The sequence below is a fragment of the Lactuca serriola genome, chromosome 4 (genome assembly GCF_051521515.1).
Source record: "Lactuca serriola cultivar US96UC23 chromosome 4, Lser_US96UC23_V15, whole genome shotgun sequence".
In the NCBI taxonomy this organism is placed as follows: domain Eukaryota; kingdom Viridiplantae; phylum Streptophyta; class Magnoliopsida; order Asterales; family Asteraceae; genus Lactuca; species Lactuca serriola.
The window spans coordinates 27,641,177-27,785,355 of record NC_136411.1 but is presented as its reverse complement, the minus strand read 5'-3'; the positions used below and the strand labels follow the sequence as shown (position 1 = coordinate 27,785,355).

At 35.5% G+C, this 144,179-nt stretch overlaps 4 protein-coding genes across 5 annotated transcripts; all 4 read right to left on the bottom strand.

Moving 5' to 3' along the window:
• Positions 1 to 63,502: 63,502 nt before the first annotated feature.
• LOC145101240 (uncharacterized) lies at positions 63,503 to 64,768 on the bottom strand. The gene is made up of 3 exons (XM_079038419.1): positions 64,458 to 64,768; positions 64,274 to 64,355; positions 63,503 to 63,828 (listed from the first exon to the last, which is right to left on the bottom strand). The coding sequence occupies exons 1-3, from the start codon at positions 64,572 to 64,574 to the stop codon at positions 63,644 to 63,646; spliced, it is 384 nt and encodes a 127-aa protein (XP_078894545.1). The 5' UTR covers positions 64,575 to 64,768; the 3' UTR covers positions 63,503 to 63,643.
• Positions 64,769 to 86,251: 21,483 nt separating this feature from the next.
• Positions 86,252 to 89,599, bottom strand: LOC145101239 (uncharacterized). The gene is made up of 5 exons (XM_079038418.1): positions 89,043 to 89,599; positions 88,060 to 88,145; positions 87,840 to 87,959; positions 87,055 to 87,753; positions 86,252 to 86,970 (listed from the first exon to the last, which is right to left on the bottom strand). Exons 1-5 carry the CDS (start codon positions 89,335 to 89,337, stop codon positions 86,326 to 86,328), a joined length of 1,845 nt encoding a protein of 614 aa, XP_078894544.1. The 5' UTR covers positions 89,338 to 89,599; the 3' UTR covers positions 86,252 to 86,325.
• A 17,208-nt stretch (positions 89,600 to 106,807) lies between these two features.
• On the bottom strand, positions 106,808 to 109,352 carry LOC145101238 (ACD11 homolog protein-like). Its single transcript, XM_079038417.1, has 5 exons — positions 109,192 to 109,352; positions 108,799 to 109,045; positions 107,399 to 107,571; positions 107,165 to 107,310; positions 106,808 to 107,062 (listed from the first exon to the last, which is right to left on the bottom strand). Exons 1-5 carry the CDS (start codon positions 109,239 to 109,241, stop codon positions 106,956 to 106,958), a joined length of 723 nt encoding a protein of 240 aa, XP_078894543.1. The 5' UTR covers positions 109,242 to 109,352; the 3' UTR covers positions 106,808 to 106,955.
• A 902-nt stretch (positions 109,353 to 110,254) lies between these two features.
• Positions 110,255 to 113,383, bottom strand: LOC145100010 (RNA polymerase II C-terminal domain phosphatase-like 4). 2 transcript variants are annotated; one of them, XM_079037453.1, is made up of 6 exons: positions 111,989 to 113,383; positions 111,711 to 111,891; positions 111,328 to 111,617; positions 110,982 to 111,176; positions 110,866 to 110,904; positions 110,255 to 110,666 (listed from the first exon to the last, which is right to left on the bottom strand). In XM_079037453.1, exons 2-6 carry the CDS (start codon positions 111,733 to 111,735, stop codon positions 110,358 to 110,360), a joined length of 858 nt encoding a protein of 285 aa, XP_078893579.1. In that variant the 5' UTR covers positions 111,736 to 111,891; positions 111,989 to 113,383; the 3' UTR covers positions 110,255 to 110,357. The 2 variants fall into 2 exon arrangements, with proteins under 2 accessions (XP_078893579.1, XP_078893580.1); XM_079037454.1 differs by having other exon boundaries at positions 110,435 to 110,596.
• Between the last annotated feature and the right edge of the window lie 30,796 nt (positions 113,384 to 144,179).

Genomic DNA, 144,179 nt, shown 5'->3' with positions numbered 1-144,179 from the left:
AGGTTTGATACTTATTTAACCTGATTAACCAACTTTTAATCACTATTATAACGACACTACAATTTATCACTTTTAACTATTTAAAAAAACATTCTTTGGGTTGTTTAATTTGAACTAAAATTTATATTTAAGTTGACATGTAATGTTATATTTAAATTAACAATTTAAGTATTTATACAAATTGTTCAAAAGTTGTAACTTTAAAATGATAATGGTTTATATACCACATCATATTAAAACTAACAGATTAAGTATAATATATTAAAAATTAAAAGCATAACTTTATAAGTAGAAGTAAAGATATTCTTTTAATAATGAAATTTAGTTTATATATGATTATACTTTAGGTTTGATATTTATTTTACCTTACTAACCAACTTATAATCATTATTAGAAAAAAATTAAAAAGGCATAGGAGTCTCAATGAATGTGGTGAAATGAAAAATGTTTCCTTCATAAGTATAGTAGACGAATTCTCGCGCGTTACACAACGTAGATTAAAAATATATTGTTAAAATGTTGAAAATATATGTTTAAAATGGTTGTTATTGACATTAACTTTAATATAATATTTTAAACAATATTATTCATTGACATCAACCACCTTTCTTATTAATAAATTTAAATATAATTATCTATTTAATATTATTTTTAACAATTGTTATAATTGATTAATTTAAATTTTTACTTATGCAATTATTTTCTAATTTCAATAATGATGTTCATTTAAAATGCAATTTATTGTTGTTAACGTTATATAATTTATAAATTGATGTTATTATCATTTAAAATTATTGTTCTTTAGTTTTAAACCACTTATTATTATTAATAAGTTAATTAAGACTTTTAAGAAACTAAAATATTACTATTAAAATGTGAAACATACACTAAATAATAAACTGATAAGATAGACAATTTGCATTTTAAAGGAAACTTGCATGGATAATATGATATATCCATGATTTTTATAATTTGATTATATTATTTATAATTATGATTCATTAGTTTTAAAACCACTTATTATTATTAATAAATGAAAAAAAAAACTTTTAAAACACATTTCTGATTATAATTAAAATGTTAAATATATGAGTAAATTACATGAATGGTCCCTATGGTTTGGGGTAATTTGCACGCTTGGTCCATAACTTATTTTTTTAACTCCGAAGGTCCCTACTGTTTGCTTTTATTATGTGTTTGGTCCCTACTGTTTGTTTTTGTTACGCGCTTGGTCCCTATCTTACCTAAAAATAATATTATTTAAATAGGAAAAAATGGTGGGGTAGGTAAGGTAAGGTGAAGGGGGTGGGGTTGGGTGTGTATTTATCTAAATAAATTAAAAAATCAAGGGCAAAATAGTCTTTTTAGCTAAGACAGGGACCAAACGCGTAACAAAAACAAACAGTAGGGACCTTCCGAGTTAAAAAAAAATAAGTTAGGGACCAAACACGTAAATTACCCTAAACCATAGGGACCATTCGTGTAATTTACTCTAAATATATACTAAAATATAAAGTGATAAGATAGACAATTTGCATTTTAAAAGAACTTACATAGATACTATGGATAATATTGCATATCCATGATTTTTTTATTAATTATTACTTTGAAGCAACACAAACATACAAACATATATATATAATATTTAATTAAATATTATCTATATCACTTTCCATAACATATGATCAATAGCATGAATCTAATCTAATTTACTTTAAAGTTTCAACCACAACATACAATGATTGTCTTAAAAAAAATACTTAAACCAAGAAAAATAAAAAATAATAATAATTAGTGTATAACAAACTTAAAAATTAAAAACTTTAACATAATAGCATGACTCGAAAAATGGTCCAAATCCCTCAAACCAACACAAAACCTTTAAACTTGTTTTCTTTGTGAATTTTGTATGTGATTTGTATTTATGTGTCTACTCAAAGAGAACGACATTTTTACAGTAGACTCCATTAATTGCTTATTAAACATATTATATAAGTTATAAAACATTTCATGATGTGTCACTAATTACTTTGAATGTGAAAAGGTTGGGGGTTTCAAATGCATGAGGTGCTTGAAAATTTATATGGGTTTCAAATGCATAAGGTGATAAGAAAAATGTCTCGTTTATAAGTATAATTTCAATAATGATGTTCATTTAAAATACAATTTATTTATTTTTAACGTTATGTAATTTATAAATTGATGTTATTATCATTAAAAATTATTGTTCTTTAGTTTTAAACCACTTATTATTAATAATAAGTTAAAGAAGACTTTTAAGAAACACTTAATATTACTATTAAAATGTAAAACAAACACTAAATAATAAACTGATAAGATAGACAATTTGAATTTCAAAAGAAACTTGCATGGATAATATGACATATCCATGAGTTTTATAATTTGATTTTATTATTTATAATTATGGTTCGTTAGTTATAAAACCACTTATTATTATTAATAAAGGAAAAACACTTTTAAAAGACACTTATTATTATAATTAAAATGTTAAACATATACTAAAATATGAAGTGATAAGATAGACAATTTGCATTTTAAAAGGGACTTACATGGATACTATGGATAATATTGCATATCCATGATTTTTTATTAATTATTACTTTGAAGCAACATAAACATACAAACATATATATATATATATATATATATATATATATATATATATATATATATATAATATTTAATAAATATTATCTATATCAGTTTCCATAAATCGATAACATTAAAGTTTCAACCACACCATACAATGATTGTCTTAAAAAATACTTAAACCAAGAAAAATATAAATAAAAAGAATTAGTATATAACAAACTTACATAATAACAATGTTATCTAATCTAATTTATATTAAGTTTCAACCATAACATACAATGATTGTCTTAAAAATTACTTAAACCAAGAAAAAAAATAGTATATAACAAATTTACAAATTAAAAGCTTTAACATAATAACATGACTCGAAAAATGGTCCAAAGCCCTCAAACCAACACAAAACATTTAAACTTGTTTTCTTTGTGAATTTTGTATGTGATTTGTATTTGTGTGTCTACTCAAAGAGAATGATATTTTTATAGTAGACTATCCGTTAATTGCTTATTAAACATATTATATAAGTTATAAAACCTTTCATGATGTGTGATTAATTACTTTGAAGGTGAAAATGTGTGGGAGTTTCAAGTGTATGAGGTGCTTGGAAATTTATGTGGGGGGTTTCAAATGAATGAGGTAATAGGAAAATGCATCCTTTATAAGTATAGTATGATAGTATGATATAGATATGTTCTGCCAGCCTTATGTGTAGTAGGGAACATATGCACGATTTGAACAATTTCTGGCAAAGTGTCCAGGTGTTCCACGGTGAAAACATGTCTTTTTCTTCATGTAGGAAGTGTTTCTTCCAGCCCCTGGTGGCGTAACCTTGCCTTGTTTATGATTGTTCCCACATGCACACATGCAACAGGCACTCTGATTTGCTTGTTTTGGTGGCATGTATTTCCCAACAGTAGGTTTCAAAGTAATTGAGTTAGACGCAACAAATTCTGAGTTCAAGGAGTCATTGGTTTTTACAATAATATCCTCCTTGTTCTCATCTTCTGCTACTTTACTTGTACAAGAAGTAGAATCATTAGAAACTTTCACCTCAATATCCTTAGTTGGCCCTGATTGTTCAATCTTAACCGAAGCTGGTTGAGGGACTTGGCCACACTTTGTAGGTATCTCTTCCTCGTTGGTTTCAAGGGGTGGGTTACATTTGTCATTAAAAGGAGGCGGTACACTGTGATACCCGAGACCCTTATTTTGATTATCCATAGAAGTTAATTGTTTTTTCAATCATTGATGCAACTACCTCACTTGACACATCAAATTTATTAAAGGTAAAATCCGCATCTTTATATTTAGCTTTCAATGCATCAAGTTCGGCAGTCACGTTAGCAAGCTGTTGTAACGCCCGCAAAATCCGGGCTAGTCAAATTAGAGGCAATAGGGGTCGAAAACGAATTTTCGACAAAAGATTATTTAGAATAAATAATCTTAACCAAGTTGTAGATTATGTCACAAGGTTTCCGTACATATAAAGAACACCGAAATCCAAGTTATAACGAAGAAGTTATGACCCGTCGAAATTTCGCGACAGAACCGCCACGATACCAGGAAGCGTAAATAGTGAATTTATGATAGAGTGAGATTTAGCCTTAGCAATCTAAACGAAAGTCGTAGAATATGTTAAACTAAGAACATCGATAAAAAGAACGCCCAAATCTGACTTCGTATGAAGAAGTTATGATTTTTCGAAATTTCGGACTAGCAGTGTACAGCCCGAAATTCGAATATTAGATCGAGCGGTTTTTAGCCGACATGACATGAACGAGAATCGAAGATCTCGTTAAAAGTAGCGTAACGAGAAAAAGATGGGCGAAAACGGATGTCGGATGAAGAAGTTATGAGGATTTAACGGACCAATCCTGTCCCGGCCTGTTAATAATATAAAATTTAAAATCGAGCCAAAATTAGCCGACGGAGTCTAAACGAAAGTTGTAGAGTATGTTCCCACCTTCGCGTGGATATAAAGAACGTTAAAAACAGAGCCCGTATGAAGAAGATACGAATTTTTGAAGTTGTAACTCGAAATTGCGAAGCTGGTGCGAGGGAGGTGACGTGGCTCGATCAGGGCCGTAGCTTGCTGGTCACGGTCTGGTCTTCGGATTCGGACACCTAGCCTCGTTACGCCTCGCGTATGAAGGGAACGCCCCGCGTCCGAGTACGCCCTGCGTCGGAAGAAGGCTACGCCCAGCGGACTTCGGATTGAACGGTTCCGGAGCATGCCACGATGGCCCATCCGAGGAGTGCCACCTGTTGATCTTATCCGAGGAGTACGCCCAGCGTACCCTCGGTACGCCCCGCGTAAGGTCCAAACTTCGGCCTATAAAAGCCAGCGAAGGCTGCCGACTTTCTTGCACATTTTTCACTTCTCTCTCTAATTACTTTCTCTCTCTAAGGTCCCAAACCACCACTAAGCCCTAGATAAAATCCCTAGCTCCCGAGGGAAGCCCCAAGGCTCCTAGAGTCCCGAGAAAAAGGAGTTTTTCGGTTTCGAAACGCTGCTCCAATTAAGTTCTGGTTTTCGATAAAATTCGCTGTAAGTGTGCTACGCTTACGCAATTTTTAATATAGCTTTCAAATAATTATAGGAATGTTATTAGGTCCTTAAAATAATTATTTGGGCTATTATTATGAGTTATATTGAACATTATTAACGCTTAATAATAGTCAGACTAATTAATTTGTCGCGGTTATCGTTAGACTAAACCCTAGTGGTATTGGTACTAGGTTTTATCGAAGGAATATCGTTTTGAGAGTATCGAAGCGCTGTCCGAGTGCTGAAGTCACCACCTACTCAGGTGAGTGCATAGTCCCTTTCATCTTACACATAGATATGAAGTATTTTATATAAACTACGTGCTATGTGTGCATATTATCTGAATACTTGATGTCTATGCTGGATGAACGTTTTATACATGTTTTAAAGGATTTAAACTGTATACGTATTTTATATATACGAATATGTTGGGTATGAGATGGGTAGATGAATGATGAGAGATAGAAGATGACGTGAGTATACATTGGCAACTATAGACTTAGTGTCTATGGGACGAACACCGGTAGCTATGGACTTAGTACCTATTAAACGTTGGTAGCTATGGATTTAGTACCTGTTAGAAATTGGTAGCTATGGACTTAGTACCTATTAGTCAGACGCTGGTAGCTATGGATTTAGTACCTGATAGGAGTTGGTAGCTATGGACTTAGTACCTGTTGAACACTGGTAGCTATGGATTTAGTACCCAATGAGTAGGATATAGCAGCTATGGAATTAGTGTTTTACGAACGAACATCGGCAGCTATGGATTTAGTGCCAGTCCTATAACCCTGGAAGTAAGGGACTTCGGAATAAACGAATGCAGGATAGATGACTCTTAGGTTAAATCCTTAAGAGTAAAGAAGATAACGGGGATGGGTAATTGGGTTAATTGTTTGATGATTGAACATAACAATTATATTATTGTGGGTTGAAAACCCTATGTACTCACCAGGTTTCCCAACCTGACCCACTCAGTTTATGTATATCACAGGTGACGAAGTGAAGTGACATTACACTGAGAGATTTAAAGAGATGTAGGTCACTAGTGTAAATCATTGTAAGTTCTGTTTATGCTTATGTTTCGGTATTAACGATGACATCCCAAACGTTTTAAAATGAAATGAATACGTTTCTTCGAAAATGTTTTAATAACGCATTTACCATGTTTTTCTGGGAACAAATTCCGCAACCTTTTTATAAAATGAAGTACTCTGATTTTTATAAAGCATAAACAAAATCGGTCTTTTCTGGCCGTGATTTTGGGGATGTCACAGTTGGTATCAGAGCATTAGTTTAAGAGAACTAGGAATATGGATTTATTTCTAGACTTAAACTTGGAATGCTAAGCGATGATTGTGAGGTGTGAGCACTAGCTTATTTTAGGAATGATGCCTAAATTGCTTTTATGTGCTAAATGCTTTGTGCATGATATGTTGTTATTTGTTCGGATCTATGGTCTGTTGCCGACCGGATCTGGAAACCTTATGTGTTTAGGATTCTAAGCGTTTAACTACGATATTAGAACTAGCATATAAACGTTTCGGGGTGATAAGGATGATTTAAGACGTCAATCCTAAATTAAGATCTAGATTCACCTTATTCGGTGTATAGATCAAGATGGCAAAAACCCGTAGCGGAAACGTAAACGCAAATGGGAACAGAAACCAACCCCCAGTGGTTCAGCAAATACCTGTTGTAGAAGAAGTTGCGCCTGAGCCAGTCACCATGGTTGGAGTTCAAGCCATGATTCGGGCTATGTTGGCTGAACAAAGGGAAGAAATGAGACGGATGTTGAATAGGGACGAACCTACCAAACATGTTGAACCGACGGAGCCAGTTCCCGAGCAATCTGAGGAAGGGAACTACAGCCGCCAAGTGAGTCAAGTAGGGACTCAAGGTGAGCAAAGGGATGTCCCAGAAGGGAGAAACAACAAGGATGGGAGGATGTACAAGAATTTCTTGGGTGCGAAACCACCAAGTCTCTCAAGAAGCCCGAAGCCGGTTGAGATTATGGATTGGATCTCTGAGATGGAGATGGTGTTTGAGAGCTGCAGCTGTAACGAGAAACAGAAGACTGTCTTCGCAGTAAGACAGCTGAAAACTGGAGTCTTGAGCTGGTGGAAGCTATTGGCAGATACGATGCCACGAGGAGAAGCCTTAAGAATGTCGTGGGAAGAGTTTTTGGAACAGTTGAAAATGCAGTAATGCTCAGAGATAAATCTGATAGACCTAAACAACGAGTTTCAGAACCTGAAGAAAGGGAAGATGAGTGTTGATGAGTATGCCACCGCATTCACCGAGAGGATGAAGCTATTCCCCTACTTGGTGCCTACTGAACTCTCCAAGATTGATAGGTTTGCTAACGGACTGCCCACTGACTTTGGCCTAATGGTCAAAATGGCAACTACCTTGAAAGCAGCTGTTAGGGCAACTAAGAACGTAGAGGCCCAGATAAGAGAAAAGGGTCTAGAAAAAGATAAGGCAGGAAAGAAGCGGAAGTTTGAAGGATCTTCGAGGACGAACAAGGAAAGCAAATTCTCAAAGCTAGGAGGAGGAGATGGAGGTGAAGCGAGATGGTGTGATAGATGCAAGAAGAAGCATGGTGGGAAGTGCAACGAAGAAGTGACTTGTTACAAGTGTGGGAGGACTGGTCACTATTCCAAAGACTGCACACATGATGATTAAGTATGCTACGGATGTGGAGGTAAGGGGCACATGTCCAGAGACTGCCCAAAGAAAAATAAAGCAGTAAGACCAAAAACGCCACCAAGGCCAAGGGCATTTCACATGATCCTCGACAAAGCAGAAAACCGTGCGGGGAATCAAGGATGAGGACTTCATATCGGAAGATCAAGTTATGTAGTAGCCATAGTATTTTATGATGTAGCCTATTAGAGGCATAGTCCAGGGTGAACTTGAACACCTATGTAATCGTTTCAAGAAATAATATAAAACCTTCGTTTTGTTATCGGATGTGTTGAATGATTGTGTGATTTGCTGAATGGTGACTTGGAAAACTGCGAGACTATACTTGGGACGAGTATGAGTAGGTGTGAATGGTAGTAGAGGCCTATACTACCGGAAGCACAGGACTCACACTTGGATCAGGGAAAGTCATGAGGGTACCAAGAAGCTAGTAATTGATTTCGTTTTATTCAAGTATGTCGTTACCATTGTTTCGGTAATGACTAAGAAGATTGTTGTTATCCCGACCTTAGTGGTCATATCCCATTGAGTCCGACTACGATGAGTAGGTTACGTGGTTTAGAGAACCAAGTTTGATGTAGCGTCCGACTTAAACCAAACAATTGGAATCAAAGCGATCAATAGAAATATCGCGCTCGTTGTTAAAAAAAGTTGATAGCTAGAAATGCCTAATGTTAAAGTGTGATTATATCACATTAGAACATGAAGGAAGGCATAGTCTGTTTTAGAATTTAACTCTAAGAGACCTAAGTCTAAGTGTTGCAACATACGATGATAGGTCATTAGAATATGACACATCGATCCATAGTAGTAATAAAAGAAATCATCTCAATTTCGTGTCCAGTAAGGATTGAGATTGTGACTTGAAGGTCATAATTGGGAGTCTAGCCTGAGGTAGAGAGCAGGTGCACGCTCGAGCATTGCTTACAGTCAATGAGTCTAAGAGATAGACTTGAAGGAATAATTATTACCTAGGATGAAGAAATGACGTATAGAGTCATTATACGACCCTGTTTCGTTGATGATTCCGGGACGTAATCATCCTAAGGGAGAGATAATTGTAACGCCCGCAAATTCGGGCTAGTCAAATTAGAGGCAATAGGGGTCGAAAACGACTTTTTGACAAAAGATTATTTAGAATAAATAATCTTAACCAAGTTGTAAAGTATGTCACAAGGTTTCCGTACATATAACGAACGCCGAAATCCAAGTTATAACGAAGAAGTTATGACCCGTCGAAGATTCGCGACAGAACCGGCACGATACCGGGAAGCGTAAATAGTGAATTTACGATAGAGTGAGATTTAGCCTTAGCAATCTAAACAAAAGTCGTAGAATAAGTTAAACTAAGAACATCGATAAAAAGAACGCCCAAATCTGACTTCGTATGAAGAAGTTATGATTTTTCGAAGTTTCGGACTAGCAGTGTACAGCCCGAAATTCGAATATTAGATCGAGCGGTTTTTAGCCGACATGACCTAAAAGAGAATCGAAGATCTCGTTAAAAGTAGCGTAACAAGAAAAAGATGGGCGAAAACGGATGTCGGATGAAGAAGTTATGAGGATTTAACGGACCAATCCTGTCCCGGCCTGTTAATAATATAAAATTTAAAATCGAGCCAAAATTAGCCGACGGAGTCTAAACGAAAGTTGTAGAGTACGTTCCCACCTTCGCTTGGATATAAAGAACGTTAAAAACGGAGCCCGTATGAAGAAGATACGAATTTTTGAAGTTGTAACTCGAAATTGCGAAGCTGGTGCGAGGGAGGTGACGTGGCTCGATCAGGGCCGTAGCTTGTTGGTCACGGTCTGGTCTTTGGATTCGGACACCTGGCCTTGTTACGCCTCGCGTACAAAGGGAACGCCCTGCGTCGGAAGAAGGCTACGCCCAGTGGACTTCGGATTGAACGGTTCCGGAGCATGCCACGATGAACCATCCGAGGAGTGCCACCTGTTGATCTTATCCGAGGAGTACGCCCAGCGTACCCTCGGTACGCCCCGCGTAAGGTCCAAACTTCGGCCTATAAAAGCTAGCGAAGGCTGCCGACTTTCTTGCACATTTTTCACTTCTCTCTCTAATTACTTTCTCTCTCTAAGGTCCCAAACCACCCCTAAGCCCTAGATAAAATCCCTAGCTCCCGAGGGAAGCCCCGAGGCTCCTGGAGTCCCAAGAAAAAGGAGTTTTTCGGTTTCGAAACGCTGCTCCAATTAAGTTCCGGTTTTCGATAAAATTCGGTGTAAGTGTGCTACGCTTACGCAATTTTTAATATAGCTTTCAAATAATTATAGGAATGTTATTAGGTCCTTAAAATAATTATTTGGGCTATTATTATGAGTTATATTGAACATTATTAACGCTTAATAATAGTCAGACTAATTAATTTGTCGCGGTTATCGTTAGACTAAACCCTAGTGGTATTGGTACTAGGTTTTATCGAAGGAATATCGTTTTGAGAGTATCGAAGCGCTGTCCGAGTGCTGAAGTCACCACCTACTCAGGTGAGTGCATAGTCCCTTTCATCTTACACATAGATATGAAGTATTTTATATAAACTACGTGCTATGTGTGCATATTATCTGAATACTTGATGTCTATGCTGGATGAACGTTTTATACATGTTTTAAAGGATTTAAACTGTATACGTATTTTATATATACGAATATGTTGGGTATGAGATGGGTAGATGAATGATGAGAGATAGAAGATGACGTGAGTATACATTGGCAACTATAGACTTAGTGTCTATGGGACGAACACCGGTAGCTATGGACTTAGTACCTATTAAACGTTGGTAGCTATGGATTTAGTACCTGTTAGAAATTGGTAGCTATGGACTTAGTACCTATTAGTCAGACGCTGGTAGCTATGGATTTAGTACCTGATAGGAGTTGGTAGATATGGACTTAGTACCTGTTGAACACTGGTAGCTATGGATTTAGTACCCAATGAGTAGGATATAGCAGCTATGGAATTAGTGTTTTACGAACGAACATCGGCAGCTATGGATTTAGTGCCAGTCCTATAACCCTGGAAGTAAGGGACTTCGGAATAAACGAATGCAGGATAGATGACTCTTAGGTTAAATCCTTAAGAGTAAAGAAGATAACGGGGATGGGTAATTGGGTTAATTGTTTGATGATTGAACATAACAATTATATTATTGTGGGTTGAAAACCCTATGTACTCACCAGGTTTCCCAACCTGACCCACTCAGTTTATGTATATCACAGGTGACGAAGTGAAGTGACATTACACTGAGAGATTTAAAGAGATGTAGGTCACTAGTGTAAATCATTGTAAGTTCTGTTTATGCTTATGTTTCGGTATTAACGATGACATCCCAAACGTTTTAAAATGAAATGAATACGTTTCTTCGAAAATGTTTTAATAACGCATTTACCATGTTTTTCTGGGAACAAATTCCGCAACCTTTTTATAAAATGAAGTACTCTGATTTTTATAAAGCATAAACAAAATCGGTCTTTTCTGGCCGTGATTTTGGGGATGTCACAGCTGTTCCTTTATATATTTATAATTTGCACATTTGTTACAGTATTCTTCTTGAAGTTTTCGGAAGTCCTTGATTTTGGCGTCTAGTTGTTCTTTTAAGGGTTTTTGACCTTTCCTAAGAGTATATTCATATTTAAGGTCCTCATTTACCCTTTTTAGTAAATTATTTTGTTAACGAAGAAATTTAATTGTAGCTTCACAAGATGGAGTACATGAAACTTCATTGATCGGGATGCTTGAAGAACTCATTGTTTACCAAAAATGCCCTTTGACTAAAAACTCAAAAGACAACCTTAAAAGTCAAATTTAAAAAGTCAAACCGAAAAGCTAAATTTGAAAATTTGAAAGTTAAATGAGAAAGTCAAAGTTTAAAGTCAAAGGTTAAAATTGCGAAATAAAAAAATTTGAATTTTGGGCTGAAAGTGTTAAAATTGCGAAATTTTAACCGAGAAATTGAATCGTTATGAATTAAATCCGGAAGGAGAGTAACATCCAGAAAGATAGATGAGTTGGAAGGGGGCGCTGGTTGATTACACAAGGGATCCAGGTTCGATCCATGCAACACCCAAAATCCTTTTGATTATTTGTTGCTGTTGCGAATACTATATGCGTGAGGACCGCACATGCTACTGGGCGGAGAACTCCTGCTGACCGGGAACGCGAATGCTGAGCCGTAAACGCGCGAGACCGTGAACGAGCGAAGACCGAGCACGTGCGAGGCTGGCCGTAAACCCTCGTACCGCAAACCCACCGAGGACCGTGAAAGCTTCTTCCGTTCGAGGCACAGCTTTGGTTGGCCGAGAACCCTTCTTCGGTTGGCCGTGAAACCTTCTTCGGATCGCGAAAAACACCTCGCAGATGACGTAGCATTTTTCACCCCTTTTTACTCCAAAACTCATTTTTATGAAAAACACAAAGAACAAACCCCTACTATTTTGCCAAGAACTATCCAAAAACGAAAAAGTCTTCAAGAAAAAGATCTAAAATGCTCCAGATCTGGCCAAAATGATTGATACAATCCGAGCTCTGATACCAATTGTAAGTCACTGATTGAATTTGCATCCAGAATGTCTGAGAATAGCACGCATTGTTAAAGTCTTCATTCATTCTTCAAGAAATATTCATTCATCAAGAAAAGTATACCACTGAATTGTTAAAGAAATATTCCATTGATATATGTTCATTGGAAAAGGTCCCTATGACCTTTGGTTACAAGATCACCACAGATCTTACCAGAGAGTTAGTTGACCAAAAGGTATATCGAGGAATGATTGGTTCTTTAATATACCAGACCGCAAGAAGACCATATATTGTCTTCATAACGGTTTTGTGTGCCAGATACCAAGCTAATCCCAAGGTATCTAGAGGATGCCAATTTCTCGGTGCAAGACTGGTGAGTTGGTCTTCAAGAAAACATTACTATGTATCTCTCTCCAACGCAGAGGCAGAATATATTACAACAACTAGTTGTTGCTCATGAGTGTTATAGATGAAAACATAACTCATGGATTATGGATATCGAATGCTCTACGTCCCACTTTATTTTGATTTTCAGAGTGTCATTTCCATTTCGCATAATCCTATTCAACACTCCAAGACAAAGCACATTGAACTACGGTATCACTTCATCAAGGATCATATCCTTAAAAGTAACATTGAACTTATCTTTGTTCCTACACATGAAGAGATAGCTGACGTTTTCTCCAAAGCACTTGGCTTAACAGATTTTTAGAAATGTTAGGAATGATGAATCTTGATCCTCGGTTTTTCTTAAAGTGATAAATGGCAAAGACTGCAAATTCCTCGCATTTAAAAAATATATATGCTTCATTCATCTTGTCACCGAAAAATGTTCGAAGCACATTTATTTATCTAAGTTTTAAAGATTTCCTTTTAATTCTAACTATTGAGCACATAGTTCATGAATTACTCCTTGGTGAATTCTATTCGCCGAAGATTATTTATGATCTATGTACTCTTCAGGTCATTTTATTGTTTGTATGTCTAACCTTGTGATCAAGTTACTCTATAGTGCAATGGAATACCACAATCTTTATCAACATTCATACCATAATTCCTCCTTCAAGAACACCAAAGTCACATTTCACTACTAGAAATAAATAAAGTTTCAAGGGTGTGCTATTTACTGAATCAAATCAAATTAAAGAGTATTTTAAAGGAATGTTTATATCTCTGATTCATTAAAAAGCATTTTGTCCCTAAGTTACTTTTCAAAAACTATAATTTTTAGTAAATAAGAAGATTTTGTCTTTTCAGTAAAGTGTTTTTTCTTAACAAACCCATTTTTATATGACTAAGCATGTATCAAAGAACCGTCAGTTGTTTTTCGTCCCACTCTCCCACTATCTCTGACGGTTAAACATAATTAACCCCATGTTTTAGACCATCATCATCTATTTCATTTAATGCACCTAATCCCTCATTTAATGGACGTCATGTCCCTCAAATATTTTTAACTAAATTTATTCAAATGGTAAAAACCTTTGGGTTTTCACAGTTGTCAAAATATTTTTCCCGCTTGAATACTATTTTAAAATCTGGAGGTATAATACCCCCGTTCCGTCTAAGAAAGCTTTTATGCTTTCTGAATGCTAAATGACAATCTTCATCTTCTTCCTCCTTGCTAAAACATTTTCTACAAGTTCTTCAAAAATCATATTCTACAACAATGGCGAAATCTGGAGCTTCCCAAAAGCAATCAAAACCCACTGGTTCCACATCAACCATCAAGAACACTGGTCCAACCATAGCATCGAGCCACTACAGAGAAATCTTTCAAGATCATGACCATTACGAAGAAGCAATCAAACTGATGATTCACAATCTTCCAAAACACCCCCTCAATGGTCCCTTTGATGTTGTATGTGATGTTATTCATCAATCTACACTTTCAAGTGTGTTTTCATAGCCTTCAGACCTCAAGAAGATCTAGAACATATCCATATCAAGCTTGTAGACAACGACTACTCTTACAAAGGAAAATTTTCTTGATGCAATCAATCTTAGGGTTCCAGCTTCAGTAATCTTCAAAAGCCCAAGTAACGATGAAGTTTTTAGGGCACTGTACAAGATGGGCTACCAATAAAAACTTAAGGGTATCACCGACTTCAAAAAGAGGAAGCTACCGACGATGTGGCAAATTCTTTGCCACTACTTAACCCAGTGTCTGTATGTAAGAACTGGTGGAACTAACGAAATGGGCAAATAACTCTTGGAGTTGTTATGGAGCATTTTCACTAGAGAAGCTGTCGACTGCGACACCATCCTTTGGGATGATTTTCTTACTTATGTTGGCAAGAACGCTCCAAATTAAGAACTAGCTGAAGTAACCACCGTTAGTTTTTGTCACTTTGCATCAATGATCTGCACAAGGATGTCGAAGTGAGTATAGGCAACGACATCAATCTCTTCTCTTGCAGAGATTTGAAAAGATATTATTTTCCCACATTAGAAAATTACATATGCATATTTTGATAGAGATAGGACAATTTAACCATGTCGTAACTGACCACATTTAGGCTACAGACGATATACCATCGTATCGTTCTATTGCACCTAGACCCACATCGCAAACCAATAAGCCTGTCTCTGAACCTAAATATGGTCGGACCAAATACATTTCAAAAATAAAGTCCAATCCATCAAAGATTGTTTAGAAGGGTACCAGAGCCAAGAAAAGTACCGCAGATGTCACACCCCAAAACCGAGAACGGCGGAATACGTTCTGGGGTGGAGGACGTCATGTACAGTATCATAACAATTGCATAATAGTAAAAAACAAGCGACAAAAACCATTTCATTAATATAGTGATTATAAATACAACGTGTTCTGCATAGTTAATAGACACCAAAAGTATAAACAAAAACAAAAGATGAGTCTTGTATACGCTCCATCTTCTCAAAAGCTGCACCAGTACCTGTCTATCTTTGACCTGAGGATACAAGTTATTTTGAAAATGAGTATCAGCATAAAGCTGGAGAGTTCATAAGATTTTAGTGTCATTGCTTGTATAAAAGTGTTTACAAACATGTAATATAAAAGCTGAAATTAATGTTTGAGAGTAGTAGAAATCCCTAGAAAATCTTATATTTTCTAGAATTGTACATTTGTAAGTTAAATCCTTCGAGTGTGTAAAAGTATTTTCATTGAAACTTTCAGTTATAAAAATAAGGTAATAAATTTCATTCAAGTAACGTAGATGAGGAAAAGTATTGCCGGCTGGCTGTAGTAGTTTTGCAAACTTCAATTAGTAATAGGTATTTATTTACTTCGGGATGTTAGCTTAGACTTTAAGTCTTAGTGTATTAATTTGGATATGGATGTAATCCCTCATGTAACCAAACTGAGTGATAATAGAGAGCCCGATGACCTTCCCGGTCATACGTAGTGTAGTGATGTAGTGCCACCCCTGGGCCTAGTCGGCTCGGACTGTAGTTAACAGTCGGGGTGTAATAGCGTCTGTCCTGTATAGATCTATACATGTAGTCTTGCTTTCCTTCCGGGAAGCCCTGGTTACATGGTATTTGCGTAGTAGAGTGCCGTATAAAGGGATAGTGTGTCATGTTCTGGATTAGTGTATTCTCTTGTATTATAGCATAGTAAACTTTTAGTATAGTACATAGAGTGTTCTCTTTAATGTGCATTATCTTGTAGTAGTTGTAATGGTAGTGAGTATCATAGTAGTAGAGGTAACGAGCAGTAGTCTTAACTATACCTATTATAGTTAAATAGAGTGTGGGATTGCATGTCTTTGATTTACAAAGGTATCGGATAAGATGAAGACTTTCATATCTAACACAAATATATATGATATATAACTAAGAAATCAACGACAGTCGGACGGATAACAATATACCCTAAGACCACAATCAAACAAGAACGGGAAATAGTGCGAGCTATCGGTCCTAAGTCCTTCAAGTCTTACTTATATAAATATATTGGTGTAGATATAGTTTAAAAGAAAAGTAGATTTAAACACAGTTTGAAAATAGTTTAACAACAATTTAACCTAGAAAATGCTTTTGATAATTATTTAAAACAGTTTTATTGACAAATAGCTAAAAGTATAGAAAATCCCTTTTTGGTTGTAAATTATGAATCACATATGATTTCTAAAAATTGTTGCATTTAACTTGTATCCCCCCCCCCCTAAAACATGTAAAAACATTTGAAAAGTTTAATTAAGGGGTATGAACTCACCTGTAGCGAGTAGATCGGGTGGAAGTGTCGGATGAGCGTTTGGTGTCAAGTAAGGACTTGAACACACTCTATGACCCTAGTAACATATGAAGACATAGGTTTACAAGTAATTAGTGATTAAGACACTAATTAAAACACATATAGACATCCTAATGCAAAGAAAAACTCTTTGGTCAAGTGCTAGGAGGCTATTGTGTTGCAAGGACGGAGTGTTAGGCCTCACTATGGAGTTTACTCCTCAAATGCTCACTTTGGGTGAGTTTACGGCTGAGGGACCACTTCCCCCATGAGTTTACGGCCGTAAACTCATGGGAGGAGTATATTTGTGTGCTTTCAAGTCTCTTATATCACTAGGAAGGGTTCCAAGGTAAATTCCAAGGCTTGAGGGGTGTTTAAGGTTCAAAAGAGGCACTCTCTTGGAGTTTGCGGTCCTAGGACCACTCCTTGGGATTTTATGGTCGTGAACTCCTTTGTTTACGGCTGTAAGATCTTAAAAACACCTTATCCTTCGATTTTGAGGTCCTTAGCTCACTGCTACATGTTTCTAGGTGAAGGTATAAGGCTAGCTAGGGGGTTTAGGGCTTGATTTGCATAGTTTGAGGGAGTTTACGGCCTAAGAATGTTCTTGGGCCGTAAACCCTCTTTCAAGCCTCCAAACTTGGTGTTTAATGTCTAAAACACTTCAAGGGTAAGTTCTAAGCTAGTCTCTAAGCCTAAGGAAGAGATTTGGGGACATTTCAGCACACTTTTAGGGGTTTACGGCCTAAGAAGGTTCTTGGGCCGTAAACTCCTTGTTCTTGGCCTCCATGGATGATTTTCAAGCTATGTAAACATGTAATGAGCTTTAGAACAATCTAGGGTAAGAGAACTTACAATTTGGAGTCAAAAACTTGACGATTCTTGGATGAAATCGGGTTTTTAGAGAGAGAGGGTAGAGTGAGAGAGTGGAAAGTGTGCAAATGAAGTCTAATAAATCCTTATATAGGGTTAGTTTGCTGTACAAGAGTTTACCGCCCGGAGTTTACTGCCGAGCCTACTGCCGCTTTTACTACCGAGTTTGCTGTCGGGTTTACTACCGAGTTTACTACCGAGTTTACTGTCGGGTTTACTGCCGAGTTTACTACCCGGAGTTTATTGTCGTAAACCCCATGTTTACGGCCGTAAACTCCATCTTATGGAGGTTATGGAATGGTTTTTGGTTTTAGGGCTTTAGTGGTTGTTTTCTAAGACTTGATCCTTAAGTGTGAAAGTCTCGGAATACTAAAACGGACTTTAATTTGTGCTAAAAGATGACGGAAAAATGAATTTGACTTCCAAATGAAATGTTTAACTGAAGAAATTATATATATGAAAAATTCAGGTTGTAACAGCAGAGCCCATGCACACCAAAAACCTGGTGAACATCGAAGGTCCACGACCTACCAAAGAGCCAACTCACACTACAGACCCCATGCAGAGTGCAGACCGAAATCAAACACAAGATCCCATCATCAATATTGAAAAAAACTCATGAAGATATTGCAGAACATAATCAAACAAACTTTGAAGATCTCTTTTGCAAGAAAAAGTTGAAACTCTCTACACCTCAAAGCCAAAAGTGAACCAAACAATCTATTGGAGTCTCTCAAAAGACTCCAAGTGCAGTTCGATTCAATGTTAAATCACCCGAATGAACTCCATCTGTCCACTCTGGTACAAAAAGTGTAATGGTTTCAGATCACACTCATGGGAGCATATCCCATTCAGGGTTCGAAGAGAATCCAAAATTCATGAAAAATCCTAAGGTTCCCAGTATTCAACAACTGCACATTTTCACTCCCGAGGAGCTGCACTCCATCTTTCTTTCAATTACACATACATTGCAAAAAAATTAATGCACCGCACGATTCTTTTTCAAATACCCAAGCCAAAATAGAACCAAGGCCAAACTTGGTTCAAGACCAAGGAGACTAAGGAAGTTCTGTAAATCCTATACTGCCAACATTACAAACAAGCAGATTACGCACAGGGAGCACAAACGTCCAATGATTCATGAACCCGAGGGACACTGTGACAACCTGAAACTTTTATTATGTACGATTGGTCAATTTTATCAATATTAAACTCAATTTTCATTACCTTTTAACGTCGTTTAAGGGATCATTTAAGTATTCTAAGCCTGAGTACAACTAGGAATGAGATTAGGAATGAGTCAACAAGTCATATAGGGACAAAACCGGGCCATACACCCTCTTGGGAGGTGTGTACGGCCGCACAAACAGGTGTGCGTCCGTACACCCACCCCCAGCCACACACTCACCCCCTATATATAGAGGGTGACCCCTTCATTCATTATTTTCCCTCTTTGGCTGCATTCTACTTTCTCTCTCTAGTTTCTCTTTCTAGAATCTTCATCCAAGAACACTCCAAAGGCCTCAAAAACGTGAAGTACTCCATTATTTAACTTGTTATACTGGTAAGACACCTTGATCTAAGCCTAAACTCTTCGTGTTCTTCATCCTTTGAAGGTTTACGGCCGCACACCTTCATAAGGTGGGCGTACACACCTTTAAGACCCTCCAAAGTGAGAGTTTGGCCCCTATCTTCTAGTTGGACTTGGTTTGAGCCTTAAAACACCTGAAAATCGACTTTTTGATCATAAATGAAGAGTGTACGGCCGCGCACCCCTGTGTACGGCCGCACACACACTCTGTATGGCCGCACACTCCTGTGTACAGCCGCACACACACCCTGGCCGCACACTCTGGCCGCACACACTCTTATGGCCTTACACTCATTTTAATGCTCATATTTGGCCTTAAACTTGCAAAAACCACTAAGAATGGGACCTAGAACACTCCTTGGATGCTTATAGAACCTTGGAAACACCTCAAAAACACTCCCCATCATGAGTGTACGGCCGCACACTCATGGGCCGTACACCCATGGCCGTACACACCCAAAGGGTGGCCGTAGACCTCCCTCATTCGATCATATATGGTTCCGACACTTAGTTCAAGCATTTCCAGGTCCTTAGGATGGTTTCCCGTCATGTTTAGTCATGGAATACCCTAATCTAATACATATATGTGTTACTATATGTTAATAGGATCCACTTGCATTCGAAACATCAGTTGACACTTAGCACTCATACCGATCGTACACTCGAATCCTACGTTAAACAGTGAGTTCATACCCCTACGCTTTTTCCGAGTTTTTCATGTTTTCAGGGGGAATACAAGCAAAAGTACAAGGAAACTTGTGCTCAAAGTATATTATTTGTTTAATATAGTTATATGTTCAGTATGATTTTAACACAGAAAACAGTTTTACCAAACGATTAAGAAATCAACTCGTAGAAATAGTTTTCAAAACTAAAGCAATGAACTCGTGAATCATATCATAAAAGTGTTATTTTATAAAGGATTCATGCAATTAATAAACAAGATTTTCAGTATTATTACTTGTAAAGTGTTAGTCTAAAGTTGGAGACATGTCCTTGGTAACCACCCCACATAATCAGGGTGTAGGATTAGCACTTGTAACCATAATCTCCTGGAGGGAGAACGTGACTGTTGTGTATAGATCTATACGAGACCAACTATCCCACACCTTACTGCTAGCTACAGTTGGACCAACAGGTCCAGGGGTGACAGTGTCATAAAAAGATATTGGCCCCGTTACGTGTCATATCAAGTCTAAGTACGGTTATGACACTCGCAACCTAGATAACAGTAATTTACTTTTGTAATAATGAAACAAGTGAACTAAACTGAAAGTAATAACCGATTTGATCACTAGAGGGTATTAATACCCTTAGGATTTAGTTCACCACGTATTTATTAGTTTTATTTATGTAATAAGGCTAATACACCTCTCAGAGAGCAAACAGGGGTTTTCAAGAAAACTACGTCTAACGATATAAGTATGGTAGATATTTGTATACCTCAGACGAGAACAGATAACCAATCATCAACTTTTAGGGAAAATATGGGATTTTCCCGGGATAACTCGACTTTTCATAAACAGATTTTTCAACAAGTAACTAACGGATGTTCAAACATACTTTCTATAAGAAAATATAGGATTTTCTTGGGGAACACTTTTCAAAGGATCAAAGAAACATTTTGCACCAAAACTAAATACTTATGAACTCACCAGCTTTATGCTGATACTCTTTCAAATTGCTTGTATTCTCAGGGAAACAATAGACAGGTACTCTTGCCAACTTTTGGAGAAGACGGAGCATTTTGGATTCACGTCTTTTACTTTTTTTTTTTATATATTGTTATGTAAAAACTATGTTTTCAAACATATGTAAATAATCATATAGTAATGTTATGGTTATGTTTACTTTGATGGCTATGATATGATTGTTGTGATACTACGTATGACGACACCCGCCCCCAGACGTTTCCGCCGTTGTTTTCTGACGGTTCGGGGGTGTGACAGACACCATAGTGGTAACTGGTTTCAATGGTTATGGTTTAGATGACAGTCAGTCCTGATATATACCAAGCACAAAATCTAGTAAAATAAAGTTGGAAGCATTCAAACGACATGTATGAGCAAGAAAAGCTAAACTCAACTCCAACAACGAAAAAAAGAAGAAACTCGTCAAGTTGTGATGTAATTGGCAAAATACTTCAACAATGTCAAAACACTACATGACTTGGAAACTGCTAGCAATTGGTTGAGATGAAGGAACAAACGATTCGAAGAGCTCGTGAAGGATTTGGAAACCAAGCTGGAGGAATGAATGCTATGATCAGACCAACTGAGGATGGAGATTCAAATGATGATTGTACCGAGGTTCAACTCAATGATGAACCTGCATTTGGATTTGATATCGATGAAGAAGATGATGAAGTACAAAAACAGGGCTTCAATGACGATTTTCAAATGTTCATTGAAGAAGACGAATCAAATGCATCTCAACACTCCACTTCCAAGCCTAAGCCCAAGAAGAAAAAGAAGTCAACTGTTTCAAGGAAAGACTTCCTTGAATTAAAAGGAAAAATGGATCAGATATTGATCGCATTCTCTACTGCTCAGGCACCACAAACCCCGGTTACTACCACACTGCAGTCTTTGGAACAAAGAATTCAGGAGATTGAAGCTAGAGAGAAACTCACTAATAAGCGTGCCTATGCATCGAGATGGGCATCAGAAAGTTGGATGTTCCAATACAACAAAACCTTCAACAGTTCATAAAGAAAGAAGAGGAGTTTTTAAAAGAGGTTAAGGAACTGGAAGAAAAACTCATAAATGTAACCGAAGAGTAAGAACAAAAGTAAAGGTACGTAATTGACGAGACTCACAAAGCCTATGAAGTTGGTTATGCTGAAATTCAAACAACAATAAGAGGCTTAAAGAGATTCGTCATGACAAGGGAAACCATCGATGATACCCTTGTAGTCGCTAAGGATATCTACAACTACATCAAGAACCCAAGCCTGATGATGACAAATGATGTTAGTGGCCAGATCCTGATAAACTTCTCCAGGACCTTCAAGAAACTTGAAGAGTTGAAATCCATGTTTAAGGAGAAGTCTAAGCCTTCTTCCTAAAAAGGAGGAAAGGCTCCAGTTGAAGTAAGCTCCTCGGAAAAAATCTCTAATTCACCCTCTCCCAAAAGAAATTCAACTCCTCTTCCAAGGAATACTCCATCTCCTCAAAAGAAAAAAAAACTCCAACTCCACCGTAGTCACCCAAAGGAACCTCGTCTCCCTAAGAAAATCAAGAGGAAGTCATGTAAAATGACAACTCCACTGACACTCTGGTCACCATGCAAAGAAAAGATGACTGGAGAGCAGCCAAGATTGCTGAAGAAATATGGAAGGCTGAAGATTCGACACTGCATTCAATGAATCTATGATTCAATCTTGGGTGAATACTTTCAGGAAGCTAGCGGACGAAGGGGCTGTTTGGCAGGATCTGAATTTTTAAGACCTGAATTTTTAAGAGGTCTGAATTTCTAAGAGGATCTGAAACTTTAAGTTCTGAATTTCTAATATGTTGTTTGGTTGGAACCTCTGAATTGCTATGTTGAATTATAAAATGACCATTTTACACTTCAGTGTTAATTTTTTGTTGAATTCAATGTTTCTATTTAGAATAACCAAACAAACTTCTTGAGAATTATAAAAAAAGTATAAAAATAATACAAAATCCAAATTAAAAAAAAATCAAACCAAAATAAATATTTGACAAATCAAATCAAACAATTCTCTAATATAAAGAGGTGAAAGTATGATGCTATAATAAATAAATTAATAAAAATATATTGGTATTTCTTGTATTTAACCCTTACAAAAAAAATCCGAAAACAACCTGAACTTTATGCTTATTACATCTACACAACCCCATTCATTTACACATATTGACAAGTATAATACCCTTATCTAAGATAACACAAAGAAAAACTATAAATGAATCACAAAATTGAAACCATTCCATTCATTCTTTATGTTCCAAATCAGTGATATGTGGTTAGCTACCGGTGAACCTTTCATCCAAATTTCTAATTGCTCAAGGTCAAACATCAATTCCTAAAGTTCTAATTGCTCAAATGAGAGACAGAAAAGGAACAATTTTGGCAAAAAAAAAATACTTCACAACCTTCATCCACCATCATCCTGAACATCAAAAATTAGCTTTAAATCCAGAAATTTGGAATGAAGCTATGTTTCACCACCGATTCAAAACATCATAGAAAACCCAAAACATGAAAACAATTCGATTTCACAAATTTGGAGTGATTTTAGCAACTTCGTACCCGACCATTGAAGGAGATCGGAGACCGCATGGTGGAGCCCATCGTCGTTGAGAGCGAAACTAGTGTCGGCGAGGGCAGTGCTTTCGAGGGTGGAACCAGCGATGTCGGAGCTTGGCGTCGGAGGTCGTAGTTCGGTGGTGGGAGTCATATCAGAATCCGTGCGAAACTTGTGGGTGTGCAAGATCGGCGATGGGGCAGCGACGTTGTGCGATTCTACAATGGGAGGAGGTGTTCGATGATGGGAGGAGGTTGTTGGCGTTGGAGTTATCAGAGGTGGGAGGAGACATGAGAGGATATTGTGAAGGTGGGTATTGGAAGCGTTCGTTCATACAAGGGTAGTACAGGGAGGACGCGTATTTTTTTATTCAGATACAAGTTTAGGTCTGAAAATTTAAGAGGATTTAGACAAATTAAGAGCCTTTTATTCATAGGTTATCAAACGCTCTACATCTGAAATATTAAGAGGTTGCCTCTTAATTTTCCAATTAAGAGGCTACCAAACAGCCCCGAAGATTATTTCCCACATTTGACATAGGTTGAACCTCTAATTGATGGATTCTATGGTATTTCCTTTTCCCCCAATGCTCGATTCTTGTAAGTCTTCGAGGAATTCGACCAAAGAGTTCCAGTTGCCCAAAGAATGCCCATGGAATTTGAAAGGTTATGGTAATACCATAACAAACACGGGAAGAGGATTGAGGACATATGATCAAATTATTCTCCTGAGCAACCAAAACCTACAAGCCCCGGTCATTCAAAAACGCAATTTTCTACTAGTATACTCTCTCACGTTTCGGAAAAGAATATCATTGAACATAGACAGATTTTGCTTCATTGAATCCCGAAGAAATATTCTTAATTTTCAGGGTGTTTAGCTTCAAAATCGAAAAGCACCATGAGATGAAGCCAACATATTAGAGAGCATGCAATTTTCTTAAATCTATCGTATATCACTTTGCCACATTGATGCTGAAATTTATCCAGTCATTACAAATCAAGCTAAACTCCCACCCGTTTGAGTGTCCTACAATTATCATTAAAGGAATTCAAGAGATGAATTGTGGTGCCACCAACAACCCTGATCTTGGCATCATCTTCAGAACCGCCAAGGACACCGAAAAAACTTCCTTTCGGAAAATCATTTCACAGATGCAACAAGAAGCAACTAGAAGACATCCTCAAAGTCACTAAAAAGTCGAATTTCACTACCGACAGAGTGAAGTCTGAAATCACAAGAAGAATCAAATGGGTGTTTGATGTGCGAAAGTTCTGGCGGCTCTTGATCAAGTTTTTCAAACTTGACAAGTGATGAAGAATAGTCGTAAGGTCACTTAGGGGAAATTGTTGATACATGAAGTGACTCTCGGTAGCTATAGTGATTGTTTTGATGTGAAGACCTGGATGAATATTAAAGCAAGGAGAGGGTAGAAATGTCGAAGAGTTGCATGCTTGGTATGCCAGAGAGCTAAGTGAAGATCGAAGACGATAATGGAGACTTGCCGAAGATTTTACATGATTTTGTCTTTTGTGATACCGTAGTGTCAGAAGCAATGATCATCTTTTACTGACATTGTGTGTTAGGTTGGTTTTCCCATTGCCAAGCGTGGGAAACATGACCATTTAAGTTAGTATTATTTTATATTATCGAATTGTAGACTCGTACTATTTTCTTCTATAAATAGACAGTCTTATTGATCGATAGAAGAGTATGTTTGATTCCATCTTCCTTGTAACCTTATTATATTTAAATATAAGTCTCTTTATCATTCATACTTAGTTGTTCACCATTTAATATCTTGTGTTTGAATGCAAACAAATTTATGATTCAACAAGTATCTCTTTAACTTGTTTATGTTTATACATGTATTTTGTTGCTATGTTTCTTTTGTAATTCTGATGACTTATTATTGTTGAGCTTTATTAAAGATCCATGAGATTAACTTAAATTTGACATCATAATCTCTTTATCAAAAGTCCATCTCTCAACACCATGTTGTGGCTACGACTCATCCACGTCGTGGCATTGCAAAGTACATTACTGTTACTATTCACTTACATAACTTGAAACTCCGTTCTCGGTCATGTCGCGGCTTCAATCATGCCATGTCGTGGGCTCGATAGAATGTATTTTTTCTATAACTGTTACTATTCACTTACATTACTGTTACTATTCACTTACATAACTTGAAACTCCGTTCTCGGTCACGTCGCGGCTTCAATCATGCCATGTCGTGGGCTCGATAGAATGTATTTTTTCTATACATTTGATCACTAAACTACGTTTACTTGTACTTTTTCAATCTAATAACCATTTTAAGTGCACAAATCATATAATATTCTTACTAAAGATATAATTATAGATCAAATGCAATTTACAAAAACGGGTATTACACCTGTTGATTCTTAACTTGAAGTAGAAGAAGGAAAAAGACACGTTTCAAAATTGATATCAGAAACCTAAAAATCATGCCTAAATACTTACAAAATTGATCCTAGAGTCCGGCTAAAATCCCCTCTTCGTTGAAGTGAAGAAAAAATTCAAATAGAAAGGTAGGCGTTTAGACATCGAAGCAGTATGGGAGAGGGAAAATTCATGAACAATAGTGCACAAAGTTTGTAATCGTAAGTGAAAAAAGAAGGAATGGATACACACCTGATGGACTATACAAAAAACAAAAGGAACATCAGTCTCAACAAAAAATGAAATTCAAAAGAACAACTAAACATAACTAGAAACTACAAATAACATATCCAAATCCGAAATCCAAACAGATGATTGCTTGCGAGAAGAATGTCTTGCGTTCTTGTTTAGGCGGGGGAGGCAGGAATCAGTAAACCCTTAAAAAAATTGAAAACAAAGAAAGAAGAGAAAAGGGAATTCAAAATTAACCCCAAAAAACAAAACAGTTGGATGAACAAGAGTGTAACACTTGACAAGCATGCAAGGAAGTCAATTCCAAGCCAACCAATAGACACAAATCGACTCCAATCCAACCAAGAGACGCAAAACCGAAAACCGCCTAAGCCAAAACCCTTGTTATTGTTCATAAATATATGTATTAATATATTTATATAATTTTAGTATTAATGTTGGAAATGGTCATTCACTTTTAAATAGGCTGTATAAAATATCTAAAATCAAAAACCAACAAATTGCAACATTTTTTAGATTAACCAATCCGATTATTTTGAATTTTTACGATTTGATGAACTCAGTCATCAAATATTTGTTTTTTCAATCCGACCAATAATATTTTTTTTGTTTACAGATGGTTAATCAAAAAGTCGAAATTTGTATATTTACTTTTTGTTTTTGTATGATATTGAGATTTTAAATTTAAAGTTTATATTATGTTTATTGTTTATTGAAATTGTCAGTTTCACATACCATGTTTATTAACAATTGCAACTTTAAATTCACAATTTTCTATTAATATATCACTATAGTTTGACACACACACACACACACACATATATATATATATATATATATATATATATATATATATATATATATATATATATATATATATATATGGAAAAATTCAATAGAAAACCATAATTGTGGGTTTTTTAAGGAACCAAATCTTTTTTTCAATTTCTAGAGCTTATTCTTTATAGAAAGAAAAATCTAAAAATATCTAAATTCATATATTAACATTGTGAATGTGAAAAATATTTTTCGGATTCACCGTGTGAATCCGGATTCACGTTGTGAATTTTCGAAGATTCACATTGTGAATTTGACGTAAAAAAATAAATAAATAAAATCGAATTTTATATCATTGGAAAAAGGATAAAAAGTTATGAATTTCTGTATTTTAGTTTTTTTTTGATAAAAAATAAGTTCTAACAGTTGAAAAAAAGATTGGTTCTTTGGTTCCTTGGTTAATTATGGTTCTCTATTAAACCTCACCCTATATATATATATATATATATATATATATATATATATATATATATATATATATATATATATATATATATATATATATATATATATATATATATAGGGAGTGGTTCAAATGAGAACCAAAAAAAGTTAAGAACCCTAAGAACCATTTTTTCATTAAGAATTTTTTGGACAAATCAAACACTAATATAATATTAAAAAATATTTTCCACACCTTAGTTTACAACTAGTTGCCACTTATCATATGACCACCACCAGACCACCATCGGACCGCCACCAGAGTAACAAATGCACTGACAAATTTTTAGTCGTATTGACAGCTTAATAGGACAAACACAATAACTCATATTTCTATAGTAATAACTTTTAACATATACATTTTTATTTTTGCAGCCAAATATATAAAATTTAATGAAAAAAATAGAATTATGCCATGATAAATTCATTTTTTCCACTTCTGTATTATAAACCTCTTGAAAAAGGTATATCGTCTAAAAGATATATTCACAGTTTAATAAAATATTAATTCATTACTTCACATTCTCTTATTTTCATGTATGCATTTAATCATATTTTAACACACAATTTAAATAAAATATACAATTTATACAGTCCATTATCAGCTTAATACATAAAATTCACAGTTTAATACATTCCATTATACACTAATTCACATATTCAAAGAAGTCAAACTCAAACCCTACCACCACCACCTACCATATGTCGCCACCAATCACCTATGCCACCGTCGTAAACATTCATCCTTCCAAATCAGATCTTTAAGTAAAATCTTGGATTCATAGCATAAATATATATTAATTTAACTAATTAATTCACTAATTTAGAGTTTATTGCAAAAAACTTATAAAAACTAATACATTCTTATATATTTAAAATACACAAAAATAAATATATTCACAAGAAAAATAATACAAACATTCATACATAAATCTTTTATATTTTAACACAAATTCACTAAAAATTCACAGCTTAATATAATCAATTCACAACTTAACACAGTCAATTCATAGTTCGATATGCAAAATTCATAGCTTAATATAATAAATTCACTGTTTAATACACACAAATTATACATTCATAGCCAATTATCAATTTCAAACTTACATTTATATCTTTAGATCTATAGGTTAGTACTTATTTCAAAGTTTATTTACACAAATGGTCACAGTTTAATCATTACATACTTTATTCAAAATTATAAAATAAGATGTGTATAATGTTACTTTCATCTTATATTTTAGAAGCAAAAAAATCATATTAAATTCACAGCGTAATGTAGTCAATTCATAGATTAATACAGTTAATTTATAGATTAATACAATCAACTCATCTTAATATAATCAATTTGCTCTTTAATACACAAAATTCATTACTTAATATAATAAATTCAAAGTTTAATACAAAACTATACATTTCTGACTTTATTCTCAACTTAAATCTTACATTTGAAGACTTTAATTTACAATTTAATAAATCGGTTTAGACTTTCATTTACAGTATTTACAACTTAAAAACATACTTGATTTTGTGGAAGCATTTCATCAAACACCTTGTGTGCACTACACAAATGCACAATTTAATGGAGCATTTCAAGACTTTCATTCACAGTTTAATAAAACAGTTTTGGACTCTCATTCATAGTATTCACAACTTTAAAACATATTAATTCACTCATTCATAGTTAAAACTTACATTAACAGAACTAAACATATCTAAATGTACTTATTGAAATAATCGGATCTACATAAAAAATCAAATATTCATAGCTTAAAACTTATAAAAATCATGTATTTATAGTTAAAAACTTATAAAAATCAAGCATTCACAACGTAAAACTTATAAAGATTTATGCATTCACAACTTAAAACTTATATATTCTTATTAATAACAATTAAAACTAACCTTAACATAACTAAACAATAATAGAAACAATAAAACATCACAATCACAACATAAAAAATATAAATTAACATTTTCTTTTGGAGAAAATACTAACATAGTAACACAAATTCTAAACTCAATTCGTAATATAAAAACGTAAAGCATAAGCTATGAATACCAATTTTAGGCAAATATTATAATAAATAAGAAAACAAACTTGAATTCACAACTTAATAGCAATGGATTCAAAATTAATATTTTATGCAAATATTATAACAAATAAAAAAGTAAAGTTAGATTTATAACTTAATAACCATTAACGAATTAAAGATTCAAATTCATGTTTTGCAAATTAAATAAGGTAACAAAATAAATGACTTATAAAATTTTGGTTATCGGTTCGAGTTGTTAATAATAGAAACTTATGTAAATAATATATTTATTTTATTTCATACTTGTGAATAATGTTTATTTTATTTCATCTTTCATGTGCAAACACAAAATACATATAAAAATTAAATCTTAATACAACAATTCACAATTTAATACAATCATTCACAGTTTAATACATAAAATTTACAGTTTAATATAATAAATTTACAGTTTAATACATAAAATTTACAGTTTAATGTAATAAATTTACAGTTTAATATAAAAAGTTGAAATTTAATTCTTCCGATATGTTTATGTGAGGAAAGGTTCTAGTCCATAAAGTTTAGACGTAATTATTTAGTCCATAAAATAAAATTTATAAGAATCTTTATTTACTAATTTATTTTTGAAAATAAATCCAAACTGCATTTAGTGAATATATATAACCTATTATTTTAATTAATTAACTGCAATAGTTAAATGATGAATCGATTTCAAAACACTTCCAGAATACAAGTACTATACAAATACTTAAAGTGACTTTCTGAATTGCTTTTAATTCAAATTGATTTCCTTTAGGCCTAATCCACTTAAATTCAGCCCATTAATAAACATAAAACGATTTAGCCCATTGTAACCCACAGTTCGTGATCTAAATTCGGAAAGTCAACAACATTTAAGATATTACCTCATTGCCGGCAGTTTGTCTAGCTACTCCATATCACGTCATTATAAACTTCCGATAACTGCATTGCATCAACCACCACCGCTGTTTTCACTGTTGTCGAACTAGTAACATCGCCGGAAAACCTCAATAGGGTGAAGCAATCAAGAGATCTTAACAATATTTCATTAGAAACTCCATCAAGATCTCAGATATGTGCTCTCATGATAATCCTGCTTAGAATTGCACATATGTCGGCAGCGGTGGTCGACGAAATTAGATCTGTAGGTTGATGTGGTTGTAAATACGGTAGAGTGGAGGTGGAGGGCGACGAAGGTGAAGTCACCAAAAAAGGTAGTGTTGTCGGAGAAGGTAGCGTCGTATATCTGCGACTGTAAATCGGAGAAAGTGAAGGCGTCGGAGAAGGTGAAGGTGCCGGAGAAGGTATCGTTGCTGGAGTTGTTAGGGCGGACATCGGCGACGACAGGAGGTTGTCGATGGTAAAAGGAGGGAATTTCCATTTCTACCGTGTTTTTTTGCTTAAATGATACATAGTAAACCGTGAGAATTACAGCTAATGTCATTCGGTGTTTTGACAAGAATTTCCCTTAATTAGTTGGTTTTTAGGTTCTTAATTTTTTTTGTTCTCATTTGAACATTTACCTCTCTCTCTCTCTCTCTCTCTCTCTCTCTCTATATATATATATATATATATATATATATATATATATATATATATATATATATATGGGTAAAGTGAATATACCTAACAACCTTATATAAACTTAGGTACCTAACCTCATCAAACTACGTTATTTTGCATTAAATTTTCATTGCAATCATCTAAGGTTCTTAAACTTAATCCCTAAACTTGATTTACTTCAAAAAAATTTGGAAATTCATCATTATATTTCTCCTATATCCTTTCATTTGTAGCGGTAGGAAATGAAGTCCATCAGGTGGTATTCGATAGAAAGACGCGATGTAAAAAAAAGTTATTGGTGAAAGTCCAAAGATTTTAGAAGTAATCAAGTTATGGGGTTGAAGTTTAAGAACGTTAGGCAATTACAATGTAAATATGATACAAACTAATGTAGTATTTTGGAGTTAGGTACCTAAGCTTATATAAGGTTGTTAGGTATATTCACTTTACCCTATATATATATATATATATATATATATATATATATATATATATATATATATATATATATATATATATATATATAAAGTTACGTATAAAACCTATCAAAATTATATAATTTTAACTAAAATTTGATTTAAAACATTGTTTAATTTGAAGTCGATTATAATTTGCTTAAATTACGTCCAATTTATCAAACATAACATGGTTTGTTTTAGTTAATATGCAAACAAAAAAAAGATAAGCATGTCCTTGCTGTTGGCACATGAATTTCCGTTGTTTCTGTAAATTTATATTCATAAATCTATGTTATTCTTTTTTTTAAATACCCATGGAATGTCGATATTTATGAACACAAAAATTGTTTATGTCAATTAGAATGAAATTTGAGAAAACGATTATAACGAAGTCCAAGTAAAAATGACCATTTGAAAGTAATTCCTTCTAAAGAAAACGAAGTGGATCGGGCATAACCAATATAAGAAATAGAAAACATATTATTTAAAATTGAAGTAAATAGGAATTATATTATATATAAAATTCAAAATTTGTATTCATATCATATAGTTTTATGTTAAAACGACGCCATATTGGAAGTTCTATACCTAATCTTACATACATGACAGCCACATATTCACTTTTCATATATATATATATATATATATATATATATATATATATATATATATATATATATATATATATAATAAGTTAATACTGTATTACAAATATACAATTGCCATTTACAATATTTTTTATCATAAGATGCAATTAGGAAATATATTTTTTTTAATATTTATTATTATTTTTTAAAATTCATGATTAATTAATAACTCGCACAATTTCAGTATGAGAGGAAATTTAAGAAACGACACATTCAAATCCACAAAAAAAATAAATATTTGAATATATGAAATCCTATGGCTAACTGATTATTTATCCAAAATACAACCATCAATAACATAATAACCATTTAATTATGATATCGGAATATTATTGATGTACAAAACTACAAGACAAGGACATTATTTACTGTTTTACTCTTCCTAGATTTGTTTGATGATACGTTAACTGTTAACTATTTTCGATAAGATATTGAATTATTTGGGCCATAAACAAACTTAGAGTTAGTGGGCTTTTATATTTGCATGATTTGGGTTGGAACCCACCTTAAAACTTCTAACACGATTATTTAGGACTTATGAGTTTGATGATATGACATTATCAAACTTTGAGGCCGTTTATAGATGAATAATGATACAAGTATTTAGCCCGTTGGTGATTAGTATTTGTTATGGTAAAATAATGACGAATATCTAAAGTGAGTGAAACAAGGTAATAGTCCTTGCAGCGCAAGACTGTTGACCGCCATTGACTTTTATCATCGCCGTTGTTTTTGACATACAACTCTGCATTATCGTCTTAACATTGATCGTTGAAATGCTTCCTTGAAGTCGTATTATGATGGGGACCGGAAATGATTGGCAGTGGATCTTTAATAAGACGGTATATGAGAATGCATCCCATAACCCTAAGCAGAGTAATGTCGACAAAATTTTGACAACGATTTATGTTTCCAATTTCCCAGAAATGACACAAACAATAGATCTTTGGAAGGTATGTGAAGCGTATGGCAATATTTCATAAAGAATGGTGTGGAACAAGATATATAGATTTCCCTCTTTGTGCTTGGCTAGCGAATGCGGTGATGTGACATTTATGGATGATGATTAAGAGCAAAATGTGTCGGTAGGTAAAGTGTATTAAAACGCCTATTATGTCAATAATTTCATACATATGGTATGTTACTATTGGGGAGATGAACTGTGAGGTGAGGGTACATGAAATCACATCGTAGGTCCCAACATTAGTCAAGGATGAGGATGCAAATAAGGAAGATGATGAGAATATAATGGTAGATGAAGATGAACGGGAAGAAGGTGAATTAAGTGACCACAATGATGATAAAGTTGAGAATACTATGTTAAATGTCTCGTTAGAAGTTAAGACAAAGACTAACATAGTGATCGTAGAGGACTTGGAGTGGATAATCGTGTTGAAAGAAAGGGGTTGATGAGGACTCACATGATGATCGTTTCTTATATGCCAAAATTAGAAGTGATGGTTTTTCTTATTTGTTTTTTTTTCAACATCAATCTTTGCTCCTAAAGGTAAGTCGAAACATAAAAGAGGGTAATCTTAGTATGGTCCTTGGAATTGCATTATTCGTATGCTTGTCTAGTTGAGATACGAGGATTTGATGTTCAGTCGTTATGTCCAATTCGGATCGGAGATTGCACTTCTTTTTGGCATGATTTTTGGGTTAGTGAATTACCTCTCACAGTTGTTTATCATAAGATCTTTGCTCTGGATAATCATAGACAATTGTTAGTCAAAGATCGTGTGTTGTTAGGTTGGGAGGTGAAGTCTTTTCGACGCCCCCAGAGGTAGTATTGAACAGACTCAGTGGGACGGTTTCTTGGCTTTGATGCAGCAGGTGCACTTTAAGTCCAAACCTGATAGGATAGGGTGGTTTTTAGAGGTGTCAAATGAGTTTTTAGTCTCTTTCGCTCGTGCTTATTTAGATAACAGGTTGTTGGTTACTTGGTTTCTAAAGGTAGTGAAACTCATTGGAATAATTAAGTTCCTATCAAGTTGAATATTTTTGTATGTAGATTCGGCTTCTAGAGTATTCCCATCAAATATAGACTTTCTTATAGGGGCATTGAAGTGGAGTCAACTTTATGTCTGGTTTGCTCGGTGGCAGTGGAGTCTATTGATCATATTTTCACTGGTTGTGTGGACCTTATGTAGGTTTGGGGTCATATTGCAGTTTGGTGGGTGTACATTTTCCCAATCTAATTACCATCCAATCTTTACTTTCTTGATCCAGCTCATGTTGGTTGGTTGGTGGCCAACGGAAGACGTTTGATGCAGTGGTTTTGACTGTGTTCTTTTTTTTTTTGGAATTTTCGTAATTCAATTGTTTTTGGGACAGTTATTCCTAAGAAATCCTTTATTTTTTATGAGGTAGTAAATAGGTCATTTTTATGGATTTCTAATAGGCGTTCTAACTTCTAAGGATAGGCTGAGTTGGACCTCTTGGTTACAGAATCCAACTTTTACTTCTTCCATTTTGTAATGTCTTTCTAGCTTCTTTCTAGTTTATTTATAAAATTCCGCCATTCCAAAAAAAAGTGTTAACAAGCTCTCACTAATAAATGATTTTATTTGTTTATTGAAATTAGAGGGATGTTAGGTTGATATGTTAGGACATAAAAGCAGAACCTAGAAAATTGATTAAGGACATTAGTGTCAATTCGATTGATAAATAAATGTCATTTCTTTAAATATATGTGGTATTGTGTAGACCTGGCAAAACATGACACGACACGAAAACCCGACACGAAATTAGCGGGTTAGGGTCATAGATTTTGACACGTTTATGTAAACGGGTTGAGACGACACGACACGATAATTAAACGGATATGGTTAGGGTCAAGACTTTCAACTCGAAGATGACTCGAATATGACCCGTTTAATTATATATTCTTTATTATAAATTTCATATTTTTATAAATATATTATATGTTATAGACTTGTAGTGGGTCAAACTCAATAATTAGAAATAATATTCAAATTTTTAAAGTTACTTAATTTTAGTCATCCTTACCACCTATCCCTTTTGCTCCCCAACTTTAACTCTTTTTATTTTTCCTTCTAAACTTACTATAAATTTTGTCATTCCTTCTAATAACTCCAGTGTTTCACTTTTTCATTCTTGCCTTCACAACTCCTACTTTTCAACTTTTAAAATATTTCAACCCGACATGACACAACATATTTACAAGGTCTAAACCTTAACCGAAACCCGACCCGAAAATAAACGGGTTTACATGATAATTAAACGGGTCGGGTTAGGGTCAAGCCTTTTCAACCCGTTTAATGTCTTGACACGACACGAACCCGACACAACACGACACGTTTACCAGGTCTAGTATAGGGGATTCAGTGAAATATCGCTGATTATGAAACTTTGTTCCGTACATGGTATTGATTTCACGGGGTTGCAAGAAACTTGGTTAACAAGAATGGGATTCAAAGCATATGGTGTTTAGGGTAATTATTAGTTTTATTATGCGTGTAGCAGTGGCCGAGGAATCGTGTGGGATCCGTTGGTGTTTGTCAAAGACCGACAATCCAATTTTGTAGATGAGAGAATGTTCTTTTTTTCTTTTATTTTTTTTTAATAAATTCAGATGTTACATGGTAAATATGCATGTGCCACAAGATTAACCAAGTAAAAGGTTGTTATGGTCATATATCTTGAATTTTATGCTAAGGAAATCGAGATGTTATATCTTTTGGCGATTTTAATGTAATTAGAATGTATTATGAAAGGTTGGGCATATGTTTTTCACAATACTCAATTGATGATTTTAATGTGTTCATTAATGAGTATATTTTGGGATGTGCCTATGGGTGGGCATGCTTTCATATGCATTATAATATTAGTTTAAATGGAACTAAACTCAACAAATTGCATATGCAACTGGCTTCTAAGGAGGTGCTCGATACTTTCCTTAATATTTCTTCTCAAGCCCTGGAGAGTTGGGTTTCTGATCTCATACATGTTGTGTATGTGGTGGCAAATTTCAGCCATATTCCTTTCAAGTTATTTAACTCTTGGATGCAAGTGCATAGGTTTGACCAAGTGATTAAAGATGGTTAGGCCTAGAATCTGAGACATACATATGTTCAGAAGTTGGCAGAGAAAGAAAAAAGAATTGATGAAGATAGGGTGGACAACGGTTGTTTTTTTGAAAACGTTTCATGTTTGAAAATATGGAAGTGTTTGATATTGTGCAAAAAGTTAAGATTAAACAAGGGGTAGAAGGCGATGAAAACACCAAATTTTTTCATGGTCCGAATTGTAAGAAAATGAGTAAATTACACGAATGGTCCTTATGGTTTGGGATAATTTATGTGTTTGATCCCTAACTTATTTTTTTTAACTCTCAAAGTCCCTATTATTTGTTTTTGTTACACGCTTGGTCCATACTGTTTGTTTTTGTTACGCGCTTTGTCCTTGTCTTACATAAAAAGACTATTATTTAAATAGGAAAAATGGTGGGGTAGGTAAGGTAAGGTGAGGGGAGTGGGGTTGGGGTTGGGGTGGGTTTATTTAAATAAATTAAAAATCAAGGGCAAAATAGTTTTTAGATAAGATAGGGACCAAACGCGTAACAAAAACAAATAATAGGGACCTTTCGAGTTAAAAAAATAAGTTAGGAATCAAACGTGCAAATTACCTTAAACCATAGGGACCATTCGTATAATTTACTCTAAGAAAAGGTTAAATACATGCTATTTGATTTTAGTTTTAGTATTTTCTTTTAATTCTTCAATTATTTTAGCGAAAATTCTAACATCTGAAGGGGTAACCTTCTTAAACCGAAGCCCATTGTTTAGAAGGCTCAAACCAAACCATTTGGACTATTTGGAGAGTTCTTTCACGTTATAAGAAGTCTAGGAGGCTAATTGGGGTTGTAGGAGTGAGAAAACTCGAGTCTTTTATGAGTTTAATTTGTCTTTCATTAAAAACTATTGAGAGCGTATCAAGGATGATGTGATCGGATTTATGTAAATAAATTTACATATCGGCTAACATTCATCGGGGATGTAATTTATATTTTATTACATTTATACCAAAAACTACTACTCGTATGGTAGTTAACGATTTCTAGCATATAAATTGTATTGGTGTATCATTGCAAAGCTACTGGCAAACAAACTGGCTAAGGTGTCGAAGAGTTTAAAGTTATATTAGTTTAATTCAAGGTCGTTTATATTGGTTATAAGATAAAAAGGTTGATCAAACGATCGAACTGAAAGTATTTTTTTTTTTTTTTAATATTATTGGTCATGTATTAGGTTGTGGGTTAATTTTGAATCCGAAATCATATTGATATGTAAAGAAATTAGTAGGTAAACTGAACCAATACCAACAGTGTTTTATATTTGATTTCAAATTTTAGGTCCAAGACAAGTTAGATATGCCTAATGACATTTCTTTTAATAATTTAAAAAATATATGACAATCCTAGTCATATGGATCTATCTTTTCCATAAAATAATATAGCAAACTTTTATGTTAATACTCATTTGCTCCTCAAATCCAAAAGTTGAACAACGATATTATATTTTCTTTCCTTGAGTTGTAATAATCGCTTATTGAGTTTTTTTTTTCTTTTAGAACTGCAGAACTTTTATTAAAACTCTCTAGCAAGGAGCTAGAGGTAAAACCAAATTACAAAGTAGACATAGCTAATTTTGGACCAAATAACTCATCGCTTATTGAGTTATTGTATATCCATTGCTCCATCTAATTTAATTGAAGCATAGGTTAAAACTGTGAAAATGTATGTATCTATAGACGACATCATATTATCAATTTTGTAGTAAGATTAGTCATCCTTAAAAATGTTTGTGCTTGCTTTTCTTCTTTTTGCATTTTCATAGAATAAAGGGTTTGTTCATGTTGTGCAATTTTCAGAAACATACAAGACTTATAAAGGAAATGAAAAGACGAAACTAATAAGAATGACCAAAATCGTATTTCTTATTTCCGTATGGATGTATGCAAAAGAGAGGGTGCAATGAATAAATGGCTGATGTAATAAAAGTCTTTAAGTTTTTAAGAAATATTCGTTTTTACCCTTTGGTGTCTTTTGGCTTCACTAAAACTGAAGTTTGCATAAGTTTTTTTTTTTTTTTTTTTTTTTTTTTTTTTTTTTTTTTTTTTATTTTTATACTACCCTTTTAGCAGGTTACTTGGTTACTAACATTACTAACAGGTCGTCACACATGTGGCTTGAAAACTTAAGGGTAAAATCGAATATTTCTTGAAAATTTAAGGGTTTATATGACATTAACCCAAAAATATATAAAAACGTTTTTATATATATTTAAACAGTGAAAAACATATATATATATATATATATATATATATATATATATATATATATATATATATAGGAATAGGATCAAATGAGAACATAAAAAAGGTTGAAAACGCGAGAACAAAGTATATTCATTTGCGATTCCGTGTATTTATTTGTGAAGAAATGATAAATTTTTACGCCTTTAATTTCAATTGAAGAGAAAAACATATTCATGTTGATTGTGCGTAAAAATTCATCATTTCTCCACCAAATGAATACATGAAATCACAAATGAATATATACTTGTTCTATATATATATATATATATATATATATATATATATATATATATATATATATATATATATATATATATATATATATATATAGGTTCAAATGTTTCTAGCAACTATTGTGTGCATGAATGCACCAATAGGAATTTAGGAAAAAATAAATCATTAAATAAATCAATTAAGGGTATTATTGTAATTTTTGCATAGTTAATTATGGTAGATAATTAATATTCCTGATTCTTGCGAAGATAAATTTAGAACACTAGCCCTAAATAGAACTCACCATCCTTTCTAATCCACCGATTTTGCTTCTTCTTCTACAATCGGTCAATCAAGAATCAAACCCTAAATCACGAAAGTCCTCATAACCACCGTTTTCTCCAAATACGCACGTACACCCTCATCTACCAAATCTGTGATTTCATCTCCGTCAATACCATCAGACGTAGCCACTGACGACACCATCCTCCGTCCTTATAGCCACCGCCACTGACTTATTATTTCCTCATAGCCACCGGCCAACAACACATCAAAACCAAGGTATGTGATCGTTTTTTAGAGTAATCGAGGAAAAAAACCATCGCCTAATTCTAATTCTAATTTCTAGATTGAACCTATATTTATGTTAACTTCTTCGTTTAACCCTAACCATTCCAAAGATACAGACGCCTCCATCATCAAGAGACTAACTTCTGTGGCCTGCTTCTTCCGCCATATCCCTATTAAATCACGTATGCCATCTAAAACCCTAGGCCACCGGCGACTTAATCAACAACACGCTAGAAATCAGCAAATCCAATGGAAGACGTCGCCTTGTAAACTAGGAGGTTGTGTCGGCCAAAATCCTATATATCACAGTATCATCAATTCCTTTTTGTATATGGCTTTTTGTAATTGATTTTAAAATTTAATCGGGTCTTTGTAATTGAATTTAATCGGCATCTGATTGAATTTTTGTTAGTGTGTATATTGCGATCGTCGATTCATTGCATATAATGATTTGCTTTAACCCATTAAAAGATTGTATATTTTAATAAATTATGATTGCTTTTGTAGTTTTGAAGGTTATTTATCAAACAGTATATGCTATGTATTATATGAGGGAATATTCTTTTAGAATAAAGAGGACTTTAGTTTGAAGAAGGTTACTATCCTTTCAGAATAAAGAAGGTAAAGAAGATTAAAAACCATTTTGTAAGAACTGTTTATTCTATAAGAATTTTTATTGTTGTATTCTATTAGAATGCATTAAATTGTTTAATTTTTGAAACTTGATTATCTTTTCTTTGTGGATTCAGGTTTTAAAGAGGCTAACATTGATGTGGAGAAGGAAGAAAACATATAGAACAAGATTGTATTATACCAGAATGTGTTATGCTACATTGTATAAAGTGTTGCTTAAAAATAATATTCTTTCAGAATAGATTAATGTTTTTGTTAGATTTTGATGTTTTTTTTGTTTTTTTTTTCAGAATGTTGTTATTATTCCATGAATCACAATCATACAATGTAATTATTTGTTATATTATTTAGTTCAAGAATTGATTTGTGTATTCTTTCAAAATGTATTTACTAGTTTATGTTTGGCATTCTATCATTCTGATAGAATAAAATCGAAAAATATATTTACTAGTTTATGGTTGACATTCTATCATTCTGACAGAATAAAATCGGATTTTTAAATTTGAATTAATTTAAAATATTCAGATTTTTAAAAAATAAAGGAATTAATCATCCCTAAAAATCCGAAAATTTCCTTTTTTAATATAGGTTATCTGACTAAAATGCCCTTATGCTGAAATTTGTGTGATTATATGGTACATGCTATCCTATTCTACTATCATAGATCCTCAAATCATGACCTTTGATTATATTCCATCCGATGGTCCAGATTTATGCATTCTGGCACACAATAGTTAGTAAAAACAAAATAACCTAACCCTATATATATATATATATATATATATATATATATATATATATATATATATATATATATAAAATGTGATATCGGACGTCCGGGCGTTTGCTCTCTACCCTTTTAGCAGGTTACTCGGTTGCTAACATTACTAACAGGTCGCCACACATGTGGCTTGAAAACTTAAGGGTAAAATCGAATATTTATTGAAAATTTAAGGGCTTATATGACATTAACCCAAAAATATATAAAAGCGTTCATATATATATATATATATATATATATATATATATATATATATATATATATATATATAAACAATAAAACACACACACACACACACATAGGGATGAAAGTGGGTCCAAACCCGGACCGGATGGACCCGGACCCGGAAAACCCGAAACCGGTTAACAGGATTTTATAGAACCGGAAACCGGACCGGTATATAGGAACTGGTTCCGGTTCAGTTCCGCGTATGGTTCCGGGTAAAGTGGGTCTAGAACCGGAAAACCCGGAAACATCAAAGTGGGTAGGTTGGAACCGGATAAAGTGGGTTTAGAACCGGAAAACCCGAAAAAACCGAAATTTTTTGGTAATTACTTACTACTTAGTGGATTGAACTTTGAAAATTTTCATATTGACATCCCGAATTTGGGGGGCTGTAACTTATTGAATACGAAACCACAATTAACAAAATTAGAGTCTAAAATCATGTACAAACTCTAAAATACACTCTGGAAAAACCCGCATGTCATTCCGACTTTAAACGAATGAGATATGCTTGTGTTTATATTTTCACATAATACAAAGTACAAAAACAAATAGCTGAAAAGTTGAAAATTTTCAGTTTTGATTTCCCGACTTCGGAGGACTGTAAATCATTGAATGTTATACCAAAAATGACAAAATTATAGTCTAAACTCATGTACAAAATGTAAACTAGAAGTTGGAAAAAACCACATGTCAATCCGACTTCAAACGAATTAGATATGCATGTTTTAAAACTTTCACCGAATACAAAAAAACTAAAAAACTAAAAACTTCCAGCTTTGATATCTCGACTTTTGAGGACTGTAAGTCAATGAATATAAAACTAAAAATGACAAATTTATAGTCTAGAATCATGTACAAACTCTAAACTACATGTTAGAAAAAACCGTATGTCAATTGGAGTTGAAACGAATAAGATATGCATCTTGTAAACGTTTCACAAAAGCCGGTTCCGGTCCTAAAAGTGGTTACGGTTCCAAAAACCGTTTCCGGATTTTAGACCCGGTTTACCCGGACCCAATGGACCCAAACCCGGATTACCCGGAACCCGGATAAAGCCAATTTTTAAACCCGGAACCGGACCCGGTTCTATATATTCCGGTTCCGGACCGGTTCGGTTCCGGTTCCGGTCCGGTTTTCCGGTTTTAAATCTCATCCCTACACACACACACACACACACACATATATATATATATGTATGTATATATATATATATATGATGTGATATCGGACCTCCGGGCGTTTGCTCTCCGCCCTAAGTTGGTTTGGGTCTTCATGGAGATCTGTATTACAACAAGGGAACACAGGTCGTCAACCGATCTTCAGGGAAGGGGGATCATGGGAGAATGCTCTGACGGTCAAGTTAGTCACCGGGGGAGATATGTGTATAGTGAAGCGTAAGGCTTAGAGAATGAGACTCTAACACTTTTACCATTGGAGGTACTCAACCTTATATGGTGAGGATTTGGGCACGGATCCCGCTCACGGAGACAAGAGTGTCAGTCCCTGATCAGGACAACCACGTTGATTGGTGGATTTGTCCCTTGTGCAAGCTGTAATTTTCTTAGTCATGGTAGTGGTGTGTGCACCTTCATTGGAGTTAGCAGGTGCTTGTTTTACGTTTGTCGACTTTCCCGTGCATGTTCAAGTCTGGACATTGGATATCAAGGGATAATCTAATGTAGGTTTGGGTATTAGATATCAAGGGATATCAAGGGATGAATCTCATGAGACCTATTATACTTACTTAACATCCCATAAACTATAGCATGTATGGCACATATAACCCTAGACTTTTATATATTTGTTGTATTTTACCAACAATCTTTACCTTGGAAAACATAATAAGTCACAAGTGTATTTCAATATAAAATACACACCCAAACGTGCAAGTACAAACCTCCTTATCAAAGTCGAAAAGAAGACCTTGGATAACCAACATGTATCTAAACCTTTTGAGTCGATTTTAAGACATTCACACCAAACTAAAACACATAGAAGCTTACCTAACTTCTAAGTGATCTATACCAAAACTTTCCCTACCCTTATCATGTCCATCGAACTCCATACAATCCCTATATACCCTGTTCTTTGGAAAGTGCTCTAAATTGTACACAGATCCGTAACATCTACCCATGCAATCCTCTATCCAATAAACCAAAAAACCCAACAGTTTCTTGACTTTCCTCTCTTATGTATATACTTCATCTCATCCACAGTTATAGGCCTCTCTCTGATAAGTAGAAACCGCATTCTTTGTTGTTTTAATAGAAAAATACAAAAATGGTCCATGTGGTATGGTGTAATAGGCACATATAGTCAAACTTCATAAAAATGGACAAACTTAGTCCTTGTGATTTGTCGATATTACATATATTGTCCTAAACCATTAAATCTAACTATTAAGGCGTTACTTTTTTCCCAAAATGACAAATTTGTCCTTGACTAAACATGAAAAATACTATATACTCAATGACTATTTCTACAACTTTATCACAACCACCTGCCACCACCACCACCTTCTGTTACCGCTACCACCTTCAACCGCTACCAACATCAGCCACCGCCATCGCCACTACCATCATGTTAGAGGCCAAGTTTCACCGGAACTTAGTAAGGTTCGCCAAAAAGTAACCACCCTACCCCACCCCGTCGTTCCTCTCCCTTATCACCGCCATCTTTAACTATCACCATCATCATCTCAAGTCTTCAACCAATTTCCATGACACCCCAAATTAAAAATTGAATAAAAGCGACTTGTATAAAATGGCCATTACATAAAAAATCAAACTCATCAATACATCTAAAATCAAACCAAAATCATCTACTGTCTTAAGCCATCTCGAATCTGAAAATAAAAATATCACAAATCAAAACCCCAAACCAAGTTTCAAAATTAAACCTATATTAGGCTTCAAAATTGAAACCCAAACCAGATTCTCAATCTAGAATCTGAAACAATGAATCATTGCTTATTGTTACACAAAATTGTTGCTAAGAATTGATGGTAATAAGGATCAAAATTGGTAGCGAGGTAATGCTTGAAATTCGATTCAAACCTACTTCTGGAACTATATTCAAACCTTCTTTTGTAATTTACCATTGTTGTCTTGTGTCACTAGCTACTTTCGTGAACCAAGATTAAGCCCTAAGAAATCCCATTTAAGACAAGGTGATGGAGGTTACGTTAAGTCCAATAGTAGTGCTCTTTTAGAACTTCCGATTTTGAGCTTCCTCTCTATGACCCCTCAAGGGGTCTTATGGTAGATTTTGTGGTGGTCATTGGTGGTCCGTCGGCACTCACCGTTTTCCCTTGTTTCGGAAACCACAAAGGGAATTGATATGGTCGTTATTACATCCTGTTTCCTATCATTTCTTATTTCAGGGCCATGGGCTGGAAGTCGATTGTGTAAAGACTTTAGGCCTTAAGGAGGTAATGTTTAGACCTTTGGGTGGAGGCAATGATCGATGGGAGATCTTAATATTTGAATTGTGTTTTGGGCCGAAAGGTAGAAAAGGAAAAGTCATAGGTCGGGGTCTTGCATGAAATATGGATTTTTGTGTGAGAGGTTTTTAGTCCTATATATCTAGATAATATTGTGGGGATCTTCAATACCTTTCTGTGGATATAAAGATCGTCGAAAATGGAGTTGGAACGAAGAAGTTATAACCGTTAGAAGTTAGGAGGGTTTTGGGTTAAGTCGAGTACGTCGGGCGTACGGGGTGTACGTTGGGCATACTAGGCATGGTTGATCGCGTAGGATCAACCTGGTACACTGGGTGTACTAGGCGTATGTTGGGTGCACGTGATCAGAACCCGAACCATAACTTCGGGGTTTTGAGTCCTATTTAGGCTCCTTAACTCCCCCAAACCCTTACCATTCTCAGCCTCTACCTCTCCGACATCCTCCCTTGAAACCCTAACCCTACTTTGAGCCTTGTGAGCTAAAGAAGATGTTTTTTGAGTGCTTTGCAGTGTTCTTGGTGCATCTTGGAAAAGAAGGAGCTCATTGGAGAAGTGTTGGTTGCATTGGATCTTGTAAATCCAGACCTTGCTCACCTTGATCTTTCTTCTGGAGATATAAAGCTTGAGTCTTGAAGATGCATTTGTTAGATCTAGCTAGTTTTGGGTGTTATGAGATTTTGGTCACTTTAGTGTATAAAGTTTAGATCTTGAAAGTTTGTGACCTTTTTATGGATAAAGTTTCAACTTTATCCATCTAAACATCATATTGATTCAGATCTGAAGATTGGAGACTTGGACTTAATTGATTAAATTGAGAAAGATGCACTTTTGGTCTCTTTGAGACTTAAATACTGGATCTTGGTTGTTTGGACCATCTTAATGGGTAAAGTTGGAAACTTTATCCATTATGGAGCTATTAGGAACCATAAAAATGTGATCTTGGTCCTTTTATCCTTTCAATGCAAGAGTTGTGATGTCTTAATGGATTAATAAGTTATGGTTTTAACTTTTGGACCTTTTCTAGCCATGGAAATTCATAAAGGTGGAAACTTTATGACTTAAGTCGAAGCTTTGAGTCTAGATATGAGCTCTAGACAAAAGACCTTAAGGGATTAAGTGCTTATTGAATGAGTGGGATCAGGTCGGGTACGCTGGGCGTACATTAGGTACCCTGGGTGTACGTTGAGTACGTTGGGCATACTCAGCAACCTTGGACTTTTATTTTTGTTGACTTCTGTTGGCCATTAACTTTTGATCAAGTTTGACCTTGGGTAAAACTTGAGGATTGTGGGATATTAATTAAGATTCTAAACGGTCCTGATTGTAACGCCCGTGTTTCGAGGCTTAGCATTGATGTGATGATGTAATAGTCTAAGTCAACCATTGTAACCCACTTTAAAGTAATAAAGATGAATTAGTTGAATATTATGTGAATTATGTGCTTCTGTGTGCTTATTATTTGTTTATAATAATATAATTGTTGAGAATAAATCTGAGATGACGAATGCGGAATATCAAGAACAATCAAGAATCAATCACCAACATATGCAAGTAATATGATAAAGGTTTTTTCTTGTATTGATTATGAGATGAACGTATAGAGAAAACCTTAATCTGGTCAAAAACTTACACCAAAAGTAAACCTAATGATTATTTATAGGGAACAAATCTGTGAAATTCTGAAAGTCAGGGGGACAAATGTTGAAAATATAACCCATTTTATTCAATGTAATGCTGAAATGAGTGGGATCTTCCAAGGAAGGGTAGAAATTGAAAAGTCTGTAAACATTGGAGGACTGGAACGGTTAAAATGGTGAAGGTGCAGGAACCAAGAATGTAACATCATTCATCTTCTTCACTGGAACGGGTAAAGAACGCGTTTGACTTATAAAAGTCAAAATTAAAGAATGGGAGCATATTTTGTTCCAATATCGTTCATATTTCAAGCAAATCGGAAACCAACTCCTCCGATCATGTTTCTGATAATGAAAAATTGATGTCTGACAATTCCAGTTTCCATCTCTACTGTATTGTGCAAATCGGAATGCGATTTGTTTGATCCATGTCGAAACCTATAGTTTCCATTTGAGATGTGCGCAAATCCACCCAGATGAATAACGTGATCACGATCCAATTTCAAGTTCGTAGTTTCGATCAATGAATATTGATTTCAATTTCATGAACAGCTCCGATGTTTGCTTCTAATTTTAGTTGCGACATCCAATTTCAAGTTCCAATCAACAGTACAATTCTGTTACGATATCAATTGTGAAGCCTTGAAATTCCGATTTTGGATTTAGTTTGCTTTCTGAATGAAGCTTCAAGATCCGATTTTAGATCCAAAATAATACGAACTATCATTTACAGATGATGCTGATACATAAACGTTCCGACACCCAAAGCGAATCAATTTCAAACACGAACGTGATGTACTGGCAAGCGAACGTCGATACAGAAAAGTGTCGACACCTTGACTCTCGCTCTGATTTCAAATGTATATGGACCGAAAGTGAATTGCAGGTTCTCTCCCAATCCACCAATTACACACCCAAAGCGAAATAGACCGAACGTTCGGTCTATTTCGGTTCCAATTGAGTTTCGCTTCTTAACCTTGAGTTCGGTTCTTATTAGGTTCACTTCTTGATTTTAGCTTTACTACAACCTTCCTTCCTATGAATGTCGATTCCGAGCCCAAATCATTACAGAACATCCAATTGATTCCAACAGAAATTCCTATTCGCTGTTGATTCTACCGATTCCTCCGAACTAAAGTGGGAGAAAACGATTCTGATACCAGATTTCAATTCCAAATTTGACTTTCGTTGCTAACCAATTTTGACTTTCGTTTTTGATTTGCAACTGTAAGCAATGGAGCCAAGAACAAGAAACTTCGTTTAGTTTTTTATCTTTTCTGACTTTCGCTTCTTGAGTTTCTACTAGACTTTCACTCCAAACTAATCTTTCGTGAACCGAAAGCGAATTTCAGGTTCGCTTCAAATATAGTTTCGCTCCATCAATTACACAACCGAAAGCAAAATCAACCGAACGTTCGGTTATGAAGAGTAGATTCGGGTTTGGTTCTTGTGAGTTCGGTTATTAATTTGAGTTCGGTTCTTAAACTGAGTATCGCTTGTAATTGTAAGGTTCGCGTCTTTGAGTTTCCCCTCAATGCTCCAGTAAACGACCAAACAAGCGAAACCTCTATTGACCATAAATCCAAAAGCAACCACTCTTGTTATAGTAAACTGACAGTTTGTATCCTTTAAGCAGAAAAGTGTCAGAAGGTAGCTTTATTTTTGCAGAAAAATGACAATTTTCACCCCTTTTGCAACTTTTTCCAACACAAAAAAAAAAACAATAAATTTGATTTCTTCAAGACAATAGCATATCTTTGAACCAAATCCACCATATTTCACCAAGATTTTGTCTCTATTTTTTTTGTTCTTTTTTTTTGATAAAGGACAAAAATTTTATGAGACTTTTGGTACCCATTTAAGATTCAACATTAAAGTATGTTTCTTGCATAACCACTTATTTGAAGAAAACAAAAATTTCCAAAAATTTCATTAAACCAACCAAAGTCTCTTTTCTTTTCCTTCCAACTTCTAAGATTTTGAACTGAAGAAAAATGAGAATCAGAGATTCTTTGAGCATGCTTGACATCAACTTTTTCACAAGCATTGGGTACTTGTACCTTAGGCATCCAAACTTTATTCATTTTACTCTTGTTCTTTCTCTTCTTCTTCCTTTTCTTATTTTTAGGCTTCAGAAACAAATTTCGGATCTGAACAACTTTTTCTTCTTTCTGAAACTGAACATTTGAAGACTTTGACACACAAACTTTTGGAGTTTAGTAAATTTGAACTTCTTGAAGAATTGGCTTTCTGTAAGGAATCATTCCTTCAAAGATATCATCAGAACATAAAGAATAATCTGTTTGAGTTCCAATAGAACAAAATGTCTTCACTTTCACAATTTTAGATGAATTTCTTTGAGATTCATCTTCTGAACAACTAAAATCGGATTGTAACTCATCTGAAACACATGACCCACTTGACTCCCCCTCAACAAGAACACCTGAAGTCACTTTTTCTTTAGAAACTTGATGAGCAACATGAACTTCTTCTTTTTCTTTTTCAGCCCTTTTTATCTTCAACATCTGTTTATGTTCCCGATCTAAATGTTCATAGATAACACGAAATTGTTCTACTATTCTCTCATTCTTTTGCAATTCACGTTCATCAACCTGTGAGTAATGATTTATTTTTTTATCAACAAAAGAATTATATAACTCAGTAACATTCCTCAACGTAGAATCACTAAGAACATGAAACAAAGTTGATTGTTTACACCATAGATTGGTTTAGTGACCTTTAATCCAAGTTTTAAAATGGAGTTATAGAATAAAAGATCCATTAGATCTTCAACAAATGATAGAACTTGAAGAGAGAGAAAGTACATCTGATAAGAATTCTAGAGAGAGAAAAATGGATCTGAAAGGGTTTTTAGTGAGAGAAAATAGATCTGAGATGGATTTTAGAGAGATAACATAGATCTGAACACGAAAATTCAAACAAACACAAAATTTTCTTCTAACTCTCTTCCAAAACTCGATTCAAGAACAAATCAGATGAAATATTGAGTTGAAGAAAACATATCGGAACAAGATTTTCAACAACAAAAAAAACGAGATATAGACTTTTTCTTTTCAGAAAACTTACAAAACTTGAAGAACAAGGTGAGATTCATGATAAAATATCGCCATTAACAATATCGATTCTTGCAAAAATCGTTGAGATCTACAAGAACCCGCTCTGATACCACTTGTTGAGAATAAATCTGAGATGACGAATGCGGAATATCAAGAATCAATCACCAACATATGCAAGTAATATGATAAAGGTTTTTCTTGATATTCCGCATTCGTCATCTCAGATTTATTCTCAGAAACATGATCGGAGGAGTTGGTTTCCGATTTTCTTGAAATATGAACGATGTTGGAACAAAATATGCTCCCATTCTTTAATTTTGACTTTTATAAGTCAAAGGTGTTCTTTACCCGTTCCAGTGAAGAAGATGACTGATGTTACAGTCTTGGTTCCTGCACCTTCACCATTTTAACCGTTTCAGTCCTCCAATGTTTACAGACTTTTCAATTTCTACCCCTCCTTGGAAGATCCCACTCATTTTAGCGTTACATTGAATAAAATGGGTTATATTTTCAACATTTGTCCCCTTGACTTTCAGAACTTCACAGATTTTATCCAAGATAATTAATTCTTTCAATTTCTTGGGATTTTACCACCTTTTACCCCTTTCTTTCCAAAATATTTTCGTTTCTAATATTTTCTTTGGTCTATTTTTTTCTAAACTCTTCTAAATAATTGCTACTTATTCTATTCTTTGGTCTAAATTTAAAAATCGAAAAATACAAAATTATTTTTTGTTATTTTCCGGTTTTAATTTTTGAAGAATGGGTTTATTCTAAAGGGATTTATTTCATCATATTTAACGGGGTTTGAAGATTGTTGGTGATTCTTCTTAACTTTTCGGATTCTCTCCATGGTATTTGTTGAAGATTTAAGGGGGAGTGATGATTATTCAAGGGGGAGTTCGTATTTGGAAGATTATTCTTATTTCTCTCGCTTTGAAGACCCCATGTACTGATGAGTCTCACAATTTAGGGGGAGAAATGCCAAGAAAATCAGAAATCGTGATCTTCATTAGTTTCAACATCTAGGGGGAGATTGTTGAGTATTTGAGATATTGAAACTGATACGGCATATTTGGTTATTTAGGGAAGCCTTTTTAGGGTTAATCATTTTATGATTCCCTATGGTGTCTTTACAGTAGAATTTCTTAATCGAGCTCTGCTAAGGCATTGGTTTTATATTAGGCATTTATTTTATATTTATGGTAGATATTTAGTGTTCCCTATAAATAATCATTAGGTTTACTTTTGGTGTAAGCTTTTGACCAGATTAGGGTTTTCTCTATACGTTCATCTCATAATCAATACAAGAAAAACCTTTATCATATTGCTTGCATATGTTGGTGATTGATTCTTGATTGTTCTTGATATTCCGCATTCGTCATCTCATATTTATTCTCAACAATAATAAATAAAGGATAAAAATAAGCATAAAAAATAAAATGTTAGATAAACCCGATATCTATAAAGAAAGTTGTAGTGGTCGTAACAAGGATTTCGGACATATAAAGAGCGTCGAAATCCGAGTTATAACGAAGAAGTTATGGCATGTTGAAGTTTTACGACAGAACCGACATAACACTGTGTGACGTAAATAGTGAATTTACGATAGAGGGCTTTTTAGCCTTGGTGATCTACACAAAAGCCGTAGTGTTTGTTAAACCGAGAGCGTGCGTAAAAAGAACGCCCAAATCTGACTTCGTATGAGGAAGGTTTGATTTTTCTAAGTTTCGGATAGGCAGTGCACAACCCGAAGTTCGAATTGTAGATCGAAAGATTTTTAGCCGATGCAACCTAAACGAGAATCGAAGATCTCGTCAGTAGGAGCTAAACTGTAAAAAGACAGACGAAAACGGAGTCCATATGTAGAAGTTATGAATTTTACGCGATCGTTAAACAATGTAATCTTCTTATACTATTAAATTTAAAATTGGTCGAGAATTATCTGACAAAGTCTAAACGAAAGTCGTAGAGTATGGTTCCGCCTACGCGTGGGTATAAAGAACGTCGAAAAGGGAACTCGTACGTGAAAGATATGAATTGTTGAAGTTGGAGTGGGAAATCACGAAGGCTGTGTGAAGGGGTACGCCCAGCGTACCTTCGAACGCTCAGCGTTCGCACTATGCCCCGCGTACGAAGGAGGTACGCCCCGCGTATTGACTTTTTCCTCGGTCCACAACGAGCCACGTTGCCCCACCGAAGTCTCGCCATGTGTGTACGGAACAAGCATTACGCCCATCGTAGGTCCAAGGTACACCCAACGTACTGAGGCCTCGCAGGCTATAAATAGAGGGCGAGGGCAGCTCGTTTTCTTCACACATTTCTCCCATCTTTCTGTCACTACTTTCTCTCACTACCTCCCTAAACCCCCCAAAAGCCTAGGAAACTTTCCTAGCACTTGAAGAAAGCCTTGGAGAGCCCAGAGTCTCCGAGAAAAAGAGTTTTTCGGTTTGAAACTCAGCCCGCACGGAGCCAGGTTTTCAAGCAAACTTCCCGGTTTCGTCAAAGAAGGTTATTTTTAGAAGCGAGGTGTTGTCCAAAACACTCTGTATCAGGTGAGTGTATAGTTACTTTCATCTTACACATAGATATGAAGTATTTTATATAAATTATGTGCTTTGTGTATATGTATGTTATCTGTTTACCTGAGATATTTGTTGGATGAAAGATCTATACTTCTTTCTTTCAGATCTGAAACTTTTTCCTTCAGATCTACACTTTCTCACCTCAGATCTAAACTTTTTCTTCAGATCTAGACTGTATACTTTGAGATCTATGTTGGATGAAAGATCTGAACTTCTTTCCTTCAAATCTGAACTTTTTCCTTAGATCTAGACAGTATATGTATTTTATGCCTTGAAAGTTATGCTGGATAAAAGATGTAAGCTTTGTTTTACAGATTTGGACCATGTATGTATTTTATATCTACAAATATGTTGGGTAGAACATGGGTAGATAAAATAGTTGGTGTGTGGTGAAATAAAATGATGAGAGGCCTCAATGTTAACGTTGTTCCAGTCATCTAGCAGAGTATAGATGATGACCACAGACTTTTCTAGGAAGTCCAGTGGAACGCTAGCTAGCTCGTAACCTGTAGGTGTTTGTGAACGAAGTGTTCACCGGTGTACTCCATCCCCCCATGGTTGCCTTACGAACACTTATGGCTGAGGAATCCCCTTAGCAGTAGTGTCCATCCCGATGAAATTCCTTAGGATAGGTCCCTTATGATAAATGCTTTAGGGACGTAAGGTGAGGATAATGGGAACGGGTAATAGGGTTAATGATTCTTGAAAATAATAAACTTATTTATTGTGGGTTGAAAACCTTATATGCTCACCAGGCTCTCCAGTCTGATCCACTCAGTTTCTTGTATTATAGGTAGTGGCAAAAGCATAGTTGGATGACGTAACGAGATATTATAGATTTGAGGCCAGATTATGTTATGTGGCCTATGATGTTTATTTCTTTTTGGCTTATGGTTATGGTCTGTATCAATGATTGACATCCCGAGTTTTTGTAATGTAATGAAAATACATTTCTTTAAGAAATGCTTTGATAAATTTATATCATATTTTGTTTTGGGAACAAATTTCGCAATACTTTTTTTAGAAGTTACTCTGATTTTTATTAAAAAGCATAAACGAAATCGTTCTTTTCTGGGCGTAAAAATGGGGATGCCACACCGGTGTTAGTGGATTCGCAGGTGCAAGCAGTACATAAAAGGGATCATATTGCAATGTTTTTAAGTTCTTCAATTCATGTGAGTTTTCCTCACTGTACTTGTGGGTCGAAGGAACCAATGCCTGCCCACTAGGTTATGTATCCTAGTTTAGGGGATGTTGTTATGTTGTATTGATCTGTTAGAACTGATTCATGGTTTATAGGATGTTGTTGTGCTATAATGATCTGCTAGATCTGTGTATATATCCTTATATGATAAGATGTTGTAGTAGTGGTGTACTGGTTATCATTTAGTGGAGTGCCCTAGGGGTTGTATGTAGTCATGTAGGATATCTTGAGAACTCTTGATCTAGACTTTCTTGCATGTTCCTTGTTTGGTTGTGGCTCTAGAGTAGGATCATCTGTTCGGGTGGCTATTTCACCTCTGGTTACTTATGGTTACACATTTAATGGAGGTTAGCTGGTAGCGGGATAGTATGTTGTGACTTGTGAGATGACTATTAGGCGGTAATGAACTGTATGATTGATGTTTGCTTGTATTATGTGACTAATTGATCCTTGATTGTTTATATGTCGACATATGGTAGTGGTGGGTTGAGGTGGTCATGCTTTATGCGGAAGCCAACAAACCTAGGAGCAAGTCAAACATAAGTTGTGGGCCCGAAAGGGAAGTCAGACTTATGTTGTGGGCTCGGGAGCAAACCAGACATAAGTTGTGGGCCTGAGAGGCAAACCAGACTTATGTTATGGGCTCGGGAGTAAGCAGACATGAGCTATGGGCCGGTAGGCAAGCCAGACTCATGTTGAAGACTCAGGGATAATCCAGTCTGTTAGTTGTGGACCCAGAATGCATGTTGTTATATGTTTGTGTGGTGGTATTTTGGGGAACTCATTAAGCTTTGTGTTTACCTAGTTGTTGTTTTTCAGGTTGAATCAGTGCTCAAGGGAAAGTGAAGACGGGACTGTACACACTCATCAACAGCATTGAAGATTCCTCATTTCTTATATTACTCTGATTTTCAATATGTGGTTTGGAATAAATAGTTTTCTCAATAATGGATTTATAATTGGGAAGTTTTACTCTAATAAAAATGAAAAATTTTTATTGTGAAAATAGGACGTTACAGTCGTGCTGGTGGGGATTAGCAGCAGACATCCATGGTTGTAGATCAAGAATGCCATCGACCACCACCATAACAAAAAAAAAAAACAATTTGTGAAGGAGGACACCGAAATTGACGACATGATGAAGAATGATGGAAATATGATGACAAAGGATTGGAATATTATGAAGAATGAATGAATATCGGAAGGGTGAAACCTCTGGTTCAAGAATTTTAATCAAAGGGGGGCGACCGAGAGAGGAGATGGGAGATTAGATATGCTTACTTATAGTAACTTAACGGAACTTTTTTGGCATCGTGTGTTGAAATGACCGTTTACGTAATATTAAAAAATCACAAGGACCGAGTTTGTCCATTTTTATGAAGTTAGATTATATGTGCCAATTATACAATACCACATGGACCATTTTTGTAATTTTCTCTTGTTTTAATAACACCTACATCTAGAACCGTGACTCGCCATATACCATTCTTCTTCGTAAACATGCTGATTACCACTCTTTGAACTACCTTCTATGTTGTCAATAAATCAACTAATTTGCTTGTTTGATGGGTGTCATTTTCAACATCTTTTTATTCATCAATCAAGCCTCGTGAAAACTAAAACACCCTTTATATAGTTAATTTGCAATAAAAATTAAATTAAAGATTTCAAATTTATTAAAAATATATTTAACAAATAAGGTTCCAAACATTTAAGTGTTTAGTAGATTAAAATTGTAAAAAGTCAAGGTATATGTGGGTGTAATAAAAGTAATCAAGAGATAAAGGTAAAGTAAATATTATCTCATATGATTATGTTGATGATGTTGATGGGGTTATATAAACACCACCGTTTTGGGGACCGCTTTCCCCACTATAACTTCTAGATCTCGTATTCATAAAGAAACCAACATCAAATATAAAAAACATGTTGTTATTTAAAAGCAAAGAAGATATGGAGATATTGTTGGGATTGAAAAGTGTTTAAAATGGATTTGACATAAAGATGACTAAATTTGTGACATACAAGTTAAATTTGTGACATATAAGTTCGAGGCAAAGGGGTGTTTGACTTAGTTTTTTAAAGACCAAAAGTTCTTTTAGGAAAAGATTCATAGGTAAGAGATGTTTGACAAAAGAATTTTAAAAGCTACTTTTGGATTTTGGATAGAAAGAAAATCAACTTTTTGAAAAAGTCAGAAAAACTGACTTTTTGCAATTTTTCTAAAAAAGACTTTTGGCCTCTAAAAAACTAAGCCAAACACCCCCGAAATGTCATGAAAAAAAACCCCACTATTAGAGGTTTAGGGCTATATTAGCTAAGATATTAATTTGTTCAAAATTCAAATATTAGATAATCATGCCGACAAACCCAAATAGATATCAACCATCGTCAACCCAACAAAAAATTGTCTGTATATTTGTTAAAGATGTAATGGTTTATAAGGGTAATATGTTATTTCTGTGGGAGTGATATTATTTGTGATATAAATATTTGATTCAAAAGAGATATTTTGTACGCTCAAGCTTGGTTTGCGATGTGCGGGGCCTTGAAACTTTTACAGGTGTGGCTAGAAAACTTGTTCACGTATTTCATACTTTGAAAAAAGAAAAAGAAGGCCCCATAACACACATTAATGGTATTTCGAGCGAGAAATAAGGGATGTAATCATCATATACAATTTATGTGATGTTCTTTTAAAAACAATTGAATATGTATGTCCGTTGCAACAAAATATTTACATGAAACCACCTCGTAGGTTAAGAACGAAATTGATCGATGAAAGGATGAAAGTATAACATGGAAGGTGTTACCAATCTCAAAATAAATATTTGAAATAGACGACAATTTCATAAATGTTATTGTTGATTTACAAGAAAATATGTGTACATGTAGGCTACGGCTATACACATGTTTACATTGTCAGTTTGTCACTCTTGGACTGTGTCATGGTTGTCCACAAAGAGGCATATTAATACGTATTGTGAGACAGATGATCATTTACCATACCCCTCTGAATTGACCGCCTTAAATAGCAATCCTACAGGTATTTTCAAGATGAGGGCCCAATATTAAAAAAAGATACAATAGATGCCAACAATTGGGTCATACTCCCATAAATTGTCCAATTCAAATACCGACCGAATCATCAAAAGAGAGGATCACAAAACTAATGTTTCGGACACTAATTTATAAACCCAAACTGACAACATCTAATATCCAATGTTTGATTTGAATGAATGCATGTAATAATAGCGTATTACGACCAAAGAGTCTTTGGCTTAGCGGTATCAAGATTTGATGGATTGGTGTCTTTTAGCCAAAAGTTGAAGGTTCAAAGCTTATTGGAAACAAAAGGTGTGGATTTAGAAGTAAAGTAGTGAATGTGCGTGCCAGTCATTCTAAATGTATTATTTTATATTATCGGATATTCTGTTATATAATATGGAAATATGGTTATTGTTTAACTTATTAAGCCCATTGTCACCGAATTTTCCACCACCACAACCCAATGCATCACAACTTCTATTTCTTTTCTATCGTTTGTGGTGTTAGTTCATCGGAGTTGAAGGCCGAAAAAAAGGATGGTGAAGCCGTCAATGTCACTAAAGACAGAAAGGAAATAGAAGTTGGGGAGGATGAGAGATGGGATGGTGACCGATGGAACCCAGATTAAATTTCTCAAATGTGGTTTCAGGTTTAGGATGAGGAGATACAGATATGTAGGGTCTATTAATTTTTTTAAATATATAAAAAATAAATAAATAAATAAGAAAATTAATTAAAAAAATTAATAATGGCACAATAGTCTTTTTACGTAAAATATGGACCAAGCACGCAACAAAAATAAATAGTAGGGACCATCTGAGTTAAAAAAAAAGTAAGTTAGAGTCCAAACGCATAAATTCCCCCAAACCACAGGGACCATTATTGTAATTTACTCTTACTTTTCGTTTTGTTTATATTTGGGTAACTGTCTTTTTCTTTTTTTTACACATCTAGATAATGAACTTGTTGAAAGTGTTCACATATGACCATTATGACCTGCTACAGCAGGTCATAATAGTTATATGTGAACACTTCTAAAAAAATTGTTACCTAGATGTGTACAAAAAAAAACTACTCAGACGTGAACAAACCGAAAAGTTAATTACTTTAATAAGTCTTATTCCCTTAAAAAAATCTAAATAAGGGATGAGATCAATTTAAGGGATCAAAATCAAAGTTTTATATTGGGCAAAATAGAAAAATACAATATTATTAAGTGGATAGATGAAAAGACCAATGGAAATATATCACCGCCAATTTAATAAAATTTCATTTTAGAAGGTCGTTATGTAATTTTTAATGTTATTACGATCAATCTCTTAGTTTTGTGTGATATAATTACAAATAATAAGTAAACAACATAATTGGCATTTATGTGAAGAATATATGTATGATAACTGAAATAAAATAATAAGTAAACAACATAATTGGCATTTATGTGAAGAATATATGTATGATAACTGAAATATTTGTTGTAAACATTATAAAACAAAGAACAAATTACACGAATGGTCCTTTAGGGTTTATAGTTTTTCCTTAAAATGGTCTTTACGAAACTGTTTCCTGAGATGGTCCCTAAGGAGCAAACCATGTACACAAAAGGCCCCTGTGACTAACTTTGTTAACAAATTCCGTTAAATGATTGTGAATGACGAAAATACTCTTTGGTTTTTTGCACACAAATGGTCCTTAGACTCTCTCTATCTATCTATCTATCTATCTCTCTCTCTCTCTCTTTCTCTCTTTCTTTCTCTCTCTCTCTCTCTCTCATATATACATACGTACACAAGAACACATATACCCCCTTACTCCTTCGTTTTCACATTCTTTCCTTCAACAAATCACTAGCTTCTCTTAGTTTTAACAGAAGAATCGATGTTGAACACTCAGATCAATAAGGAGTGATACAAATACACTTCGATCAAACAACCCTAAAAATTTGGAAGGTGCCCTCTTTCAGTTTTTAATCGATGTTTCTTCCCCAAAAATTCACCACCGATTATGGTGTCTCAAAGCTTATGTCGATTGGTGATAATTTGTGGTTAATCAGATCTCCCTTAAACCCAAAATCAAAGATTGAATCCGAGTTTAAAGTTACCCTATCGGAAACCAACCTCTGAATCTAAATTCATTATTGGATTTTGATCGAAGATTACATCTAGGTTTAAATCGTTGTCGCTAAAAACCTGCATCGCCTACCTTCATGTTACCCATCGGATTTTGTGATTGGATCGAACTTTGGTGGAGGACCCAAATCATATTGGAAAACTTGATTCTCTGTTCAACGTGTTCTTACAAGGCATCATCGAGATGCCAAGAGACTTCCCATGAACACAATTTTACAGCTTGAAGAAAGCAGTATCACTTATTTGGAAATAATTAATGGTGATTATCACTAAGAAGGGTGGGTTTGGAAGAACAAAAAGCATAGTCTTCACCAGATCTCCTGTAACATTGGAGTGAATCCCACCGAATTCACCAAGAATTCTCTACCTTCCTCAAAGAATTTTGCCAATTTGACGATCTTTTACCATTATTGTTTCTTTTTTCTATATGAATGAATTTGTTCCGACGATGGTAGTTTCGGTGAGGAGACAGTGACAAGTTTTGAGGTTAGGGATTTGGGGAGTGATGGTGGATATGTATGTTTGATAGAGAGAGAGAGAGAGAGAATGAGAGAGAGAGAGAGAGAGAAAAAGAAAGAAGAGAGAGAGAGAGAGAGAAAGAAAGAGAGTCTAAGGACCATTTGTGTGCAAAAAACCAAAGGGTATTTTTGTCATTCACAGTCATTTAACGAAATTTGTTAACAAAGTTACTCACAGAGGCCTTTTGTGTGCAGGGTTTGCTCCTTAGGGACCATCTTAGGGAAAAAAGTTTTGTAAGGACTATTTTAGGGAAAAACTATAAACCTAAAGGACCATTCGTGTAATTTGTTCTAAAACAAAATAAATTAATTTTTATGCCTACTTTTACAAGTCACAGCTTATATTTATCGAAAGCAATACTAAGGATAAAAAGAGAAATTGTTATTTTTGTTTGTTTGCTTTTGCAAAGATAATGAGACGTAGAATAAAAGACCATCCGGTATGCTTGTCACAAAATGGTTTGTTATTTAAGTGGTCACTAACCACAAATGTGAACGTCATCCCATATGTTTGTGGTGGTAGGGATGTCAACGGAGAAAAATAAGACGATGATTGCATCCCCCGCCCCCGCCCTCGCCCCCAAAATCTTCATCCTTTCCACCCCCGCCCCTAATTCCCTTTCTTACCCCCGTCTTGTCCCTGATTGATTTTGGGTTACCTTATTTGGGCTAAACATAAGTTCTTGTTTGGGCTAAAATAACTATTTTTTGGGTAACAAATAGTTACTTATAACATAATTTTGCATGTTACAAAAAACTTAAAAACATGCTTTTTGTTGAATTTTGGTACGTAAAAATCATTCATTGATTATTATATTTATATAATTAATATATGTAAATATATAATTTATTAACAGGGCCCCCATGGGGGTTTCGGGACGAGACTGCCAACAACCGCCCCCGCCCCTACCCCCGAAATTAAAACGGGGGTTAACCATGCCCCCACCCCTGACTTTTTTCAGAAAATACCCCTAAACGGGATGGGGCCCCCAATAGTTCGGGGTCCCACGGGACTTTTTGACATCCTTATGTGGTGGTTAGTGGTGAAGCATTTTCGTGGTCAATTGTGGTGGGAAACATAGACCACCATATCCAACCAATTCGTTTCTCTTTTTATTTCTATTTCTCTCTCTCTCTCTCTCTCTATATATATATATATATATATATATATATATATATATATATATATATACACACACACACCTTCTCCATCTCTCTCTCTTCATTTTAACCAATTAAAAATATATATTATTTATTTTAATAATAAAAAAATAAGTGGGATATAATAGTGAGTATTCAGACATTTTAGTGGTTGAATATGGTGATGAGTTGGCACCCATAATTATAGTAGTTAGTGGTGGACATAACGGATATAATAGTGAGTATTCAAACATTTTAGTGGGATATAATAGTGAGTATTCAAACATTTTAGTGGTTGAATATGGTGATGATTTGGCACCCATAATTATAGTAGTTAGTGGTGGATATAACGGATAAACTAAGAAAATCAAAGAACTTGAATTTGATCGACAAAACACAACATGATGATAGATTCTATTATTTAAGAAAAAACATCATAAATGGTCCCTATGGTTTTACAAAATCTGAAGTTTAGTCCCCGTGGTTTAAAAACCTCATAGATGGTTCATGTGTTTTCAAAACTTTTGACAGTTGGTCCTTATTGCTAACTTCGTTAGTTTTGTCCGTTAACTGAAGGGCATTTTCGTCTATTCACTACCACAATGACCATTTATGATGTTTTCTCTTATTTTATTTTTTTATATTAAAAATAATTATTTAATATGTAAAAGGTCCCACATCCCTCCCTCTCTCTCTCTCTCTATCTCTCTCCCTCTCGTTTTTGTCTCCGCCTTCTGGATCATCACAAAAAAAATAATCTTCACACCTCCATCACCTGCAACATCATCAAACCACCATTGTCAAATGCATAAGAATCGGGATTGTTTGGAGATGGGTTGAACGTGACTAAAGCAAATGCCTTATTCCAAAATGTAATTTTCCTCTTAGTATACTTATACAAAACCAAGTTTACTTATAACAGAAATCAACCCACTCATTCCATACATAAAGTTATAATGAATACAAACTTGTTGAAGAAAATATTTGATTCAAGCATTTCATCGAACACTTCATGTGCATGTAAAGTTAGAGTTTAGTGCCAGAAAATCAAGTTTGTGCAAATGGTGTTAGATAGTGTTTGAAATCAAATGACAAAGAAAATTAAGGAAGTACATACGTTTTAGTTTATATCCACTTCATATTGTTGTTGAGCACCTTGAAAAATGAGCATTGCAACGATGATGATTTGGTGCTTCTACTATCAAAACCAAATTTGTTTGGAAACAACCCAACATCAATCGATGAACTCTTCCCTGCTTCTTTTTTTACTCGTCACTGGCTCCTCCCTTCTCAACAGTATTTGATTAAGCTTTTGTCGGCAGCGGGTTATTGAAGGTTTGAGGAATTAGACGGGGTGATGTACGCTTGCAAAAGAGAAAGATAGATGGGTAACATATATGAGTTTTTTCTTTATTTTTGAGTTGTAGGTTTATAAGGAAATATATGTGGGTTTTTCTTTATTTTTGAGTTGCAGGTTTATAAGGAAATATATGTGGGTTTTTCTTTATTTTTGAGTTGCAGGTTTATAAGGAAATATATGTGGGTTTTTTCTTTATTTTTGAGTTGCAAGGTGTAGTAAGAAAGAAGATGATGTAGATTGAATTAAAATGGAGTTTTATTTTCCTGAAACGAGAGAGAGAGAGAGAGAGAGAGAGAGAGGTGAGACCTTTTACATATTAAATAATTATTTTTAATATAAAAAAATAAAATAAGAGAAAACATCATAAATGGTCCTTGTGGCAGTGAAAAGACGAAAATGTCCTTTAGTTAACGGACAAAACTAACGTAGTTAACAATAAGGACCAACTGTCAAAAGTTTTGAAAGCACAGGGACCATCTATGAGGTTTTTAAACCATGGAAACTAAACTTCAGATTTTGAAAAACCATAGGGACCATTTATGATGTTTTTTCGTGGTCAATTATGGTGGGAAACACAGACCACCACATCCAATCAATTCGTTTCTCTTTTTATTTCTATTTCTCTCTCTCTCTCTCTCTCTCTATATATATATATATATATATATATATATATATATATATATATATATACATATAGGGTAAAGTGAATATACCTAACAACCTTATATAAGCTTAGGTACCTAACTCCATAATACAACATCGGTTTGTATCATATTTACATTGTAATTGCCTAAGGTTCTTAAACTTCAACCTCATAACTTGATTACTTTCAAAATCTTTGGACTTTCGTCAATATCTTTCTTTTACATCACGTCTTTCTATCGAATATCACCTGATGGGTTTCATATCCTACCGCTACAAATGAAAGGATGTAGGAGAAATATAATGATGAATTTCCAAATTTTTTTGAAGTAAATCAAGTTTAGGAATGAAGTTTAAGAACCTTGGATGATTGCAATAAAAATTTAATGTAAAATGACGTAGTTTGATGAGGTTAGGTACCTAAGCTTATATAAGGTTGTTAGGTATATTCACTTTACCCATATATATATATATATATATATATATATATATATATATATATATATATATATATATATATATATATATATATATATACCTTGTCCATCTCTCTCTTCATTTTAACCGATTAAAAAATATATATTTTTTATTTTAATAATCAAAAAATAAGTAGGATATAATAGTGAGTATTCAAACATTTTAGTGGTTGAATATGGTGATGAGTTGACAACCATAATTATAGTAGTTACTGGTGGATATAACGAATAAACTAAGAAAATCAAAGAACTTGAATTTGATTGACAAAACACAACATACATGATGATAGATTCTATTATTTAATGTAAAAAAGGACGATATTTAATTACTCTTTATAAAATTTTATAAGTTTATTCTCCAACTTTTTTTAATGAAAATTGTCTCTAAAGTTTTATGTCTAACATCGTTTGTTTTTAGTCCATTACTCTAAACAACTGCCCCTTGTATGAGGTATTTTAGTCTTTTTATTACCCTCTCCTTTTTACTATACTGAGGTAACGATACACTTGCAATTACAAACACTATTAGCTTATTTCCCTTTCTTTCTGCCCAAAGCTCCATCATCTTCTCCATTAAGGCTATCGTAAAAATGGCGCACACAATGTCACTCCTAGTTGCTGCAATCTAAGAACAAGGTTGAAAAAACCCTAACTCAAGTGTATGTAAATGCTTGGAAATTGAAGTGGATGTTAATTTTGTCATATTTTTTTTCGTTTGTCATTGTGAACTCTAATAAGGGATTTTGCTTTTTTGTAATGGTTTTTGGATGTGGATTGAAAATCCCGTTTTTGGTTTTTGTAGTGATTTGTAATGCAAAACCTTATGTAGTTATATATTAGTTAATGGAAGCCTTATATGGTATGTTTAGCAATTTGGATTGTAATGTTGTTTTTTCAACATTTTTTGGTGTCTAATTAGGAACAGCTATAGAGACCAATTATACTAATTTTAAAAGTTTTGATGCAATTTATTTTGTAACAGTTGAACTGTATAATTCATAGTGTAATGGTTGAATTATCGCTTAAAAACGAGCACTTTGGATTGTGGTTTGTATGATGCATAGTTTAATGATTAATAATTTGGATAGTGTAATGAAATTATGATGCATCGTGTAATGTTTAGCAATTTGAATTGTGGTGTGTATTTTACAAGCACTATTGCTAAAGATTACACTATGCATCGTACTAAATTAAATTAAAATATTGGTTGGTATGTTGTCATTTTATGTAATTCGGTATCCCAATTAATATTTTAAATTTGTTTTTATTTAAATGGTTGTACATTTTCTCCCACTTCAATACTTCAAATACACTATAATCATTATCTATTGGAAATCTTCAAACATACTTTTCTTAATCAAAATAAATGCATTAATGAAATATTTAGAGTACTTTTTCCTATCGATCGGTCGTGGGAGAGAATCAATGAGGACAAAAAATCTGCTTAATATTTACACGAATAAAAAGAAAATAATCAATAAAATCATCAATATGTACATGTATAATTGTATATAAAATGACTTTGACATGTACATTCCATATTATACAACAATTTCTGTTTCCGTATATGTGGTAGGCCAAAATAACAAAATCAACTTGAAGAAGAGCTAAACATCCTTTTGACTAAAGAAAATTTGTTACTAGGGTTGTTTTTGTAAATTCCATTATTTTGAAGTTCGTTTTCAGGCATTTTCGCTGTTCTTGGATCATGTCGACGATTCAGGGTGACCGTTACTTTTTTTTCCGTCAAGCTAAACTCCACCGACTCCGCCTCACCTACGATATCCAAAAAAAAAAAAAAACTAAATTTATATAACTATTCAAATACATTCATTGTTTTATAATTTTAAAATGTTTGGGTTATAACTTGTAAAAAATATTCAATCCTTAATAATCGTTCTAGGCCCACTCGTAAATTGATGCATCCAAGTGTACGATGAATTTACAACGGCTAGATGTTTCTATAAAGATGTGATGGAGATTGACCAAGTCATTTTTAAGGGCCACCTGCCAAATTTGACAGTCGGGAAATCAAGAAAGCTTGAAAGACTAAAAACTGTGATCGGACTTTACGGTCAAGGTAGGCTGCCGGAAAATCAAGAAATCTTGAAAAGACCGGAAATTTTGATCAAGACTTATAATAGGGCAACAACAGTTTAGGGTTGCCGGAAAATCAAGAAATCTTGAAAACTGAAAAGGGAGATGGGTGGCTTTTACTTACCATTCAATCTGGAGAGTATGTCAGCTACTCTATCTTGGCATCTTTTACATTGAAAATCGGCTAAAAGAACAACTTCTTGAACCTGTTTTCACAAAGAGAACATCCACAATTAGCCGATTTGACAAAACTAAAACTGTAAAACATGATCATGAAATATTGAAATGAGAAAAGAAGGATCGATTACAAGTGGAAAGGTTAATGATTCAAAGGTGGCAAGTGTGGTTGGAACAACACCCATATTCTTCGTCTTTTCGAGTATAGTTTCTTCTTCTTCTTCTTCATTCTGATGAACAACAGCCATACTTTCTCTTGATATTATAATGTTTCCAATACACACACACACGTAGAGAGATCAAAAGGAGTGGAGGATGATATATATGACAACTTTGGTTTACATGAAAAGAGAAACACGACTTCACGATGCTTTTATGTGTATTGGGAAACCCCACATGGTCGCATATGAAAAAAAATCTTGTGGAGTTGACAAAGATGCTTCAAAAGCTTTGGCAACCTCCGAATCCACTACAGTTTTAGGTATGTATTTTATTTTTTATTTGGATTGTAGAATATTTTATGGTAAAATACATTCTTGACCATTAATTATAAAATACTAAATCAAATTTGGTATACAAATAACAAGTTCAACAATGCACGCCACAAAGCTATCCAGTAGGAATTAGTTTAATCAAGTCATTTCATCTACCAAATGTATCAGGACCTAATCGTAATAATGACATATATTATTATTATACATATAACATATAATTTGTTTCAAACATATCTCGTGCTACATTTATCATGTATCCACACAGTCATTAATAATAACTACTAGTGTAGTTATGATCACAATCACCAATTTGAAAGTCACATGTTTTAATCATGATTATTTTTTTTACTATTACTGAAGTTTTATATCATTATTCAGAATTTTGATAAAAAACGATCTTTTGTTCACGGAAATTGAGCATTCAATATAGTGGTGTTCATGATTAAAAAATGTTCCAGTAATAAATTTTCTTAATTCTTGATAGCAAGCGATATTGAAGCCAAATTATTCAACAATGTTTAATTGATTGATGGACCCAAAATTGTAGTTTGCTTAAAGTTATTAGCTAATTAATTATGATCACATGGAATGATTGATCGCTTGCAAGACTACACTATCCGGTCCGGCCCGGTCCAACTTTTAGTTTGATTAAAAGGGTGGCCCCACACCACACGTATGCACACTACACAGGCGTGAAAGGAGAACAAATAGAGTTGCTGACGACAAAGTGTAAATAGGCAAATATTACCCATAATATTTTATGTTTGCCAGTTTTAGTCCCTCAATTATTCATTAGTAAACTAGTGGAGTGGTGGTAGCGGTTGGGTGACGGGTGTATTTTGTCTAGTTGAGTTTTCACTTTTTACCAAAACCGCAGTTCTAATTCTTCCTCTTTTCTTTATCTATATTACTTAAAGTGAAACCAAATCCTATCACCTTTATCTCATGAAAAAATAGTAGAATGATTTATTAGATGGTATTTCATATTAGGATGGACGAAGTCTATCTTTTTTTTTTATCTAATACGGTCTAGTCAAATTTGAGTTTGGGGCAAAAGTGAAAAGAGATCCCTAAAATTACTAAGATTTATAGTTAAATTAATAAAATTCATATGCAAAATGCTAGGAAAAAAAACCTTATAATTAGTTATATTCTTCTTGAAGTCTACAATCTTTGTAAATACAATATCAATTTCCTTTCAATTTTTTTACAAATAATATAAATTAAATTTTTTTATGTCAAACAAAATGCATAAACAGTTGAATACAAACAATCAAAATATCAAACTTATATATAGGCTTAAGTTATTTTATTCTAACTAATTATTGTACGGATATCATATGTTATTAGAATTACTAAGAGAATAAGTTATTTAGCAATGTGAATACGTTCAATCTTACTTAACTATTGTCATTAACACACATTCTCACAAATTAAATCGTCTATAAGGTTATTATGCACTTATTATTGTTATTCTCATTTCTGTCAGAATGTTTGTCAGAATCTTTATTGGGTCATATTTTATCAGAATGAAAATGAGTAAAAAACGATGTATGATAACAAAAATAAATAATAATTAACGAGAATGCATGAAAATGACGATATTTTTGTAAGGTTGAACGTATTCGCATTGCTAAATGACTTATTCTCTTAGTAATTATCATAACATATGATATCCACATAACAATTAGTTAGAAGACTTGAATATATATATATATATATATATATATATATATATATATATATATATATATATATATACCCGGTTATCATGATTAATTTATTACTAATTAAACAATCAAACTGAAACAATCTACATAAAAATACAAAACTTAAAACTTCTAAACTTCTAGATATTAATCACAAAACATAAAATATTTACATTTTGCAAGTATTTGAAGAAGTAATTGAATTTGACTATAAGAATAATCCTCTTTAATAAATGAAGGTTTTTTTTGCCATATGTCATCTTCTCCTTTATTTTTGACATTTGTCATTTTGTGAGAATTTATAAATTTTATTTCCACTTGTCATTTTTTAGGAATTTCTATTTTCTTAAAATAAAATCTCATAAAATTGTAATGAGTTTTATAAGGAAATAAAATCATCCTATTAATTTGGTAATAAATTTTCATAAATACTTCAAATAATGTAATTTCTTATGCAAATTTTCAAAAGATTACGTTTTGTTATATAAAATATTACATTATAAAATATTTCATATTTATATATTAATATTAAATTTTTATTTTTAATAAACCCATGTAATACACGGGTCTCACACCTAGTTTATAATAAAATATTAAAGTTTCAAACATAAGTTAGAAATAACAATAGTAGATTAAAAGAATTATATATAGAAAAAAAAAACTTGTGAACGTACACACTCCATCGTCATTGTATCCATGATTGAAATAAAACAACCATATCCAAAATTAGTCTTGTCAAAAATACCCGATACCCGAATTATCCGTCCAAGTTTTTCGGGTATAGGGTACGTTTGTTGGATTTCGGGTATACCCGAATTACTCGAATTATTTAAAAAAAAAAATCCTTTCCTAGAGAGCTTGTACTATGTAACACGTATTTGATCACGTTTAAAATAATCATCATTATTGTAAAACATGAATCTCTTTTATTATGGCAATATAAAACCAATAATATTAAAATCAATTGTTTATATGTCACCATGTTTTTTTAAAACTTAACTGTTTTCTATATTATAGTTTTTATTTCAACTAACAAACTCATGATTTTGACGAAACTTCAGAACATGACAAAACTTATGGCTACAATTATCATAAACATTTTAAACTTTTAAACTAAGATCTTTAAGTATTTGTTTTTTAACATCTTATTAGATTAGATTAAATTGTTAAAAGATTACTTATCTCAAGTATTATTGACTAAAAAATCTCAATGGAATCAAGGTAGTTCCAATTTATGGAATCAAACGCTTTATCGAAATCAACTTTAAAAAGAAACATTGTTTGTATCGCCTTCTTTGATCAATTACAAACTTCATTAATTATCATTGGACCATCTAAAATGTTTCTACCTTCAATGAAGGCAGATTGTGTCTCTCTAATAATTGAAACAAATAACCCATTTTAATCGAGAAGCCATAGATTTAGCAATAATCTTGTAGACGCATCTAATGACACTGATGGGACGAAACTCATTAATAGGAAGAGGATCTTTGGTTTTAGGAAGAAGCGTAATAAAAGAGGAATTGCTTCCCCTAGAAAGACAACCAAAAGCTTCAAAATGTTTAACGAATCTCATGATATCGACTTGCATCAAAGGACAATGGTGTTTAATAAACTTGAAGGAAAAGTCATCGGGTCCGGAAGCTTTTTCACATTCACAATCCCAAATTGCCTTTTTAATTTCATTAAGATCAAAAGGGGCCTCCAAAAAGTTCCTATCCCCTTCTGAAAGTTGAAAGAAATAAGGATTGATAAGAGCAGGACGATCCTTCCTAGTTTCTCGGAATTTGTCCCAAAAAAAATTTCAAGTCTCATGTTTAATGGATTCCATATTAGTAATCCAATTTCCATCCAACATAAGGTCATGAATATTACATCTCATGTTTTTAATTTTGATAGAATTATGAAATAACTAGAATTTTCGTATCCGTCTCGCAACTACTTGTTTTTCAATTTCTGAATAAGATCAAGCTTTGAAAAATTCTCCAGCTCAGTAACATGATGTTTATATTCCCTCCTTAACGAGATTTCATAACCAAAGAGTGTAACATCCCAAAAATACAAGCCAAAAATTTCATTTTTAATTCTGTCATTTTAAAACCAAAAGTGTAATAAAACATCTATAATATTATGTCATGTCAAAACCAAAGTAGAAATAATCAAACATATTATCATAAAACAATATCATATTGTAATCCCAAAGATCTCATGTGCGGAAAACCATAGTGTGATGCGCTGCGATCAAGCCGGCTCCCTTCCTTTAAACACGAAGTACCTGAAACCAAAACTGAAAACCGTAAGCACGAAGCTTAATGAGTTCCGCCATCATACCACATACCACACAATCACATAACATACATACTGCCAGGCATTTCTGGGGTGCCCGACCTACCCGGTACGACCTTTCTGGGGAGCCGACCTACCTGTGTCAAGCCATTCTGGGGTGCTGACTACCCATGTCAAGCCATTCTGGGGTGCTGACTACCCTTCGGTCCTAACGACCGAACCTCGGGGACTATTTCACCCCCTACTACTACTACTATCACATATCATAACATAACAGATTATCAGACATATCTGGGGTGTCTGAACTACCCTTCGGTCCTAACAACCGAACTCGGGGACTGCTCCCCTCCTACTACCTCTAACTCATATAACAGATCATGCTAGCATATAAACATAATATCACATACTGTCAGACGTATCTGGGGTGTCTGACTACCATCCGGTCCTAACAACCGAACTCTACTACTATCACATATAACATATCATGCTAGCATATAACATATCAGGTAGTAGCAAACCTAGATGATATCACAGAGACAATCATCTATCATACGTCTCCTACTGGTGGGCCGGCATTGTGGCCTTAGACCCACTGCTACTAGAAGGTAACTCACCTCACACTGTTGAAGACCCGAAGACACAATCCCACACTTGCTGAAGTACCAAAGACTCGACCCCAGTTGCTGGCTGACAAATTCCCGAACTGTCAACACCAAAATAACACCCAATTAATAATTGGGTCCCAATACATAACCATAAGTACATTCTTTGGGTAATTACTACATTCCCCCTAGCTTGGCTTATTCAAGCCCAAGGCCCGATCCATAGGCCCAAAGTCAATTATGAATCAAAGCCCAACACACGGCCCAATTTTCCAAATTGGGCCTAGGTCTATACATGCTCTCATTCTAAGGCCCAACATCATATAATCATTAAGGCCCAAACCATGGACCATCTATGGCCCAATTTTCCAAATTGGGCCCAATCCCCTTACATGGGCCTTACCCCAGGTCCATTAAATTATTCTAGTTCATTGGCTTGACTTTGGATGGCCCATTAATTACCCAACCCTCAAGGCCCAAAAGAAAGGCCCAACAATAAACCCAAGTGAAATTAGGGTTTCACATAAAATGATGATTAGGGTTAAGTTTCCTACTTAACCCATTAAGGACTTAATCCATTAAGTCCATTATCGCTTAGATTAATCTTTGCCAAAGTTTATTATTTAATATCTCAAATTATTAAATAACTCTTGTGTGTCCCGGTTAATTCCTCAAATTAGGGTTTTATTGGGATTAGGGTTTTCCAACACAAATACTAGCCCATTATTAATTTGTTGGGCTTTTAGGTTAATTAGGGATTTATTGGGCCTAATAACCCCACTAAAATCTTATTAAACCCATATGAGTTTTATTGGGTCCATTAGAGTCCATTAAGCTTCATTGGGCCCATTAGAGCTCCTTTGAGCCCATTAGGGTTTCTAGCACCCCAAACGAATCTATCACAAGAGGCAAAGCGCACCGCCACCCGACATGGCGGTCGGTGGCGGCAGCCACCACCCTAAGGTGGTGGTTTTCCATTTTCTTTTCATTGCTCTTCCTTTTGTTACATTTTACAACTATGATCCCAAAATTAACACACTAAACAAACTAATCACACACGCACACACACACACTAAAATACACACACCCGGCGGTACATGGTGGTAGCCACCACCTCACGGTGGTGGCGGTGGGTTTTCCGGCCAAAGTCACTCATACAACCCATGGATGCAAGGCACAACTTGTATACTGGAACACACACCAAAACACGCACATAATACACGTCCTTTTATCGGAAATGGAAACGACCACCCACCTCACGGTGTCGTACGGCGATAGCAGTAACAGCCCTAGCAACCACAGAGGGGGCTCGAACTCTCTCTTCATCGGCAGCAAACGCAACGGCAGCGGCTGATGGTGGTCAAAGATGGAACGAAACGCCGGCGAAAGAAGAAGGGTTGGCGGCTGGCGGCGGTGATTTGCGACGACAACGGCTCCACGGCGACAGTCTGCAATAGCTGAAGCAGCGACTCGAGTAACTAAATCGAGCCATTTAGCGACAGTGGTCGCGACTGCGAAACGGAGACCACCATGAACGAAGCAGCGCCGACAACAAGAAATAGAGAAGAGAGGCGGCATGATACGACGGACAGCGGCGGCTATAACTTCACCGTCTCAGTGCAATAAGGCAACAAATCTCGGTGGTTCGCCTATCGGTTCTCGTTCCTGGCAAAGGCGGCGGCTGGAGGCCACGAATCGGCGACATGGATCGCTTGAGTGTTGGGTGGTCGGAGGTAGGAGCGGCGCCGGAGGTGGAGTAAGTGGGAGTGGCGGCTGCATCATACGTGAGTAGGATTAGGGTTTGTTCATCCAAACATGGGAGGGAAAGAAAGCACGGTTTTAAAGTCCCGTATCCCATCCAAACTTTCTACAAATTTGTCACCTCTAGTCCCTCCTTACCATATCCTTTTCAATTTAAATCCAAAAGTTACCCTTTAGCCCTCCCTTCCATAATTCCTTACAAAATAAATCCCAAAATTACTAAACAACCCCTCCTCTATAATTTATTCTTAAATTGAATCCAATACTTACACTTTAACCCCTTCCTTCATGATTTTATTTCAAATTAAACCCAGAATTACCAAATCACTCTCAACTTCCAGCATTCTTTACAAACTAATCCGTGAATTACAATTCATTCCCCAACTTCTATAGTTATAACTTTTAACTCCTCGAACTAACGCCTTGCTCATTTATTCTTGATTTTAGGGATTCTATACGTTTATTTATTTATTTTAGGCTACCATTCGTTCACTAATTTATTTATTTAACTAATAAATAAACGGGTGTTACAACTCTCCCCCACTTAAACTAGATTTCGCCCTCGAAATCACTCCTTATTATTTCTTATATGCCAAACCACTTCTAGTAACATGGTCACCATCCTGGGCACACCCTAGCCTTCCCAGGGTAGCCATGACCAATCCTCGTAAAGCCCTATAATCCGTAGATGAACGAATTCCTCGCGACAAGACCACATCTACTGCGTCTGAAAATTGTTGTATCAAGATGGTCTGAATCCCAGACAGACCACTCATACTAAATCATTATAGATGGTACCAGTCTGCTTATCCCTCAACTAACTACCCAAATTATGAAAACTCGAGGTTCCCACTAAAAAACAGGGTCACAGGCCCAATTATCCTTGCAGACCACTTATACTTACCAAAGGGTCAGATAATCCTACTGTGAGTGACTTGTCACTCCCCAAATCATCTAGTTATTCAGTCCGTACTCGCAACCTGAAGCACAAATACTAACACTGCCCAAATGCTGAAACTGCTTAATCACTAAACTGCCCGAAGTAGTATGCTGCTACATAGTTGCTTCCCAAAATCTCTCGAGACCTTCCTGGTCTCAATTCATCCGTCAATCCTCTGAAATATCGGGTTCCGGCCCGGTCGCCAAGCCGAAAGGGCTCTTACTTAGTCGCCTCACACGACTTTCGAAAGAAATCCTTCTCTTGAACTAGTTGCCACTAGTTAGCATGCCACAGAGGCTCTATTAACCTTTCGATCTAACTGATCATGTCCATACGTCAAATCCTGACGTCACCAAATCCAAGGCTAAAAGTGATTGATACCTAATCCCATAACTGTAGTGGCACTCCTACAGTAGTATCGCTGGCTCAACCTGATCTAATCCTTATGGGTAAATCCGAAATCCAATCCGTGGATTTCCATATCCTCAATGTTGCACCCAAACTGGTGCGTACTACCGTTCATTCCGCGTCCTAACAACGCGCTCACACTTATCCACTAACCTAATGAATGCTACAGCTGCACCCGGAGACTTACAACACTTTATCACTATCTAGCTGCTAGTGAATGCTATGGCTACACCCGCAGACTTACAACACTCTGATACTATCTGCCAACCTGGTGAATGCTACGGCTACACCCACAGACTTACAACACCCCTCACACTATCTGCTGCTAGTGAATGCTACGGCTACACCCGCAGACTTACAACACTTTCCGTGCTAACTGACTGCTAGTGAATGTTACGGCTACCCCTGTAGTCTTACAACACTTTCCATACCCGGGTCGAGCACGCACTCGACCTAGCCCTCAATTGAACTCGATTCCTAACCGGAACTCTAACCTGGTTCTAGAAACATGATATCACATGACCCCACTGTATCAGTACCGCACTCATGCCCATGATCAAATCGTCACAGTAAACCACGAAATCATCTACACCCTATGGTAGGGTGAGAATCTGTGCCTCGCACGACCGATGTCTGAGAGTCTCGAGGCTGCCTGCTGCTCAGGCCCCCAACGAAAGGTCACCGACTTCTTGGTCAGTCGGGTCAAAGGAACCTTAATCTCGGAGAAGTCCCATATAAATCTCTGGTAATAACCCGCTATACCCTGGGAATTTTGAATCTCAGATGGAGACCTCGGAATCTCCCACCGCATCACGGCCTCTATCTTGGCCCAATCAACTAGAATATCCTTCTGGTTGATAAGGTGGTCAAGAGATTGCACCTTGTGTAACCAGAACTCACAGTTGGAGAACTTTATAAAAAGTCTCTCCCCCACTTAGGTTCGGCTAAGTCTTCACATCACATGAGAATTGAAGGATTCCCAATCCTTCTCGCCTTCTAATATCCCACTGATGACAACCTGTGCCTGCCAATGTTGGCGTTTAATCGTCGATTAAACCATGAGATCTCCCATCCTCGGAAATCTCGATGAGTACTCTTGAAATCCGATCCAGTCTGACACCTCAATCCATCTAACATGCTGTCAGTTGAAGACCTTAATCTTCACTCTAGCTGACAAATCCTCGTTTCCTCTCCCAATCTTGCAGTTCCACTAAACTCTAACCGAACATGGCCCATGCGAAAACACAATTCTCTTGAACATCCAATGACCAACCACTTATGCATCTAACACCCGCGACTGACACTACCCTCTTTGGGTTCATCAAGGACCTTTCGGCATGCAGGATGGCATATATGATCCTTGGTAACCCAAACACTAGCAGAAAAACCGACCCGAGGTCTGACTTATCCAAACTCGCTCACAATTCCAAAGCGGTACGTACTCCAAACATCCACCTAATATCATAGAAGATGACATACCCACAACATCTGGAGGATTACTGATCCCCTTCTGCTGACATGACCAATCCTGCTACCCTGTAGCAGCCTGAACCCTTGGAGTGACAAACTCCCTCGTGTACTTTCTCGTACGCGCTGCTCTGACTCAAGCCCTGCTGGCCTTTCACCCAATGATCAAAAGTCATGGGTCTCTTCCCGGGACCCTCTACTATACGCACCTGGTACGAGCCTCTTCTCAAGTGCTCCAAATCGATCTCGTATCTATAAACTCTTGGAAGACATCCTTTAGGGTCTGACACCCTGTCACACTCGCTAGCTCACTTGCCAATGGCCAAGCTGCAACACTGGAACATCCTCTGTCCCCAAACCATGTCACTAACTCTTCCTTGAAGCTTCTCAGATTCTCCAAGACTCTCACTGATTCGAGTATGGATCCTGTGCTTTTAGTAGTATGGGCCCAATACTACCTTCCACACATATCCATACTTTCCTCAGCAATCCTCCCGAATCCTCCAAGTCACTTCCTCTAACTGGTACCCAAGACTCACTAAGCCTCACTACTAACCCACTGAAACATATCCTAGGCTTCCCTAGGTTCCCGTACCCACCCAGTCCTCAGCTGCTGAAAGATTCCCAGTAATCTCAACTAGCTACCTCATGAATATAGTCACATGCAACAGAGATCAGATAATGCTTCGAGTAAAAGACTCATCCCTAGAACTGTTGGACTCAGACAAGAGTTGCGCAATAGGGTCGAGTCCATCACTCTGAGATTATCCGGCCTGTGTCCCATGTGGCTTAGCATATTCACTTAGTAGCTAACTCACATCACTAAGAGTCCCACAAAGCACAAAGCAAACAACATTCAGACAATGGAAAATCTAAACATCATATTCCAATCAAATCATTCTATCCTCTAATCAGGAATCTGTACATGCAATTCAAAGGCTCATACAATCAGGCATAACCTAAACAGGCTATCCTATCACTGACTGATCAGTACTAGCATGCAAGTCTACAAGCACATATAATAGGCATATAAGTCATCATCTTAGATCCTTAGCCCTAATCTAGCATGCAGTTCTCATAATCATATCATATCATAAATATCATAACATGTATGGGTATCGTGGGGAAAACTTACTTGAGCTCGGCTGATTGCACGCATCACAAACTTATTCTTTTCAAAGTCATTTTCTCTTTTCAAACTTCTTTTTATAAAATAATTTTACTTTTGAAAATTTTCATACCAAGTCCTTAGTTTGAGTTCAGACACACCCGAGAGTGTGTCCAAATCCCTCAAACCAAGGCTCTGATACCAACTTCTAACATCCCAAAAATACAGGCCAAAAATTTCATTTTTAATTACGTCATTTTAAAACCAACAGTGTAATAAAACATTTGTAATATTATGTCATGTCAAAACCAAAGTAGAAATAATCAAACATGTTATCATAAAACAATATCAGAGTGTAATCCCAAAGATCTCATGTGCGGAAAACCATAGTGTGATGCACTGCGATCAAGCCGGCTCCTTTCCTTTAAACACGAAGTACCTGAAACCAAAACTGAAAACCGTAAGCACGAAGCTTAGTGAGTTCCCCCATCATACCATATACCACACAATCACATAACATACATACTGCCAGGCATTTCTAGGGTGCCCGACGTACCCGGTACGACCTTTCTGGGGTGCTGACCTACCCGTGTCAAGCCATTCTGGGGTGCTGACTACCCATGTCAAGCCATTCTGGGGTGCTGACTACCCTTCGGTCCTAACGACCGAACCTCGGGGACTATTTCACCCCCTACTACTACTACTATCACATATCATAACATAACAGATTATCAGACATATCTGAGGTGTCTGAACTACCCTTCGGTCCTAACAACCGAACTCGGGGACTGCTCCCCTCCTACTACCTCTAACTCATATAACAGATCATGCTAGCATATAAACATAACATCACATACTGTCAGACGTATCTGGGGTGTCTGACTACCCTCCGGTCCTAACAACTGAACTCTACTACTATCACATATAACATATCATGCTAGCATATAACATATCAGGTAGTAACAAACCTAGATGATATCCTCAATGTTGCATAGAGATTCCTTCGCTTCGTTTGCAATTCGAAATCATTAATTTTACTTTTTAACTCCTTAATCTCCTTATTCTCCTTTTCCAAATCAATTCGCCTCCAATCTTTTATCGCCTGTTTAACGAACCGAAGCTTATTAGATAGATACCTATCAGCAGCTCCTCCACCAACAAAACTATTCCAAGCCTTGAAAATAACCTCATCAAACCCATCACGGTAAAAACATAAATTAAAGAATCTAAACGGAGCAGGTCCAATATCCATGGAATTAGTCCGGAGAAGAATGGAGGAATGATCAGAATATTCTCTCGGGAAAGCAGTAACTGAAGTAAATGGAAAAAGCAGCCACAAAATTTGAACAAACCAAAAAACGATCTAGTTTTCTTAACTTACATTCATCGTCACAAAAGTAAGTGAACTTCCTGACACCCATATTCAAATCAATGAAACCGGATTTGGCAATGAAATTATTGAAAGCACAGGCGATAATGGGACAAAAATGGGAATTGATCCGCTCACCAGGCCTTCAGACAACATTAAAATCACCAAAAATGATCCACGTCTCCGGTTTAGAAATGATTAAATTGTTGATATTATCCCACAAGATTTTTTCTCAGCAGGAGCTTAAGGCAAATAGACATTCACGAGAATGGTCTCCCCTGCAATTCTCGTCCAGTATCCAACCAAAGCCAAGAAATAACGTGACTTTATAGAAGCAATATCATGGAATACTTTTTTATCCCAAAAACTGATAAGACCCTCGACCTTCCAACATACTCCACAAAGTTCAAACTAAGATTTTCTCAACCCCACCAATCCCCAACGTTAGAGGGTAGATCAGAAAAACGCTATTCTTAAACCCCACATAAAGATAAATTGAGCTCAAACTTCAATCTTTTCAGCTAATCGAGTTTATGGGACTCGGCCATGCCCCTTATATTAAACGAGTGAATGTTCATGAGGAACCAATTTTAACACCACCACCGTTAAGATCCTTATGCAGAGAAGCATGCCTATCATCGAGTTGGAAGCCAACTTGCAAACGACTCCAATGGTTTGCTCCAAATCACAGGATGAAAAGTAAGAGGGGGGAAACATGCCTTGATCGATTGTCTCCATCCCTCAAAGAATTGTCAATTTTAGAAGAATAAGAAAAAGAAGAAGAAGAAGAACGTTGGTAGAGATAGATAGAGAAGAGTGGTGAACGAGAACAGGAGATGTAATGGATTACTAATGTGGAATGACATCCCACTAGAAAGTTACACCATTAGAAAATCCACCTCAAAACTTCATTAGCAAAATGACAGTCCACCAGAAAGTGGTTCGACTCATCCAGACCTATTTAACAGAAATGACAATTCAATGGAGAAATATGAATTCCCCTGTGAGAAAGTCTAACCGCCAAAGGGATCCAATTCAGACAGGCACGCCAAACAAACCCAATAACTTTAAGAGGGGCCAAATGAACCCAAATGGTTGGATTATCGACCTAAGCAGTGATCTTAGAATCTATAAGGGATCTTAAATTATAAACATAGAAATTCCCGTCAAAAGAGTGCTTTCATCTCCATTTATCCACTCCAGAAACTAAGTCAACATGCGAAAGAGCCCCGAAAAGAGCATTTAACTCCAGAAACTCCATAGAGTTACTAGGATTTTTCTTCCATTCCCAAATGAAATTCTTATTGGAACTAATCCTATCAGAGATGAAGGATTTTTTACTGTCCAGATTAAAAATGCTCGGAATCCGGTTAGCAAAGGACCCATCACAAGTCCTGTCATCTAACCAAAAGAGGGTATTCCTTCCTAAATTGACACGGATCATAAATATATCTGAAACACAAATCCCCATATCTTGCAAATTACAGAAAGCATGAACAATGTTATACCAAGTGCCTGAAAGAGTCTTTTTACCAAGAGAATAGATTGGTTTTTTCAGAAAATTGTGAATACCACATACAACTTGACACCATAGCGCATTTGGATTAGTTTTAAATCTCTATAACCATTTAGAAAGCAGAGCCAAATTTAGAGATAAAAGAGAGCCCATCCTGAGTCCACCTTATTCTTTCGGACCAAGAACCGTTTTCCAAGCCACCTAAACAATTTTGTTTTTATCATCGTTCCCGCCCCAAAGAAAACAATGTCTAAATTTCTCCAAAAACTCAATAATAAAAGAAGGGGCCTTAAACAAGGAGAAAAAATAGATAGGAAGACTACCCAGCACAATTTTAACCAAAGTAAGGCGGGTGCCGAAAGATAGAGTTTTTTCCTTCCAAGCAAATAACCTGGAATGAATCTAGTCAATGATGGGTTTCCAATGTCTTTTCAGAGATATATTAGCTCCTACAAGAACAACCAAATATTTGAAGGGAAAAGAAGCAGCATTGCATTCCAAACTAGACGCACATCTGTTTACTTCCCCTGTCGAAAATCCGATCCCATAAACTTGAGATTTACCAAAAATATCTTTAAGACCCCCACAAGCCTGAAAACATCTTAAGATCCTCACCAAGTTTTCCAAATTTGAACTTAACCATTCGCCAAAAATAAGAACATCATCAGCATAAAAAAAGATGTGATATAGAAGGACCACCATTAGGAATTCGAACACCGCAAAGCAGAGATTTTGGGCAAGCATATTTCATGACGACATTGATTCCTTCCATATTGATGATAAAAAGGAATGGATATATATATATATATATATATATATATATATAGAGAGAGAGAGAGAGAAAGAGAGAGAGAGAGAGAGAGAGAGAGAGAGAGAGGATCGCCTTGACACACGCCCTTGGAAATGTGGAATTCCTTAGTCGCCAAGCCGTTAATAAGAACCGAAGTCCTGGAGGACGAGAGACATCATTTAATCTAGAATCACCATTTCTCACCAAAACTCATTTGTGTCATCACCGAATAAAGGTAGTTCCAATTTATGGAATCAAACACTTTATCGAAATCAACTTAAAAAGAAACAATTTTTGTTTTGCGTTCTTTGACCAATTATAAACTTCATTAATTATCATTGGACCGTCTAAGATGTTTCTACCATCAATGAAGGCAAATTGCTCTCTCCGATAATTGAACCAATAACCTGTTTTAATCGAGAAGCAACAGATTTAGCAATAGTCTTGTAGACGCATCCAATGAGACTGATGGGACAGAACTCATTAAGAGAGAGATGATCTTTGGTTTTAGGAAGAAGCATAATAAAAGAGGAATTGCTTCCCCTAGAAAGACAAGCAAAAGCTTCGAAATGTTTAACAAATCTCATGATATTGTCTTGCATCAATGGCCAATAGTGTTTAATAAACTTGAAGGAAAACTCATCGGGTTCGGGCACTTTTTCACCTCTGCAATCCAAATTCGCCTCTTTAATTTCATTAAGATTGAAAGGGGGCTCCAAAAAGTTCATATCCCTTTTTGAAAGCTGCTAGATGTTGTCTCTTGTTCTTGTTTGCAAATTGCAGCAATTTCTGTCCACCATAAGTTGTTGTCTCTTGTTCTTGTTTGCTTGCACCAATTCAAGGATTTTAGTGCAAATATGTGAGAATCTGAATTAATAAATTGTCAAAACGATGAAATCATGGGAAATGAGGCGTCTTTCCAATTCTAATAAAGAAACAAGTGAAGGAAAATAATGAGAGAAAAGAAAATAAGGGAAAGAAAAGAGATATTTCATTTTTTTTCCTAAGTTTGAAAGAAATGAAGACGAATAAGGTTATTTGATGATGGAAAACACAATGTACATGACAAGTGTTAAAAAATCTACTCTAATAAATAAATAAAAAATTCTTGCCACTTGTCATCTTCTTATATGTTTTAATACATCTCATTATAATTTTATATTAAATTACAGACAAAATTGCAAAAATGGTCCCTTTGGTTTCTTATTTTATGTACTTATGGTCCAAACGTTTGAAAAGTTGCAGATTTGGTCCTTTTTAACAAGTTTTATTGTGGTTTTGGTCCCTCATCCGTTAAGTTTAACTGATTGGCTGTTAACTTTTTTAAAATGACAATTTTACCCTCAGGGACCATTTTCGCAGTTTTGTCTTTTACCATACCATCAGGACCATTTTTGCATACATACTTTTTAATTTTATTGAAGTATTATATATTAATAAATATTATTTTTAATATATAATATTATATATTAATAAATATTTTTTAATGGATTATTAATTTATTATAGTTGTTTTTTTTTTTGGAACGGTTATAGTTGATTTTTTTTAATTTTTTTTGTTAGAGTAATTCTTTTTATTGAGTTATTATATATAAATACATATAGTTTTTAATATATAATATTTATATCATAATAAATATTATATTATTGGATTATTAATTTCTTTTAGTTAATATTTTTAATTCTTTTTTTTTAAATTATTTTTATTGGATTATTTCTTTTAATTTATTATTTTCTTCATATACTAAATATTGTTTTATTGGATTATTAATTTATTTTAGTTAATTCTTTTTTTTTTAATTGTCGAAGTAATTATTTTTTATTGAATTATTATATATCAATACATATAGTTTTAATATATAATATTTATATCATAATAAATATTATATTATTGGATTATTATTATCTTTTAGATAATTTTGTAATTTATTTTTTTAAACTATTTTTTGTTGGATTATTACTTTTAATTTATTATTTTCTTCATATACTAAATATTATTTTATCGGATTATAATAGTAGTTATTGTTAATTTTATTGGTTCCACCACAAAGTCATGGGATACGCAAAATCGTGGTCTCTCATCATCGTAATCGTTAGGATCGTTGCCAAACACTTTCATTTCATCTAGCTTATAATGAGAAACCATTGGGAAAATACCACCACCATCACTCGGTCACCACCGCCACTTATAAATGTTATCGGGGTTTGTTGCGCATTATGTGGGATATATGAAGGATTCCAGTGGATTATGAAGAGGTTGTCGCAGGTGGCTACCAACAACGCTGGGTATTATAGGGTATAGTATTTATTGAACCTCCGATGAAAGTGTTTGGAGGTGATCCTGCTAATTTTTTACGATGATAATCGACACTTTTACGTATTTCGGCGACTTGTGGTGAAACTAATAAATTTAAAAACAATTAATAGTATACATTCAAAATAAAATAATAATCCAATAAGATAATATTTATTATATTAAAAAAATAATAAATTAAAAGTAATATTTCAATAAATTAATAATTCAAAAAAAAATTACAAAAATTAATAATCAAGTAATGTATTATTTATTATGATGTAAATATTATATATTAAAAATAATATTTGTTGATATATAATAATCTAATAAAAAAGAATTGCTCCAACAAAAAGAAATTATAAAAAGAGTCAACTAAAAGAAATTAATAATAAATAAAATAATGTTTCGTAATATGTAATAATCTCATAATATAATATTTATTATGATATAAATATTATATATTAAAAACTATATGTACTAATATATAATAATTCAATAAAAAAGAATTACTTCGACAAAATAAATTAAAAAAAAATAATTGGCTAAAATAAATTAATAATCCAATAAAACAACATTTAGTATATGAAGAAAATAATAAATTAAACATAATAATACAATGAAAAATGTTTAAAAATTATAAAAATTAACTAAAAAAATTAATAATCCAAGAATACAATATTTATTACGATATAAATATTATATATTAAAAACTATATGTATTGATATATAATAATTTAATAAAAAAGAATTATTCCAACGATTTTTTTTTAAAAAAATCAACTAAAATAAATTAATAGTCCAATAAAAAAGTATTTATTAATATATAATATTATATATTAACAATAATATCTATTAATATATAATACTTTATTAAAATAAAAAAGAATATATGCAAAAATGGTCCTTATAGTATCGTAAAAGACAAAGTCCTTGAGGGTAAAATTGTCATTTTAAAGAACTTAACGGATGAGGGACCAAAACCACAACAAAACTTGTTGAAAAGGACCAAATCTGCAACTTTTCAAACATTTGGACCATAACCACATAAAATGAGAAACCATAGGGACCATTTTTGCAGTTTTGTCTAAATTACATCTATATGTTATTTAAAGTAAATTACATCTACATGTTATTTAAAGGTGTTTTCCTTTTTTTCCCTAAGTTTGAAAGAAATGAAGACGAATAAGTTGTTTGACGATGGAAACATAATGTACATGATAGGGTCTACTCTAATAAATAAAAACGTTTTACTCCACTTGTCATGTTCTTATATGTTTTAATACATCTCATTATAATTTTTATATTAAATTACATCTACATGTTATTTAAAATAAATTACATCTACATGTTATTTAAAGGTGTTTTTCTTTTTTCTTTTTTTACTAAATGTCACCTAATATTTATATTTAAGTATAAGTGTATTGTAAATTTTCCTTTTAATTTAAACATCCTAAATTTTAGCCTTATTCAAAGAAAGTTTCCATTCGATGTATAATTGCTTCAATTACATTATAATTTAAAATTCATTTTGAAATTCAACTATTTATTTTTATTAATAGAATATTCTTGAATATGTTTGTGGATTTTTCTTAGCTTAAATAACTAAATAAACTTTTTAAATATCTACGTAGACATTATTTTTTATCATTTTTATCAAAAAAAAAAATTATCTTTTATCATTACAAAAAAATGATTAATTACTTTTTATCTTTTAACATTACAATAAAGTTAATACCCTTTTAACCATCCAATATAAAAATCACTTTTGGCCATATATATGTAATTACTTCATCTCCTACATATTGTAGGAGACAGACAAAAAACAATATAAGTCTTTTATCACTTAGAATGTTGTTTAATAAAACCAAAAATATATCCCCTTGTGCTGTATGAGTTGTCTCTAATACAATTTTAGGATCAAGATTTTCAAGTCCTACACATATTTTTATTTATGACCAAAACCGGGTGAATAGATAATGATTAAAACAATTAATTTTGAATATTGATCATAGACTTAGGTTATCTTTGTCGCGTCACAGCGAGCTAATAAGCTAGCTTATTTTTCAAGTTTTTTTATTTTGTCATGTTTAGCAAATCAAAAAGTAGTTTATAAGCTAGCTTTTCGAAAAACTACTTAAACTAGCTTTTTAAGAGTTTTTTTTTTTTTTAATTTTCCAAATATACCCCTTAATTAATTATAGAAACACATACTCTTAAATGTCATTTTATGTAATTTTATATATTTCAGATAGTTTTCAGTTAGTTTTACCAAACGTTATTTTTTATCAATTAGTTTTTTAACTATCAACTAGCTTTTTATTTAACAACTAGTTTTTCAACTATCAGCTAATTTTTCAACTAACAACTAGCTTTTTAACTAGTACTTCAAACATAACCTTACAAATACAACTTACAATCTCCTTATTCTAATAAATGAATAAGTTTATTCTCATATTGATAAGTGTCACAATATTAAAAATCATCATTAATATTATATGTCATTTATTATGTCACATGTCAATCTATTAATTGTCCGTTTCAAATTTTAAATTTTCTACTCTAATTACATTAAATTAATAATTGATTCTTCATTTCAAATTTAAATTTTCACACTCTGATTACATTAAATTAATAACATTAGAATAAAAATAAAATAAAATAAATATATATAATAAGGTGATATAATTTCATATATTTATTTAAATCAACGATTATAGTTTTATATAATTAAAAAAAATATCTCTTAATTAATAATTTATTTAAAATAATTGATTAATAATTTTAAGTTTTTAGTATGAAAATTTAATTAATTTTATAAAAGTGGTTCTCAAAAGTTATAAACTAGTGTTGTGTATAAAAAAAATGTTCAAAAATATATGAAAATATACTTAATTTATTTTCTTTAGAAAAAAAATTATTGATGATATTGTAATTATTTTAATCGTTTTGTGTTAACGTACTATTATTAAATTATCTTCATTGTTGATTGTCTATATATATTTTTTATTTTTAGAACTATATATCTTATTATACAACATAATAATCATTAATAATAGACATAAATAATGTTGATTTTATCTTCAAAAACATATTACAAAATTAATTTAAATTAAACAATTTACTAAACATCAATGTTGCTTACATCTAGTGTTGTTTTAAAAAAAATCTTTCGAAGTTTGTAATTCTGGACAATTCTTTAAAATATATCAATAGTTTTTTTATTAATATAGATCGGAATACTCACTTATTCATAATTATGATCGTATTTATTTCGAAAGTTTACTTTTAAAATATGTTCAAAGCTTTATATTTAATTATTTTTAATCAACTGGATATAATATATAATGCTATATAATCTTTTTTATAGTAAGTTAAGGGGTAAACTTAGTAAAGGACAAAACCCTACTTGTATTGGATTACATTTTGAAAGAAAAGCTAGAAGAGAATATTGTCCGATAATTTTCTTTTCTTTTCTTTCAACTTGCTTCCATTCAAAAACCAAGGAACAATATTTATTTTTCTTTCTGACGTCCTTTTGCCTCTCTCCTTAAAAAGACTTGGGAACACAATGCAGCCCGTGAAGCAAAAACGATGGAGTAGATGAAACTTGGTTTTGACTTGTTTAATATTCCGACGAATAAGATATGGCTTAATTCGACCTTTTCCAATTTCCAGCTAATCAACTTAAACTTTTTTCCTAATTTGTTCCAATACATTGATTTTTTCAGTGTCATTAAAAATCGGCTTTATTTTTTCTGGCAAAAGGAAACGATGAGACTAGAAGAAAAGCCAAGGAGTGTTGGTCAATGTTCACGTTGCTTTATTTGTTTATTTAATACTATAAAAATATGAGGTATACCATCTTTTACCACTATTTAGTAATTAAAATTGAAACCACCCCTAATTTTTTATTTTCTTTTTGTTATTTACTATATTTTGGTTAAAATGTCTGTATTTCCTAACAAGATTGGACCCTGCATGTAACCATCTCTAAACCAAAATAAAACAAGATTATCTCAAATTTAACCAACTTTGTATAATTTAACTGCTCGATACACAAATTGAAGCAATTTTTTCAGGTGAACATCGATCAATTTTACTCTCTTGTAAAAACTTGTAATCTACATAAAAAAATATTAAAAAAAGTAGATAAAAAAATTATTAGATTGTTGTATCAACTTGTAATTATTTATTTGTTTGACTAAATATTTTGAATTATTGATCTACTCATAATCGAATCTCTGTTTATCCAGTTATCAAAAAGCATGGATATAATAATAATAATAATAATATTTATGGGCTCATAAATTAAGCCATATTTGTGTAAAATGTGAAAAAATTTAATCAAATAAAAATCAGTAAACCAGGATGGATGTCGTCTAACACATGACTTTTAGAGGAAGCATAAATGAAGTACAGGTAATGAGACTAAATAAGTCATCAAATCAAAACCAAACCAATAAATGTCAAGCCGTCATTAAAGAACAACTAACAAAAATAAATACACACAAAGCAAACGTAATTCACATGGTGTATATAGAAAAATAGGTCAAAATGCATCAAAAGAGAGAGCCTTTATTTTACAACGAGAAAAATCCATCAATTTTAACCATTTTTAAATAATAAAACTAATAAAAAGACTTAATAAGTTCGTCGGAAAAGACATTGGGTAAAAGTAAAATCCACTACATCCATTCATCCAGTCACAGTTTAGCAAGCAAAAAAAAAACTACTATTTTGTCCAAAGTTTTACATATTATTACAAATATGGTCCCTACTAGTAAAAATTTGTCGTACTTTTTTTTTTAAAAATGCTTTTCAAATTCAATAGCTTCGATTTCATACGTTTTAAACATCGTTAGTTTTTACATTTTTTACATTGTTTATCTTACAATTATTTGGGTACCAAAATCTTGTCCCCAACAGAAAAATAGGTCAAAATGCATTAAAAAAGAGCCTTTATTTTACAACAAAACAAAAAAAACAACTTATACATGATACAAAAAACAGGGATTGATTCTTGCTACAACACAAAACCCTCAAGAGAAAATTAAAATTAGCTCTCACTACGTTAAATTCTAACTAACTCATCAAGATACTTACCTTTTTTTAACAACAAAATCCTACTCCTAAAAACTACGATTCCAAAAAGCGACACAAATGTACAAACATATCACAAGGGCAAAAACGTAATTTTGTTGTCCAGGGACACAAATGTACAAACATATCACAAGGGCAAAAACGTAATTTTGTTTCACCTGGACATGATTAAAGGGGTGGAAGAAGCAACTGAATGACAAAAAAGAGAAGAATCACATATGAATTTACAATCAGTATTATCCTTTCTTCTTTTTTTCAATGTCATCAAACTCTCAACTTGGAATCTCTCACATGCTTTCCTCTTTTGTCTCTTCTTTCTTGACCAATTCCACTTCAAATCACCAATTACATATTCCCCAATTTGCCCTTTATCATCATCATCATCATCAACAACAACCATATTGGATGATAATAACACATTTTTATCATGTGATTTAGTTTCAGAATCACAAGAAATCAAACCAACAAGATCGAATCTGTTCTTCAATTCTTTCCACTCCCCTTTAAACCATTCTTTAGAATATCTCAAATCATTACACCCAAAAATCAATCTTTTCTTCTCCCATGGAAAATAAACATGGATTCTATTTCCATTTCCATTTTTACCCTCCAATTCTTTATCAACCACAATCCCTTCCCACCACCCATCATTCCACCACGCATCCACCACACAACCAACATCAACATCCACCAAAACATCACTCTTTTTCAACAATCTTGAGGGCCTAATTGTCATTCTTCCACTCAATCTCATCCCAAATTCATCATCAACACCAACTCTTGATGACAAAATCCATTCCTACATCATTAACAAAATCATCTTTAATGAAAAAGCTTACATTTTTATAAAAGATAATTAAAAATAACATAAATTAAAACTCACCTCAAGATTTTTAGACTCATCCCCTGCATCCTTTATATCTTGATACTTCACTTTAAGCTTCTCATGGTGTTTCTTGATAACAACACCTTTAAACCAAACACCTCTAATCCCACTATCTTGAGATAACACTTCTACTTCAGACCCTATTTTGTACTCATATTCTGTTTCCATTAATCTCCTAAGTCTCTTTTTAGGTCTGACCCCATCCACATCCACATCCACATCAACGGCCACGTCAGCATCACTACTACTCAACTTTTTGAGATGAACATGATTATTATGAATCAAAGACATGAGCTTATGTATGTTTTGGTTCCAATACCCTTTGACTTTTGTTATGTCAAAGGGCTTGATTCCTTCATCTTCAAACTGGTTTTGGCATACAAAAGGATCCAACTTTGGGTATAATAAATTCACATTCAGAGCATTGAGTTTGAGGAAATTTTCATAGTGTTGAGGGCTGAGGACAGATGCAATTCCATCTATGCATTCGATGCTGAGATCTTGAATACAAAGTGAAAAGAAAATCTCTTTGTGATTATTATAAGTAGTGTGAGGTGAATCAAGAACAACTTCATCTACTTTGTGAAACCATCGAACTACAGCCACTTTGTTTCCTCTTGAATCTTCATATAAATCTTCTAAATATGCAACAAGTCGTTTGTTTTCTTCAGCTAATACATACACAAAATCATGAACCTACAAAACCATAAAACAATATGTTAATAACTAATTAGAGTCTTGAGTTTTTTCAATTATAAGAATAAAAAAAGAAGAGTTCTTACTGAGATTTTAACACCACTTCGTGTGTAAGCTTCATAGTGTTTCCTCTTTTTCTTGCATGTCCAAGATCCGACCCATAGAAGCTCTGTAGTTTGATGGATTTTTTTATGCAGATGAAGATCCTGAGAGAATAGAAATTCATAAGTATAAGAATGCTAGTGTATTATATTATTATAAAGTATAAACTTTATGTATTAAAAGGATATGAAACGGATGTAATACCTGAAAGTTTTCTAATTTCAACCTCAAGGTATCTCCTGCTCCAAGAACACCATCTATGGGTTTTGGTGGATATGAAAAAGAGCCATCTGAAAACATTTAAGAAAATAAAATATTAATATTGGGATTAAAGAAATTACAGACATGTAATACAAGAAAGAAAGAAAGAAAATGAAACACAAAAGTGAGATGGTTTCACAAGAAGGTAGAAAGATGTAAGATGGATGCATGTTGAATTAGGTTAAATTGGGAATAAATTATTGAAAACAGAAGGCAAGTGTGTCAGTGTGTGTGTGTGTGTGTTCGAGTCAACGCAAATAAATTTAAGTTGACCAAGAGTAGATCTTAACCTAGTAATCAGGGCTCAGGAATTCCGAGGCTCTCAACCAGCTCTTGGAATTTGATTTAATATTTCCTGCAGCCCAGATCATTGTCAGTTTTCCATGGAAAAAAACACAACATGGAAACAGCGACTTTCGCCCAAAAAGAAAATTGTAATCAAATTGGATACATATACATCTTGAGTTATATAAATTTCGTTTCTACAGAATTTTTTGCTCCGAGTTGCAATTTTACACCTTTTCAAAACCTAGATTTGGTACACCCTTTTAGAGGGGGTTCTATTGCTAAGAAACAAAAATCCAACTCCAAGAGAAAAAAGCTCCTGAAAAGCTCTAAAAATGAATTCTACAAAAGGGTGAGTAGAAGAAACCCATGAAAAGCAGAGAATTGGGGAGAAAACAATCCAATTCCAGACCAACTTCTATTGATAAGAAAAATTACAAAACCCTAAGGCAATGAAATTCGATAAGGAAGAGTTTCACCGAAAATTATATTGAGATAACGAAACTACAACATCGAACGCAGCATACATCTAAATAAAATTAAGAAAGCTTTCGAATTTCGAACAAACAGAAACAGAAAACCAATAAGAAAGAAAGAAATTTGAAATTTCGAGAAGGGAAATGAATTATGTTATTACATACCTGTAACAAGAGAGCTCAACCAATCAATAACCTGTCGCCGAGATCTGAGCTTGGGAGAATTTTCAAAAGGTATATCAGACGACAGAAATAACGATTTGTCACGAATTGCGTATCGATACCGATAGGGAGAAGACGAAGACGTCTTCGTTTTGGAGGCTAATTTCTTCTCTTTGCCGACAACTGCCAAATCGGAAGTCCCATCCCAGCGTTTCAAATAATATCGTACCTCCCTTCTTCCTCTATGATTTGTCGAAAAAACTTCTTCCCAGTTCACAAACGCAGAAGATCTCTCCATCTTAAATCTTCCAAACGAACCCTGGTTTCAATCTATACACGTACAAGCTTGGAAACTTTTGATATGGATTAAATAAACCTTTCTCTTTGAAATTTGAAATGAAATTGAAATTGAAATTGGGGTCCCTTTTCCCAACCCAAACTTTTTTATAAATTTCAAAAGCGGTAACGCCCAGAAGAGATCTGAAGGATTTAAAACGGGTATTTATAAGCAAATAAATGGGGGGAGAGAGAGAGAGAGAAAGTTAGGGTTTCCTTATTTTGTTTTTGAATAGACAACCGGGGGAGGCAAGGCATGAAGGAACAGGAATACAGGATGATAACGGGAAGGTCAACCCATCTTTTTTTCCTACATAGCATATAGAGATTAAAATCTTAAAAGAAAAAAAAAATCCAATTCATACTGAAAAATGCACACACATACATAGATACTATTGTTATGGGATTCGGGTCGTTGAGAGATAGGTCGATTTTGAAATGGTGCTCGATAATGTTGGTTGAATGACCATTGAAACAACACAGAAGATCATTTATACGGTCAATTTAATTCACGAGGAAGATAAGTTTATACGGTCAATTTAGTTCGTGAGGAAGTCATACCTAGTAGATTGTAGATTATGCTATTTATACCTGGGTGAGTGTGTCGTGGTTATGTGTGCTAGTCGTGAGAATGTACGTCCGAACTTTACTTATGTTCATGTAGCTTTTATCGTATGTATTGTTGTCGCTTTGTCATTAATACTTGATTGGCCGGAGGTACATCAATGCTAGTTGGTACTAACATATCTATTGTTGTGACAACCTGAAATTTCTATCTTCTATAGTCATTCAATTCAATCAAAGTCCGACTTGTTTTTGCAATCTTTTAGCTTTGTTAAATGTCTATTTGAGTGTTCTAAGTCTAGTACATTCAAGGTTTTGATGTTAGGAAGTATATGTAGAGTTTATTGTGCATCATTCAAGCAGAAAACTCCAAGTCTTGGAGTTTACGCCCGTAAACTAGAGATTACAGTCATAATCTCTTGGTTGGCCGTAAACTCCTCCCATATATATGATATTCCTTCATTTTTCACCACTTCTCACACTTCCAACTCAAGAAACTCGATTCTCTCTCAACTATCATCAAGAATTTTCATCTTGATCTTCAAATATATAAGTGTTTCTTCCATTTGTTAGTTGTTACCTTGCTTAATCTAGTGAAACCCTATGATTTCATCCATGATTTCATCTCTTTTCGGTAGATTTCAAATCATCATCACTTACACCAAGAACACACACTAGTTCTTGGACCGTGAACACCCCCTTTAAGCTTCAAAACGTAAGTATCCTTCCATATACTAGTTATCCTATAGAAGCTCTTAACATACACCCTTAAAACAACCATCTCCCAAGATCAATAAGAGTTTAAGACCATAAGCATCTCCCTTGGTTGTAAACCCTCCTCAAGATCTTCTTTGGCCGTAAACTTCATTGACCATAAACTCCCATGGCCGTAAACACCATGGTCTTGAACACCCTTGTGTGGCCGTAAACCCCTTTAGTACAATCATATGTGATTATAACACTTCATTCCAAGTGTTTCCTAGTCCCTAAGGTGGTTCCCCAGCATAATTAGTTGTTATGTACACTAATTATATCCATATATGTGTCGTTATATGCTTAATAGGATCCGTTTGTGCTCGAGACTTCACTTGACACTCAACATCCTATATCGATCTTACATTCGAATCACTCACTGCAGGTGAGTTTATACCCTTTAACTTATCTTTTAAATGATTTTAAATGCTTTTATGGGGGGAGGAATACAAGTAGAAAACATTATAGTTATTATATCAATCACATGTGATTAATAACTATCAAACAAGTGGATTCCTTATACTTCAAACTGTTTTATCAAACAAACTATTTCAAAACATTTTATAAACTAACATCAAGTCGTCTATAACCTTCCAAATGGTTAAAATTCCTTTTTATGTTAAAACTCTTTATTAAACTCTTTTAAACTTATATATTGTCAAAATCATGTCTATATAGATATAGTTATATAAGTAAGGTTGAAAGGGCTTAGGACTGATAACTCACTTTATTTCATATTCCTTGTTTGGTTGTGGACTTAGGGTATCCGATTGTTTGTCTGAGTGTCGTTTGAATCTTAGTTATATATTACATATGTGTGTATAGATATAAAAGTTCTTACCTCAGTTCAACACCTTTGGGTAGCAAAGGTGTACAATCATACTCAGTCATTCAAACAATGTTACTAGTAAACTATAATAGGTATAGTTTAAAGAATTACTATTCACTATTTCTAGAATAATGAAACATACTAGAGTCAGTTCATACATGAGTCAGTTCAAACATACTATAACGAGAAACAGAATGAACATACTATAATGAGAAACATGGAGGAACATACTATACAAAGAGAACATACTATACACTAGAACAGAGGGAATATACTATATACTAGAACAAAGAGAACATACTATACAAATACAAGAATACTATAACATTAATGTGAGCCACTACTTCATAGCATGGCAATATACTGTTGTGTCACGTTTTGTAACCAGAGTCTCCTGGAGGGAGAGCATGAGTTTGTGTATAGATCTATACGGGATTGACCATCCTACACCTTGTTGCTAGCTATAGTGGGACCTGCAGGTCTACAGGTGACGAATGTCATACCATTTCGATGTCTTTGATCATCGTGTTTTACTAGTCAATCAAGTATGGTTATAATCTCATCACATTTTACCTTAATTAAACAATTTGTTTAAAGGTAGTTAGTACTAAAAGTAGTCACTATATACAATACTACAGTACATATTCATTTTCCCATTACATTCACATTATGATCTTCTCACATAAACGGTAATGTAAACTATATTTTGGTAATGATAGTCATATTTGGGGGAAAACACTCACTTTTACAAAAGAACAAACATTCAGAACAGTCAGGTGTTGGTAGAAGACTACACTTCATAAATAAGTAGAAAATATAGGATTTTCTAGGAGATACAACATTTACATCAAACACTCACAAACATTTACAACAAACATTTACAAACACTTTCATGCAAAACAACGACACTAAAATACTTATGAACTCACCAGCTTTAATGCTAATCTAGGCTTTCAAAATAACTTGTATTTTCAGGTCACTAGTAGACAGGTACCGATGACCAGGTTTTGAGAAGACAGAGCACATTCGAGACTCGTATTTTATTTTGATTCATATTTTGGTGTCTTTTAAACTATACACAGAACACCCTTGTATTGAATTATACTATTAATGCAATGGATGATATTGTTGTTTTTTTTACTATTATGCATTGATATGATACTGTACATGACGTCCTTTGCCTCCGAACGTTTCTGTCGTTCAGGTTTGGGGGTGTGACAATTGTCTTAGCCCAATTCCTCGTTCTGACACCAATAAGTAGCTCGACTCTTATTTAATGTAATTGCATAAGAGAGATATAAGGTCAGTCAAACTTGGCTTTGTTTCGATGCTCTCTTACTTGGGTTTGAGTGGAGGATTTTGGGGAGAGGCTATGTTAACATCTAACTATGTTTTGAGTCAAGTCCCGAATAAAAGAAACAAAACAGCCTCATATGAACTTTGGTTCAAGAAGACTCCAAAATTTTATGTATTTTCGAATTTTGGGTTGTAGAGTTGTTATCAAGTTAACTGAACCCAAAATAAATACTTTGGGTGGACGTAGGATTAATTGCATCTTTATTGAACCGAATATACAATAGATCTGAAAAAAGAAAAAGAGGTCGAATTGCCAAAGATTTTGGTTTCGATTTTCAAGTGTATTTAGTGGAGGGATTGAGAGATGGAGTTGCTTCTCAACATGCTTATTGTTATAGTATAGAAGATGATCCTAAGACATTTAAAGATGATATGGAGTCTTGAGATGCCGCTTTATGGAAGGAAACATCTGATGATGTAATATCTTCAATTCTTGAGAATAACACTTGGGTGTGATCATATTTGCATCCAGATTCTAAACCACTTGGATGTAAATGTATCTTCAAAAAGAAAATAAAAGCTGATAGAACCATTGATAAGTTGAAAACTTGGTTATTAATGGGTTTAGGCGAAAACCTAGTATTAAATATTTTCATACTTATGCTCTAGTGGCACAAATTTCTACCATTAGACTGTTGGTTGCCTTTGCAGCTATACACAATCTGATTATTCGTCATATGGATGTAAAAACATCTTTCTTGAATGGGGAACTTGATGAAGAAGTTTATATGAAACAACCAGAAGGTTTTATTATGCCTGGAAACGAGCAAAAGGTTTTTAAACTTGTGAAATCATTGTATGGGCTGAAACAAGCACCTAAGAAAGTGCATCAAAACTTTGATGGTGTCATATTATCTAGTGGTTTTATATTAAATCAATGTGATAAATGTGTTTATAATAAGTGTGATGCTACTTTTCATGTGTCGTTATTTGTTTGTATGTGGATGACATGCTGATCTTTACATGATAAAAAGAGATTGTTGTCATCTAAGTTTTCCATGAAGGACATGGGGGAGGCTGATGTGATCCTTGGGATAAGGATTAAATGGACAAACAAAGGGATTATTATGACTTAATCACATTATATTGAGAAAACTCTCAATAAGTTTAACTTTGGTGATTGTTCTCCGGTGAGTACCACTATGGATCTTAGTGTGAAATTGATGTCTAATACTGACAAGCCTATTTCACAATCGGAATACTCTAAGGCAATTAGGAGCTTGATGTATACTATGACAAGTACCAGACTTGATAGTGCTTATGTCGTAGGAAGATTAAGTAGATACACTAATAATGTTGGATTAGGTGTCTAAGTTCATAACTAAAATTGGTATATACTTGAATTGATAGTAGCACAGTCCTTTTTTGGTTGCCCTCAAACCTAGCAATTGGACATGATGATTTTTTTGGAGAGAGTGAGAGAGATAGATTAATTTATTATTAAATAAATGGTTTGTGTAAATAATATATTAATTAGAAAACATATTATTTAATTAATAATTAATCAGAAATTAATTGGATTAATTAAAAGTGCAGGGACTGTTTTGTTAATTACTAATAGTTAAGAAAGGAAGGCTCTAGAACCTCATGAAAGAGGTGGACGGAAATCTCTATGGAAACCCTAGGATATTTCATCCAAGGCCCCTTGGACAAGGGAATCGGGCTACTTGGTCACCAAGCAAGGGATCTTGGGCATATCCCTTAAACCCTAACTTTGGCACCAAGTTTCCTCAACTATATGGATTACCCAAATTAAATAAATGCCACATCATAGTATTAGGAAGGCATTAATCATTGTTTCGGGGACTAGTTGATTACTATTCCCATATTTATGTCTTCGATGATTTAGTGAATTTTTTTCTTCTTTAATTGTTGTTTCTTTCACCTGTTTTCCCTCTTCAAATATACCGACTCCCATGATTTTTGGAATTTTCTCTGTAATGGCCAGGGAGAAAAAACCATTAGAGCAAAACCTTCAAATATTACCTAGAGGGCTTTAGATGCTATAATCAAGAATTTTCACATAAATTATGATATTTGACATAAAATCCATGACGCTATAACAATGATTAATCGCAATGGTTTTGTGCATACTAGTTTATGTTGAGTGGGCTTAGATTTCCAACCTTCAACTTTTTGGGTCATATTCTTCAAAATGCACCATATCTATTATCTCAAATTACCCCAACGATATTTGAGAATTGTTTGCTTTAGCATGATTTGCAATGCCCTATGCATTGTTCTTTAGATTGTCCTATTTCGTTATTTTAATATACAATGTCTAGTTACGATTGTATTTACTTTTCTAATCGCCAAGGGTATCAAAAACTTTGTTGTTTAATTCAATAATTTATCAAGCGTTGAAAGATGATTTTTCTTGGTGAATGCACATGCATCTTTTATTGAGATACTGTTTGGTTTAACTAAATGGTGTACCGCTAATCCTTCACCCATATTATCTAAGAATCAAGAAGGCCATGTTGTTTTATTGATGCTAATGCTATTTGATGAGACTATCCATATGAGATAGCATTGGGAATGGTCGATTTGATTATTTCTTGGAATGATAAAGGAAAACCTCACATGTGTATTTTGTTGATGGAAAAAAACATTCTATTGTTGGTTATATTACAAAAGGACTTCCATGTTGGTGTGACCTTTGTTGTTGAGGTTCTTATCTATCAGTTCATAGGACCGATTGTACCATACATTCTTCTTGATCAAGGGTTGGAGACGGCCACTAGAAAGACTTCTAACATGTCACACAATTAATTTCTTCTGGTAATGTTGGACCTGAGACTATTAAGCTACTCTAAAAATTTGTTGATAAAGTGAATGTTAAGCCTTCCAAAACTTTCTCAAAGAGTAGTTAGAAGATTTCAGTTGTTATAGATACAACATCAAATATATAACTGCCCTTTAGTAGGGTGTAGTTGGTGTAAGGGATGACATATCTCCCAAAATGAATACATCGAGATCTTCCAATGGTAGTGGCGACAGTTTGGTTCATTATAACAAAAAGAAAATCTGTTCGTTGTGGGAAGCTTGTTATTCATTTAGCCCCCCATTATTTTTTGGTGTTCCAACATCTAACTACGTAGTGTCAAACATTGATGATTGTGTTCCTCTTGTATATTTGACAATCAATTCCAAATTTATGGAAAAAAATGACTCGTGATTATCATATTGACGTTATTCCTATATTTATCAAGTCTACCATTGTGCATGTCACTCCTTTAGTGGTTCCAACCACTTGTGCCCCTAAAATTGCGACTTTGGAAACTTTTGTGGGTATCCACCATGTTGTCGATGTTCTTGATCATGAGAGATTTGTAACATTCAGTTCAGATGAGAAATTGTCAATTTTAAACATTCAAAGGTTTTAACTCTACTCACGGCGTGAGGTATGTATGTCACGTCATGATGTGTAACGCCCGTAGATCCGGGCTAGTCAATTTAGAGATAATAGGGGTCGAAAACGACATTTCTACAAATGATTATTTAGAATAAATAATCTTAACCAAGTTTTAGAATATATTTCAAGGGTTCCGTACATATAAAGAACGCTGAAATCCGAGTTATAACGAAGAAGTTATGGCCCGTCGAAGTTTTTCGGCAAAACCGGCACGATACCGGGAGACGTAAATAGTGAATTTAAGATAGAGGACTTTTTAGCCTTAGTGATCTAAACAAAAGTTTTAGTATACATTAAACCGAGAACATACAAGAAAAGAACGCCCAAATTTGACTCCGTATGAGGAAGTTATGATTTTTCTAAGATTTGGTATAGCAGTGCACGACCCGAAACTCGAATTTTAGTTCGAGCAGTTTTTGGCTTACTCAACCTTAATGAGAGTTGAAGATCTCATTAATAGGAACTCAACGGTAAAAAGATAGACGGAAACGGAGTCCGTATGAAGGAGTTACGAATTATTCGCGGTCATTTAGCAGTCTAATCTCCTCCTACTATTAAATTTAAGATCGGTCGAGAATTAGCTGATAGAGTCTTAATGAAAGTTGTAGATCTTGTTTTTACCTACGCGTGGATATAAATAACGTCGAAAACGGAGTTCGTATGCGAAAGTTATGAATTTTTTAAAATCGGTTGATTTCTACCCTATGTGCGATGTCACGTGTCAGCACCAAGCTGCGCCTGGCTGTAGCCAACCTGGCTCACGACGTGAATATTAAAAATTCACGACGTGAACCTTCCTCCAGTCCCTATAAATAAGTGGTGAGGCCTCCATTCATTCCTCACACCTCCCCTCACTTCCCTCTCTCTCTAGAACTTCTCTCTAGCCCCGAAACCCCCCGAAAAGCCTAGGGAACCTCCCTAGCACGAGGCGGAAGCCCCGGAGCGCCCGACGGCTCCAAGAAGAAGAGCCTTTCGGCTCAGGAGCGCTGCTCCAGCGGAGCCCGGTTTTCTTTAAAACCCGTTGTAAGTGAGCTACGACTACGCTATTTTAAATATAGCTTTTAAATAATTATAGTAATGTTATTAGGTCCCTTAACATAATTATTTGGGCTATTATTATGAGTTATATAGAGCGTTTTTTAACTCTTATATAATAATAATAATAGCTAGACTATTAATTAGTCGCGGTTAACGTTAGACTAAACCCTAGTGATATTGATGGTAGGTTTTGTCGAGGGAAAATTGTTTTGAGATAACGAAGCGCTGTCCGAGTACAGAGTCACCACCTAATCAGGTGAGTGCATGGCTAATTTCATCTTACACATAGATATGAAGTATTTTATATAAACTACGTGCTATGTGTGCATATTATCTGAATACTTGTTGTCTATGCTGGATGAACGATTTTATACATGCTTTAAATGATTTAAACTGTATATGTATTTTATATCTACGATAATGTTGGGGTAAAACATGAGTAGATGTAATATGAGTTGGATGATGAGTTGAGAGGTGTTATAGGCCACGAGATGAGGGTGAGGGGTGAACGATGTTGTGACAACCCCAAATCTATTCTCGTTACAAATCCCATCTTCACTAACGGAATGCATCACTATACGTTATTTTCTGTAATATTTGGAATCGTCAATAACCGAATATCTAGTTATTTGCATGTCTTGATATTATCATAAGTAAATATAACTTGTATGTGTTAACCCCGTTTAACCTAATAGAGTTATATTACTTTTCAACCACTTCACCCGGGTAAAAGTTTTAACCCCGTTAAACTTTAAGCATCGGGTAGCCGTGTATCGGGTACGATACCCGAGGCTTATGAAATGAGTGTAAACAACATTTGAACCCTCTTTTACCACACATTCACTCTCTCTCACTACTTTCTCTCTCTAAACCCGAACCCGACTCCAAAACCGCAATTTCCGACTTCCAAACGTAAGGATTTATTCCCTATCTTATTCTAAACATACTTCATTGTAATTAGAGGCCAAAAATCATAGAAAACAAGGATCAAAAGGGAGTTTACGGCCTAAGAAGCCCCTTAGGCCGTAAACACCTAAAAACTTGCCAAAAGTCCCGTTTTTCCTTCCTTTAAGCTCATATACTAATTAAGGCATATGCCTAGGAGAGTTTGGACACTAAAACACAAGGAATTGAAGCTTAGGGTAGTAGTTATCCGTCCGACTGTCGTTGATTTCTTAGTTATATAACTTGTATATCAGTATGGGACACGAATATTTCTCCTTTCACTAGATACTAAAGTCACTAACATGTCAAGAACCATCTACACTAAGTTAACTATAATAGGTATAGTTAATGTTGCTACTACTACTACTCGCTAAAGTCACTACTCTCTACATTATAATACTTACTATTACCAGACAATACACTAGTAAGAGAATACACTATGATCAATACTAAAAGATTACTACACTATAATAAAAGAGAAAACACTAAACAAACAATAATACACTAACCCACTACGAGTTACTCTATTCGTTACCCACTACGCCCGGAGTTTTCCGACTAGAAGACGACACTACATGTATAGATCTATACGGGGCAAACGCTATCATATCCCGACTGTTAATTTCAGTCCGCGCCATGCAGGCCCAGGGATGCCACTACTTCACTACACTGTGCATGACTGGGAAGGTCATGGGATCCTCTATTATCCTCACTAATAGTAATATACAAGGAATACACTATAACTACTCTAAAATACTACACTAAACGCTAAACTACATCCCGAAGTAAGTAAGTATCGATCACTAAAGGAAGCTTGCACCTCTATCACTAAATACATGCTTAACCTATTCTATCACATTACTATTTGGGGATTTCTAATATACTTTTACATTAAACTGTTTTCAAAAATAGAGAATGCATACTTTTCATACATTTCACTTACAATGTATTTTCTGGAAAATATAGGATTTTCTAGGCTTTTTACTGCTTATGAATATAAATAGCACATTTTTCGCACTATTGCTTTTTATACAAAAACTCACACTAAACTCTTATGAACTCACCAGCTTTATGCTGATATTCGTTTTCAAAATAACTTGTATCTTCAGGTCAAAGATAAACAGGTATAGACGCAACATTTTTGGAGAAGGTGGAGCATACAAGACCCATCTCTTATTTTTGAATTACTTTTGGTGTTTGTTGAACAATATAAAACACTCTTGTAATTAAATTCACTATGTAAATGAAATGGTTGTATGTTTCTTGTTTTACTGTTATGCAATTGTGATGATACTGTACATGACGTCCACCACCCCGAAACGTATTCCGCCGTTATTGGTTTTGGGGTGTGACAGATGTGAGAAGCCTTTTCCCAAACGATGGCCCCGTCATTCAGCAGAGTATGGATGACAACCACGGACTATTCTATACAGTCCAGTGGAACACTAGCAGGCTCGCAACTTGTAAGTGTTGTGAACGATGTGTTCACCTGGTGTACTCTAAACCTTGGTGATCATGCAGACCTGATGCCTAAACCCTAGTGATCATGCAGACTTGATGCCTAAACCCTGGTGATCATGCAGACTTGATGCCTAAACCCTGGTGATCATGCAAACTTGATACCTAAACCTTGGTGATCATGTAGACTTGATGCCTAAACCCTGACGACTATGCAGACTTAGTGCTCGTTGTGTAAACCGTGGCAACGATGGACTTTGTGCCGATTCCTTAGGATGATCCTTAGGAATAAGTGAACGAGAAATAGCTGATTCTTAGGGTAGATCCTTAAGAATAAAGAAGATAATGGGGATGGGTAATTGGGTTGATTGCTTAATTGTTTAAACATAATAATTATATTATTGTGGGTTGAAAACCCTATGTACTCACCAAGTTTCCCAACCTGACCCACTCAGTTTATTTATATCACATGTTTTGTTATGAAGTCACATTACACTGAGAGATTAAGGAGATATAAATCACTAGTGATAATGAATGTAAGTTCTGTTTATGCTTATGTTTCTGTATTGACGATGACATCCCAAATGTTTTAAAATGAATAAAAATACTTTTCTTCGGAAATGCTTTGATAACGTATTTATCATGTTTTACTGGGAACAAATTCCGCAACATTTTTATTAAAAGAGGTACTCTGATTTTTATAAAGCATAAACAAAATCGATCTTTTCTGGCCGTGAAAATAGGGATGTCACATGATGAGATTAGTACAATTACGCATCACCTTTGGGATCACGATGTAAGCACATATGGCTCACAACGTGAGACCAGCCTGAGAGGAAACCCTGATTTTAGGGGTTTTATTATATATTTAAAAGAAGTGAGGGCTAGGGTTAGCCCACCCCCAACATCCATCACCTCCTTGCACGCCCCTATGAAACCCTAACATCCATATTTGATCTTGAGCTAATTTATGGTGATTCTATCCAAGGAGAAGAAGAAGAAGAGCATCTAGTCCATCATTTTTGCATTCAAGTCAAGCATTTTCACACCTTCTGGACCTTTTGTGAGTTTCAAGTTCATTGCTTTATGAGTCCATATGATTAGATCTAGATTTGTATGCTTTATCCTTCATATACAAGATGATGTAGTGGTTGAAATCCATAAAGTTTCAAACTTATGGATCTCCAATGTCCTTTTAGTAGTATACATGCCAGATCTGGAATATGGTTGAGTTTTAAGACGCTTGCATGAGATTTGGTGTCATTTCCTCTTTTGTGCCCTAGTTAGTGTTTGGGACATGCATGCCTAAAAAGCCATGATTTTTATGATGTTCCGGAGTAAATAAGACGCTATAGACGATTTGGTTGCTTGGCCAGAAAAGGATTAAGAGCTTCATTCAACATTTCTGTCCAGAGCGTCCTCATAATGTGAGCTCTTGGATGTCACGACGTGAGGATGGTGTTCCTCGACTATTTTGACTTATAAGGTCATGACGTTACAAGTTTTTGTAGGAATTTCGAGTGTGGATTTGATTTTGACTTTGACCAGGGTTTGACCAAAGGGTATTTTGGGTTGTATTTGAGTTTGGCCACTATCTGATGAATAGGCGACTGATAGAGCTGATATTCATGAGCTGCTTTGTGCTGAAGGCCAAGATACCCAGGGTAGTCCGGATAGGCTGTAGGACCTGCGAGGCGGTCCAGTCAGGCAGAAGGCCTGAAGAGCGGTCTAGATAGGCGGTAGGCCCTACGGGGTGGTCCAATCAGGCTGAAGGCTCATATTTGCATGTTGTTGTTTGTTATGATGTGTGGTGGTACGTTGGGCGAACTCACTAAGCTTTAGCTTATGGTTTAAGTTTATGTTTCAGGTACTTCAGATGATCGGGGCAAGGTGAAGGCGTGATCCTGCACATCTTCCTGTTTTTATGATATTGGTTCTTGGGATACTCTGATTATGATTATACTTTCGAAACAATGGGCTTTTTTTGTAAACACTTTGTGGTTAATGGGTTTTTTTTTTTTGAAAAATTTAAACATCTATGATTTTTCGGATGTTACAATATTTGGTTGCGTGATTACTCTTACTGGTGAGAGTGAACTGATGAGTTATAACTTTCACGACACTACTTTACATTCTATTATAACTAAGAAATTATGGTTATATTTATCCCTTGATGATTACGTCGAGGAAATCATTCAACCTGATAGCTAGGATTTGAAGATCAATGTTCTCGTGCATGTACTGGAAGATGATGTTGTATTTACTTATAATCATGTTTCGTAGAAGGATAAGGATGATGTTATATTGTCATCGTTCATGAAGTTTCATATGGCAAGGGTGTTCATTCTAACAGAGTAGAAAGAGTTGATCCTGATATTTCCGATGTTTGGTCCTATATTCTGACTGTAGATGATAAGGGCTCTAAACTACAATGAGAGTAGAAACAGTTGATCCTGACATTTCCGATGTTTGGTCCTATATTATGGCCGTAAATGATAAGGGTTCTAAACTACAATGGATGTTCCTTGTCTAATGGTTAATGCTTGTGAAAGTAGTTTATTTTCTATGTTAATGAATATGGAGTGGGCCTATTGAATCTCACACGCTTGTCATCGTTCATGGAGTGGGCCCTAGGGGTGTGTACGGGGCGGTTTGGTTCAGTTATTGGTCAAAACCGAACCATAACCATTATGATTGGTCAATGCATTTTGGTAGCCATTGGGTATGGTTAATATTGGTTATGGTTAATGGTTTTTGTCGGTTAACGGTTTTGGTTAATGGTTAATATTGGTTAACCATAATGCTCAAATTAATATAAACGGCGAAAGTATATTGACATAAAAAATGAAAAGAGAATACAAAAAAGTCCTTGACACCAATGTTTATAACCTAACTTATAGTAATAGAAAAAAATGTGTATATTTGATACTCAGAGTGAGATAACACATAGTCACATTCAAAATATAAAACATTCAATAAAAATATAAAACATCAAAAAAAATTGACATTGATAATTTCATATATTGATAATTGATATTAACATTAAAATAAAGCCAAACATTCATACACATTCAATGTGATTAAATCAAAAACTATAAAATAAAATAGCCAAACATTCGTATTATGTGTTATCTGGATAAAAAAAAAGTCAATCACTCGTATACATTCAATGTGATTAAGTCAAAAACAGTAAATAAAAAAAGCCAAAAAAATTAAAAAAAATACATTCTTAATATATCACAAAGTCAAGAATAACCAAAAACTTAACTTACCTAGAATTCTTGATTATAAAGTTAAAAAATCCTTCAAATAGGTCTATAAAGTCAAAATAGTCTTTGAGGATTAACAGAGAAGCCTCCAATTAGGTTTATGAGTGTGAAGATTAAACTAATTGTGAATAATGTTTACACATTGTAGAATTAGCCGATTAGGAATTACAATATTAATCAATAATCTAACTCAATGTATGATTGGAAGACTGTGTGTGTCTACATGATCAGTCTTTGATGGTTTGATTGCTCGTTCGTCTCCTGATAAATGACGATTAATGAATTATATTTGGAAAGTTTAATGGGTCTTAAATAAGTTTGACTATATTATTTTATATATAATCCATAATTTTTATATATTAAAATATAGAGTCAGTGGTTCGGTTAATAATGGTTCGGTTAACCTGTAAAACCATAATCGAATCTTTAGTTATTGGTTAATAGAAATTAGAAACAGAACCAACGGTTTTTAAAATGGTTTGGTTATTATGGTTCGGTTATCATGGTTAATTTGATTTTGGTTCGGTTTTTCGGTTATTTTGCTCACTTCTAGTGGGTCCCACACAAAATTAATAATAATGTTAGAAAATTCATAAATTTTACTAATAAGTTTGCAAATTGTCCCCTTAAAATTTAGGGTTTTATGTAAAAAAGTTTAATTATTTTGGGAAAATTTTTGATAAAGTCATATTTTTTTTAACATAAAAGTCTCATTATTTTGAGAAAATCACATAATCTATCATTTTATATTGAAATATAAAAAATGATTTTTTCGTTATTTTTTTGTTAAAATGTAAAATAATTGGGACTTTTATGTTAAAAAAAAAGAGTTAAAACTTTATAAATTTTTTTCCAAAAATAATGAGATTTTTTGGCATAAAACACTAAAATTTATTAAAGATAGAAATAAATTATTTAAACTTTGAAGTGTATACTTTATGACCTCTTATGATCCTCACCAAACATACAAGATTTCAGGATCGGTCGATGTGAGAAGTAAGAATCATTGAATCTACATAAATTCCTTTGTATAGTTCCATTTGTAAACTAAAAACATTTACAAACCAGTTTACCCACTTGCATGTGGGAGATTATTTCTTTTTTCTCTCCATGCTCTTCTGTTTAAGTAGACTAAAGATTGTAGATAATATATAGTTTTTTTTTTCAAAAATAAAAATGAATAGTTTAAATGTATATCAATAAATAATTTGGTCCCAAAAATTATCTATCTGCTCAAATAAAATTGTCCCCATCAAAAAATATTCTAAAATCTACTCTAAATCTGAAGCTCAAATAAAATTGTCCCTATCAAAAAATATTCTAAAGTTTACTCTAAATCTGAAGCTTCCCATTACACTATCGTCTGATCATGGGTAAGGACTTAACCATATGCAGGACTCTGTACACATGGTATTAAGTGAATTGACTTAACCTCTATTAAAAAAAATACCTTAAACAAACTTTTCATCAACCCGTTCATTGAAGTTTCGGTAACCATTTGTTGATTGGCAATTAATGCAAAACATTATAATATATAAATTGTTTGATAATGTTGTTCGATTTCATTTTATTAATGATCATTTTAGCTACCTCACACACTAAAAACGTAACATTCTTTATCATAAGTTACGGAGTAATGAAACATAATTCGGGTTGTTTTGGTAAGTTTCGATCATGAATACTGAGGTAACAATAAGAAAAACTTGCAAAAATTCCGTCACATCAAACAATATAACGAATTTTTTGTGATAAACTTATTAGTTAATAGTAGTTAAGAATTTTTATTTGTATATAAAAGGAAAGATATTTTGTTAAGAACAAAAGAGAAAGGGTGAAAGTGCTTCAAGTCAAAAGAAACGATGGGAACACGACAAACAACAACAGCTGGCTGGCGGGGGCGGGGCCACAGCCGTATTCCGTCGGTCAAATAAGGCTATTATTATATGTGGCCGCCTTCAATGTTCTTACCCTACACCATGTCTTGTTGTGCTCACACGTCGTTGTTCTTGGAGTTTTCAAAGATAAATATCATATTTTGTAGGTTGCGATAAACACATTGTAGTATGTTATCTTTTTTTTTTTTTTTTTTTTTTAGATAAAAAGACAATTGAGGTAAATTTTATAAGCTTGTAAAGAGTTAAGACTCAAATTACCATTATTTTTGTAGCAAACGTTTGAAAATATCAAAACCGTTAGGAAAACATTAAAAAAAACGTCGGTTTTTATCATTTTTATGGGGCTTTTGGTATTTTCGCAAATATGAAGAGACCCACAATTTTCCTATATAAAAACTTTAATTTTCATATTTTAACTTTATTTGGAAAAGAAAAAAACAAACTTAAAATTATATGAGTCCATTATCAAATAATTAGATGAGAAACTTAACCCAAACATAGATCTATGTTCAAAATTCATATTTGAAGGCTTTAATTCCTAGTTCATACATTGTGCTTAATATGTTGCGACAAAATAATGAAATCAAAAACAAAATAAAACAAGTAATCAAAAGAAACACATGCGAACATCTAAGAAAATATCATATTTTTGCCGAGAAATATATTTTCTCATGATTATCTTGGTATTTTTCTCAGGAAATTAAAAATAAAACGCGATATATTAAAAAAAAATAGAGTTTTACCTTGTTTTTGGAAAATGTTATGCAAATCTTAAATCCATGCAAAAATAGATGAAAAATGAGAAGATTTCTTTCAGAGTTTCTTTTGTAGGGATGAAAATTGGAAAACTAATCGAGCGAGACTTGTTTAAAGTTATTGAAGCTCGAGATCATTAAGATTCTGGAGGCTCGAGATCGTGAAACATATAGGAAGCTCGGATTTGGTTCGTTAAGGCTCATTTTCCGTAAAGCTTATTAAAGATTGGTATTGACTTATTATCTTTTTCATAGTTTATTAATAAAAATAATAGATAATAATAATATTAAACAGAAGCCCGTTTAAGCTCGCAAGCTTAAACAAGCCCACATTGTAGGCTAGAGATTAGACTTGTTTATTAAATGAGTTTTATTCTAAGCTCAAAATTAGACTTGGTTCATTTTAAACTTTTAACGATCCGATCCCAGATAAGCCGTGAGTTTACATCCCCAATTTTTTTGGTTCCAATGCAAAATAGAAAGGAAAATGGGAGTATTTTTTTTTTTTGGGTGGAAAGGGGTAAGTAGGGCCCAGTAGGGTCCATTTGTCAATGATTTTAGCCCGTGTCCCAGCCTTTTAGCCTGTTTGGCGGTGAGGGCTGCGACAATTAGATTATGGTCTTTTGGCTAACTTTTTTGAATGTTGGTATAAGCTTATAAGATTTGTTTAAATTTGTCTCTTTTTCTAATTTTATTATATGTTGTTTTATCTTTAATTGTATTTTATATATACGCTTGTTTTTGTGAAGTTATTAATTATTACTTTTGGTTCTTTCACTAAAACAAATGATTAAAAAAAGTATTTAATTATAAGATTACGATGGTGCTATTAAGATGATAATGCTATAATTTGACATAAAACAATAGTATAATAACAAGAAACAACCTCTTTTTTTTGGACTATTGAATGTAGCTTCTAAGATTCGAACATGTGTCAATGGTAAGTGAGGCACATGTTCCACATGCCTTATCAAATGAACCATTAGGCTAAAACATGTTAGTTTCCTACAATTAACCCAACCAAATATTGAAGATAACATACAGAGCAAGTGTTTCTCTAAATTAGTAAAATGTTAAAAAAAAAATAATAAAGAATTCAGTCACTATATATATATTGAGATAAGTATATATAGGGAGGAAGAAGAAATTGTAGAGTTTTTGGCAGAAGAAACGTATGAATTAAGTTGGAGATTATTAATTAAATGTTTACATGCATGCATGGAAGCAAATTAATTTTGAGATTGTGTACATACATACTATATAATAATGTGATAATAATCTAAATACAAAATTAAATCATCCATCACCAATCTAACTCTATGTTCCTAGAAATATAATGATTATCAATGTTTTTTATAACTTCATGTGCCGCCTTTATGTACCTCCTCATTTCTTTCTCCGCTGATTTATCTAACAAGCAACAACAACAAAATCGAGATCATATAATATTTATTTATTATCAATGTTTGTTTTTTTGTTTTTAAATTAGTAAAAACTAGTGTAGTTAATTACCAGTTTCATTTATTTTAAGCAAGAGTTGTTCCCTTGTTGGAAGAGTACACATCCCAGCAGAAACAGCAGCCCTAACTGCCCACGTGTGATATGGTGCACATACTTGTTGATATGCTTGTGTCGCTGCTTTTTTAAGTGAATGGTTCCTACGAATATGCTTATATTATAATTATATATAATTTATTTATTATTAATTGTGTGGGATATAATATAAGTGCATAGCAATTAGCATACTCGTCTGATATGAAATTCTGAAACAATTCTTTAATGAGATCAAGACCCTGGCGAACTCTGCGAAGGTTACGGGTATGGCTTCCAGGTGATTTGACTGTCTTGTTTCTCAAGTCAAACTCAACCACACTGCTTAATGTAGCGAACTGCTTTGATGCTTCAAGAAGATCACGCACCTGAAATCAAATCAGATCAAAACCATCAACTCACTTTTTACTTTTTTTTTTTGCTTTGTGAATTGATTTCTCTTTGATTTGATACTCTCGACTGATTCATTTGTGTTAAATGGGTTTGAAATGATAAAGATTATAACAACATTGCTTCATAGCTACTGCTTATGCTACAACTTTGCTTCACTTCAACATGAAAATATGTTTTGTTCATGAACTTTCGCTTAAAAAAAACAAACATTCGTTTAAAAAAAACAAACAGTACTTAAGCTTTGCCTACAGATATGCATCTCGCTTCCATCCTTTTATTCTATCAAGATTATCACCACTGTTAGCATCTTGTTGAACTTTCAATTCTTCTTCGCCATGAACGCAACTTGAAGAAAACTGCGTCGTTTTGCTCATATATGTGTGTCTTCCAGCTCTAAACATAATTCGTTTTCATATAGTACCCCACGCTAGCATGTTTTTTATTATTATTTCTAAACAAAAATGTAAAATGGTAATTTTCTCTGTTCAACACATTTATTCATCAGCTTTACCAAACTACATATTTTCATGCAAAGCATTTGAATACTTCAGAGGTTATTCAGATGTTAAGTTTAACTGTTTTTCAGGAAAAAGGAGTAAGGGGTCTCAAATGTTCACTATATGTTATTCAGATGTTATAAGTGTTCAAAGAAAGTTAGTTAAATGACATGGATGGAAAAGGGTTTTGGTATCACACTGAAACCAGGTCCTTTGCAATTGGGTACAAGTGAAGTTGTTTTGCACTCCTGCAGTTATCTAATAAATTTATTTATGTACCACAATAAGAAGAAAAGAGCTCCAGTTTCATGATGTAATTAGCTCTTGTATTTTGAACTTTCCAAACAACATGAGATTAAGGTCACATATTGCTGTTAAAATAAAAAAGTAACATTCATCATCTATAACTCATTCCTTGATATAAGTCTGAAATCTACAGCCTGCTGCTTCTATTGGCATAAATCATAATCACATTTTAGTGTTCTAGAGAGTTTTGATTTAAAGAAAACACAGTTTTGTTTTTTTTGTTTTTTTTTTCCTTTCACGAATCACATATAGAAACACCCTGTTATCAGGATATCAAAAATAGTTTAAAGAAACGCTATATAGGTATACTATACCAATGATCTATGTGGAAATATATCACAGAATTGGGGATATGGTTAAAGCTTGATCATCATTCAGATTTCAAAAGAAAAAACAAACCTTTGAGGTGTATTCCATCTCTGCGAATCTGAAAGCAATGCCGAGACAACCAAAAAGCACAGACACCAAAGTACACGCTTCACAAAACGGCTTCAAACGCAAATCAACGGAACCCTCACTTTTGTTCCCCTTTTTAATCAAATCCGCAATTTCCTCAAACGCCTGTGCGATGGAAGCAAGAGGGGTTTCTGTTCTAGTAGCATCTTTGTTGTCATCATCGTCATTATTCATCTTCCGGATCCTAACACTTCACGGATTAACATAAACAATGAATAAAAAATACAGTCCCCGTTGAGATCATCTAAAATCTAAAAAAAACGAGAAACAAAAATCTGGAAATTTTGAAAAAAAAAGAAAGAAATAGAAAGTGAAATTAAGGAAGGAAGCGCATACTTCTCTCGACCCCTGTCCCTGTTAGAGGCGAAGTATGAAAGGAGAGCCATTGAATTTGTGTCTGAATCTCTACAGTTGCGGCATGCCCTAAAAACCGGCGATTTTGTGTGTTTGATTTTTGGACAATTGGACGGATGAAGGTGGTTTTGTTTCGCGCCTTCACGGAATATGCAAGTTTGCGTATTTATTACTCAACTCAAATTCCCAACGGTTGGACCTTCTACTTTATCATAATATTCGCAATGGCCCCTTTAAAACAATGGACATATTTTTCCACTTAAAGTAAAAAATAATATCTATGAAGCTCTATTTTTTCACCTTTCGCCAAAAACCAAAAGCTTCTGTTTAAAAATATACCCTTTTTATAATGGTTTTTATGTGATAAAATTTCGTGAATTTATGCAGTTTTTGTAAGTAAGCTTTCTAAATTATAAAATTGGTCCCTATATTTAAAAAAAAAAAAAAAACTTCATTCCAAGTCCAATTTGCTTTCCCATCATCTCAGTCCTATGAATATATTTTGTTGCAGTTGTCCTTCCGTCAATTTTTGTTAAATTTCATTTATTACCATAAAAACATCCCCTCACGTGAGATAAAATTGTCATTTCTCCTGTATCTTAATAAAAATCATATATAAAAATAGAAAATGGTACCACCATCTAAGAGTGGTGTTCAAAACCGGATATTCAAATTTCAGATAGTGGATGTTGATATCCGAAATTTCGGATACTGATTTGGATATCTATTTTTTAGACATTCAATGATTTTAAAAAAATGAAGAAGACATTTAACCAATAACTATATAAAAACATGTCATAGTGTTTACACTAAAACATTATATACAATAAAACAGAGTACTAAAAATATAATAGACCCTGAAATGGTTTGTTCTTGTGGCTATGAGATATTACAAACTATAGAACTACCCGTTTTTCATATGTTAAAAAGCTTCATGCATTAACCATTTAGTATTTAACCAAATACAAAACAATGAAGCATTACTCATGCGAATAACATCGACATCAACAGAAGAATAATCAAATCTAATAGTGTTAACTCTAATACTTCTTTACACCGATTTCTGATCAAAACGACTCCATTATACATCAATGATCACTACATAATACAAATATCCTTGTAAAAAAAACAAAAGAAAAACAAAAACATCACGTGTTCTCTTTGATTTCCTTTACAATCACAGCAAATATCTCCTCGGGTTGCCTCTTCCACAAGTAATTTGCGGCTTCCAACCACCTTGGTTGAACCAAAAACTTGTTTTCTTGAGCCGCCCAACGACACCTGTCATGTCCACCATCTACGGAAATGACGTGTGTCACTGACATGTCGACATCTGTCACACATTTAGCCCCTAATCTCTCTGCCATTTTCCATAACCGATGAAATTCTGTTGCCAACACACGACAGAAAAAAATCTTACACCCCTTCAAGATTTCACCACGAACTGTCCCCAACACCTGCAACACTATATATTACAAAAATGGTCCCTATGCTTTTTCATTTTTATCACATCTAGTCTAAAAAAAAATGTTTTCAATTTTATTGTGGGTTCTTATTTCAACCATATTTGGAAATTCATCACAAGGAACAAATCTTGTACGTTATGCTAAGTATAGGGACCATTTATGTAACTTTGTCTAAAAATTAAATTCTCACCTGTCTTACGTCTCGGCCTGTGAAATCATCTCCAAGTTCCTAAAATGGAAAATAATTAAACGCAATTTTTGAACATAAATTTATATATATTGATAGATTCATAGAAGAATATATACCAAATCAAAGAACATATGATGGATTCGCTTGAGCACTTGTAAAATTCTTGCAAGAGCTCCATCAACTTCACTTTCATCCAATTTCAATTCAGATAATGATTTATAACCTCTGCATCTTAATTCTTTACGACTTGAAGCGAAAAAATGATATCTTTCCATCAAAATAAGATTCTCCTTGTCCTTCTTCCCCCACACCTAAATATTCAAAGTAACCAACTTTTTAATTAAGTTACAAAAATGGTCCCTATGCTTTCTGATCTTTAACATGTTTACTCCAAAATTGAAACTTTTTTAATCTAAAACCAAGATTTTGGGTACAAACTAAATGTAGTGTAAAAGTGCTTACTCTTTCTGTATCATCAAGAATTAGAACAGCAGTTTCTTGAACAAGAACCACATCAAGGGTTTTGTGATGCTTTTTAGGGCAATCAGTTAGAGCAATCACTCTTGAATCAAAGTAAACCTTTTTAGGGTCAAGCAGATTAACCATTTCTAGAGCATAAGCTCTTCCTCCCCTAGTGTAAATGTACATTTCAAAGAGTTCACTTGCTTCTTTCAAGAAAGTGTGAACAAAAGGTCTTAACTTTGTTAACATTTGAATGGAGTCTAGTTTGAAGAGACTCTCTCTTAATGCATCTGTCAAAAAACATTTCAAAGGTAATTTCACTTTAATACTTTCACTTATAACTCAAGAAACATAAATTTAACAAAAGGGAATAGTAATAATACCTTGTGTATGCTCACTTTGGTTCATTAAATATCCTTCTTCTTGGGTTAAATCGGTAATTTGAGTGGAGTGAAGTAAGGTGTGATCTAAATCAAGAACCAAGCATAGCTTTTTTTGGCTAAATTGATTGTTTAAATCTCTTTCACGCAAACGAGTGATCTCATCCTTAGTAAGCCTTAGACCCTTCAAATTGAGATATGATTATATAAGTTTTTTCAGAAATATGCAATTGAAAACTTATTTGGTTTTATGAAAGAAGAGAATAACCTTGTGTATGTACCTAAATGCAACACCGATTTTTTTATCCATTTTTTCTCCACACTTGAAGCACATTCCTACAATAGTACCAGGATGTGTGCATATGTCCTTCTTCATTGTTTCTACATTTTCTAACACATCATCGATCTTTTGCCTTTTTGTCCTATAGAATAAAATCTATTAAAAGTGGAAAAAAGGATCACAACTGAAACATTCAAGACACTTGATTATACCTTCTCTCACATGCAAAAAAAATAGATGCATTAAAGATGGAAACTTAGTGGTTGGAATATCTAATTCTTTTTGAGTGAAACAATTTCAATAGGCACCTATTTATATCCATATGATCATATGTCTCATTGGCATCTTCTTTTTGTTCAGGAGAAGTGTCAGATGTGGAATCCAACTCTGTATCCAGAACTGCAGCAAAATCATTACTGCTGGATGAGTTCACCTGTGAATCATCATACATCACACTCATCTAAAACACCACCTATAAATAAGAAACATACACCAAAAAGGGTTTCATTAATTGTCACATTTGATATTTAAGATGAGAAAATAGAGATAACAGAAAGGGATTTCTGTTTTATGAAAACTGTCGAACAATAGATCAGTCAATGCTACATCCCCAAAACGTTAACAACCTGCTTCAGAGCCCTAATATGATCAGAGATCCTTGAGCTCCAAATTCGCTCTTAGTAGTCGATTAATAGTTTAATACGCATGCAAGATTTGGTTTCTAAACAATTCTTGAAACAGAGGTTGTGTTAAATCACGATAATAATCAACTAAACAACTCTAGAATATCACACAGAGATATGACGATCTTAGATATGATTGATTTGATCAGTTTGAATTCTTTTAGAATATCCATTGAGCACTTGAAATCATAAAACCTAAGGGAATATATTATGTTTACTATCCTCAAACACTTGCGCCAATATGTTGTAACTTCAGAACACTAGTTAACAAATTCATCATCAAAATCAATGATAAACTATCGATATGATATTTCTAGGGGAAATAAACAAATACTAAAACCTTCAAGAAACCCAAATCAAAGAACTATTGCCTGAGAAGGGCTCTGCGTCGCTGAAGTAGAATGGTCTGTCGCCGCCGGAGGTTGGCTCGCCTGAACAAGGTATGGAGATCGCCTGAACAAGGTATGGAGAATGGATGCGAAAGAGGGAGCCCCAAATCGATTCGTCTAGACTCTAGACCCTAAACCCTCGAAATCAATTGCAGGTTGTATTTGGTAATCACGAACGAGGATCTTCCCATGCAACCGTTATAAATAATAAATATCGTATAAAAGGACCGACCCGACCCATAATTTATCAAATTACGCCCTTCAAATATTTTTTTTTGAAGAGAAAATAACCATAGCCAAGGTTTTTTTTTTTTCCTCCATAAAATAACCAAAATAGCAACCCTTTTATGAAGAGAACATGAATCTTTTACTTTCAATATTCGTTTATTATTTTTTTTTCTTCAAGTGATTTAACTATATCGACGGGCCAATCATCTTTCTATGCTTACTGCCAAGTCATCTACTAAACATGTATATCATGGATTTCCCTATTTCAAGCTTGACAATGAGAGGGCTATCAGAAGGTGCATGTTGGAAAAATATTCATTGTTTTAAAAACAGATGTTGTGTTGCATATACAAACACCACTTGCCCATATATATATATATATATATATATATATATATATATATATATATATATATATATATATATATATATATATATATATATATATTCATGCAGTTGACTCTTATGTGTCCAACCATCCGTTGCTACTATCAGACCACATGTTTCAGGATGACGGTACAAACTCTTTCATATATTCTTCTAAACGATTTAATGTTTTTATGTAAAATTGTCATTTCTAAGATTGAGTATTTTTGTTTGGCAATTGTAAGAAAAAAAGAACATTTGGTATTTTTTTTTTTTAGGAAAACTGTTGTTTGTTAATAAAAAATATGAATCTCCTCCACTAATGGTTCAAGGGATACATTATTGTTGTGATGTGATTGTTTTTTTTTATCAAATATCTTCCTAATAAATACATAAGTATTCCAAGTTCCTTCTCTCATTCTATTGTATCATCTTTATCTTCCTATTTCTGTGAACCATTTATGTATAAAGGATAGTATTATAATATCTTTTTGTAATAGAGGGGCGTGAGAGAATGTTAATGACGTTTTGGAGTACCTACCAATAAATGTTATATAATCTCACTTTGAATTTGCATTTGGGTATAACCATATTGGGTTGATTGATTTAGTGGCTAGAAAAATATGTGCAGTGAATAATCGAATCAACTTATATTATAAATATCACACGATCACCACTATTATCTATATAAATGAAAATGGGGAGTTAAAGGACTATTTATATATCGTATGTTATGTGTATCCACATATAATTATGTTATATGTGGTCAATATTTGTGCATATCGTCCAAATGACAATGGGCCTGATGGAAATCGATCAAGTGGAAGGGGACCGACAAGCGGAAGCAATGAAGTTGCAACTATGATGGTTTCAAATACTGATGCTTCAAGTATGTTACCCAACATAAATGTAAGAATGCTATTGTTGATGAACCTACATATGATATTGGTGTACATAGGATTGTTGGTGGAGATCATATCCTTTTTGGTCAATGATTTGTAACACTCTCTTTTGAGTCGTTTCTTAATTCGGGGCAGTGACCCTGTAACATCCTGGTTCTGTCATTTTTCATTCAAGATCGTGGGCTGGAATAGGAGTGTTCGTTAAACTTCGTTTGGATGGATCAGTTTGATCCTATCCAATCAAGTGAATCCAAATTGATTTTGGTTTTCAAAATATGGATCCAAATAGTCCAAACTAAATTCAAATCCGATCCGATCCAATCCAATTACAATTCGGTTGGCTCGGTTTTTACAATTCGGTTTTCAAAAACCGAAACATTTTTAAACGTCATATAATTATAATATTACCCAACTTTAAGCAAGAAACGAAAACAAATTATTTATTTGTGATTTGAAATTTATAAACAATTACTAAGAAGATATATTATGGTTAAATATTTTATAGATATAAATTTTTGAGAGAAAATGCATATTAATGTTTTTTTATCGGATGAAACGTTTTGAACATATTTGAAAATATAAATTACAAAATTAATAAATAACTATAGATGTATATTATAAATAAATAAATAATAAATCTTTATTCGGTTTTTTTTATTATTATTCGGTTCTTATTTTATAAACCAAAACCAATCCGAAATCCAAAATAATAATTCGGTTTTGTTGAAAACCAATCCAAAAATCAAAATATCCGAACCAAATAGTCCAATCCAGATTGTCCAATTACACAATTCGGTTTTATCCAAATCGTGAAGAGCCCTAGGCCGGAAGTCGATTGTGTAAAGGCTTTGGGCCTTGAGGAGGTAATCTTTAAACCCTTTTGGAAGGAGGCAATGATGGTTACGCGACCTTAACCTTTGAATTGCGTTTTGGGCCGAATGGTAGAAAAGGGAAAGTCATATGTCAGGGTCTTGCATGAAATATGGATTTTTGTTCGAGAAGTTTTTAGTCCAAGATATCTAGATAATATTGTGGGGCTCTTCAATACCTTTTCGTGGATATAAAGATCGTCGAAAACAGAGTTTGAACGAAGAAGTTATGACTGTTAGAAGTTAGGAGGCTTTTGGGTTTAGCCTAGTACACTGGGTGTACAGGGTATACACTGGGCGTACTAGGCAAGGATGATCATGAAGATTCAACTACCAGGAGTACACTGGGCATACGTGATCAGAACCCAAACCTTAATTTCAGGGTTTTGAGCCCTATTTAAGCTCCTTAACTTCCACAAATCCTTTCCATTCTTAGCCTCCACCTCTCCAATGCCCTCCCTTGAAACCCTAACCTTAGTTTGAGCCTTATGAGCAAAATAAGGTGTTTTTTAAGTGCTTTGGAGTGTTCATGGTACACCTTGGCAAAGAAGGAGCTCATCGGAGAAGTGTTGGTTGTATTGGAGCTTGTAGATCCAGACCTTGTTTACCTTGATATTCCTTTTGGAGGCATAAAGCTTGAATTTTGATGATGTATTTGTTAGATCTTGGTATTTTTAGGTGTTATGAGCTTTTGATCACTTTAGTGCATAAAATTTAGATCTTAAAAGTTTGTGACCTTGCTATGGATAAAGTTGGAAACTTTATCCATCTAAACATCATATTGATTTAGATATGAAGGTTGGAGACTTAAACTTAATGGATTAAGTTGAGAGAGATGCACTTTTGGTCCCTTTGAGACATAAATACTAGATCTTGGTTGTTTGGATCATCCTAATGGATAAAGTTGGAAACTTTATCCATTATGGAGCTTTTAGGAACCATAAAAATATGATCTCGGTCCTTCTATCCTTTCCATGCAAGAGTTATGATGTCTTAATAGATTAATAAGTTAGGGTTTTAGCTTTTGGACCTTTTCTAGCCATGGAAAGTCATAAAGGTGGAAACTTTATGACTAAATTTGATGTTTTGAGTCTAGATCCGAACTCTAGACAAAAGGCCTTAATGGATAAAGTGCTTAATGGAGGAGAGAGGACAAGTCGTGTGCGTTGGGCGTACTCAACAACCTTGGACTTTAACTTTTGTTGACTTCCTTGACCGTTGACTTTTGACCAAGTTTGACTTTGGGTCAAACTTGAGGATTTTGGATTGTTGATTAAGGTTTTACCTACTTGTGATAATTAGCGGATTTGCGGGAGCAAGTAGTGTGAAAGGGATTGTATCGTAGTTTTTCAGAGTTCTTCAATTCAAGTAAGTCTCCTCACTGTACCCGTGGGTTGAAGGAACCAATGCCGACCCACTAGGATATGTTATGTAGGATGCTAGTTGTTTTTGTGATACTTGAATGGAAGACCATGTAACGCCAGCAGATTCGGGCTAGTCAATTTAGAGACAATAGGGGTCGAAAAAGACTTTTCGACAAAAGATTATATAGAATAAATAATCTTAACCAAGTTGTAGAATATGTCACAAGGTTTCCATACATATAAAGAACGCCGAAATCCGAGTTATAACGAAGAAGTTATGGCCCGTCGAAGTTTTACGGCAAAACCGGCACGACACCGGGAGACGTAAATAGTGAATTTAAGATAGAGGACTTTTTAGCCATAGTGATCTAAACCAAAGTTGTAGTACATGTTAAACCAACAACACTAGGTAAAGTATAGTGAGAAGACTCACCTCTGGTATTTCGGTAAATCTCTGTCTCGGTAAACGCTGGCCTAGCCTCCGCCTAATCATATGAAATAAATATTCTATCTAATATAACTCTCAAAGGCTAGACTATGTTCTCTTATGACACTCTTAGAAGGGTAAAAGACCATTTTACCCCTCTCATAACTCAAAAGGCCCTTCAATAGACCATACCCTAAAAGTCAACCAAAAGTCAACTTTCCGGGTTACGCTGCGCGTACCAGATGTGTACGCTGAGCGTACCCGGCTGCCTCTCAGAATCGGGGAACGCCACCCAATACGCGGCGCGTACTGGGATTACGCCCGACGTACTCCCCAGCTTCAGCCCCTTAGCTCTTGAGGTCTTAAATAGTTAAGACCCACGTCCAATTTCTAGATCTGACCACATCTAAGCCTCTTAATCCATAAAGTTGATGACTTTAAGGCTTTGCATGGCTGAACAAGCCACCAACTCCCATAATATTCCATCATCTAACTCTAGAAGGCTTAATACTCAAGCATGACCTCAAACTAACAGCCAAGATGGAAACTTTATGGTTCTAAATCACTAATACCACTGAAAAGGGACAGATCTCGGACCATGGAACACCTTATACTCATAAAGTCTCCACCTTTGGGGTTGTTAACCCTAGAAATGGCACATGCAACAACAACCAAAAGAAGAGGAAAGTTTTGAACTTTATACCTCTAAGTGTAGCCCCTTTCTCTATAGATCTCAGATCCAAAATGGCACTTCAAGCTTTAGCTTCCAAGAGCTCCTTTCCTTCTTCTTCACTAAGCCACCAAAACACAATTAGCTCCAACAACACTCACACACACACTAAGGACGATGGGAGGCTCTCTCTTAGGGTTTCACTCACTGATATGGAGGCTGAGAAATGAGCCTTAGCACCTTTTAAATAGTGCACAAGACGGATTAGGATTTTTGCTCCTGGGCCGGGTATACCCGATGTAACTCTGGGTATGCCCAGCGTACCTTGGCGACTCCGCGTCCAAACTAAGCGCATGAGTACGCGCAACGTACCCCTCTGGTACGCCCAACATACTCACTTGCTAGTTTCCCTCCACTCAAGGACTAATCATGACCAATTGACAAAGAATAAGGGTGAAAGAAATACACCTGAATCTCGGGGTGTTACAATTCTCCCCACTAGAACCAGACTTCGCCCCCGAAGTCTCATTCCTCGAACAACTCTGGGTGCTGCCCTCGCATCTCCGACTCTGACTCCCAAGTCATCTTGGACCCCTTCCGATGTTGCCACTGAACCAAAACTAGAGGCATTTCCTTGTTCCTCAAAACCTTGATCTTCCGATCCCTGATCGCCACCGGTCTCTCAGCATAATTCAGGCTCGCATCCACCTGAATATCCTCTAATGGCACCACTGCCGACTCATCGGCTATACATTTCCGCAACTGCGACACGTGGAAAGTGTCATGAATCTGCCCCAACTCCTCAGGTAGCTCCAAACGATATGCTACCCTGCCCACCCTCGCGATCACTCTAAACGGACCAATATACCGGGGCCCTAGCTTGCCTCTCTTCCTGAACCAGATCGCTCCTTTCCAAGGAGATACTTTCAGGAGCACAAAATCTCCAACCTGAAACTCAAGCTCGGACCGACGCTTATCCGCATAACTCTTCTGGCGACTCTGAGCGGTCAACAACCTCTGTCTGACCTGCTGAATCTGCTCCGTCTTCTAAAGTACTATCTCCGTACTACCCATCACACGTTGCCCTACCTCTCCCCAACAGATGGGAGTCCGAAACCTCCTCCCATACAACAGCTCAAAAGGCGGCATACCGATGCTCGAATGATGGCTGTTGTTATAGGAAAATTCTGCCAAAGGTAGGTACGTGTCCCAACTCCCTCCGAAGTCCAATACACATGCCCGAAGCATGTCGTCGAGCGTTTGAATCGTCCGCTCGCTCTGCCCGTCAGTCTGTGGGTGGTATGCGGTACTAAAATGCAGCCTCGTACCCAATTCCTCATGAAATTTCTTCCAGAATTTGGAAGTGAAATGCACATCTCGATCTGAGATGATCGAGATCGGCACTCCATGTTGCGATACCACCTCTCTCACGTACAACTCTGCCAACCTCTCAGCGGAAGAGCTCTCACTGATAGCAAGGAAGTGGGCGCTCTTCGTCAACCTGTCCACAATCACCCAAATTGCATCGACTCCCCTAGTAGTCCTCGGCAATTTGGTGATAAAATCCATGGTAATCCGTTCCCACTTCCACTCGGGAACCTCCAACGGCTGCAACTTACCATGCGGTCTCTGGTGCTCGGCCTTAACCTTACGACAAGTTAAGCACCTCTCAACAAACCACGCGACATCCCTCTTCATACAGGGCCACCAATACTCTCTCTTTAGGTCCAAATACATCTTAGTGGCCCCAGGATGGATCGAGAACTTCGATCGATGAGCCTCTTCCATCAAAATGGTATGCGTCCCGCCCACAAACGGTACCCAAATATGACCTTGGAATGTCATAAGCCCCCGGCTATCGGTAACGAACTCCGATACCAACCCGACAACTCGTTCTCTCTTCTAGTTTTCTGATCTCACGGCCTCAGCTTGGGCCCCACGAATGGTGTCCAACACCGGAGTCATCACTGTCAATCTCAAACAAACATCTCACATCGGGGCGCTCTCCGCCCTTCGGCTCAGTGCATCGGCTACAACATTAGCCTTACTCGGGTGGTACAGGATCTCGCAGTCATAATCCTTCACCACATCCAACCATCTCCTCTGTTGCATATTCAGGTTGGGCTGATCCATCAAGTACTTCAAGCTCTTGTGGTCCGTGTATATGGTACACCGAACCCCATACAGATAATGACGCCAAATCTTGAGGGCGAACACCACTGCCCCCCAACTCTAGATCGTGGATGGGATACCTCGACTCATGAGGCTTCAGCTGCCTCGATGCGTATGCTATCACATGCCCCCTCTGCATCAGTATCGCTCCCAACCCTGATATCGACGCGTCGCAATACACCACAAAGTTCTCCACCCCCTCCGGAAGGGCTAAAACTGGGGCTTCGCACAGTCTCTGGCGAAGTGTCTTGAAGGAGGCCTGCTGCTCTGGGCCCCATGAAAATGCAACACCCTTCCGGGTCAACCTGGTGAGTGGCACGACGATCTTGGAGAAATCCCTGATAAATCTCCGATAATAGGCTGCCAGCCCTAAGAAACTCCTGATCTCGATGGGTGACCTCAGCACCTCCCAACTCATCACTACCTCAATCTTGGCCGGATCAACCAATATCCCTTTCTGGTTAACGAGGCGCCCTAGGAACTGGACCTCTCGCAACCAGAAATCACACTTGGAGAATTTGGCATAAAGCCTCTCCGATCTCAGAACTTCGAGGATCTCCCTCAAATGCTTCTCATGCTGCTCTCTGGATCTCGAATACACCAAAATATCATCGATGAATACGATCACCGAGTGATCCAACATCGGCCTGCACACTCTGTTCATGAGATCCATGAACACCGCCGGTGCATTGGTGAGTCCGAAAGGCATCACCACAAACTCGTAATGCCCATAACGAGTCCTGAACACTGTCTTCTGGATGTCCTCATCTCACACCCTCACCTGATGATACCCAGACCTCAAGTCGATCTTGGAGAACCAAGATGCTCCCTGCAACTGATCGAACAAATCGTCGATCCTCGGCAACGGGTAACGGTTCTTGATCGTTAGCTTGTTCAACTCCCGGTAATCGATGCAAATCCGGTGTGAACCATCCTTTTTCTTGACAAAAAGGATAGGCGCTCCCCACGGCGAGCTGCTCAGCCGAATAAACCCCTTCCCCAGCAACTCCTGAAGTTGCGAGGATAACTCCTGCATCTGTGGAGGTGCAAGGCGATAGGGCACCTTGGCGATAGGTGCGGCCCCCGGAACCAAATCGATACTGAACTCAACCTGCCTCACGGGAGGCACTCCCAGAAACTCCTCCGGAAATACGTCCGGGAACTCACGCACTATCGGCACCTCATCAACTGACCTCGGTCTCTCTGAATAAACCCTTGTATCCATCACATACGCTACAAAGCCCCTACAGCCCTGCTGTATACACTGTCTCGCTCTAGCGGCCGAACAAAATGCTGACCCAGAACGTGTACTCTCGCCGTACACCGTAAGAACTCCCCCATTAGGGTCTCGTATGGTCACCAGCTGTCGCTCGCAGTCGATAACTGCTCCGAATCTGCTCAACCAGTCCATGCCCACGATGACACAGACATCCCCCATCGCAATAGGAACTAAATCAATCGGGAATTCAACACCGAAAATCTCGAGTATACACCTACGAATTACCTCTGTGGCATGCACCGACCTCTCGTCAACTATGGAAACTCTCAGAGGTCGACTCAATGCCTCACGACTAACACTGATGTGCTGACTAAAAGCCAAAGATACAAAAGACCGACTCGCACCCGAGTCAAATAACACCAAGGCAGGTACAGAACTCACAAGAAAAGTACCTACGCATAACATAATATAAGCACAATATATCAACATCAAAATAAATACACGAAAGAATACATACCAGCCATGACATCGGGCGCTGCGCGGACCTCCTCCGCGGTCAACTGAAAGGCTCTCCCTCGTGCCTTCGGTGCCTCGGCCTTCACTAGCCGGCTCTCAGTAGCTCTGATAGCAGCAGGGGCAGATCCCTGAGATGCTCCCTGTGCTGATCCCTGCAGCTGTGGACACTCTGCCTTCCGGTGTCTGGTCTGGTTGCAGTGAAAACATACTGCAAACCCCTTGAGGCAATCCTTGGCCATATGCCCCTCCTTGCCACATTTGTAGCAAGACCCTGCTCTGAAAACCCCATCGTGGCTCTTGCCGCACTTGCCACAAGTGCGGGCCCTCTGACTCCCTGGTCTCGAATCAGCGGGCTTGGCCCGCTTGGCTATCGGCTGAGACTGCACCAGTCGCCGATCCCTCCCCTGAGACTCAGCCTCTTCCCTAGCCTGGGTCTCCAGCTCTATCTCCCTATTCCGGGCATTTGCCTGAAGCTCGGCAAATGTCCGATACGTCGAGTTCGCCACGAACTCTCGTATATCCCTCCTCAAAATGCTCAGATATCGGCTCATACGTGCCTGCTCGGAGGACACGTGCTCTGGGCAGAACATCGTCCGCTAATGGAACATCCTCGTAATCACTGTAACAGACTTAGTACCCTGCTTGAGGGTCAGAAACTCCTGGGCCAAACGCTCCCTCTCCACCTGGGGAACGTACTCATCTCAGAACATAGCAGTGAACCTCTTCCAGGTCACTGCAGCAAGCTCAGCAGGCGTATAATATGCCGTCACAAACTTCCACCAATCCTTCGCTCCCAAGCGAAGATGGTTCAGCGCGAACCGGACTCTCAAATGCTCTGGAGATGAGCAAGTAAAGAAACACCCCTCTATGTATGAAATCCACCTCATCGCCGCAATCGGGTCCTGGGTCCCGTCAAACTCTGGTGGTTTTGTGTTGCTGAACTCTCGGAACAGCAACGCATTACCACCCTGCGGCCTAGTCGCAGCTATAGCTGCAGTGGCCGCAGCAACAGCAGCCTCAGAAAGAGCAGCGTATCTCTCATTAGATGTCTCTATCAGTGTGGTCTTGATAGACTCGAACATCTCTGGTATCTTTGCCCTGATTGCCGCAACCACCTCCTCGTGGATGATCCTACGGATCTCCTCGTCACTCGTACCGCTGCTCTCTGGTGTGTGGCGTGTCCCAACCATGGTCCCCCTCTCTCTGAAATACAACATAAAAACATATCAGGGACTTGCTCGAGTATACTCACACTCGAATACTCCACCATACTTGTTTGGTACTCTAAGGATTCTTACTTGGACTGTGCACTGACCCGGTGTCTTCAGTAGTACGGGCCCAATACTACCGTCCACACCACATCAGCATTCACCCCAAGTCCTCCTCCCAGAGTCCCAACCCAAGCACTCTACTCTCTCTAATCATATGATACTCGCTAGCAGATCTCTCATAACCTCCTCGCTGCTATCTAAACACTCTGAAGCATCCCTAGCAGCAAGACTCCAAGACTAAGGCATCACATATCAGGCCACTCTAGTCCTAATAAGATTACCTAGTCTACTCTGGCATGCATAATATAACTCATCACATATCATATCATATCATATCTTATAACACTTATTATAATGGTACTTTGGGAAATCACCGTTCGGGCGCTGGCTGTTCGTACACATGACTCTGCTCTGTTTTGTCTCGAAAGCAATTTTTATTCTTTTGAAAACTATTTTATTGTCAAAATTTTCTCTAATCCTCAGTTTGAGTTCAGATACGCCCGAAGGTGCACCCGAATCCCTTAAACCAAGGCTCTGATACCAACTTGTAACACCGTAAAAATTAAAACAATTTTTCGCATTTTCAAAACACATTTATTAATAAGATGTCATTGTATCGTATCCTTGTTTCACAAAACATCCCCCAAGATCGAAATACATAAAATCCCATGTGTGTGTGTACGAATCATGTCGACGCCTTCCCACGGTCATCACTGGTACCTGAAACACATAACACATAACACTGTAAGCATAAAGCTTAGTGAGTTCCCCAAAATACCACTCTAACATATATTAGCCACTCGAGGCTATAACTCTGTTGACCCTCTGGTCAATGTGTCTCAGTGGGACCCTCCATCCCCAACTCTCTGTGGGCCCTCTGGCCCTAACTCTATGGACCCAAAGGTCCTAACTCTATGGACCCACTGGTCCTACTCTATAAACTCTGAATCATGCATATCACGTATCACAATAAAACACAACACATAAATAACATGCAAATACACTAGCACACAACTCTAAATTACACTGTCACATGACTCTGTTACCACACTAGGTAAAGTATAGTGAGAAGACTCACCTCTGGTATCTCGGTAAATCTCTGTCTCGGTAAACGCTGGCCTAGCCTCCGCCTAATCATATGAAATAAATACTCTATCTAATATAACTCTCAAAGGCTAGACTATGTCCTCTTATGACACTCTCAGAAGGGTTACGCTGTGCGTACCAGATGTGTACGCCTCAATAGACCATACCCTAACTCAAAAGGCCCCTCAATAGACCATACCCTAACTCAAAAGGCCCCTCAATACCCTAACTCAAAAGGCCCCTCAATAGACCAGAAGGGTTACGCTGTGCGTACCAGAAGGGTTACGCTGTGCGTACCAGAAGGGTTACGCTGTGCGTACCAGAAGGGTAAAAGACCATTTTACCCCTCTCATAACTCAAAAGGCCCCTCAATAGACCATACCCTAAAAGTCAACCAAAAGTCAACTTTCCGGGTTACGCTGTGCGTACCAGATGTGTACGCCGAGCGTACCCGGCTGCCTCTCAGAATCGGGGAACACCACCCAGTACGCGGCGCGTATTGGGATTACGCCCGACGTACTCCCCAGCTTCAGCCCCTTAGCTCTTGAGGTCTTAAACAGTTAAGACCCACGTCCAATTTCTAGATCTGACCACATCTAAGCCTCTTAATCCATAAATTCGATGACTTTAAGCCTTTGCATGGCTGAACAAGCCACCAACTCCCATAATATTCCATCCTCTAACTCTAGAAGGCTTAATACTCAAGCATGACCTCAAACTAACAGCCAAGATGGAAACTTTATGGTTCTAAATCACTAATACCACTGAAAAGGGACAGATCTCGGACCATGGAACACCTTATACTCATAAAGTCTCCACCTTTGGGGTTGTTAAACCTAGAAATGGCACATGCAACAACAACCAAAAGAAGAGGAAAGTTTTGAACTTTATACCTCTAAGTGTAGCCCCTTTCTCTATAGATCTCAGATCCAAAATGGCACTTCAAGATTTAGCTTCCAAGAGCTCCTTTCCTTCTTCTTCACTAAGCCACCAAAACACAATTAGCTCCAACAACACTCACACACACACTAAGGACGATGGGAGGCTCTCTCTTAGGGTTTCACTCACTGATATGGAGGCTGAGAAATGAGCCTTAGCACCCTTTAAATAGTGCACAAGACGGATTGGGGTTTTTGCTCCTGGGTCGGGTACGCCCGACGTAACTCTGGGTACGCCCAGCATACCTTGGCGACTCCGCGTCCAAACTAAGCGCATGAGTACGCGCAGCGTACCCCTCTGGTACACCCAGCGTACTCACTTGCTAGTTTCCCTCCACTCAAGGACTAATCATGACCAATTGACAAAGAATAAGGGTGAAAGAAATGCACCTGAATCTCGGGGTGTTACAACTCTTACTGTTAAATTTAAGATCGGTCGAGAATTAGCCAATAGAGTCTAAATGAAAGTTGTAGATCTTGATTTACCTACGCGTTGAAAAAAAGAAAGTCGAAAACGGAGCTCGTATGCGAGAGTTATGATTTTTCTATGTTTGAAGGCTGATACGCGATAGGGGGTGACGTGGCACCACCAGAATTGGGCACGTGGCACCACCAGAAGGCCACCACATGCCCCAACTCGGCGAGTAGGTCCTCCTACTCGGCGACTCCATCAGGATTTCACACTATAAATAGATGTGTCGGGTTCCATTCATTCTCACACCTTTCTTCTTCCACTTTCTCTCTCTAAACTCTCTCTCTCTAGCTCCCCTTAAGCCCCCTAAAGTATAGGTAAACCCCCTAGCACCCGAAGGAAGCCCCGAGTCTCCCGAAGTCCCGAGAAAAGAGCCATTCGGCTCGGGAACGCTGCTCCACCGAAGCCTGATTTTCGAGAAAACCCGTTGTAAGTGAGTTGTACCTATCCTATCTTTTGTATAGCTTATGTTTCAAGATAGTATTGTTATTAGGACCTTATAAGGAGTATTTGAGCTATTATTATGGGTTATATAAGTATTGTTTAACGCTTATATAATAGTAATAATAGCTAGACTATTAAATTAGTCTCGTCAAGCGTTAGACTAAACTCTAGTGGTAATGATACTAGGTTTCGTCAAGGGACAATTGTTTTAAGAGTAACGAAGTGCTGTCTGAGTGCCGACTCACCACTTTATCAAGTGAGCGCATGGTCTCTTTCATCTTACACATAGATATGAAGTATTTTACCTAAGTTACATGCTATGTGTGCATATTATCTGAATACTTGTTGTCTATGCTGGATGAATGATTTTATACATGTTTTAAATGATTTAAACTGTATATTTATATCTACTAATATGTTGGGATAAAACATGGGTAGATGAAATGGTTGGTGTGTGATGAAATAAAATAATGAGAAATAGGTGATGATAATTAGGTGAGGATAGATAGGTGATGATGAATCGGTGATGTAGGATACTACAACCTTGTCCGACAATTTGGAGATGTAGTCATCTACCAGAGTATAGATGGCGACCACGGACTATTATAGACAACCCCGTGGAAACACCAGCAGGCTCATAACCTGTAGGTGATGAATTACGAGTTCAGGAGATGTTGTAACTACGTATTCATGCGATGATACTCTAGCCCCTTACTATGAATTACGAGTTCAAGCGATGTTGTAACTACGTATTAATGCGATGATACCCTAACCCTTGGTGGGCACGTATTGATGGAGTAATCCCTAAATCAATACTGTCTAGGCGATGTAGGTGATGATCCTTAGGGAAAGTCCTTAGGAACAAACATATAAGGAGATGCGATGTAAGAAGATGAGAGGTAAAATATGATGTAGGAGACGACCCTTAGGATAAATCCTTAGGGAGGGTACTTAGGAATAAAGAAGATAATGAGGATGGGTAATTGGGTTAATTGTTTGATGATTGAACATTATAATTATATTATTATGGGTTGAAAACCCTATGTACTCACCTGGTTTCCCAACCTAACCCACTCAGTTTATTTATATCACAGGTGTTGATATGAAGTCACATTACACTGAGAGATTAAGGAGATATAAATCACTAGTGATAATGAATGTAAGTTCTGTTTATGCTTATGTTTTTGTATTGACGATGGCATCCCAAATGTTTAAAAATGAATAAAAATACTTTTCTTCAGAAGTGCTTTGATAACGTATTTATCATGTTTTACTGGGAACAAATTCCGCAACATTTTTATAAAAAGAGGTACTCTGATTTTTATAAAGCATAAACAAAATCGGTCTTTCCTGGCTGTGAAAATGGGGATGTCACAGTTGGTATCAGAGCATTAGTTTAAGCGAACTTGGAATATGGATTTATTTATAGACTTAAACTTAGAGTTGTAAGCTATGATTGTGAGGTGTGAGCACTAGCTTATTTTAGGAATTATGCCTAAAATGCTTTTAAGTGCTAAATGCTTTATGCCTTATATGCTGTTATTTATTCGAATCTATGGTCTGTTGTCGACCGGATCTGGAAACCTTATGTGTTTAGGATTCTAAACGTACGACTACGATATTAGAACTAGCATGTAAATGTTTAAGAGTGATAAGGATGATTTAAACGTCAATCCTAAATAAAGATCTAGATTCACCTTATTCGGTGTATAGATCAAGATGGCAAGGACCCGTAGCGGAAACATGAATGCAAATGAGAATAGGAATCAACCCCGGTGATTCAGCAAATACCTGTCGTAGTAGAAGATGTAACCGAGCCAATCACCATGGCTGGAGTTCAAGCCATGATTCGGGGTATGCTAGCTGAACAAAGGGAAGAAATGAGACAGATGTTCCACGAAAATAGGGACGAACCTACCATACATGCTGAGCCGACCGAGCCAATTCTCGAGCAATCTGAGGAAGGGAACTACAGCCGCCAAGTTAGTCAAGTAGGGACTCAAGGTGAACGAAGGGATGACCCGGGGAGGAGAAACGACAAGGATGGGCGAATGTACAAGAATTTCTTAAGTGCAAGACCACCAAGTCTCTTAGGGAGCCCGAAGCCTGTGGAAATTATGGACTGGATCTCCGAGATGGAGATGGTGTTTGAGAGTTGCGACTGTAGAAACAAGCAGAAAAACGTCTTTGCGGTCAGACAACTAAAGACCGGAGTCTTGAGCTGGTGGAAGCTATTGGCAGATACGATGCCCAATGGAGAAGCAAGCAGCCTTGGGAAGATTTCCTAAAGCAACTGAAAATGCAGTACTGCTCTGAGCAGGATCTACTAGAGATCAACAATGAGTTTCAGAACCTAAAGAAAGGAAAAATGAGTGTCACAGAGTACGCTGCAAGTTTTACGGAGAAGATGAAGCTTGTTCCTTACCTAGTTCCAACGGAACTTTCTGTTGGATAAGGTGTCTAAGTCCATAACTATTTCTGGTATGTACTTGACCCGACCCGGCATAGTCCATTTGGGTTGCATGGCACCATGCAATTGGATAGACTAAATGAGAGAAATTACACTTGGAGATTATTAATATATTATAAGTTCTAATATATTAATAATATTATTTGATTAGTTTGATCAATAATTAATTTAGAATTAATTAAGTGGTCAAAAGAGAACTAATTAAATATATGGGTTGATTATGTAAATCATCCATATCTTGTATAGTGGGCTAAGAGGCTTCATGGATTATCAAGTTGGGTTCTACCCATAGGATGCTCCATGGATGCTCCATGGGAGTTACAAACCCATGGGTCATGGAAATGAAGAGTCATGACACATTAGGGTTTACATGGTGTAACCCTAGACGTGTCAACACTATATAAGAATCATATTCTCCACCAAAATTGGCGACACTAAGAAACTAGAGGGCTTGGCCGATTTTAAGAAGTGTGTATTATCTCAAGAGTCTTTCCAAGAGCATTTGGTTTTGTGTGAAGCATTTGAGGCATCACACTTGGGGTGCTAGGCTCACAAGGTTTCAAGGAACACAAGCAACAACAAGGTAAGTTATTCTATCTATTATTCAAGTTAAAATTGTTCCCCATGTATGCTAGATACGAATATAGCCTTGGAATTCAACTTAGCATGATAATTAGACACACATAGATCCAAGGTTATTAGGGTTGCATGTACACTTAGGAAGTGTTAGAATGCTCAAAACCCATCAGTGGTATCAGAGCCTAGGCTTGTTTGTTTGTTATTTGTGCTTAAAAGTTGAAAAAAGTCGAAATCTTGCTGTCTGACTGATGGACTCGCCGAGTCCATGGGGGGGGGGGGGGACTCGCCGAGTCCACTTGTATCTTCAACCTACTCGACGAGTAGATTTATGCACTCGGCGAGTAGGGTCGACAGAGTGCAGATTTTCGACTTCAGTTGCTGGAAATGGATTAGAAACATTACCCTAAATTGTTTTGGTACTTGAAAACTTGTTTTAGATGGTGTAATGTCTTTTCTAATTCATTTAAAACAACTAGTTATCAAAATTACAAAGATTAAAGTGTGATTTTGATATATGAAAGTGTTCATGTTCATGATCTTGTTCTTATGATGTTTAGTTGATCATAGGAATTATTTGTAACCTATGTGGTAGTTTAATTCTTGATCATAATGTGTTTTAATGGAGTCCATAACTTGTCCTCAAGTTATGGAAAACCAAAAGTCTCTTGGATTAAAAAAACCATTAAAAGAACACAAGAGTTAGGAAAAATGAAAAGTCCTCATTTTATTACTCTATTAAACTCATAAGTTACAAGAAATGAAAAGTTTTGAAAGTTTACAAAACTTGCCCTCAAGTTTTGGAACAAGTAAAGTTAAGTTAAAACTTTAGTTCCAATCCCTAGAATTTTAAAAATTAAAATTCAACCCTTATACTTATATTATTATGATTTAATAATTATATATATATGTATAAGAACAAAGTCGTCTTACCGCTAGTACGCCTCATTCACGAAGCCGGTCTATAAGGTGGGTATAAGGTTGTTGCCTATAAAATGGTGACTTAATGGGTGTCCACTCTCACCCACCGCTTGCTTGACCGGTGGAGGGTCGTTAGCCGAACGGGTAAGACAAGGACTTATTAATTCTCATTCAAAGTATGATGAATTTTAAAAAGTAACTAAATGTTTTGTTAAATTCCCAATCTTAGTTACTTTAGGAAAAATGTGAATAAGGTGCTATTCCATGAAATTACACTTTACACTTTGATTAAGTCGTTGGTGGAGCATGTGTGGTTAACCGGCACACTAACTTGGACTTAACAAGGTAGGTAAAGGGTGACTTAGGGTTTATTATAGTATCGATGGAGCGTGTGTGGTTAACCGGCACATCGGTTGAGTGATAAACTTTAAGGGTACCAAGTGATTTGCATGGTTACTTCACACCTCGTTTTGTGATCCTCGGTATCCCAGTCACAAAACTTGGAGGGCACACTCGAGATTGAAACATGCCTTTGAAAAGTTCATTGAATCTCAAAGAATCTAGGAATTTCTAAGAACCATTCAAAAACCTAATACTTAAATATTGCGGTTTTCGTGGTGGAAATTGGTGAATCGTCATTCACTTACCTTTCAAATATGATATAGCTTAGATTACGGCATACCTCTTCTAAGTTATATTATATTGTGATTGGATCCTAGCCTTAATATTACATTTGGGTGTTTTATTAAGGACTCTCTTATATATCTAAACTAACCTTGTTCTCTTCTCTTCAGATGTCTTTCAACAATGCTTCTGGCTCTAATCCTAATGGCTCCTTTACCCTTATGAACTTGTGTGGGAAAGTCACCTTTGATGGATCCAACTTCAATGAGTGGATCAAAAACATCAGAATGATTACCCGCTACGAGGACAAAGAATATGTCCTTGACAAGGAGCTTAAGGAGATTGATGAGACCACTGCAACTCCTCAGGAGATCGCTGACTTCCGGGCACATGAAAGGGATGCTACGAAAGTGGCTTGCATCGTGATGGCCACGATGACAGCGGAACTCCAAAAGTCTTATGAGGATTTCTACCCTTATGAAATGCACCAAGATTTGATGGAAAGATACCATCAAAGTGCAAGACAAGAGAGGTATGAAATCATCTGCTCCATGATAACAACCATGATGAAGGACGGGGAATCCGTCACGAGCCACATGCAGAAAATGCAAAGATATGTGGATCGTTTGCTGAAGCTTAATGTGAACTTCCCGGAGGATCTTGCAATAGATATCATTTTGCATTCCTTACCATCGTGCTATGATCAATTCCGCATGACATATCACATGAACAAGGAAGAAGTCACCCTCAGCAAACTTCAGGGACTTCTCAAGACCGCAGAATCAGGTCTTAAGGGGAAGTCGGTTGCTATCACTCCTACTCCAAACTCAACTCCGGTTTTGGAAATCGGGAAAAGTCGAGGGTGGAAGAGAAAGAGATCTTCGAAGGGTACCAAGGCTCGGACCCTTGATGGCTCTTCTTCAAGTGGAACCAAGAAAGGCTTCATCACTCCTTCTTCTGACCCAAAGGAGGCTGAATGCTTCTATTGCCATGAAAAATCACATTGGAAGCGGAACTGCCCAAAATACCAGCAAGATGTGAAGGATGGGAAAGTTAAACCCAACCATGCAGGTATTTACACTATCATTTCTAATAACTCACCCCATTCTAAATCTTGGGTCCTTGATACCGGTTGTGGTATTCATATTTGTTGTGACTTGCAGGGACTAAGAAGAAGTGAGAATGTGGAGCAAGGAAGAATAAACTTGATCATGGGGAATAGGAAAGCTTTACCTGTTACCAAGATTGGAGTTTATACTTTATCGCTAAGTAGTGGGTTTAATTTAGATTTGAATAAATGTTGATACTCGCCAGGAATGGCAAGAAATATTATTTCCTTTCATGCTTTGTACAAACAAGGGTTTACCTTTTCATTTAATAATGAAGTTGGTTCTATTGATGCTTTCTTTAATAATGTTCTTTATTTTAAAGCATTACCTTGTGATGGTGTGTATGAAGTTGTATCTGTTGTAGATAACTTAGGAAATAATGTTTTGTGTATTGATTCTATTAATAATAATAACTTGGATAAAGCATCATTATGGCATTGTCGTCTTGGACATATAAGAAAGAAACGCATAGGCCAACTCCAAAAAGATGGAGTCTTGGAGTCATTTGACCTAAAGTCAGATGATAGTTGCGAATCATGCTTACTTGGAAAAATGACAAAGTCACCCTTCACAGGTTCGTGTGAGAGGGGTGAAGGTTTGTTGGACCTTATACACACGGATGTGTGTGGACCATTCAAACATGCCACAAGGGATGCTAATCGTTATTACTTGACTTTTACTGATGATTACAGTAGATATGGATATGTCTACTTGATCAAGCATAAGTCAGAGACTTTCGAAAGGTTTAAGGAATTTAAACAGGAAGTCGAGAATCAATTGGGCAGGAACATTAAGATGCTTCGATCCGATCGAGGAGGTGAGTATCTTAGTTCAGAGTTCCTTGACTATCTAAGGGAATGTGGGATAGTCTCACAATTGACACCTCCCAGGACACCGCAGTTGAATGGTGTGGCTGAGAGGCGTAATCGAACCTTGTTAGATATGGTTCGTTCCATGATGAGTCGAGCTTCGCTACCAATCTCATTCTGGGGGTATGCCTTAGAGATTGCCGCCCATATCCTTAATCTTGTCCCTACAAAGAAAGTTGCCAAAACTCCTCACGAGATGTGGACTGGTAAAGTAACTAAACTAGACCACATCAAGATTTGGGGTTGCGAGGCTTTCGTGAGACGCGAGACTCATGATAAGCTCGAACCTCGAAGCGAGAGGTGTATTTTCATCGGTTACCCACAGCAATCCTTTGGTTACCTCTTCTACAGACCCAGTGACAATGTGGTCTTTGTAGCAAGAAGAGGAGTCTTTCGAGAAAGAGAGTTTATAAGCCAAGGAGACAGTGGGAGGCAAATTGATCTTGAAGAAATTCAAGAATCAAGTGGTGAAGGAACTTCAAACTCTAGCCCTCAACTTGAGGAGGAAACTCCTGTTGAGCCAATTGACAAATCTGTACCTCTGAGGCGTTCCACGAGAGTTAGGAGTGCACCTGAGCATTACTATGGATTCCATATTACTGCAGAAGGTGAGACACTTATTAGTGATGGGACACTAGTAAGTCAAGATGACCCTAACAGCTATGAGGAAGCCATGGCAGGCCCCGAGTCTGCTAAATGGAAAGAGGCTATGGATAGCGAGATACAATCCATGTATGACAATCAAGTTTGGAACTTGGTTGAAAATGTACCAGGTCGTAAGACAGTAGGGTGCAAATGGGTCTTCAAGAAGAAGACTGACATGGATGGTAAAGTACACACTTATAAGGCTAGACTGGTTGCAAAGGGCTTCTCTCAAATTCCTGGAGTGGATTATGATGAGACCTTTTCTCCGGTAGCCAAGATTAAGTCTATTCGGGTTCTGTTAGCCATAGCTGCATTTCATGACTATGAAATATGGCAGATGGATGTCAAAACCGCTTTCCTTAATGGAAAGTTGGATGAAGATGTTTACATGAGTCATCCAGAAGGTTTTGTCAGCAGCAAGTACCCTAATAGAGTGTGTAAGCTTGAGAAATCCATCTATGGATTAAAGCAAGCACCTCGCAGATGGAATCTTTGCTTTGGTGAGAAGGTCAAGGAATTTGGCTTTACTAGGAGTGAAGATGAATCTTGTGTGTATGTCAAGGCTAGTGGGAGTATAGTTAGCTTTTTGGTATTGTATGTGGATGACATACTACTCATAGGAAACGACGTTCCAACCCTGCAGGAAGTAAAGTCCTGGCTTGGGAAGTGTTTCGCTATGAAGAACCTTGGTGAAGCTGCCTATATTTTAGGGATAAGGATCTTGAGAGATCGGAGTAAAAGACTAATTGGACTTAGTCAGAGTACCTACTTGGATAAGGTGCTGAAGAGATTCAGCATGCAGGATTCCAAGAAAGGAGTGTTACCCATCCAGAGTAACACCAGATTGAGTAAGACACAAAGCCCTAGCACTGAGGCTGAGATAGCAGAAATGAGTCGAACACCTTATGCTTCGGCTGTAGGATCGATCATGTATGCTATGACGTGTAGTCGACCCGATGTAGCCTTTGCCCTGAGCATGGTTAGCAGGTATCAGGCGAACCCTGGCAAGGCACACTGGACTGCGGTAAAGAATATCCTCAAGTACCTACGAAGGACTAAGGACTGGGTCCTTACCCTCGGTGGGAGTGATGACTTGAGAGTAGTAGGGTACAGTGATGCTAGCTTCCAGACTGATAGGGATAATTTCCGCTCTCAGTCAGGCTGGGTCTTTACCCTAAACGGAGGAGCAATTTCTTGGAAGAGTTCCAAGCAAGAGACAGTGGCAGATTCTACTTGTGAATCAGAGTATATTGCAGCTAGCGAGGCAGCAAAGGAGGCGATATGGCTGAAGAACTTCATTGGAGACCTTGGAGTTGTACCAGCTATTAAAGAGCCAATGGAAATTTTCTGTGATAGTGAAAGTGCTGTTGCCTTAGCCAAGGAACCAAGGGATCACGGGAGATCCAGACACATCAACAGAAAATACCATTTCATCAGACATCGGATCGAAGAAGGACTCCTTGTGGCAAAGAGGGTATCATCAGATGAGAATCCGGCAGATCCCCTCACAAAGGGACTGACTCGGGTTAAGCATCTTCAGCATGCTCGGAGCATAGGGCTGAAGGATGATATTAGATTTAGTAGTTAGATAACCTCGAAATTTGTAAAGTGTAATTGACATTTGATGATGAATAAAAAATGTTTTATTTATGAGTAAGGTGTTGCTATCTCTTGTCGATCGTTTACTATATTTCTTTTGCATGTTTTGACTTCCAGAATAATTTTTGTTTGGTATAACATATTATTCAAACCTCCACAGTCAGTCATATGTCGGAAGTAGGTATGAATCAAGACTGTCATGTTTGGTTGTAGAGGTCTTGAACAAGGCTACAGCAATCATGAGTGCTCATAAGTTCTGAGCATTGGACTCAACCCACGCTCACTGGAATCACTTCATGGAATTCTATCTCGAGTGATCGTGAGACGATAATATCATATAAGTCTTCAAACCTAGAGATATGATTTGTTACTTACAAGTTGGTTATGCATTGACTGTACGAAAACGCATTGGTAACTCGATGTTATAAAACGTGCTTTTGTGTGTAATTCAATGAGTGGTAGAACAAACATATGAGTCGAAGTTTATCTGTTCCTTCTTGGATTAGAAGCTGATATCTGGGCCCCTCGATGATTTTGTTTTGACCCATGTACCGGGCCCGGTCAGAACTAAGTTGACGTGTTCAATTAAGTTCTTTGTCAAACAAATCGGAAATCGGGAAACAAATGCTGGACAATAAGCAAGACAATGTTCCATGTATTTGTCCGGCTGATATCTAGAATGGAGGATTATATGATCACTTATCTTAAATGGCGTACCATCATCTTCTCAGTTCCGAGAAACCTTGAAAAGAGCTACGATTGCCGATCGGTTCCTGAAGTCATACTTGCAGTAATAGTTATTAGACTTATCCAAGTGGGAGACTGTTGGATAAGGTGTCTAAGTCCATAACTATTTCTGGTATGTACTTGACCCGACCCGGCATGGTCCATTTGGGTTGCATGGCACCATGCAATTGGATAGACTAAATGAGAGAAATTACACTTGGAGATTATTAATATATTATAAGTTCTAATATATTAATAATATTATTTGATTAGTTTGATCAATAATTAATTTAGAATTAATGAAGTGGTCAAAAGAGAACTAATTAAATATATGGGTTGATTATGTAAATCATCCATATCTTGTATAGTGGGCTAAGAGGCTTCATGGATTATCAAGTTGGGTTCTACCCATAAGATGCTCCATGGATGCTCCATGGGAGTTACAAACCCATGGGTCATGGAAATGAAGAGTCATGACACATTAGGGTTTACATGGTGTAACCCTAGATGTGTCAACACTATATAAGAATCATATTCTCCACCAAAATTGGCGACACTAAGAAACTAGAGGGCTTGGCCGATTTTAAGAAGTGTGTATTATCTCAAGAGTCTTTCCAAGAGCATTTGGTGTTGTGTGAAGCATTTGAGGCATCACACTTGGGGTGCTAGGCTCACAAGGTTTCAAGGAACACAAGAAACAACAAGGTAAGTTATTCTATCTATTATTCAAGTTAAAATTATTCCCCATGTATGCTAGATACGAATATAGCCTTGGAATTCAACTTAGCATGATAATTAGACAAACATAGATCCAAGGTTATTAGGGTTGCATGTACACTTAGGAAGTGTTAGAATGCTCAAAACCCATCACTTTCCAAGGTCAACAGGTTTGCCAATGGATTATCAGTGGACTTTGGTCCAATGGTCAAACAAGCAACCACTTTGAAAGCCGCCATCTGGGTAGCCAAGAATGTTGAGACCCAAATAAGGGAAAAGGGTCTGGAGAAAGCTGAAGTTGGTGAAAAGAGGAAGTTTGAATGATCCTCAAGACCTGATAATAAGGGAAATTTCTCGAAGTCTAACCTGGACGACCAAAGGAATGGAGCCAAGTGGTGTGAGAAGTGCAAGAATAAGCACTTCGGAAGATGCGATGGAGATGTGACGTGCTATAAGTGTGGTAGGACCAGTCACTATTCCAGAGATTGTACATTCGACAACAAGAAGTGCTACGAATGTGGAAGTAATGGGCACATTTCAAAGGACTGTCCAAAGAAAAACGAAGCAGCAAGACCAAATGCACAGCCAAAACCAAGGGCATTCCACATGATCCTCGACGAAGCAGAAAACCATGCGAGGAATCAAGGATGAGGACTTCATATCCAAAGATGAAGTTATATAGTAGCCATAGTATCGTATGATGTAGCCTATTAGAGGCATAGTCTAGGGCGAACTTGAATACCTATGTAATAATTTCGAGAAATAATAAAGCCCTCGTTTTGTTATCTGATGTGTTAAACTGTTATGTGATTTTACTGTATGGTGACTTGGAGAACTGCGAGACAATACTTGGGACGAGTATGAGTAGGTGTGAATGGTAGTAGAGGCCTATACTACCGGAAGCACAGGACTCACACTTGGATCAGGGAAAGTCACAAGGTTACCAAGAAGCTAGTAATTGATATCGTTTTATTCAATAATGTCGTTACCATCATTTCGGTAAATGACTAAGAAGACGATTGTTATTCCGACCCTAGTGGTCATATCACATTGAGTCCGACTACGATGAGTAGGTTATGTGGTTCAGAGAACCAAGTTGGATGTAGCGTCCGACTTAAACCAAACGATTGAAATCAAAGCGATCAATAGAAGTATCGCGCTCATTGTTAAAGAAGTTGGTAGCTAGAAATGCTACATGTTAAAATGTGATTATATCACATTAGACCATGAAGGAAGGCATATTCCATTCCGGAATTTGACTCTAAGAGACCTAAGTCTAAGCGTTGCAACATACGATGATAGGTCATTAGAATATGACACATCGATCCATAGTAGTAATAAAAGAACTTATCTCAAGTTCGTATCTAGTGAGGATCGAGATTGTGACTTGAAGGTCATAATTTGGAGTCTAGCCTGAGGTAGAGAGCAGGTGCACAATCGAGTACTGCTTACAGTCAATGAGTCTAAGAGATAGACTTGAAGGAATATAGAAGTTATAATTATTACCTAGGATGAATAGATTACGTATGGAGTCATTATACGAGCCCTGTTTCGTTGATGATTCTGGGACGTAATCATCCTAAGGGGGAGATAATTGTAACGCCCGCAGATTCGGGCTAGTTAATAGGGGTCGAAAACGACATTTCGACAAAAGATTATATAGAATAAATAATCTTAACCAAGTTGTATAATATGTCACAAGGTTTCCGTACATATAAAGAACGCCGAAATCTGAGTTATAACGAAGAAGTTATGGCCCGTCGAAGTTTTACGGCAAAACCAGCACCACACCGGGAGACGTAAATAGTGAATTTAAGATAGAGGACTTTTTAGCCTTAGTGATCTAAATCAAAGTTGTAGTATACATTAAACCGAGAAAACGTCCATAAAAAGAACGCCCAAATCTGACTTTGTATGAGGAAGTTATGATTTTTCTAAGATTCGGCTTAGCAGTGCATGGCCCGAAACTCGAATTTTAGTTCGAGCGGTTTTTGGCTTACGTGGCCTAAATGAGAGTTGAATATCTCATTAATAGGAACTCAACGGTAAAAAGATAGACGAAAACGGAGTCCGTATGAAGGAGTTACGAATTCTTCGTGGTTATTTAACAGTCTAAACGCCTCCTACTATTAAATTTAAGATCGGTCGAGAATTAGCCGACGGAGTCTAAATAAAAGTTGTAGATATTGATTTTACCTACGCGTTGAAAAAAAGAAAGTCGAAAACGGAGCTCGTATGCGAGAGTTATGATTTTTCTAAGTGTGGAGGCTGATACGCGATAGGGGGTGACGTGGCACCACTAGAATTGGACACGTGGCACCACCAGAAGGCCACCACATGCCCCAACTCGACGAGTAGGTCCTCCTCACTACTAGAAAACAGCTCATTAATGACGCACAAACAATGACACTCGCTGATAGAGGATGCGCATTTGTGCGTGCCACAAAAATAATGTCGATTTTGCAAAATTTGAAGTATAGAGGACACGCATTTGTGCGTGCCCTAAAATTAGTGTTAGAAAAGAAAAAAAATGGAAATGCGGAGGCCGCCTTTCATAAAATGCGCGTCGTCTAAATGTGTCGCTTTATAACATTTTAATGAAACGCGCGTTTTTAAGGCGGGATTTCACCCGCCTAATGAATCCCAAAAATTAAAATCCCCTCCTCTTCCAATCAGCAAGAAAAATCCCTAGGCCTTCGTCTTCATAGTAGCATCGCACCACCACCCAATCTCCGATCTCGCACCGCCAAGTGTCTCCGACCGTCTTCTCCAACCATTCTTTCCTGTCGCACTACACCGATAACAAAACCCCCCATCACTATTTTAAACCACCCGTGATATGCATCCTCACCCTCTCCTCTAGATCTTCATTCTCTGTAAAAACCCTTCTACCATCGATGATCTAATTGCACTCCCAAAAATTACATAATGAAATCCCAAAAGAATTATAAAAAATCCCGCTACTAAGAAAAACCCCAAACAACTGGTGGTATTTTCCCTAAAATTCATGGACTCTCTCATGCGATTTTAGCTATTTTCGTTTCCCCCTATTTTTTTTGGCATCGATCACTTCTTAGGCGGTCTTTATATAAAGAATCCTAAAACATAAAATAGAGGCAAGGGAAACAACGATACGGGGTGTTCATGAAGGGCAATCTCATTTTTTTCTTGAATCTGTTATTGTGTGCGGTGGATGTTACGGCGATGAAACTCCTGTGGGTTAGATCGACACCCTTGATTTGTCCGGTTGTACCGGATGAGTAAAGTATCCCCGCCGTATCGGCCTGTTGTACATCTTCGCTTGAAGATATCCCATCTCTACTACAAGATACAAACATTGACATAAGTTCATCGGAAATCAGGTCCCTGGTGATGGTCTATCGGTGAATATCGCCAGAATGTCAAGAATCAACTCTATGATATCATGTCCCAGATGAAGGTAAAAACACAAACCCCTCTTTTTCTTTCTTTTCAAATTGATGTTTCCTCTGTTTTTTCCTAAAATTTACAACAATTTTGATGTATGTCGTTGCTGGTGTTAAATGAATGCGAGGAGTTTAGACTAAACTGGATTCGTATTTGAACAGAACCAGGATCAAACGAGACAAATCTTGATTCAAAACCCTTTACTCCCTAAAGCTCTCTTTCAGGTCTTGTTCTCATCTAATATCTAGGGTTTACTTTTACTTATAATTTTTGTGTTTTTGTTCTTATGATTTAGACCCATTCCTGGTTTCTAATTCTCCTTCAACAAATCAATGTTTAGGGTTCCATGTAATTCCTAATGTTTGTCTCTCTTCTTTCTTTATACCTTCAGGCACAAATAATGCTAGGAATCAAGTAAAATATCATATGCTAGAGCTTCCAAGATCCTCAAGAACGACTTGAAGTTTCATCATATGCTAGAGCATCCAAGATCCTCAAGAACGAACCTGATGTAACAAAATTCAATTTTCATGTTGTTGGAATTGATGTAAGATTGAATCTTGAAATAAAGATGAAAAAGTTTACTCATTTTCATGTTTAAAATTAATTATTTTTGTAAATTTAGCCACAGGAGTACATGGAGGTTGCAAAGAGATCTTTGGTGTTCATAAAGGAAAATCTTTACGACCCCCAATCTAGAAGGTTGCAACACAGTTTCAGGAAAGGACCTTTAGAAGCTCCAGGAATCTTGGATGATTATGCATCTTGATTTCAGGGTTGTTAGATGTGTATAAGTATGGTCGTGAGATTTCATGGTTATCCTGGGCAATTGAACTTCAAGAAACACAAGTATTCCATCTCGTGAACTCTGTTATTATATATTTCTATTTCGTGAACCAAATTTTAACTTCTTTTCTTTATTTGGTTTATAGGATGAGGTGTTCCCTGACAAAACTAAAGGTGGTTATTTTAACACCACAGGAGAAGATGAGAATGATACTCTGCTGCTCAACTCAACCTATCTGTCAACTTGTGCAATATATTTGGGTAATATTAGAGTACCTTTGACTCCTTCCTCCCTCTTTTACTTTGTTTTCTTATTTTAAATGTGTAAACTAAACTGTTTTAGAAATAAAATAACACATTTGCATTTAAGTAGAGCACTTAAAGGTTTGGTTTAAACAAGTAAAAACAAAGGGTAAATGCCACCCTTGGGTTCTCTGGTATGAATTCTGACCAATTATCACTAGAACAAGCATGTGGTGACTATTAATTTCATATGTGCATATTAATTTCATATTTCCATTATGTGCCATTATATCCACCCTTGTTATCCTTCTAACAGTTTAGCTGAGAAACCTCAGTTACTCTCCTATATTTCAGGTTCTAATTTCTATATCCTTCAGTAATTTTCCTTTTTTACCCCTGACTGAGATAAAGGGACTAATTCCAGAGGTTTTTTTGAGCAGCTTTTGGAGTTGTAACATTGGCAACTGTGATTCTATTTTGGTGTTCTTCAGACTACTTGTAGCTTTAACAGTTCCATATTTTGGTAACGGACTATTTTTTATTAAAACTAAATTACATTTTTCGTCCTTAATTAAAGTTGTTTCTTTTTTTTTTTATGCAATTTTGTGTCTTACTTGAGGTTTCTTGTAACATTTTCGGTCCCTGTACCAAGTAAATGACTACTTTTGGTCCCAAAATTTTAGTCATTTTAGTTGGAACATAAACTAAAAACCTAAAAATAAGGACCGAAAATACAGAAGAAAACATGTTGGGACTAGAATTGAAAAAACTCAGCTATACACAAGAAACAAATGTAATTTATATACTTTTTTTTTATACAAACAACACTTAATATTAATTGTTAATTGGTAATCTTGAACTGATTTACAGAAGTTGTAATGGCCTTGACCGGATTTGTACTCATGATGCTTGTAGTAAGTTTCACATTTTTATTCTTCATTTTATGAATAGTTTCACATTTACGGGCCGGCCTCACCTGCTATAATTCCTCCAAAGGCCGGGTTCGGTTACCAGCATCAGCTTGTTTATAAAGGTGCTTATTTATTTATGCCTAAAAGGTTATATCTAAAAGGTTATATCATGTGATTATTTATGAGTTTTTAAAATATGAGTTTACAACATAAATGAACAGAGGATAATGAATTTATTAACATAGGAAGGAATGTGAATTTAATATCTAGATCAGTATTCTCTTTCTGGAAAGTTGATTTAAGTTTCATAAGCCCATCACAGTTTATTTCTTCCACATAATGAAAATGAGGAACACTAGCAGCTGTAGTCATTGACCTAACCATTGCACGTTGATAAGCCCTAACAACAAAGAACTTGACAACTTTAATAACATGTTTACTTCAATCAAATTCATGATATTGTTTATTTTTTATATAATAATAATAATAATACCTTTGAGAGAATATCTTATCATGATAAAGCGATTCAACCATCTCTTGAAGTTGTTCTTCAGGTCCAGACATGGGTTCGATAGAAGTAGGATTAAAAGCAGGTTTGTCATCAACAATTCCTTTTTCTACACCATATTTTAATACATCTTCTTTCAATATTCTTCCATGTTTACCACTTCCAGTGACATCAGCTAAATCAATACCATGTTGCTTTGCAAGACTTCTAACAACAGGGGTGGATAAATTGTCATTTGCATGACTCTTTCTGAGCTCTAGCTTGTGTTCATCAGACTTTGATCCATCAGAAACTACTGATGCATCAGAATCATTAAATGGAACAGCAGAATCATCAACTACCAACTGTAATAGAGTTTCTCCAACCTGAAATCAAAGTCAAATCAAAATTACTTTACCATATATATGGAAATTGTTAACACTACTACCGGTGTTTTACCTTTATAATGTCACCAGGAGCATGCAGAATCTTGGACAAACCATTTGAGGAGTTCACATTCTGCAATACCTTCACCAGTTTGTGCTAAAGGTACATCTATAATGCCACTAGCGTGTTGACTATCCTCTGCATTACTTGAAAAGTAGTGCCCCTTAACATTGTACAGTTTGTTCAACTAGATAATTAATACAACCAAATCATTACCTTTTATAATCATTGTATGAAGTTTTATCAAGATTCATATGAAACACCACTAATTTAATGGAATGCACCCTTGTTCACATAGAAACATGTAAAAGTTACTTAAAATTACAACTGTTGTCTTAGTTTCTGATGTATGACTTAATTTGACTTAGTGTAATATACATGGAGATTTGTCAAAGACTTAATTTGACAATTGTTGGGTCACAGATTGGTGAAGTCTTTTTAATTTGACCTGAAACCCGGAACCCCGAGGTATGTTTATTCAGCTACTCATCAAAATGGTTCATGTACACCACATGATGATATATTATCAATAAATCAAGATAATAATAATAATATGAAAACTTCAGTTACTCCATTAGGCAGCCTTTCATCACCTTCACCTATGATGGATTTATTAGACATATTTGGTCCTACCCCTCCGCCACCTAGTATGTTTATTTATTTATTATTTTATAATAAATTTTGGTAAAAAAAAAGTTATTTTTTTAAATTTTTCAGTTGCATTTGGAACCTGCTAGCAGTAACTCTCTTCCTGCAAATGGTAACGGCTCAATAACACAAAAATTACGAGTTACCAACACTCAACATGGCAAAGTAACTATAAATAAATCATCATGGAATGAAATGTTTGTGTGTTTTTTTTAAATATCGTTTACATAATGAATGTTGATTGTTATGGACGAAAGCAATCATTATGCGCATACGAATAAGTTACAAGTTGAACAACAAAGACATGTTGGAAGAAAGACATCCCTCATGAGATATGATAACATTTTTCTCTCTCTTCTATCACGATCTCTTAGTGTTTATATTTGGGACAATGTTATTAAATATTATTTGTATCTTTGTATGCCCTTGTTCTTAGGTCCAAATCATGGATATTTGAATTTGTTGAATTTGGAGGTGAAATATGGTGCTAATAAAGGTAAGACATGGGCAACAAATTATTCCATTAATGACATTAATCACTTGCATTTGTGATTGTATTCATTACATATGGATTCAATACTTCGCTAAGTTGACCTAATATTTTATTCTTCTAGGTTCACTCAATCAGTTCTTTTTTTTTTTGTTGTAAATTGTAAATTGGAATTCAGGCTATTCTTGGTCCATGTGCATCACTTGAGAAGGTTCATACAGTATTTTAAAGAATGTTGACTCTTTGTTAACCGATTGTTGTTTTTTGTGCAGAAAGGTGCTTTATGTTCTGATACTAACATTGGTCAAGGGGGTACTACTACATGGAAGGTGCTTCAATACACACTTGCTTAAAACAATGTACACAAATTAATTAAGGAAATAGCAATGTAGTACTAGGTTATATAGTTAGGGAAAGTCTCTTAATAATAATGTACAAATATTTGTCTACTATTTGAATGATTATTTGTATGACAATAAATT

What these genes read in the sequence shown, in the direction of transcription:
- LOC145101239 (XM_079038418.1), bottom strand. Translation starts at nt 89,337, where the DNA reads ATGGAGAGATCTTCTGCGTTTGTGAACTGGGAAGAAGTTTTTTCGACA. An exon ending in GTTGAGCTCTCTTGTTACAG is followed by an intron (nt 88,146 to 89,042) that starts GTATGTAATAAC and finishes AAATGTTTTCAG; the next exon opens with ATGGCTCTTTTTCATATCCA. An exon ending in GAAGTGGTGTTAAAATCTCA is followed by an intron (nt 87,754 to 87,839) that starts GTAAGAACTCTT and finishes ATGGTTTTGTAG; the next exon opens with GTTCATGATTTTGTGTATGT.
- LOC145100010 (XM_079037453.1), bottom strand. Translation starts at nt 111,735, where the DNA reads ATGAACCAAAGTGAGCATACACAAG. An exon ending in CCAAAGTGAGCATACACAAG is followed by an intron (nt 111,618 to 111,710) that starts GTATTATTACTA and finishes GTTTTTTGACAG; the next exon opens with ATGCATTAAGAGAGAGTCTC. An exon ending in TTCTTGATGATACAGAAAGA is followed by an intron (nt 111,177 to 111,327) that starts GTAAGCACTTTT and finishes TTGAATATTTAG; the next exon opens with GTGTGGGGGAAGAAGGACAA.
- LOC145101240 (XM_079038419.1), bottom strand. Translation starts at nt 64,574, where the DNA reads ATGGCTGTTGTTCATCAGAATGAAGAAGAAGAAGAAGAAACTATACTC. An exon ending in AATCATTAACCTTTCCACTT is followed by an intron (nt 64,356 to 64,457) that starts GTAATCGATCCT and finishes TTGTGAAAACAG; the next exon opens with GTTCAAGAAGTTGTTCTTTT. An exon ending in CATACTCTCCAGATTGAATG is followed by an intron (nt 63,829 to 64,273) that starts GTAAGTAAAAGC and finishes TGGATATCGTAG; the next exon opens with GTGAGGCGGAGTCGGTGGAG.
- LOC145101238 (XM_079038417.1), bottom strand. Translation starts at nt 109,241, where the DNA reads ATGGCTCTCCTTTCATACTTCGCCTCTAACAGGGACAGGGGTCGAGAG. An exon ending in AGATGGAATACACCTCAAAG is followed by an intron (nt 107,572 to 108,798) that starts GTTTGTTTTTTC and finishes ATTTGATTTCAG; the next exon opens with GTGCGTGATCTTCTTGAAGC. An exon ending in CAGAATTTCATATCAGACGA is followed by an intron (nt 107,311 to 107,398) that starts GTATGCTAATTG and finishes GCATATTCGTAG; the next exon opens with GAACCATTCACTTAAAAAAG.